Raw genomic sequence first — 144,179 nt, forward strand, 5'->3', positions numbered from 1 at the left:
TCTTATTCATTTTCATTTAACATATCTCTAAGATATAAGATTGAAGTATTCATCAATCTATATGGATATCCAATGATTAATGATTAGATAGATATCGTGTGCACAGTCGATACAGTATAAATATAATACCTACTTAACAATTTACTATCTATTGTGTGGATAATTTTTCAAACAATCAGACAGGAGGAACTGTGTGCATAAATTGATACAATTTAAGTATAATACTTACCTGGTAACTTTATTAGTTCTTTCATAATACAATGGTATTGTGGTAAACAAAATCGAATTCCACACAATAATTTTTCTATGAATATAAGGCAAAGAGCAACAATACCATCTTAAACTCCCATGTAGACATATATTTTACTAGAGGATTTAGACTAACAGCTCGCGAATATGTGATTGCGCATCCCTACTTGTATAAGTGCATATCTGCCTCTTCATAGACTATCAGTTAGCGCAGACGGGACTGCGGATCATCCACGGTGCACGCGCACAAGTCCCGTTCATCACGGGACTTGGATAGACTAAGTGTCTGGGCATCCACTTGGCAAATGAGGTTCAATGTGGATAAATGTATAGTTATGCATCTGGGTACTAATAACCTGCAGCGTCGTATGTCTTAGGGGGATTAAACTGGCAGAGTCACTGGTAGAGAAGGATCTGGGTGTACTTGTAGATCACAGACTACAGAATAGCACAATGTCAGGCTGCTGCTTCCAAGGCCGGCAGGATATTGTCATGTATAAAAAGAGGCCTGGACTCAAGGGACAGGGACATAATACTCCCCCTTTATAAAGCATTGGTACGGTCTATAGTGTATAATACTCCCCCATTATAAAGCATTGGTACAGTCTATAGTGTATAATACTCCCCCTTTATAAAGCATTGGTACAGTCTATAGTGTATAATACTCCCCCTTTATAAAGCATTGGTACAGTCTATAGTGTATAATACTCCCCCTTTATAAAGCATTGGTACAGTCTATAGTGTATAATACTCCCCCTTTATAAAGCATTGGTACAGTCTGAAGTGTATAATACTCCCCCTTTATAAAGCATTGGTACAGTCTATAGTGTATAATACTCCCCCTTTATAAAGCATTGGTACAGTCTATAGTGTATAATACTCCCCCTTTATAAAGCATTGGTACAGTCTATAGTGTATAATACTCCCCCTTTATAAAGCATTGGTACAGTCTATAGTGTATAATACTCCCCCATTATAAAGCATTGGTACAGTCTATAGTGTATAATACTCCCCCTTTATAAAGCATTGGTACAGTCTATAGTGTATAATACTCCCCCATTATAAAGCATTGGTACAGTCTATAGTGTATAATACTCCCCCTTTATAAAGCATTGGTACAGTCTATAGTGTATAATACTCCCCCTTTATAAAGCATTGGTACAGTCTATAGTGTATAATACTCCCCCTTTATAAAGCATTGGTACGGCCTCACCTGGAATATGCTGTTCAGTTTTGGGCACCAGTCCATAAAAGGGACACTGTGGAGATGGAGAGGGTGCAGAGACGCGCGACTAAACTAATATGGGGCATGGAACATCTTAGCTATGAGGAGCGATTAAAGGAGTTACAATTGTTTAGTCTTGAGAAGAGACGTCTGAGGGGGGATATGATAAACGTATATAAGTATATTAATGGCCCATACAAAAAATATGGAGAAAAACTGTTCCAGGTTAAAAAAAAACAAAGGACGAGGAGGCAATCCCTCCGTCTGGAGAAGAAAAAGTTTAGTCTCAAGGGGCGACACGCCTTCTTTACCATGAGAACTGTGAACTTATGGAACAGTTTACCTCAGGAACTGGTCACAGCAGGAAAAATTAACAGCTGTAAAACAGGATTAGATACATTCCTGGAACAAAATAACATTAATGCTTATGAAGAAATATAAAATCCCATCCCTTCCCCAATATCGCGCCGCACCCCAACCCTTCAATTCCCTGGTTGAACTTGATGGACGTATGTCTTTTTTCAACCGTACTAACTATGTAACTATTAGTTTGCGCAGCTCATGTCGCGCAGACAGTCTGAAGGGATGTAGTCCAATCACAGGAGCCGTGAGTGACGTGGTGAAAGGCTATTTGCTTAGACAGGTGACAATCATGATGTCAAAAGACACAGGGCATTCTGGATCCAAATGATTGGTGGTAGAGTAAGACCTGATAGGATAGAATGGATGTCTATTAAACACAGTCCAATGATGACCGATTTGGAAAAGGGAAGTGATGTATTTTGATGACATCATTGAATAGGAGGTTATTTAAACCCCTGTAAGGCTCTTCTGCACACCATTTGCCTCTAAGCCCTTGAGAAAGCCACAGTTTTTGTGGTGAAATGTCGTGTGGACGGGCAATGTGTGATTTTATTTTAAAGTTTTATAAGGGGGAGTCTAATTTCTAGATATCTGTATACCCTATCGAGATGCCTCTTCTGAAAGAGTCAGCATTAGTGAAGTAGCATTCATAGGGCGATTTCATGGGAGCAGGTGACCAATGCAGGGACCGAAGAAAATGTCTCAGTCGGAGGTACATATAAAAGTCCCTGTTGGAAATACCGAACTTAGTAACCAGGGTAGAGAAGAGCAACAAATCTTCACACTCCATAATATCGGCCACAGATTGGATCCCTTTGTCCACCCAGTGACGGAGGTCCATATCCAGCAGGTAAGAACCTACCGCAGTCATAGGGATATTTTGGATCCTAGCTGGGAGTAGTCTAAGGCCAATTTCGGACCTGCACCAAATCCTAATTGCCGCTGCTATAGTGGAGTAGATAGAAGAGGGAGCAAAAGTGGGGTGAAAGCGTAAAGACCAGAGAAAGGAGCAGAGAGAAGATGAGTCAAGGAGGGACGCCTCAATGTCAACCCAATGGGGGGAATTGTTCTGCCACCACCACTTCTTAAGTTGGTCCAATAACACTGCCTGATAGTAGGCTGTAAGGTTAGGGACTCCCATTCCCCCTCTCTCCACAGGTTGGTACATCAGGGAGGACCCCACTCTAGAACGTTTCCCTGCCCAAATGAAACGCAGGAGCATCTTCTGCAGCCGAGAAAGGTAATGCGCTGGAACTATCACTGGTAAATTCCTAAGGAAATAGAGTATTTTGGTCAGTAGCATCATCTTTGCCGCAGCAATGCGGCCCGCCCAGGAGATGGGGAGTGAAGAATAAGCATTTATTTCCTTATCTATATGGACCGTCAGGGTAGAGAAGTTAACTGGAATCAATCTATCAGGACTTGAGGTCAACGCTATACCCAGATAGGGAATCTGCTCTGACACCCAGGGAAAGGGAAATCTGGATTTTAAGTCGGACTCTAAGTCTGGGGGGATATTTAACGCTATTATGCTCGATTTAGAGGCGTTCATCTTGTAATAGCTGACCTTGCCAAAGGCATCCACAATATTAAGCACCGCGGGCCAGGAGGTTCAGGGATTAGATAGACACATTATGACATCGTCAGCAAACAATCCTATTTTGTGGTCCGTGAGACCTAGGGATATACCCGTCACCTCTGACGACGCCCTAATGTGTTGGGCAAAGGGTTCCATAACGAGGGTAACAGGGGGCATCCCTGTCTGGTCCCATTGCTCAGGCGGAAGCTGTCGGAGAGTGCCCCAGATGAAAATACCCTTGCTGAAGGTGCCGAGTATAAGGCCATCACTGCCCTGCTGAATTCTAGGGGAACGCAGAATTTCTCCAGAACTGCCCGCAAATAACCCCAATGCACCCGATCGAACGCCTTCTCCGCATCCAAGGATAGGAAAAGAGAAGGCGTTCGATCGGAGTGGGCTCTAGTAATCAGGCTCAGGAGGCGCTGCGTGCCGTCCAAGGTCTGACGATGTCTCACAAAGCCCACTTGGTCCCTATTTACAAGGGAGGGAAGAAATCTATTTATACGAGCCGCCAGTACCATAGTGTACAACTTGATGTCACCATTCAAAAGGGAGATAGGCCTATAGCTTCCCACGTCTTCCGGTGGTTTGCCTGCTTTAGGAATGGTGACAACAAGTGCCTCTAACATCTCCTTTGGGGGTTGTCCTAAATTAGCTATAAAGTTAAAGGTCCGTGTCAAAAATGGGGACAACAGGACATCAAACTTTTTATAGAAGTCATTCAGGAGGCCATCAGGCCCCGGGGATTTACCCTTCTTAAGCAAGCGTATACACGAAAGCACCTCCTCCACAGTGAAGGGTGCCTGCAGGTCCTCCACCTGATCAGGAGATAGAGAAGGAAGAGATACAGAATTGAGAAAGGCAGAAATGGCAGAGGGTTGGTGAGTTGCAGGATCGGAATTAAGATTATACAATTTCTCATAAAACCTAGCAAAACAATTCGCAATGGCTTGAGGGTCAAAAAATTTAGCACTATTAGGGCCACTCAGATACGCTATTCGCGACTTATTGGATTTCTTTTTAAGCTGTTTAGCTAGAAGCAAACTGGATTTGTTCCCTTGCCAGTACCAAGTCATTTTAAGTCGTCTAAGGGCTAGCTCATAAGTGTGTAAAGACAAGGAATGTAGTTCTGCGTGCAACCGGGAAATCTCAGCCTCTACTCCACTATCAAACGCTCTCTTATTCCGTCTGTGTAACTCAGCAAGCCGAAGCTGCAACTCCAGAGTGCGTGCCGATCTCCTCTTTCTCTCATGAGAGGTCTGGCTGATGAAATGGCCTCTAATGGTGGCCTTAAAGGCACACCAGAGCATAGGATCAGTGACGTCACCAGTGTCATTAACTTTGAAAAAGGCTGGGATTACTCAGCATAATCAGAAGCCTCAGCATACTCAGAGTTATGTAATATCAAGGGATTGAGCCTCCACACAGAAACCGGGTGCTGGACATATGTTTCTCTAATGGTAATGCAGGTGGGAGCATGGTCAGACCACTCTATAGGAAGAATGGATGCTTGCGCAACTAGGGGTAGTAAGGACCTAGAAGTGAGTATGTAATCAATACGCAAGTAAGTCTTATGCGCATTAGAATAAAATGTAAAGTCTCACTCAGTAGCGTGTTTAACCCTCCATATATCATACAGCCCGAAGTCTGAGGTGAGAGTGAAGAACCCAGTCGGGCCCACTCTGGAGTGTGCAGCAGTCGTATCTATCTGTGGCCACATAGACATATTAAAGTCGCCCAACAACACCACATGTCCGGCGGCAACTTTCCCCAGCGTGTGAAGCAAGGATTTCAGAAACACACATTGTTTGCGATTAGGTGCGTAGAGGGCCACTATTGTGTAGGGGACACTATTAAGGTGACATAGCAGGATAATGTAACGTCCCCCATTATCTATATGAATCTGCTGTGAGGAGAAGGCTACAGAATCACGAATCGCCACTGAAACCCCTCCTTTCTTGTGGTAATCATGGGCATGAAACATATGAGGGTACTTTTTATGTTTAAGGCGACTCACATCATTCACGTTAAGATGGGTTTCCTGAATGCACATAACATCCGCCTGCAACCGGATAGCGTCTCTCCTTAGCATTAAGGGAAACCATCTTAAGTACCATCGCTCCCCAGGGCGCATCGCTGTAACAGTAATACACATTTGGACATAGTCCGCAATCATAGAACCACCACACCTCACAGACTTCAGAGAGTTGCAGCACACTACCTAGCTGTATGTACACAAGACAAGACCGGATAAACCAACAAACAAGGGAAAACCATGGAAACAAGGGGAACACAAACAAAAACAATACAGACATAGAGAGAGCAATAAAGGCCATGTGGTAAGCCTTCACAGGGGACATAGTGTGGAAAACGTCCGCAGCTGGGCCAGTGACAATCTAATCAAATTCCTACTCAATACTTTAGTAGGCGTCTCAGAACTAAACCATAAAGATAAAATACTGCATCCTGAATCGTCCACAAGCGTCCCAGCAACTCTGGTATCCTTGAGGACCAATCACAGTGTCTCAGCTACTTTGTTACAGTAACAGAAGAAGGAAGAAAGAAGATACAGTATAAAAGGGAGGGGCGGTGAATATTCTACACACGCCCCCCCCCCACATCACAGGTGCATGCCTGTGGGTGGGGCATTGCATATTTAACGTACACCCCTCGTCACTCAGGGCGTCCGTTGTGTTTGGTGGAAGTTTCAGTTTGGGCACCACTGTTAGCTCATATGTCCCCTCCCCGCTGGGCATCAGTTGGTGAGTCTTTCGGTCAAACTCCAGTCATTACTAGGTTTCGCTACAGGTAAGCGCCGGGGTCCTGGCATGGGTTGTTTGTAATCATGTTTCTGGTATGTCGCTGTTTCAATACGTTTATATTCTGTGGGCAGACTCTGAGGGGGCTGCAGCGTTGCCGAGCGCTCCTCTCATGGTCTCCCTGAGGCTGCGGCACGATCTGAGGTTTTGGTATATTCCGTGGCATCAGGTGTCACGGGTCCGAGCGCGACTTACCTCCGAGGTCCCGTGTATGTAGTGAGGCTCGGGGCGGCGTTGTCTCCTGTCGCGGCCGGCTGCCAGGGGTCCCGTGGATCCAGTGAAAGATCAGGGTAGTGTGTCTCCTGGTGCTGTTTGCGGCAGTGCACGGACGCCGCCACAAGGTGGTGCTGCGTGCGCACGTGCACTGTCAGTCGGCACAGTGTCAATAAAGTAAAAAATAAATAAATAAAAATAAAATAAAAAGGGGGGTTCATGATTGCTGTGGATTGTCAAAGCTGTTGCTTAATACAATTTTGGTTATTCTGGGAGGGTAGGTAAACGACAGTGTTTTGAAAAAAAAGAAAGAAAAGATATATATATATATGTGAGAAGCCTATCAGGCTGAATTTGTGGGAGGGGCTTTGACTATTTAAGGACCGCCGACCCCGCCCTTTGTGCGTATGCCGGGTTGGCGAAAGTGCGGGGTTCTTTCGTTGCGTACGCTAGGTCTGTCGATGTGGTCATGCAGGTAAGTGCCGGGTAACCAGCATGGTTGTTACTCACTGGGTGCCCTGGTCTGTAGCGTTTTTTGCTCCCCTCGTATCGCGGGCAGGCTCCGGTACCCAGGGTTACAGTCAGGCGGCAGCTATCGGCGGGGCAGCGTTGTCCGGGCTGTCTGCGCGTGTCCAGGGTCAGGTCCGGTACCTGGTCTCATGTCCGGCGCAGGGAGACGGGTCCCATGTGGGCCTCCCTGCTCCGGCATCTCACGTGACACACGGGACTCTGGGCGGGCGGAGTCTCGGTGTGTCAGTGTGAGCAGCTGACTTGCGGTGCTGTTCCGCCTCTGGCCAGCAGGTGGCGCTGCAAAAAAAAAAAGGGGACAGAGAAAGGGGAATGCAGGTGTGTTGCTGGAGGCTCAAATCGTTGGGGCTCCAGCAGTATTGTGTACTGTTGTAAGGGGGGTAGCTCACCTGGCTGTACCATCACAGCCAGGTGGATTAAAAAAACAAAACAAAACATATATATATATATAAGTAAAATTAACATAGATAAGGTGTGTGTATTAAAATGCTTGTTTTTCTGCAATACGGTAAAATGGTGGTAGTGATTAGAGATGAGCGAATTTACAGTAAATTCGATTCGTCACGAACTTCTTGGCTCGGCAGTTGATGACTTATCCTGCATAAATTATTTCAGCCTTCAGGTGCTCCGGTGGGCTGGAAAAGGTGGATACATTCCTAGGAAAGAGTCTCCTAGGACTGTATCCACCTTTTACAGCCCACAAGAGCACCTGAAGGCTGAACTAATTTATGCAGGAAAAGTCATCAACTGCCGAGCCGAGAAGTACGTGACGAATCGAATTTACTGTAAATTCGCTCATCTCTAGTAGTGATGTTAGGTGGTAAGCTATTTCTTAGGAGCTTGGTGGTTGGTGCACGTCGCACCATTCACATGTATCTTTCTAGTATGGAGGGGGAGGGAGTTAAGGCTGGGGTTGCAGATGCAGTGTGGGATAAGGGTTAGTCTTAGTGGGATTGGAACAAGTTACATACATTGGGGGGGGGGTTAGGTTAAGGTTAGGCCAGTCATCTATCGACTAGCGTCAGGCGGGGTGGTTACGCATGTGGTTAGGTAATTTAGAAATGCTTATGTTTTCTCTTTCCCAGATTGGGTGGTCTGTATCCGGTTAGGTGATCGTTGCGTGTCTGTTTTTCATTTCCAAAGCTACGCCAGTAGCTACGGTCAGTACCAATCGTTCGTCGGTTACTCATGTTTCCTCTTCTTGCACGATTATTTCCGCTAATAGGAATTGGTTCACGTTGTTACCGCTTCTACACATAATACTCCCACCACATTAGTTAATGGTAAGCACTGCAGCTAGTACACATAGGCGCTGAATCACTTCTAATCTGACACGGTCCGTCAGATAGGGTTCAGGGCGTCATTGCTGCTGTCACGTACTGAGAGCATTCTCGTTACACGGGTACTGGTCACTGCGATCTTGACTCTTCTTCAAGGGTGACCACTTGCCTGCAGTGGTTGCTGACACGTCTTCAGAGCCATTGTTAGTTTAGTTAGGTACGGTGCATACTGTAATCCTGACTCGTCGTCAGGAGGTGTTCACTGTTCTTCAATTAATTCATGGCTATACGCATCATGCATAAATTCTCGGTCAGGCCATGTTTCACACGATCAAGGTGGTACTCTGAGTTTGCACTGGCACTACGGTCAGCACTCTTTGGTCGGCTACGATTGCATGTTTCAGTCACGCTCAGCAGTACGCTCAACATGAAGCATGTATTCGTTTGTCCGCAGGTATCACAGTCGCTGTTGCTGTTCGGTTCAGTCGTCTTGCTGTTGTGTTACAGTGGTGGTAAGGTCAGTCAGGGTTCAGCGAGGGGGGCACAAGTTTCTCAATCAGGTTGCTCATGTTTACCGTTTTTTCCCCGGCACCCATTACGGCCCGGACAGGTCATGTCTCACGTGTCAGACATAGAGGACCCAATGTCTATCCTTTAGACGTCATCTAGGAGCGACGAGGGACGTCCTCCTCTGCAGCTTACAGGGCTTGGACGATCCCCAAGTTGATGGAAGAGTTGAACAAGAGGGCAATTCTGTTTCCAGCAACCGTCCGTAAAGCAGATTTTTACAAATTCCTTATGGTGGATCAGGGTGCTAGTGACAGTCAGGAGGGGACCTCGAGCCAGTCCACCCTGTCCAAACTGCACTCTATGATGACTTCTATAATGGGCAGGCTGGAGTCTCTTGAGAGGAGGGGCGTTCAGGAGACCTCAGCTCCAGCAGTACCGCTGGCGCCGGCTCCAACACCAGTGGCTGCCCCTGTACCGGAAGGCAATCCAGGTAGGCGCTCTGGGCCACCAAGGGTGTCACCGGTCCACTTTGTCCCAGCGGCCCTGAGAAATGACATACTGAAGGGGAAGGACATTCATTTCCCGTCTATGTTGATATCTGCCTTTGATGTAGAGGACACTAGAACGGTAGTGTGTGCTTATTTATCTGTTGTCCTAAAGAGTAAGGACACTAGGCTGAAGCGAAAGCTTAATATCCATGAATTCGTGAGTGCCTTCAGCAAGTAAAGGGAGGTCATATGCTCAGTCAGGCCGGAGCGCAGAGAGGAGCTAAACCTGTATTTGCTGAGGTTTACCGAATATGCATACAAGTATGAGGGAACCCATTGCTATGACTATCATAGAAGTTTCTCGGCCATGGCAGCGGCGGCTTTCAGCCAAGATGGGTACCTTACTGATTGGAGCATTGAAGATGTTCTGAAGCCACTTCGCGAATCTCAAGTCCCCGGCATGTGCCTCCTGCCAATCAATCACGCATACCACGGCGTGGTGTGTAGGGCTTGCTTGGCAGGGCAAGCAGAGTGCTGCCAGACCTTCCACCTCCATTGATAGTTTCAGTAGGTCTGCGCCTTCCGTAGACAATTGGGCCGTCCAGTACACTATCTCGGCGGCTCGCAGATTTGTAATAATTTTAACATGTCATCGTGCAATTTCAGCAATTGCAGGTTATTACATGTCTGCTTCTACTGCTTCAGAGCACATCCGGGCTCTGCATGCAGGCAGAAAGGGCCAGCATGACTAGGCGGGGTTTGCCCCCCGGTCCTGGCTGCTTTGCTCATGGATCACCCAGACCCGGACTGGGTTCAATGGTTGGTCAATAGTTTTGTCAGAGGCTTCCATGCCGGCATGATCACGCTGCCGCAATCCACACATGAATGTGACAATCTGCTGTCTGCCATGCACGATCCTGCTGTTGTCACCGAATTAATAAATGCTGAGCTAGTGAAAGGCTACATGATTGGCCCCTTTTTAGTTTCTCCATTCAGTTCTTGGAGGGTCAGCCCGGTAGGGGTGGTAACAGGCAAGTTTAATGGAAAGAAGAGGCTGATATTTGACTTGTCGGCTCCGCATGGGTCAGTTATCCCCAGTATCAACTCTCTCATTCCATTCGAGGAGTTCAGCATGCACTACTCATCCATAGACCAGGCCATTCAGGTCATCATAGCACTCGGTCCGGGGACCTGGATGGCGAAGGCAGATATCACAGATGCCTTCAAGTTGCTTCCTCTGCACAGGGAACAGTGGCGATGGTTCGGGTTCAAATGGCAGAGTGCATATTATTTTGCCTCCAAGTTGACGTTCGGATGCAAGAGCAACCCAACTGGCACAGGCATTGCACTGGCTGCTGGTTAATGTCTCTGGATGCAGCCAGGTCATCCATTATTTGGATGACTTTCTTCTGCTCAGTCGCCCGAGGGAAGAGCCGGACCAGTTGGTCAGATTGCTGAAACTGTTTAATGATATTGGGGTGTCGGTGTCTCCTAAGAAAACGGTCGGTCCAGCCAAGTGCCTTACCTTTCTGGGAATAGTCCTAGATTCAGTTACCATGCAAGTTAGTTTGCCCACCGACAAGCTCAACCGGATCAGAGACACCATCCACAAGGATACGGTCTCTCTGGGGTCACGACCAAGGTAGAATTACAGAGCTTGTTGGGCTTGCTGGCATTTGCTGTGCGAGCAATTCCGCAGGGCAGAGCTTTCGTGTCTAGAATATTGTCTTTGCTGCATGGTGTCCCACAACACAGTAGGGTTTCGTTGGACCGCCAGGCCCTGGCTGACCTAAACATGTGGGATAGATACATGGCGCAATGGAACGGGATGGCTATGTTTGTCCCGCCGGCCTCCGAGTTGTCCCCCAAGATTTGCACCGATGCGTCATCTTCCACCGGTTATGGTGCAGTGGGGGGCAGCAGGTGGCTGGCGGGCCAATGGTCCAATCAAGTATTGACTCTGGCAGGATTCGGCAGCACTTCGGCACTTTTCGAGGTGTTCCCAATTGTAGCGACGGCAGTGGTATGGGGCGACAAGTGGTCAGGGCAGACGGTGGAGTTTCTGTGTGACAACCAGGCGACAGTGGCTATAGTCAACAAGGGCAGTTCCAAGCATGCCACTGTCATGTCTTTCATGCGTAGGTTAGTTTGGGTGTCCTTGCAGCATAACTTTAATTTTGTGGCCAAACACATACCAGGGGTAGAGAACACAGCTGCGGATGCTCTGTCCAGGGCTAATTTCCATCTTTTTTCACAGGTTGCTCCGCAAGCAGAAGCGGTAGGAACACAACCCCCAGGTTTGGCACAATTAATCCTGGACTGAATTACTATACACAGGTGGCCCGGGAGTTAATGTCCGACGCCTTAGCCCCCAATACCAGAAAGGCCTATCATGCAGCACACGACACCTTCAGGTCCTATCTGTCTCAACACAGCATTCCTTTCTCTTATGACACCACCATCATTCTATCTTTCATCGGTTTCTGCCACTCTTCTCGGCACCTGTCTCATAGCACCATTAAATCTTACCTTTCCGGCATACAGCATTAAATTTCTTTATCTCACCCTGACAGGACGTCTATCCTATCATCTCAGGCTGTCAAGGCTGCGCTCAGAGGGGTGGCGGTTTGCAGCTCCACAGCACCACCTCTCAAGAAACCTATCAGCGGTGAACTGTTCAGAGCCATGTCCGACGCATTAGCCAATAACCCGTTTGGCTTTGAGCGCAGCCTGATACTGAAGTCTGCCATTTATCTTGCGTTCTATGGCTTCCTCCGGCCGGGTGAATTTTCATGTGCTTGGCGGGGAGCTGCACATTTACAGAAGGCTCATTTAAGGTGGCAGGGTTCTTGGTTCGAGGTTTCACTGTCTGTCACCAAAACTTGCAGGTGGGGTGCTGTGGTCAAGTATTTTCCTTCAGGCAACAAGTGGTGCCCGGTGTTGTCACAACTGGTTAATTTCCTCCACGATAAGCCTCCGGAGTCGCCACTGTTGCCTTTTGGTGGGGGTGCTCTTACTACTTCTCTGTTCACATCTCATGTCCGCACTCTGCTTCGCACATTAAGACACAACCCCAGGGAGTTCTCAGGGCACTCGTTTCGAATAGGAGCAGCGTCAGCGGCCTCCAGGCACAAGGTGCCGGTACATGTGATCCAGAAGTTGGGGAGGTGGCGCTCTGACGCATACACTACTTATGTCCCAGATCCCTCAAGGGAGATGGCAGATGCATTTCAATATTTGGCATTATAAATTGATATTACTAAATTCCTAATTGTGGTGTATTTTTGCCCTCTATAGGCGGACCCTCAACGCGGTTTTCAGGCACACCTCAACTGCTGTTCTAAACCATAGAGTTTAAGTGATTCTTAATCTAGTTTCTTTCACGTATCCTGGACAAGAGTTAACAGGTAAGCGCAGGCACGGTAGTAAGTCCTGACCACAAATATATATATATATATATATATATATATATATATATATATATATATATAGAAACCAGAGACAGGCGCAGCACTCCAAAAAACAGTGTGATTTAATATCTCATGTCAGCATTACAACGTTTCAACTCCTCCTGGAGCCATTTTCAAGCATGAGTTGAAACGTTGTAATGCTGACATGAGATATTAAATCACACAGTTTTTGGAGTGCTGCGTCTGTCTCTGGTTTCTATCTATAGATGGACTTTGATCAAGTCTTTTTGGACGCTGGCACCATCATTGTTTCTGGACTAGATAAGTAGTGCTGCATTGCTTTGGGACTGTGTATATATATATATATATATATATATATATATACATACATATATATATATATATATATATATATATATGTGTGAAGGCTAATTATTATTAGCCTGTATTTGTGGGAGGGGCGGGGATTTCGCTATAAGAACCCGCGGCAGCTCCTGTGCGTGACGCCGTGGGTTCTTCACGTTACTCTAGATCAGCTGACTCTCCGGGTCAGCTGACCGAAAGCAGCTTCAAGCGGCGACACGTGGGTAAGTGGCCGGAGCTGGCTGGGGTAGCAGCGTTCAGCGCAGCCCTTACTCCGGAGGTACCCTGGCCAGCCCGGCCCCGGTTTCATATAATATAGGGACATGCATCCCACATTGTGTTCTCCAGGCGCCCCCCGTTCTCCAGGCGCCCCCGTGCTCGGTGTGCGCTCCTGGGCTCAGCAAGCCTTCCCCGGCAGGGCACAGTGAGTAAGCGCCAGCAGCCTGACTTCTGACAGGGACACGCCGGCAGTCCCATGGGGAGACTTCGCTCCCCCACGAGCCGGTGGTGTCGGGGGTTGGGGGGGGGGGTGTTTTCACGTCAGCGCTCACTTGCTGGGCAAGCACTGACCCGGGCCATATGATGTATATACTGCGTGTGGCCAGTATTAAACTATTAACTGTATGTGGCCACGTCTTGGTACATGTGAGGCTGTAGTTTCTGTTCGATATGCTCCTCCCTTCGGGCTTGCCGAGCCTCATGCTAATGAAAAAGACAAAATTGTTTAATCCAAAACAGGTGAATTCTGATGATTTCGCTGTGGAGATAGGTTAATGTTATTGTTGCCAGTTATTTCCACGCCGTAGCATCAATACTGTACACACGCTCGCAGCATGTACACACGCTCGTGGGTTTTTACGGTACACATGCTTGCAGCGTGTATGCACGCCTGTAGTGTCTATACTGTGTGCTCACTGGTGGCGTTTGTGCTGTGTGCACACTTACAGCATGTACACATGTTCATAGTATCTTTATTGTGCGCACGCTGGTAGCGTTTATGTTGTGCACATGCTTGCGGTGTGTACGCACGCTTGTAGCATCTGCGCTGTACACGCTCGTAGTATCTATACTGTACTTACGCTTGTAGCATTTATATTGTACACACGCTTGCAGCATGTACACACGCTCGTAGTATCTATACTGTACTTACGCTGGTAGCATTTATACTGTACACACGCTCGCAGCTTGTACACATGCTTGTAGTATCTATACTATACACACGCTGGTAGCATTTATACTGTACACACGCTCGTAGTATCTATACTGTTCACACGCTGATAGCATTTATACTGTACACTCGCTCACAGCTTGTACACACACTTGTAGTATCTATACTGGTCACACGCTGGTAGCATTCATACTGTACACTCGCTCACAGCTTGTACACACACTTCTAGTATCTATACTGGTCACAAGCTGGTAGCATTTATACTGTACACATGCTTGCAGCATGTACACACGCTCGTAGTATCTATACAATACACACGCTGGTAGCATTTATACTGTACACTCGCTCACAGCATGTACACACACTTGTAGTATCTATACAATACACACGCTGGTAGCATTTATACTGTACACTCGCTCGCAGCATGTACACACGCTTGTAGTATCTATACAATACACACGCTGGTAGCATTTATACTGTACACTCGCTCGCAGCTTGTACACACGCTTGTAGTATCTATACTGTTCACACACTGGTAGCATTTATACTGTACACACACTTGCAGCAGATACACACGCTCGTAGTATCTATACTGTTCACATGCTGGTAGCATTCATACTGTACACTCGCTCACAGCATGTACACACGCTCGTAGTATCTATACAATACACACGCTGGTAGCATTTATACTGTACACTCGCTCGCAGCTTGTACACACGCTTGTAGTATCTATACAATACACACGCTGGTAGCATTTATACTGTACACTCGCTCGCAGCTTGTACACACGCTTGTAGTATCTATACTGTTCACATGCTGGTAGCATTCATACTGTACACTCGCTCACAGCATGTACACACGCTCGTAGTATCTATACAATACACACGCTGGTAGCATTTATACTGTACACTCGCTCGCAGCTTGTACACACGCTTGTAGTATCTATACAATACACACGCTGGTAGCATTTATACTGTACACTCGCTCGCAGCTTGTACACACGCTTGTAGTATCTATACTGTTCACACGCTGGTAGCATTTATACTGTACACACACTCGCAGCTTGTACACACGCTTGTAGTATCTATACTGTTCACACGCTGGTAGCATTTATACTGTACACACACTTGCAGCAGATACACACGCTCGTAGTATCTATACTGTTCACATGCTGGTAGCATTCATACTGTACACACGCTCGCAGCTTGTACACACGCTTGTAGTATCTATACTGGTCACACGCTGGTAGCATTTATACTGTACACACGCTCGCAGCTTGTACACACGCTTGTAGTATCTATACTATACACACGCTGGTAGCATTTATACTGTACACACACCCGCAGCTTGTACACACGCTTGTAGTATCTATACTGTTCACACGCTGGTAGCATTTATACTGTACACATGCTCGCAGCATGTACACACGCTCGTAGTTTCTATACTATACACACACTGGTAGCATTTATACTGTACACACGCTCGCAGCTTGTACACACACTTGTAGTATTTATACTGTACACACGCTCGCAGCTTGTACACATGCTCGTAGTATCTATACTGTTCACATGCTGGTAGCATTTATACTGTACACACGCTCGCAGCTTGTACACACGCTCGTATCTATACTATACACACACTGGTAGCATTTATACTGTACACACGCTCGCAGCTTGTACACACACTTGTAGTATTTATACTGTTTACGCTGGTAGCATTTATACTGTACACACGCTCGCAGCTTGTACACATGCTCGTAGTATCTATACTGTTCACACGCTGGTAGCATTTATACTGTACACATGCTCGCAGCTTGTACACACGCTCGTATCTATACTATACACACACTGGTAGCATTTATACTGTTCACACGCTCGCAGCTTGTACACACACTTGTAGTATTTATACTGTTTACGCTGGTAGCATTTATACTGTACACACGCTCGCAGCTTGTACACATGCTCGTAGTATCTATACTGTTCACACGCTGGTAGCATTTATACTGTACACACGCTCGCAGCATGTACACACGCTCGTATCTATACTATACACACACTGGTAGCATTTATACTGTACACACGCTCGCAGCATGTACACACGCTCGTATCTATACTATACACACACTGGTAACATTTATACTGTACACACGCTCGCAGCTTGTACACACGCTTGAAGCATCTACACTGTACACGCTCACAGCATGTACACACGCTCGTAGTATCTATACTGTACACACACTGGTAGCATTTATACTGTACACACGCTCGCAGCTTGTACACACACTTGTAGTATTTATACTGTACACACGCTCGCAGCTTGTACACATGCTCGTAGTATCTATACTATTCACACGCTGGTAGCATTTATACTGTACACATGCTCGCAGCTTGTACACACGCTCGTATCTATACTATACACACACTGGTAGCATTTATACTGTACACACGCTCGCAGCTTGTACACACACTTGTAGTATTTATACTGTTTACGCTGGTAGCATTTATACTGTACACACGCTCGCAGCTTGTACACATGCTCGTAGTATCTATACTGTTCACACGCTGGTAGCATTTATACTGTACACACGCTCGCAGCATGTACACACGCTCGTATCTATACTATACACACACTGGTAGCATTTATACTGTACACACGCTCGCAGCATGTACACACGCTCGTATCTATACTATACACACACTGGTAGCATTTATACTGTACACACGCTCGCAGCATGTACACACGCTCGTATCTATACTATACACACACTGGTAGCATTTATACTGTACACACGCTCGCAGCATGTACACACGCTCGTATCTATACTATACACACACTGGTAGCATTTATACTGTACACACGCTCGCAGCATGTACACACGCTCGTATCTATACTATACACACACTGGTAACATTTATACTGTACACACGCTCGCAGCTTGTACACACGCTTGAAGCATCTACACTGTACACGCTCACAGCATGTACACACGCTCGTAGTATCTATACTGTACACACGCTGGTTGCATTTATACTGTACACACGCTTGCAGCGTGTACACACACTCGTAGAATCTGTGCTGTGCACACGCTGGTAGCGTTCATGCTGTACACGCGCTCGCAGCATGTGCACACGCTCGTAGTATCTATATTGTGTACGCGCTGGTAGCGTTTTGTGCACACGCTCGCAGCGTGTACACACGCTTGTAGTATCTGTGCTGTGTACACGCTGGTAGCTTTTATGTTGTACACATGCTTGCAGCATCTACACTGTACACGTTCGCAGCAGGTACACACGCTTAGTATCTATACTGTACACACGCTTGTAGTATCTATACCGTACACAAGCTTGTAGCATTTTTACTGTACACACGCTCGCAGCATGTACACACGTTTGTAGCCTTTACATCGTACTCGCCCGCAGTATGTACAGACGCTCACTGTACACACGCTGGTAGCATTATTATTGTACACACGCTTGTAGTATTTACACTATACACACTCGCAGCATGTACACACGCTCGTAGTATCTATACTGTACACGCTTGTAGCATTCACACTGTACACACTCACAGCACCTACACACGCTCATAGTATCTATACTATACACACGCTTGTAGCTCTCATACTGTACACACGCTCGCAGCTTGTACACATGCTTGGAGCATTTACACTGCACACGCTCTCGGCATGTACTCACGTTCATAGTATCTACACTGTACACACGCTTGTAGCTTTTATACTGTAACACACGCTCACAGCATTTATACTGTACACACACGCTCGCAGCATTTTTACTGTACACACGCTCGCAGAATGTACACACATTTGTAGCATTTATACTGTACACAAGCTCGTAGCATCTATACTGTACATTCGTTCGTAGCTTTCATATGGTACAACAAGCTTGTAGCATTTATTCTGTAAACATGCTCGTAGCTTGGAGTATTTATACTGTTCACACGCTTGTAGCATTATACTGTACACACGCTCGTAGCATTCATACTGTGCACACGCTCGTAGTATTCATACGGTACACACGCTCGTAGCAGTTATACTGTACACACTCATAGCATTTACACTGTACACACTCCTAGCATTCAGACTGTATACACACTCGTAGCACGTACACACGCTCGTAGCATTTCCACTATACTCATGCTCGTAGCATTTATATGGTACACACGCTCGTAGCTATATATTGTACACACGCTTGTAGCATATACATTGTACACACGTTCGTAGCATTTATACTGTTCACACGCTCGTAGCATTTATTCTGTACACACCCTCGCAGCATTTATACTGTTCACACGCTCATAGCATTTATTCTGTACACACCCTCGCAGCATTTATACTGTACACACGCTCATAGCATTTATTCTGTACACACCCTCGCAGCATTTATACTGTTCACACGCTCATAGCATTTATTCTGTACACACCCTCGCAGCATTTATACTGTTCACACGCTCATAGCATTTATTCTGTAAACATGCTCGTAGCTTGGAGTATTTATACTGTTCACACGCTTGTAGCATTATACTGTACACACGCTCGTAGCATTCATACTGTGCACACGCTCGTAGTATTCATACGGTACACACGCTCGTAGCAGTTATACTGTACACACTCATAGCATTTACACTGTACACACTCCTAGCATTCAGACTGTATACACACTCGTAGCACGTACACACGCTCGTAGCATTTCCACTATACTCATGCTCGTAGCATTTATATGGTACACACGCTCGTAGCTATATATTGTACACACGCTTGTAGCATATACATTGTACACACGTTCGTAGCATTTATACTGTTCACACGCTCGTAGCATTTATTCTGTACACACCCTCGCAGCATTTATACTGTTCACACGCTCATAGCATTTATTCTGTACACACCCTCGCAGCATTTATACTGTACACACGCTCATAGCATTTATTCTGTACACACCCTCGCAGCATTTATACTGTTCACACGCTCATAGCATTTATTCTGTACACACCCTCGCAGCATTTATACTGTACACACGCTCGTAGCATTTATTCTGTACACACCCTCGCAGCATTTATACTGTTCACACGCTCATAGCATTTATTCTGTACACACCCTCGCAGCATTTATACTGTTCACACGCTCGTAGCATTTATTCTGTACACACCCTCGCAGCATTTATACTGTTCACACGCTCATAGCATTTATTCTGTACACACCCTCGCAGCATTTATACTGTACACACGCTCGTAGCATTTATACTGTACTCACACTTGTAGCTTTTATACTATACTAACGCTTGTAGCATTTATACTGTACTCATGCTTGTAGCATTTATACTGAACACACGCTCGTAGTATTTATACTGTTCACACGCTCGTAGCATTTATTCTGTACACACCCTCGCAGCATTTATACTGTTCACACGCTCATAGCATTTATTCTGTACACACCCTCGCAGCATTTATACTGTACACACGCTCGTAGTATTTATTCTGTACACACCCTCGCAGCATTTATACTGTACACACGCTCGTAGCATTTATACTGTACTCACACTTGTAGCTTTTATACTATACTCACGCTTGTAGCATTTATACTGTACTCACGCTTGTAGCATTTATACTGCACACACGCTCGTGGCATTCTACGCATACAATCATATAGTTGTTCTATGCTCACGCTCCTAAAAAATGTATTCTTCAATCCCACATACGCTCGTAGTGTTATACTGTTCAAAAATGGCATTACAAAGGCGGTCATATACCAGTTATGACTTCCACCCCTGCAGGGGGATGCACTGCGCAACTTTTGTTTCTGACACGTCTTCAGAGCAACAACATCATGTCACATAGGCCGTTGCATACTCTTATACCTGCCACGTCTGCAGGAGGATGCACTGTGCAATTGTTATTTGCAACACATCTTCAGAGCAACAACATCATCACATATAGGCGGTTGTATAACCTTATACCGGCTACATCTGCAGGGGGATGCACTGTGCAATTATTGTTACTAACACATCTTCAGAAATACAAAAGTTAATAAATAAATGTTCATTTTAGCCTCACATTCATAGTTTGTGCGGTACAGGCTCTCATATTAATTTTTGTCGATATATAAGGTCATGGTGTCTGGTTTGGACTAGGCCTTGGTTTGCTGTTATCCTCACACGTTTTCAGGAGTGACCTTGGCCTGCGGCTGTTACTGACACGTCTTCAGAACAGTTTTGCATCTCATACGTCATTTACATTGTCATGGCATTTGACTGCGTTGCATACATCCGACCCACTCAGCTTGGATCAGCACCTCACTTGGGTAAAGCACGCATGCTAGGTTAGAATCCGATCACTTCTGGGGTTGCTTAGGTCACTCAGCGTTGTACTCACAGTCCAGCTGCTTACTTATGCTAGTTGTACATCACGTCCTTTCCAATTCGCTATGCACATCTTGTTTCCTACGGCATGGTTCCCAATGGCTAGTTCAGTTCAGGCTTAGCCTGTGAATTTGGTAGTTCTATGTGGTCTTGGTGTTCTTGATGTACAGATGGTCTGGCTAGCTATGCCGGGCCCAAGTTCATATTGTCATGTTCAGCATATGTGTCTACGAGTTATGCTTATAGCGTCCATACTCGGTACATGTTAATTTGTTCATTCGGTACATACTTTACTTTGGTTGAGGTTCTGCTTCGGATTGACCAGTCAAGTCTACAGGTCAGTCTGGATACAACCTGACACGATTTCAGGTTGGTGACAATGTCATTTTATACATTGTGGCTATTCAGCAGTTGGGTGATGCTACAGGAATTCAGCTATATTTTCCGTTGTGAATTACCACGTTTATAGGCAATCGTGTCTTCAACCTGTATTGGTTTCAGGTTGACGGTCATACTATTAGTTATATACTTAGCTGAGTCTTTCGTTTTTCGGCCTGTCACGTCTACAGGTCGGTTCAGCTACAACCTGAGACGACTTCAATGTCATGTTATATGTTGTGTTATTCAGTAGTTGGGTGATGCTACAAGGGATATAGTTTTATTTTCCATTGTGAGTTGCCACGTCTATAGTTAATCATAGTTACAACCTGTCTTGGCTTCAGGTTAACGGTAGTATTATTAGTTACATATTTGGTTGAGTCTTTCATTTTCGGCTTGTCGGTTCAGTTTCTACCTGATACAACTTTAGGTGGGCGACAACATCATTACATGTTTTCATTTGTTTAATTAGCATTCGGGTCATGCATACAGGGACATAGCTTGGTTCAGTAGAGGTTTTGTTTGTCTCGGCTTAGGTTGACGATGATAGTAATTACACGTTGGATCAGTCTCGTCGTCATGTTTTCTGCGTAAATGGTCTCATTGCCGGTCACGTCCACAGGTTGGTTGCAGTGACAACCTGTCACAGGTCTAGGTTAGCGACTAGGTAGTTATTAAAAAAAAAAAAAGTTGGCACTTGGCGTGGTGCATAGGGTTTGTTCTCTGAGGCTTGTCGCGTCTAAAGCTCACAGAGAGCCTCCTTCACGCAGTCTGGAATACTTACACAAAACTTTGCAATAGATACCCAGAGGATGTCTCACATGCCATTTAATTCCTATTTTGTATTCATCGGGTTTTGCCACTCTTCAAGGTATTCAGCATAATACCACTTTGTCTTGCCCTGACAGGACGTCATTGTTTGTGTCCCATGCATCAATCTGCCTTCATGAATACGCAGAGAGGGAGGTTCGCAAGCCTCTAGCCATCAGCCCTCGTTGACTGGTTGGTTAGCTGCTGCTTTTGGTAATTCCCCATTTGGATATCGGACGGCTAAAGTTAAGGCCACCTGTTCTTGAGTTGTCGTGGTTTCCTAAGGCCTGAGGAATTTATACAGGTGCATGGCAGAAGTTACATGCACTTTGTTGGGATGCAGATTATTACGCATTGAAATTGTATAGCAGCGAAACGTCATTGCTCGGTCAGGTTATCATCATACGGTATTTTTCATTATTACACAAGTGCCGCTCAGCTAGAGTGTTGCCAGCTTTGCTTTTGCCATGTCAAGGATCCAACGGGGAGCCGCCGCCGCCATTGTTGTTTTAGGGGGGCGGCAATCACCACTACGTTGTTTGTCAAACATGTACGTATTCTTATTAAGCCCTCTGGTAGTGATCCGTCCGTTGTATTCAGCCACTCACTAGGCATTGGGGCAGCTGTATCAATGCCACGTCATGGTGTGCCAGCACACGTGATTAAGAAATAGGGGGCATTAAAAATTCATTATTACGTGCACTGCACCCCCAGTCCATAGTCAGAAATGGATGATGCATTTCAGTCATCGGTGTGGTGATTACTATGTGAGTTAATAGCGTTTTGTTCTAATTATGAGTTTTGCCCTCTATTTTTTCAGGTGTACTCGTACACGGCAGTATATGGCACACATCTAACTGCCTAGATAGGTTACAAGATTAGTAGGAATAGGAGTTTAGTATGAGGTTTAGTTAGGTAGGCTCGCTATCCTAATGAGCACCGACCACAAATATATATATATATATATATATATATAATAATAATAATAAAAGTAGACGGCTGTATATATATATATGTATGTATATAGGTATGTGTGTGTGTATATATATAGATATATGTATATGCATGTATATACGTATGTGTGTAGGGTAGGACATGCGGATATGCAGGTGTGTAGATATACTCACGTGCATATGTGTATAGATACAAGTAGTTGTGTGTGTACGTGTATACATGCATGGATGGTTATAATTAAAGGGTAGAACATTGGGTTTATGCACGGGTTGGCGTACGTATGCATATAACTAATTTTATTTTCGCTGGTACGTTGGTGCTGTTAATCAAACGCATACACGCCACGTGGGACGCGGGTTAGGAAACATCAGTTTTATGGTTACATGGTCTCAGGTGATGTAAGCAAATACACAATAAATTAAATAAAGGAGCTAGGTATATATGTGTAAGGGCATGAGCATTGCACATATTTGCATTTGTATTATGAATCATATGCATGTAGCTTAGCAGTCATACAATAGTAATACAGGACATGTATGGTCGTAGCATTGGGGCTCACCCATTCTTACCAGTGAGTATGTCTGTTGCGGCCATTGCGTACGCAGTCGTGCACAGCATTGATAGAGTCAATCCTGTTGGCTTTTCTGTGGGTACAGGTACGGAGTCTACTACAGAGCTTTCGATTATAGGTGATTTATTAGGTCATACTCTTATGACTTCTATATTTTATACGCTACGGGATTCAATGTGCATACTTATCACATTCATACTGTCTACACGCTCATTCTGTTATAATGTGCATACACTTTTCGGCATGTTGTACTGTTCACACGCTCAAGTCAGTCATTACTGTCCATACACTCTTACCTTCATACAGTGCATACGTTACGTCATGTATACTTTTCATACGCTAAATGGCATTATACTATTCATTCGATCAGGGCTGCTATCTGGTCATACACTTGTGGTGGTTATATGGCTCTAGGCTCATTACATTCATATTTTTCATACGCTCATGGCATCACAAGTTTATGGTATTGATACTGTTCATTAGCCCACTTGATTCATATTGTGCACCAGCTCATGGCAATGGTTATTACATGTTTGTGGCATTGATACTGTTTCATACGCTCTTGGAATTTATATGGGGCACGTAATTTGGTTTTACACGATTCTCATGCTCAGGATATGTGTTTTATACTGGTAGTGTGTTATACTGTTTATACATGCGTGGCGTTTTTCCACTATCTGCAAACTTGTAAAGCCCTCATGCGCTTGGTAATTAAACTGATCTTACGCTCACGGCACTCATTCAGTTTCACAGTATTGTTCGCAATGTCGTAGTATCATACTGTTTATACTGTTCAGTTACTGGTCAGATGCTCGTGCCATTGGTATGGTCACATTCGTAGCAGTCAGACGGTCTACAAGCAAGGTATTCACACTTTCTTACGTTGTCATTGTTTCATACACTCATAACAGTCATAGGTTATGTACACTCGTGGCTTTATGCTGCACATACGCTTGTGAGTTGGTCTCACGCACACAGGGCATTCATTGCGCATGACATCATACAGTTTATACGCCCACGGTATTGCGCTTGGTTTCCCATCCTTCTGCCTACTTCGGCAAGGGGGTCAAATCACATTTCTCGTTTCTGACATATATTCATTGCAACAGCATCACGACGCTTAGGGGGCACATATCTCTCATACCTGCTTGACTACAGAGGGATCCAGTGCATAGTTGTTGTTACTGACACATTTCAGATTGCCTACATCACGACGTTTAGGCGGTGGTATACCCATCATACCTGCCACGTTTACAGGGAGATCCATTGCACAGTTATTGTTACTGACAAGTTATCAGAGCAACAGCATCACGACACATAGGCGGTGGTATACCCATCATACCTGCCACATCTGCAGGGGGATCCATTGCATAGTTGTTGTTACTGACACGTTTTCAGAGCAACAATATCACGACACAGGCGGTGGTATACCCATCATACCTGCCACGTTTGCAGGGGGATCCATTGCATAGTTGTTGTTACTGACACGTTTTCAGAGCAACAGCATCACGACACATAGGCGGTGGTATACCCATCATACCTGTCACTTCTTCAGGGGGATCCATTGCATAGTTGTTGTTACTGACACGTTTTTCAGAGCAACAACATCACAACACACAGGCAGTGGTATACCCACTATATCTGCCATGTTTGGAGGGGGATCCATTGCATAGTTGTCGTTACTGACACATCTTTAGAGCAACAACATCACAGCATATACACAGTGATACACCCATTATACCTGCCACGTTTGCAGGGGGATCCAGCTCATACTTGTCGTTATTGACACGTCTTCAGAGCGACAACATCACCTCACGTAGGCAGTTGTGTACCGATCATACGCGATACGACGGCAGGGTGTTCAGAGACATAGTGTTGTGGTCACGTCTCCGGCTCAGTACACATCACGACACCTAGGCTGTGGTTTACCCATTATTCCTACCATGTCTGCAGGGGGATCCACTGGATAGTTGTTGTTACTGACATGTTTTTAGAATAACATCATCCTGGCAAAAAGGCGCTGGTACATCTATTAAACGTGACTCGGATGCAGCGTGGTTCGTCTTAGTACAATAACATTACAACACAGAGGGGTTGGGATTCTCATTTCCCCTGTCACGTTGGCAGGGCACACACCGCATAGGTTGTTGATTATCAATACGTTTTCAGAGCACCATCATCTCAAATCATAGACTGTAGACATTGATGGCATACACATCATACCTGCCATGGGGGCAGAGGTTTCACACTGAGCAGGGGTTGTCACTGCCACGCTTCAGCACAACGATATCACGACATACAGGTGGCGGGATATTCGTTGTGTATATATAACATAGCTGGAGGAGGATACCTACGGAGCAGGTGATGACACGCTTCAGACCAACAATGGCTAGCCCATAAGGGTGGCAGTCCCGGTGTTCCTACCATACCTGAAGTATGATATATGGGGTAGTTGTTAACATTAATCCACTTTCGAGTTAGTGTCTTAAAAAAAAAAAAGGAAAGGATGGGCATGCCAGACAAGAACAGGTGTTGGGCGAGTGGCTTGAATAGGAAACTGACACGTCGGCAGATGCGGTGTTCGCAAAGGGACCTGTCACGTCTACAGGCACGGAGATTTAGTAGACACCTGGTAGAGGTTCAGACATGGTGGTTCGAGAATAGAAATACAGGTTCAAGGGCTGTGCAAGACAGACATGATCCATATGAAGCTACATTTCAATCATGGCAGGACCTCACCGCGGAGTCCAGTTTAGAGGTAGAAGTGTAGCAGTTCAAGTTGGGCCAAGGTCGTCGGGTGTGGGCGATGGCAGGTCAGCCCTCGCAGGTGTATAAGCATTTTGTGCACGCATGATCTTGACACCAGCAGGTAATGCGAGGTATGTCTGCCCGCAGCTGGCCAATCCTTCGCAGTGCATCAGAAGGTTAGTGCGTGGCATGAAGGTACAGTTCGGCTAGTCTTTAGGTAGGTTTCTGAGTTTAGTTCTGGGTACATGTGAATGTGCATATCATGGTCAAGGTCTGTCAAACGAGGTTCAGGAATCTTATTAATTCAACCTGCTGGGTCAAGTGTTTTGCCCTTTAAAAGCCTACTTATAAAGTACTCAGCAATAGAGCCCCCAGAGTGTCCCCCTGTACTAAAAATAACGGGAAAAATAGTATGGGCTCTAGTTCACCCCCTCCTGGATCAAGGGGATAATATATACCTTGACAATTTTTATACTAGTGTCCCACTACTTGTTGTTTGCCAAGGGTACTATGGCCTGTGGTACCATTAGGCGAAACCAAAGAGATCTTCCTAAAAATGTCTGGCAAAAATTGAAGAAGGGGGGAAAGCAAGGCTGTGTACAAGGATAACATGATGCAAGTAACGGGACAAGCGTGATGTCCTTGTACTAACCACCATACACCCAGACAGATCCCCGCCTGTCCAAGTCAGTGGTACCACAGATAGAGCCCCTAAACCTGTGTGTATTCAGGACTATAATAAGTTCATGGGAGGGGGGATCTGTCTGATCAGGTCTTGCAGCCGAACACTGTCCATTGCAAAACACGGGCCTGGGATAAAAAATTGGCGCAGCATCTCCTCCAAATTGTTCTGTACAATGCATTTCTGCTGTACGAATGTGCAGGAAATACTGGAACATTTCTGCAATTTCAGGAAAATGTTATAAAGGCCTTTCTGTTTTGGGGATCAGGAAGGGGAAGGAAAAAGCGCCACAAGATCGGAGAGCAGAATAGTACCAGAGCAACATTTTCCTGGGGTAGTTCCCAGTAGAGAATCGGGGAGTAGGTTACAGAAGAGGTGTCGGGTATGCTACAAACATGGCATTAGAAAAGAGACCAGACACTACTGCGAGACCAGACACTACTGCGAGACCAGACACTACTGCGAGACCAGACACTACTGCGAGACCAGACACCACTGCGAGACCAGACGCCACTGCGAGACCAGACGCCACTGCGAGACCAGACAATACTGCGAGACCAGACACCACTGCGAGACCAGACACCACTGCGAGACCAGACACCACTGCGAGACCAGACACCACTGCGAGACCAGACACCACTGCGAGACCAGACACCACTGTGAGACCAGACACCACTGCGAGACCAGACACCACTGCGAGACCATACACTACTGCGAGACCAGACACTACTGCGAGACCAGACACTACTGCGAGACCATGCACTACTGCGAGACCAGACACTACTGCGAGACCAGACACTACTGCAAGACCAGACACTACTGCGAGACCAGACACCACTGCGAGACCAGACACCACTGCGAGACCGGACACCACTGCGAGACCGGACACCACTGCGAGACCGGACACCACTGCGAGACCATACACCACTGCGAGACCGGACACCACTGCGAGACCAGACACCACTGCGAGACCAGACACCACTGCGAGACCAGACACCACTGCGAGACCAGACACCACTGCGAGACCAGACACTACTGCGAGACCAGACACTACTGCGAGCCGTCCCCACAGGCCCGGTCTGTGCATTCAAGACTGTTTTACAATTTATCACATGTCTTTTGATATCTGAATTTGTCCCCTTTAATTATTTTTACAATTACTTTGGATAACCCTAAACGCACCCTCGGAATTATATTATTACTTTTATTACTGAGCAATTCAGCAATTTCCCCTTTTTTTCCATTACATTTTATTTCCAAAAATCTAATTGGCAAATTCCTAACAAAACTATATATTATACCCCTAGATAAATACTTTGGCCGATGTAGTTTTTTATTTTCACCATCTTGCTAAACCCCTAAACAAAACTAAAAATAGTTCTCATTATACCCCTAGATGAATACCTTGGCAGGGGTAGATTTAGATTTTTATGAAAGTGAAAAAAATTGGTGCTAAAAGTGCAAAATATGCATCCAAACATCCAAATTTGAAATTTCATTTTCACTGCTTAGTTCTACAAACTTTCCTGAAGGGTCAAACACCTGAAGGGTCAAAAAAAAACTTGCTACACCCCTAAATAGAGTCTATATGGGGTGTAGTTTCCAAAATGGAGTGCTATGTTGGGGGTTCACACTGTTCTGGCACCATGGGGATTCCTACATGCGACATGCCCCCCAAAAACCATTTCAGCAACATTCTCTCTCCAAAATTTGCTCCCTCCCTTCTGAGACCTGTAGTTCGCTTGCAGAGCATTTTACATCCTCATATGGAGTGTTTCCTTACTCAAGATACATTTTGGACTGATTTTTCTCCTATTACCCCTTGTAAAAAATGCTAAATTTGGGGTAACACCAGCAAATTAGTGTAAAAAACAAACAAACACATTTTTCATTTAAACCTCAAACTTTAACAAAATGTTGTGAAACACCTGTGGGGAGTTAAGGTCCACTGTACCCCTTGAGGGGTGTAGTTTCCAAAATATAGTGCCATGTTGGGGGTTCCCACTGTTCTGGCACCATGGGGGCTTCCTAAATGCGACATGCCCCCAAAAGTCATTTCAGCAAAATTCTGTCTCTAAAAGCCACATTTTGCTGCTTCCCTTCTGAGACATGTAGTTCGCCAGCAGAGCATTTTACATCCTCATATGAGGTATTTCCATATGAAATTCCCCTTGTAAAAATGGGGCTACAATAACATGTTAGTTGGATTGGTCCTTAAGGGGTTATACCCATTTTTTGGGCCCCCTAGGGGCCTATCATAAGCCTTCATCAGATGGCTTACATAGATCAAGATAATGCTATTGCATTACATTGATCTATGAAATCTGTGCTCGATTGCTAAGGGCTACCTAAGTGAGCCCTAAGCAATAACAGAGCCAGGGAAGATACTGAGGAGCAGGTAAGACCTTGGGCTTCCCTAGCAATCCATAGCCCCCCTGTGATTACATCGCAGGGGGGGCTATGGGACTGATAAGGATGACCCTTATTATTTAGATTATTTTGAATATATATATATATATATATATATATATATATATATATTGATCAATAGAGATATATGCTAACATGCTGAAGAAAAAAGGAGATATTTTATGCTTACTGTAAAATCTCTTTCTCGAAGGATCCATTGGGGGACACAGACCATGTGTGTATGCTGCTGTCACTAGGAGGCTCGACACTATGGCAACAAGAGAAGTCGGCTCCTCCCAGCAGGGTATACCCGCCCACAGGCACCTGAGGTAATCAGTTTTAGTCCCAGAGCAATAGGAGAAGACCAACAGGTCAAGAGAAAACCACAAACTGTCTGAGCAATCAGAAGAAAAGGCAACTGAACACACCTTCAGACAGATAACTGAAATAGGAACGCCAGAAAAAAGGATGGGAGCTGTGTCCCCCAATGGATCCTTCAAGAAAGAGATTTTACAGTAAGCATAAAAAATCTCCTTTTCTCTATCGGCGTCATTGGGGGACACAGACCATGGGACGTACCAAAGCCGTCCCTTGGGTGGGTAAGGAATCAGACAGGTGAACGGTTGGACCACCGCCGTCTGCAACATCTTACAGCCCAGAGTAGTATCAACTGATGCAAAGGCATGAATCTGGTAGCACCTTGAGAAAGTGTACAAAGACGACCATGCGGACGCCTTACAGAACTGCAAGGCCGAAGCCACGTAGCGGAGGGCCCAGGATGCCCCGAAAAACGGGTGGAATGAGCCAAACCCCTGAAGGGTGGGATTTTCCCCTTGCAGCGGTAAGCTCCCAAAAAGAGCAGACCGGATCCACCGAAAACTATTGGTCGTAGAAGCAGGTTGTCCTATACAACGACCTTCCAGAAAAACAAAAAAGGGGGTCACACTGCCGAAAGGAAAGAGTGACTGAGAGATAAGTCCGGACAGCCCTCACCACAACCAGGTTGTGGAACAAACGTGTCCAGAGATGAGAAGGGGCCGGACAAGAGGACGGTAGGACGATGTTCTCATTGAGATGAAAAAGTCAAAAACCATCTCAGGTAAGAAAACAACTTGTCCTGGTATACCACCAGGAAGGGAGAATGGCAGGAGAGAGCTACCAGCTCTGACTCCCTCCTAACAGAGGTAAGAGCAATAAGTTACGCCACCTTCCGGGGAAGGAGGCGAAGAGAAATTTCCCTGAGAGGGTCAAAAGGGGCGTCTTGCAGAGCACCTAAGACCAAGTGTAAGTCCCAAGGGAAAAAAGGGGACTGATAAGGAGGGGCAGCTTGTGCCACTCCCTGAACTAGGTTCGGACATGATAATTGAATGCCAAAGAACGTTGAAAAAGAATGGAAATGGCTGAACCTTTGACCCCTAAGGGAGCTGAAAGCTAACCACGACCGGAGAAAAAGGCTGAGTTTCACACCAACAGAAATAAGACCGCCAGGTATGGTGGTAAATCTTTGCAGAGGAAGGCTTGTGAGCCCTCAGCATGGTGTGAACCACTTGGGAAGATAAACCGTGGGTCCTCAGAACCGCTGTCTAAACCATCACGCCGTCAAAAAAAGAGATGGTAAATAGGTGTGGCACAGGAGACCTGATATAGGAGGTCTGGACGATAGGGAAGGTGCAGAGGTAAGTAGTACAGGAGCCTGACCACGATGACGTACCACGCCCGCCGGGGCCAGTCTAGGCCACGAGAATGGCGGTAACGCCCTTTGCTGTGAGTTTCCTCAGGACCCTGAAAAGAGAGGAAGGGGAGGAAACAGATAAGGTAGGGCAAAGCCTGACCAAGAAAGAGGAACGCTTGGTTGTGGTGGGACGTGCAGAGGTCCACGCCTGGAGCGCCTCAGAGGTTGAAGATCACTGCAAACACCTCTGGATGTAGGGACCACTCGCCTTGGATGGCTGAGGACCAGCTGAGAAAGACCACATCCCAGAAACGCCTGGAATGAAAAGCGCTGAGATGGCCGGAAACCTGAGTTCCGCCCAGAAGGGAATTTCCCAAGAAGCAAGCAAAGAAAGGATTGCCCTAGGCCCCAACATGTTGAAGGGGAAAAGGTCTTCTCGAGGGACCAAGTTCCCAGACCGGCCGGTCCTTGAAAATACCTCCCCCGCCCGACAGACTGGCAGTGAGGGGCAGGAAGGAGCGCCCCCAAAAAAGCAGGGGGGAAACGAAGCCACCATAGAAGGGACCAACAAGACTGTCGAGTGACAATGGAGACCTGTCCCACCGGAAGAGAATCACCAATTGAAGAGGACGGTGATGAAACTGGGCAAATGGCACGGCCCCCACGGCCGCCTCTAACCGACCCAGGACATCCATGCAAAAGCGAATGGAAACTGGAGCAGGGTGCCGAAGTCATCAGACTCTTGATAAGAGAGTCAGCCGATTGGTCGGCGGAGTTGAAAGCGGGCAGAGGCCGCGTCGAACTGGGGCCCCAGGAAAGCGGTTGGACTTGTCCCGAATGACCATCCAACCGAAGAGAGACAAGGTCTGGAGGTTGAGCCTAAGACTCTCCAGGATCATCTGCAATTGAGAAAGGGTACGCAGTGACCCGAAACGCGTCTTGCCTCTGATGTGCCTGTAAAACTGTCTTTGACTAATAAATATGGTTTTACTTGAATAAGAACTGAACATTGCCTTCATTGGAACAGCACCAATCTTGGAGTTCTTTTTGTTTTTTGAATTTGTCTTGTTCTGGATCCGTTTTCTGGCATCCAGCATTCACTCCTTCGGCCTGCAGTTCCTTGGTACCCCGTGAATTGGGGTGATATGCATAAAACCAAGAGGTGCCACAGGTGAGAGTCCATTTTTTAGACTGTCACCCTCCCTCTATATCTGCAGGATTACACGAGGCGCTGTCCTCTCTTTTTTCTTCTCCAGGATCTGGGCCCTGGCTGGAGCTCTGATCAGAAGGTTGTCCAAGTAAGGAATCACGGAAACAACTGTTGTCCATAAAAGGGGCTATCACAGGCGCCAGGACTTTGTTAAAGGTCAGCGGAGAAGTGGCCAGACCGAAATGGAGAGCCACAATAGAAAATGATCGTCCAGAACTGCAAAGCGGAGGTACCGCTGATGACCGGAACAATGAGATGTGGAGGCAGGCATCTTTGATGTCCACCGAGGAACGAAAGTTCCCCATGAACCACGGACGCCAGCACCGAACGGAGAGACTCCATTTGGGATGGGAAGCAGAAGATGCTGGTTGAGATACTCAAGAACCAAGATTGGGCGAACAGAAATGCCTTTCTTGGGGACTACAATTAGGTTGGAATAAACCTCGAAAACGCTCCCCTGAAGGAACCGGGACAATGAATGTGCGTGGTCCAGGCATCCCGGAAGAGTAAGAGGTGACCAACCACCCGAGAAAGGTCGGCGGGTGGGGGCGACCCATCAGATCGAGGAGGGCCTACGGGTGCCTGATGGGGCCGTAAAACGGCCTGAATGGATAGCCGACCTCCGGGAGGGACAGGTCCGGAAGGAGGGAGCCCTCTTCCCGTGAAGGCGCCCAGCTGGACCCTTTGTTGGTACCCTGTGGTGGCACCAAAGGTCCGCAGAACCCAAAGGAGGACTTACGACAGAAAGCGGTTCTGTGAGCCATATCCAGAGGTAATAAAGAACTCTTTTCCGCCCAACGCCTCACTTCCTGAAGGCGGCATCCACATTCCAGGCTTTAAGCCACATGGAGGGACGGTGGCTACCAGGTAGCTTGTGGCAAAGGCAGCACAGCGAAAGTAAGCCGGTGCTTCATGCGCCCGCATAGTAAAAACGCTGCGGCTTTCAGACGCTTAAAGAAACACACACACACCACACACATATCGTTCAGGAAAGTGAAAAGTAAGAATAAAGCTGTGCCCCAGTTCAAAAATGCTCCTGCTCACCCCAGCAATAAATATAAAAAAAAACCCTGTTCAGGCCAGCCCCTGAGAAAAAGTGAGCAAAAAGTGAGGGTCTCCAGAGGTTGCAAGGCTGTACCTAAGGAGAAAGGGAACTTACCCAATGAAGTCTTCTATGAGGTCTTCAGTCAGCTTTCTGTCACCTGCATCATGCCGAGCTACCATGTGCGAGTGAGGCAAGTAGGGAAATAGGGGGACCCGGACCCATGAGGTACAACTCCATGCACTGACCATTGTCGAGAGGGGGCTGACAGCCCATATACGCAATGTCTGTGCCCCCTCAATCACAATGGGGAAACAGTGAGCCGCAGTTCCTGAATCCCCACCTGAAAACATGAAAGAAAAAGGAATAAAAAGCTAACCCGTCCCTAACTAGGAAAATAATAAAACATAAGACCTGGTCTGGAGAATTCCAGACCATGTACACCTCCTTTAGACACTAAGCTAAAACTGATTACCTCAGGGTGCCTGTGGGCGTGTATACCCTGCTGGGAGGAGCCGACTTCTCTTGTTGCCATAGTGTTGAGCCTCCTAGTGACAGCAGCATACACCCATGGTCTGTGTCCCCCAATGGAGCCAATAGAGAAACATTATTTTCCTTATGAGACATTTCTGCTTGCTAACTTGCTGACCAAGAAGAGGAAGACCTTGGAACGAGGCCAAGAAAAAGAAGATAAAGAAGGCTGAAACTTGGAAGACAAAATATTTGAAGGAATATAGACTGTGTAGAAGGGCAGAGATATCTGTGATTTTCTGGTAGAATAGGGTGGATGGGGAACTATGGCCAAGAAAGAAATGAATGTTAAATATGCTAATATATACGCAGACACAAAACTCAAATAACCAATCAAAATATCACATGATGATTTTGACGTGATAACTAACCTCCCCTTTTTGTCAAATGTAAAAACCAATGTACTTCAATGTACAATGTACAGAAACAGAATTCTCTTGGGAACAGTTCCTGGGTTTTTTGCTGAGAGAGTTTTATATCAACTTTTTTGTCTGGTGTATATTTCTTGTGTCGACACTCAGCAGTATACAGCAGCAGTCACGCACATTTTAAGGCCTAAACAGCAGTCATCCTTGATAGGACCACTAGACACCAGGGAATAGCGTAATTTAGTGTTTAAATGCTGGGATCTGTATAGATCATGGTATTTAACCAGTTAAATGACGGACCTCGGTGCGATCACAGAAGTCCGTCATTACGGCGCTGCTGATAGCAGCGGACATCTCCTAGTCATGACGCGGACCCCTGTCATGTCCGCGCTCCCGACCCATGACGTACATGTATGTCATGGGTCGGGAAGGGATTAGTCAGCCACCAATTGTACAAGTTCTCCCCTTATAAAGATGAGGCTGTAATTATCATCATATGTTATAACCTCAACTATGAGACAGAATGAGAAAAATCCATAAATCACATTGTCTGATTTTTAAAGAATTTATTTGCAAATTATAGTGGAAAATAAGTATTTGGTCAATAAGAAAAGTTCCTCTCAACACTTTGTTATATCCCCTTTGTTGGTAATGACACATCTGGCTACAGGTCATTCACTAGGTCCCCCCCCGTGTGGTTCTGGGATTTTTGCTCACCGTTCTTGTGATCATTTTGACACCATGGGGTGAGATCTTGTGTGGAGCCCCAGATGGAGGGAAATTATCAGTGGTCTTGTATGTCTTCCATTTTCTAATAATTGCTCCCACAGTTGATTCCTTCACACCAAGCTGCTTGCCTATTACAGATTCAGTCTTCCCAGCCTGGTGCAGGTCTACAATTTTGTTTCTGGTGTCCTTTGACAGCTCTTTGGTCTTGGCCATAGTGGAGTTTGGAGTGGGACTGTTGTGGACAGGTGTCTTTTATACTAATAACAAGTTCAAACAGGAGCCATTAATACAGGTAATGAGGGGAAAATGGAGGAGACTCTTAAAGAAGAAGTGACAGGTCTGTGAGAGGCAGAAATCTTACTTGTTTGTAGGTGACCAAATACTTATTTTCCACCATAATTTGCAAATAAATTCTTTAAAAATCAGACAATGTGATTTTATGGATTTTTTTTCTCATTCTGTCTCATAGTTGAGGTTATAACCTATGATGGAAATTACAGCCGCTCATCTCTATAATGGGGAGAACTTGTACAATTGGTGGCTGACTAAATACTTTTTTGCCCCACTGTACATTTTCTATCTGTTCCTGCCGTGTTTCCCCGAAAATACACCCTACCCCGAAAATAAGTCCTAGCTGGATTATCGGGGTGGGCTGCAATATAAGCTGTGACGGACTGACTCCGCAAAAGTGGCTTCTCCTTCCGGATGACGAGCCCCAGCATATCACAGGCAATATCCCCAGGGAGAACTAGAGATTATTGCATCCTTGTACCCAAAGAACCAGGCAACACCAGTCTTCAGGTATAAAATCAGAACTCTTTATTGTGGAACAAGTGTCTTCTTTAATAGGAAGGACATCACAGGGGGAAGGGTCAGTAAAGACAATACAGGTGACAGCGAGTCTGGGAGATATTCCAATAAAAATAGCTCTCCCTATACAGTGCCTTGAGTGCAAAAGGTGGAGGTGTGAAGAAGTCGGACTGTGTGCAAAAGGGAGAAGCATGTGTAGAATTAGTGCATTGTACAAAAGGTGAACCGTGTGCAACAAGTGGACCGTGTGCAAAATGTGGACCATGTGCAAAAGGTCGACAGTGTGCAAAAGGTAGACCATGTGCAAAAAGGTGTATTGTGCACAGAAAGTGGACCGTGTGCAGAAAGTGTATGAAAACAGTAAATAAAAGTATTTTAACTCTGAGCTTTATGTCATTGGACAACATCAACTGAGGGGTACAAATAGTGATGTCCTAAAGTCCATCCAAGTAGGTAGGGTGACTCTAGGATCCGTCACATAAGCCCTACCCCGAAAATAAGACCTAGGCAATGCCTGGGCTGCACATATTAAAAAACAAACTTTAACTTACCTTCGTCCTCCGTTCCCCCATTGCTAAGGAACCGGCCTCACTGTCCTCCGCTGTTCTTGCTGCTTCCTGGTGTTGGAACGTCTCAGAGCCTTCAGCCTATCACCGGCCGCAGCAATGTCCCTCCTCTGCCAATGATAGGCTGAGCCCACTGTCATGTAAGGAGCCGGCCGGCTTCTTACATGACAGTGGGCTCAGCCTATCATCAGCAGAAGCGGGACATCGCTATGGCGGGTGATAGGCTGAAGGCTCTGAGACGTCCCAACACCAGGAAGCAGCAAGAACAGCGGAGGACAGTGAGGCCGGTTCCTTAGCAACGGGGGAACGGAGGACGAAGGTAAGTTAACCCCTTCAGGACCAAGCCCATTTTGTCCTTAAGGACCGGAGCGTTTTTTGCACATATGACCACTGTCACTTTAAACATTAATAACTCTGGAATGCTTTTAGTTATCATTCTGATTCCGAGTTAGTTTTTTCGTGACATATTCTACTTTAACATAGTGGTAAATTTTGTGGTCACATGCATCCTTTCTTGGTGAAAAATCCGTAAATTTGATGAAAAATTGGAAAATTTAGCATTTTTCTAACTTTGAAGCTTTCTGCTTGTAAGGAAAATGGATATTACGAATACATTTTTTTTATTTACATATACAATATGTCTACTTGTTTGCATCATAACATTGACAAGTTTTTACTTTTGGAAGACACCAGAGGGCTTCAAATTTCATCAGCAATTTTCCACAAAATTTTCAAACAATATTTTTCAGGGACCAGTTCAGTTTTGAAGTGGATTTGAAGGGTCTTCATATTAGAAATACCCCATAAATGACCCCATTATAAAAATTACACCCCCAAAGTATTCAAAATGACATTCAGTCAGTGTTTTAACCCTTTAGGTGTTTCACAGGAATAGCAGCAAAGTGAAGGAGAAAATTCAAAATCTTCATTTTTTACACTCGCATGTTCTTGTAGACCCAATTTTTGAATTTTTGCAAGGGGTAAAAGGAGAAATTTTTTACTTGTATTTTTAGCCCAATTTCTCTCGAGTAAGCACATACCTCATATGTCTATGTAAAGTGTTCGGCGGGCGCAGTAGAGGGCTCAGAAGGGAAGGAGCGACAAGGGGATTTTGGAGAGTACGTTTTTCTGAAATGGTTTTTGAGGGGCATGTTGCATTTAGGAAGCCCCTATGGTGCCAGAACAGCAAAAAAAAAAAAAAAACACATGGCATACCATTTTGGAAACTAGGCCCCTCGGGGAATGTAACATGGGATAAAGTGAGCCTTAATACCCCACAGGTGTTTCATGACTTTTGCAAATGTAAAAAAAAAAAAATTTTTACCTAAAATGCTTGTTTTCCCAAAAAGTTTACATTTTTAAAAAGGGTAATAGCAGAAAATACCCCCCAAAATTTGAAGCCCAATTTCTCCCGATTCAGAAAACACCCCATGTGGGGGTGAAAAGTGCTCTGCTGGCGCACTACAGGTCTCAGAAGAGGAGTAGTCACATTTGGCTTTTTGGAAGCAAATTTTTCTCTGGGGGCATGCCGTATTTAGGAAGCCTCTATGGTGCCAGAACAGCAAAAAAAAAAAAAAAACCCACATAGCATACCATTTTGGAAACTATACCCCTCGGGGAACGTAACAAGTGGTTAAGTGAACCTTTATACCCCACAAGTGTTTCATGACTTTTGCATATGTAAAAAATAAAAATAAAATTTTTAACCTAAAATGCTTGTTTTCCCAAAAATTTAACATTTTTAAAAAGGGTAAAAGCAGAAAATACCCCCCAAAATTTGTAACACAATTTCTCCCGAGTACGGCGATACCCCATATGTGACCCTAAACTGTTGCCTTGAAATACGACAGGGCTTCAAAGTGAGAGCGCCATGCACATTTGAGGCCTAAATTAGGGACTTGCATAGGGGTGGACATAGGGGTATTCTACGCCAGTGATTCCCAAAAAGGGTGCCTCCAGCTGTTGCAAAACTCCCAGCATGCCTGGACAGTCAACGGCTGTCCGACAATACTGGGAGTTGTTGTTTTGCAACAGCTGGAGGCTCCGTTTTGGAAACAGTGGCGTTTTTCATTTTTATTGGGGAGGGGGGCTGTGTAGGGGTATGTGTATACGTAGTGTTTTTTACTTTTTATTTTATTGTGTGTTAGTGTAGTGTAGTGTAGTGTTTTTAGGGTACAGTCACACGGGCGGGGGTTCACAGTGGTTTCTCGCTGGCAGTTTGAGCTGCGGCAGAAAATTTGCCGCAGCTCAAACTTGCAGCCAGATACTTACTGTAAACCTCCGCCCATGTGAGTGTACCCTGTACGTTCACATTGGGGGGGAGGGGGGGGAACATCCAGCTGTTGCAAAACTACAACTCCCAGCATGCTCTGACAGACTGTACATGCTGAGAGTTTTAGTTTTGCAACAGCTGTAGGCACACTGGTTATGTATCACTGAGTTTGTGACCTAACTCAGTGTTTCACAACCAGTGTGCCTCCAGCTGTTGCAAAACTACAACTCCCAGCATGTACGGTGCATGGTGTACGGTGACTGCTGAGAGGTGTAGTTTGCAACAGCTGGAGGCACACCGGTCTTGAAACACTGAGTTAGGTAATAAAAAACTGAGTTTCACAACCATTGTGCCTTCAGCTGTTGCAAAACTACAACTCTCAGCAGTCACCGACAGCCAACCGGCATGCTGGGAGTTGTAGTCATGCAACCAGCAGATGCACCACTACAACTCCCAGCATGCACTTTAGCTGTTTGTGTAAGCTGAGAGTTGTAGTTATACAACAGCTGAAGGTACACTTTTCCATAGAAAAAATGTGCCTCCAGCTGTTGCAAAACCATAAGTCCCAGCATGCCCATAAGGGAATGCTGGGAGTTGTGGTTGTCTGCCTCCTGCTGTTGCATAACTACAGCTCCCAGCATGCCCTTTTTGCATGCTGGGAGCTGTTGCTAAGCAACAGCAGGAGGCTGTCACTCACCTCCTGCTGCTGCTCCGGGACACAGGTCAGTCCCACGTTGCCGCCGCCGCTCCTGGGGCCCCGATCCCAACATTGACGCCGGGGATCGGGGTCCCCAGCTCCCGGGGTCCACGTCCCGCACCCGCTCACGTGCTCCGGAAGAGGGGCGGAGCGGGTTGCAGGAGTGACACCCGCAGCAGGCGCCCCGATTGGTCAGCCGGTAATCCGGCCGACGAATCAGGGCGATCGTGAGGTGGCACCAGTGCCACCTCACCCCTGCAGGCTATGGCTGTTCGGGGCCGTCAGAGACGGCCCCGATCAGCCAGTAATTCCGGGTCACTGGAGACCCGATTGACCCGGAATCGCCGCAGATCGCTGGACTGAATTGTCCAGTGATCTGCGGCCATCGCCGACATGGGGGGTCATCATGACCCCCCTGGGCGATATGCCGCAAAATCGTTCAGCAGGCATTCGGCTCCGGTCCCCAACCGGCTAGCGGTGGGGACAGGAATTCCCACGGGCGTATGGATACGCCCTCGGTCCTTAAGGACTCGGAATGCAGGGCGTATCCATACGCCCTATGTCCTGAAGAAGTTAAAGGGGTACTCCGGTGAAATTTTTTTTTTTTTTAATCAACTGGTGCCAGAAAGTTAAACAGATTTGTAAATTACTTCTATTAAAAAATCTTAATCCTTCCTGTACTTATTGGCTGCTGAATACTACAGTGGAAATTATTTTCTTTTTGGAGCACAGAGCTCTCTGCTGACATCATGAGCACAGTGCTTTCTGCTGACATCTCTGTCCATTTTAGGAACTGTCCAGAGTAAAAGGAAATCCCCATAGCAAACATATGCTGTTATGGACAGTTCCTAAAATGGACAGAGATGTCAGCAGAGAGCACTGTGTTTCAAAAAGAAAATAATTTCTGCTGTAGTATTCAGCAGCTAATAAGTACAGGAAGGATTAAGATTTTTTAATAGAAGTAATTTACAAATCTATAGGAAATATGGAGAGGCTCCTGTCTGTCTGACCGTCACTAAAGACCCGAGCAACCCAACAAACACCTATACCTAAGGTGTAAAAATGGGGAAAATATGTTAGAAGAAAAAATGGGGCTCAAGGTCAGAGATATTTGGTTTAAAATAATAATTAATATTTAATAATATACAATAAATTAAATAGGGAATGTACAGGGCCCTTGTACCCCCCTAAATAATATTAAGAATACAAAATCAATATAAAAAAGAACAATAAATATGACAACTGTAAAATGATCTGCAACTTGAGCCTATAAAGACAATACAGCAGTCTATTGATCAATTATTGTAGAGCAACAGTCTCAATGGAAATGTTCATTCAATTTTCCCTGCTCTCAAAGATAGATATAATGTAGCAGCAGCGGCTACACAATTAATTCCTTCATCAATTGATGTAGTTGTACAATGTATCCTTGCTAAACAGTGATAAATCAATCCAACAAATGCAGGGTAGCCAGTTCAATAGATCGTAACCAGTTCAAAATCAAGGTCACTGCCTGTGAGTCTCCATGACACATTAAAAAATCATATTTAAATTAGCCAATTTGCTCCATGTAATGCTCACCGCTCCCAGGGTACCACGGATCGTCCCTCTATGCAGTCCTGTATGCTTGCCTGAAGTCCTCAGCCAGGGATCGCGCTGCTGGAGTCTCGGCCAACTCCTAGGATCGCAGCGCTTAGTGGTGGGCACCGTATATGGGGACTGCAGCACTGTCAAGCGGCGTCCCTTAACTTGACCAAGTGGGAACGGTGGCGGTCAGTAAACTCAGGGTCCTTATATTAGATGATCCGGTCCGCCTTTCATTTGAAGATTAATACAGCGGCTGTATGCAATAAGCAAAGTCCGGATGTGTGGATAACCCGGCGGTGAGCCTCGTGCACAGGTCGCGCGCTCAGGAGATACCGCACCTTGATAGACAGTTATCTTGGCTCTGTCGGATGAACTGTTGGTATGCAGCAAACATTATATATTGCTAGGCTCAATGTTGTAGGATTAAAATCGCTGGACACGTTTCAAAACCATCCTCGGTTTTTTCTTCAGCAGCGGGATATATGGGCTAGGGGATCTATAGAGGTGATTTATATACCTTAACCCCTTAAGGACATAGGGCGTATCCATATGCCCCCGTTTCCAAGTCCTTAAGGACCGGGGGGGTATGGATACGCCCTGAGCATTTCCGGCCCCCGCCGCTAGCCGGAGGGGCGCCGGAGCCGGATGCCTGCTGAAATCGTTCAGCAGGCATCCCGGCATATCGCCCAGGGGGGTCATTATGTCCCCCCATGTCGGCGATCGCAGCGCATCGCTCGTCAATTCAGACGAGCGATGTGCTGCGATTCCGTTCCCCGCCGCTCGCCGGGGGGGGGGGGGGGATCGGAGCTGGATGTCTGCTGATGATGATCAGCAGACATCCCGGCAGTGTGCCGGAGGAGGTCCGGAGATCGCTGCAGGACGCCGGTAACTACTTACCGGCGTTCTGCAGCGGTTCCGGGTCATCAGGGTCACGTGTGACCCTGTGACCCGGATATAGATGGTGACTGGTGGTGTAGTATACACCACCAATCACCATCCATGCTGTACTGGGGGCTGGCATTGTGGCCACCCCCCTCAGTATAGTTGTGATTGGGTGGCTAAAGTGGCCACACCAATCACAATGTAATGGGAGGGGATGGTGAGGGCTAGGAGCACGTTGCTCCGTTCTGCCCGCCATTCCACTCAGATCTGGTGTGCAGGACGGAGCCCCGTGCTGCCCACCATCCCCTCAGTTGAAAAAAGTGCCCCTTGCCCCCTTTCTGTGGCCCCTTGGCACAGAAATCACATAGATTAGGTAGGGACAGGTTAGGGTAAAAAAAAAAAAAAACTTTTTTTTCTTTCGGCGTACCTCAGTGGGTGTCCGTGGGTCCGTAGCACCTTTAGCTGCGTGACCCCGGCCCTGCTGGGTCGATGTGGTCTGCCGCTAGCCTTTTTTTTTGGCGCAGATCTTTTTTTTTTCCCTAAGCGTGTGTGCGGACCCTCTTAGTTATAAAAGAGTGGTCCGCCACCGTTTGTTAAAGCCCACCCACCGCTGATCAGTCCCGTAGTACTGATCAGCATTTTTTTTGTGGTGTCCCGGGCTTTTTTTGGGTTTTCTAGCGTGTTTTTGCACCCATAGGCGGTCCGTGCCACCAGTAGCAGGCGTGTACTGTGTGGACGGACCATACCTGTGTGTGCAGCCTGTCCCACCCCTGTCAGTGATTTATCACTGATCAGCGTTTTTGGGGGTTCAGGTGGGTGCATTTTTTTTCGGGGTAAAGCGTTTTTTTATTTTATTTTAAACGCTTTTTTTTGGCGCAGGGCTTTTTTGCGCTAGAAGTCCCCCTTTTTTTTTTTTTTTTTTTAAAGTCCCCTTTTTATTTTATATTTTTTTCTGTTAGGGCGGGTTAGTTTAGTTAGGTTAGGGAGGGTTAGGTTAGGTTGGTAATATCGCACCACACCACACGCAGCACACACAACAATAAAGTCCCCCCCCCCCCCCCCACACACACACCCACACACCCGTATCCCCATTAGAGTAGGGAAATGGCCCGCAGAGCATTTTCGGCGGAGGAGGCATATGACATAATTGCCTCCGACACCGAGAGCGGCTCAGAGGACGATGAAGACCCCACCTTCCTTATTTCATCGTCCTCCTCATCATCTAGTTCTGATGATGAGCCACCAAGGCGGTGGAGATGCCGCCGTGCGGCGCCGCAAACCTCCTCTGCCCTTGACCTTGTGCCCCATGCTAGTATGAGTCCCCCTGGCGCTCATACTAGTGAAGCCCCCCTGCCAAGATCACTGGTACCTCGTACCGGAGAACTTGACTGGGCTGAGCCAGCGGACCACCAGCCCGTGATTCCTGAGTTTGTTGGGGACTCAGGAATCAAAATTAACATTGCTGGGTTCACTGAAAAGGACTTTTTCGGTCATTTTTTCAGTGACGACTTTGTTAATTTGATGGTTACACAGACGAATCTGTACGCCCAACAGTTCGTCGCCGCTAACCCGGGCTCACTTTTAGCTAGACCCGGCGGCTGGACTCCAGTCGATGCAGCCGAAATGAGGACCTTTTGGGGCCTAGCGCTGCATATGGGTATAGTTAAAAAACCCAGTGTCAGGCAATATTGGACTGGGGACGTCTTTTACCAGACACCCCTCTACGGTATGGCCATGGCACGCTCCCGGTTCGAGGCCATTCGGAGATGTTTGCATTATGCTGATAATGCGGCATGTCCCCCCCGAACTGATCCTGCGTATGACCGCCTGTATAAAATCAGGCCGGTCATCAATCACTTCGGGGCCAGATTTTGGGAGGCCTATGTCCCGGGGCGGGAGGTCTTTATTGATGAGTCTCTCATCAGCTTCAAGGGGAGACTCAGCTTCCGGCAATACATCCCGACCAAGCGAGCGCGGTATGGCGTGAAAATGTATAAACTTTGCGAGAGTACCTCCGGGTTCACTTGCAAGTTTATAGTGTATAAGGGACGAGATTCTCGTTTTGAACCCCCAGAATGTCCCCCCCACTCTGGGTGTTAGCGGGAAAATCGTTTGGGGCCTTTTGCACCCATTGCTAGATAAAGGTTACCACCTTTACGTGGATAACTTTTATACTAGTATACCTCTCTTCACATCCCTCGCCGCCAGATCCACGGTTGCTTGTGGGACAGTCCGGAAGAATCAGAGGCCTTCCGCCCCATCCCCTACATGCTCCTATCCCCCGGGGTGAGTCCCGTGCCTTTTCCCATGAGAACCTGTTGTTGGTCTGGTATAAGGACAAGAGGGATGTCCTTATGCTCACCACAATTCATGGGAACGGCAGCACCCCTGTCCCTGTGCGAGGTACCGCGGGACCGGTCCTCAAGCCCGATTATATTCTGGACTACAATCGGTATATGGGGGGAGTTGATCTTTCTGATCAAGTCCTCAAGCCATATGATGCCATGCGGAAAACATGTGTATGGTATAAAAAGGTTGCGGTCTACATGGTACAGGTTGCCATGTACAACTCTTTTATACTGTACCAGAACGCTGGCAACACAGGGACATACCTGGAGTTTCAAGAGGTAGTTCTAAGGGCCCACATCTTTGGTGACCGCCAAAGAGTGGGTCAGAGCACCTCTGGAACTTCAGTGCCCCGGATCGTCCCCGGCCAACACTTTCCAGGTGAGGTCCCCCACACTGGAAAGAAGGGACGATCTCAGAAAAAATGCAGAGTGTGTCACAAGAGGGGGATTCGGAAGGATACCACCACTCAGTGTGACACTTGCCCCGATCATCCGGGCCTCTGCGTTAAAAACTGCTTCAGGGAGTATCACACTTCCATGGAGTACTAAATTTTTAATCCTTTTCCTTGATTTTAATTCCCCAGAATTCGGCTCCAATGTACCAGTCCAGGGTACATTGACTTCCAAATTTTATACCAAAATACCCTACCCCCCAAAAAATCAAACCCAAAACCTCTTTCCCAATGCCCCTCATAATATCTTTGTCCCCAAAAAAATGGGTCATGGGACACAGAGTCAACAGCATTGGAGGTTTGCAGTTGCTTCAAATGCGCAACGCTCTCTCTCCCCACCTGAGCGGGTTGCGCATTTGAGGTAACAGAATAGGGACGGCCCCACACATCCCCTTCCCAGAATGATGATTCAGAGTATAGGGTTTGGGGCGGGCATCATTTTTACTTTTGGCTGTACTCTCGGTCATCATTCTGGGAAAATAATTGGCATATCAGTTCTAAAATTGCAATTTTCTTCCCCCCATAGTACTCTTCATCCATTCCTGGAAAATAAATGAAGGGAACACCCGTCTGTTCCAAATCTCCACTTCACCCTATACACCTTCCCTAGGGGGTCTACTGTTTGTAGTATTCTCACATGTGGGTGTTCCTTTCTTGTATTTTCCTCTGAATGTATGTAACTGTTAGGTCCGTAACAAACATCCGCCTCAAATGAGCTCTGTCGTATTTCCAGGCAACAATTCGGAGTCACATGTTAGTTGTTCCCAGAAAAACGAAGCAGATCATAGGTTGAAAATTGCAATTTTCAAAAGCTACCCTTCATCCATTCCTGGAAAATAAATTTAGGAAACACCTGTGCATTAAAAATGTCCTCTTTACCCCTATACCCATTCCTCAGGGTGGGTACTTTCTGTAATGCTGTCACATGTGGGTGTTTCATTTTTGTATTTTCCTCGGAATGTATGTAACCATCAGCTACTGATATGCCAAAGGCCACAAATACAAAGTGACCTCTATGACTTCTGAGCCTTGTTGTGCGCCTGCCCAGCACGTTACCCCAAATGTGGATGTATTTTTATAGTCAGGGGGAAAAGCCCTCAAAAATTTGTAACCCAATATCTCATATTACCCCTTGTGAAAATGTAAAAAATTGGGTAACCCCAGCATTTTAGTGTAAAAAAATCAAATTTTCCAATTTATGGCCCACTTTTCAAAAAACCTGTGAGGTGTTATTTCCCACTGTACCCCTTGTTACGTTCATTGAGGGGTGTAGTTTCTAAAATGGTGTCACATGTGGGTTTATTTTTTGCTTTTGGGGGCTTTATAAATGCACATGACCCCCGACTTCAATTTCAACAACATTTTCACTCCTTCTATTCTGAGCATTGTAGTGCGTCCACAGAGCAATTTACATCCACATATGGGGTATTTTTTTTTCTCAGACAAAATTGTTCTACAAATTTTGGGGGCCTTTTGCCCTATTACCCAATGTGAAAATGAAACATTTGGGGTAACACTATCAATATAGTGCAAAAAAAAAATCCCACTATTCAAAAAACCTGTGAGGTGTAAGTACTCACTGTAACACTGTTACGTTCCCGGAGGCGTCTAGATTCCAGAATGTGATGATATGTGTTTTGTTTTTTTTGCTGTCCTGGCACCATAGGGGCTTCCTAAATGCGGCATGCCCCCAGAGCTAAATTTCCTTCCAAACAGCCAAAATGTGACTCCTTCTCTTCTGAGACCTGTAGTGCACCAGCAGAGCATTTTTCACCCCCATATGGGGTGTTTTCTAAATCGGGAGAAATTGGGCTTCAAATTTTGGGGGGTATTTTCTGCTTTAACCCTTTGTAAAAATGTAAATTTTTGGGGAAACCAAGCATTTTAGGTAAATTATTATTATTATTATTATTTTTTACTTATGCAAAAGTCGTGGAGTATTAAGGTTCACTTTACCCCTTGTTACGTTCCCCAAGGGGTCTAGTTTCCAAAATGGTATGCCATGTGTTTTTTTTTTTGCTGTCCTGGCACAATAGGGGCTTCCTAAATGCGGCATGCCCCCAGAGCAAAATTTCCTTCAAAAAAGCCAAATGTGACTCCTTCTCTCCTGAGACCTGTAGTGCGCCATCAGAGCACTTTTCACCCCCATATGGGGTGTTTTCTGAATCGGGAGAAATTGGGCTTCAAATTTTGGGGGGTATTTTCTGCTTTAACCCTTTGTAAAAATGTTAATTTTTTGGGAAACCAAGCATTTTAGGTAAAATTTTTTTTTTTAACTTATGCAAAAGTCATGAAACCCCTGTGGGGTATTAAGGTTCACTTTACCCCTTGTTACGTTCCCCAAGGGGTGTAGTTTCCAAAATGGTATGCCATGTGTTTTTTTTTGCTGTCCTGGCACCATAGGGGCTTCCTAAATGCGCCATGCCCCCAGAGCAAAATTTCCTTCAAAAAAGCCAAATGTGACTCCTTCTCTTCTGAGACCTGTAGTGCGCCATCAGAGCACTTTTCACCCCCATATGGGGTGTTTTCTGAATCGGGAGAAATTGGGCTTCAAATTTTGGGGGGTATTTTCTGCTTTAACCCTTTGTAAAAATGTAAATTTTTTGGGAAACCAAGCATTTTAGGTAAAATTTTTTTTTTACTTATGCAAAAGTCATGAAACCCCTGTGGGGTATTAAGGTTCACTTTACCCCTTGTTACGTTCCCCAAGGGGTCTAGTTTCCAAAATGGTATGCCATGTGTTTTTTTTTTTTTGCTGTCCTGGCACCATAGGGGCTTCCTAAATGCGCCATGCCCCCAGAGCAAAATTTCCTTCAAAAAAGCCAAATGTGACTCCTTCTCTTCTGGGACCTGTAGTGCGCCAGCAGAGCACTTTTCACCCCCCATATGGGGTGTTTTCTGAATCGGGAGAAATTGGGCTTCAAATTTTGGGGGGTATTTTCTGCTTTAACCCTTTGTAAAAATGTAAATTTTTTGGGAAACCAAGCATTTTAGATAAAAAAAAATTTCAAAATGGTATGCCATGTTTTTTTTTTTTTTTGCTGTTTTGGCACCCTAGGGGCTTCCTAAAGGTGACATGCCCCCCAAAAACCATTTCAGAAAAATGTTCTCTCCAAAATCCCCTTGTCGCTCCTTCCCTTCTGAGCCCTCTACTGCACCCGCCGAACACTTTACATAGACATATGAGGTATGTCCTTACTCGAGAGAAATTGGGTTAAAAATACATGTAAAATTTTTCTCCTTTTACCCCTTGCAAAAATTCTAAAATTGGGTCTACATGAACATGCGAGTGTAAAAAATGAAGATTTTGAATTTTCTCCTTCACTTTGCTGCTATGCCTGTGAAACACCTAAAGGGTTAAAACACTGACTGAATGTCATTTTGAATACTTTGGGGGGTGTAGTTTTTATAATGGGGTCATTTATGGGGTATTTCTAATATGAAGACCCTTCAAATCCACTTCAAAACTGAACTGGTCCCTGAAAAATATCGAATTTCAAAATGTTGTGAAAAATTGGAAATTTGCTGCAGAACTTTGAAGCCCTCTGGTGTCTTCCAAAAGTAAAAACTCATCAATTTTATGATGCAAATATAAAGTAGACATAGTGCATATGTGACCTAAAAAGAAATTTAATTTGAATATCCATTTTCCTTACAAGCAGAGAGCTTCAAAATTAGAAAAATGCTAAATTTTTAATTTTTTCATCAAATTTTGGGATTTTTCACCAAGAAAGGATGGAAGTTACCACAAAATGTTATCACTATGTTAAAGTAGAATATGTCACGAAAAAACTATCTCGGAATCAGAATGATAAGTAAAAGCATTCCAGAGTTATTAATGTTTAAAGTGACAGTGGTCAGATGTTCAAAAAAATGCTCTGGTCCTTAAGGTGAAAAAGGGCTCGGTCCTTAAGGGGTTAAATCACGCCCCCTCCATAATTACCTAAATTATGACCTCACATTCTGAACGAAAACTTCAATAATTAACACTTTTATACAACTTAAATACACATAGAGAACATAAAACACCTGTCTCACATGCTTGTTACTAATTCTAAATGGACTTATCAAAAAATAATAAAAATTATGCTAAAATTACAAGTTTATAAAAAAGGTATGTAGAGAATAATAATAGCTGGGGACATAGGAGAGAGAATTTTGATCGCATATTGGGAATATTTACAATGTTAAAATATTAAATGTAGATGTTTATATATAAAATAAAATAAAACATTTTTGTGGATATCAATATATTAAAAATATCACATAATGCAACTGTAGTAAAAATGCAGCAATACAATAATATAATATAATGTGATATATCACAATATTTACACTCAAATATTTTATTGTTAAAAAATAATATAATTTTTAGTCCAGGTTTATCTATATATTTTTTAATATTTATTTGGTGGTATTCACAAGTCATATATATTATATATTCTCTATGTATTCCACTTTTTGCGGAATATGTCCTTTAGTAGTAAGATATGCACAGTTGGTCCGATTTTTACATTATATTACATTACATTATTTTACATTATATTAATCCTATTTTTATTTTTTAACAATAAAATATTTTTTTTTATAATATTTTTTAACAATAAAATACTTGAGTGTAAATATTGTGATATATCACATTATATTATTGTATTGCTGCATTTTTACTACAGTTGCATTATGTGATATTTTTAATATACTGATATCCACAAAAAAATTCTTTTATTTTATATATCAACATCTACATTTAATATTTTAACAATGTAAATATTCCCAATATGCGATCAAAATTCTCTCTCCTATATCCCCAGCTATTATGATTCTCTACATACCTTTCAGCGATTTTAATCCTACAACATTGAGCCTAGCAATATATAATGTTTGCTGCATACCAACAGTTCATCCGACAGAGCCAAGATAACTGTCTATCAAGGTGCGGTATCTCCTGAGCGCGCGACCTGTGCACGAGGCTCACCGCCGGGTTATCCACACATCGGGACTTTGCTTATTGCATACAGCCGCTGTATTAATCTTCAAATGAAAGGCGGACCGGATCATCTAATATAAGGACCCTGAGTTTACTGACCGCCACCGTTCCCACTTGGTCAAGTTAAGGGACGCCGCTTGACAGTGCTGCAGTCCCCATATACGGTGCCCACCACTAAGCGCTGCGATCCTAGGAGTTGGCCGAGACTCCAGCAGCGCGATCCCTGGCTGAGGACTTCAGGCAAGCATACAGGACTGCATAGAGGGACGATCCGTGGTACCCTGGGAGCGGTGAGCATTACATGGAGCAAATTGGCTAATTTAAATATGATTTTTTTATGTGTCATGGAGACTCACAGGCAGTGACCTTGATTTTGAACTGGTTACGATCTATTGAACTGGCTACCCTGCATTTGTTGGATTGATTTATCACTGTTTAGCAAGGATACATTGTACAACTACATCAATTGATGAAGGAATTAATTGTGTAGCCGCTGCTGCTACATTATACAGTAACCCCCCGACCTACGATGGCCCCGACATATGATGAAATCGACATATGATGGCCTCTCTGAGGCCATCACATGTAGATGTCAGCATCGACGTACGATGCTTTTATATGTCGGGGCCATCGCATTAACTGCTATCCAACACCACAAAATGCTTAAGCTGCTGTCTGATAGCAGTTTAAGCATCCCGAACAAGTTCGCTTACCTATCCCTGCTGCTCCGGGTCCACTTCGCGATCCTCCGGTGTCTTGCGCATCTCCTCCAGGGTCCGGGCCTCACTTTCCGGCATCGTTATTACGTCACTACGCACGCCGTGCCGGAGCAGCAGCGTAATAACGTCACCAGAAAGCGAGGCCCGGACCCTGCAGAAGATGCGTAAGAAGCCGGAGGATCCCGAAGAAGACGCCGGAGCAGCGGGACAGCAACGGGAGCCCCTGGGACAGCATCGGGAGCAGTGAGGATGCGGTCCGGAGCGGCGGGGACAGGTGAGTATAACTTCCTATACTTTACATTGCACTGATCCCTCAACATACGATGGATTCGACAAATGATGAGTCGTTTGGAACGAATTACCATCGTATATTGAGGGACCACTGTATCTATCTTTGAGAGCAGGAAAAATTGAATGAACATTTCCATTGAGACTGTTGCTCTACAATAATTGATCAATAGACTGCTGTATTGTCTTTATAGGCTCAAGTTGCAGATCATTTTACAGTTGTCATATTTATTGTTGTTTTTTATATTGATTTTGTATTCCTAATATTATTTAAGGGGGTACAAGGGCCCTGTACATTCCCTATTTAATTTATTGTATATTATTAAATATTATTATTTTAAGCCAAATATCTCTGACCTTGAGCCCCATTTTTTCTTCTAACATAATTTACAAATCTGTTTAATTTTCTGGCACCAGTTGATTTAAAAAAAAAAAAGTTTTTACCTGAGTACCCCTTTAACCCCTTAAGGACGCAGGGTTTTTCAGTTATTGCATTTTCGTTTTTCCTCCTTACCTTTTAAAAATCATAACCCTTTCAATTTTTCACCTAAAAATCCATATTATGGCTTATTTTTTGCGCCACCAATTCTTCTTTGCAGTGACATCAGTCATTTTACCCAAAAATTCACGGCGAAACGGGAAAAAAAATCATTGTGTGACAAAATCAAAGAAAAAACGCCATTTTGTAACTTTTGGGAGCTTCTGTTTCTACTCAGTGCATATTTCTGTAAAAATGACACCTTATCATTATTCTGTAGGTCCATACGGTTAAAATGCCGTTGCGCCGTGATCGGAAGTTTTTAACGGTACCATTTTTGTTTTGATCTGACTTTTTGATCACTTTTTATTCATTTTTTAATGGTATAAAAAGTGACCAAAAATATGCTTTTTTGGATTTTGACCGTGCAGTTTAATTAACAATATATTTTTATAGTTCGGACATTTCCACACGCGGCGATACCACATATGTTTATTTTAATTTACACAGTTTAATTTTTTATGGGAAAAGTGGGGTGATTCAAACTTTTATTAGGGAAGGGGTTAAATGACCTTTATAATCACTTTTTTTTTCAGTGTTATAGGTCCCATAGGGACCTATAACACTGCACACACTGATCTCTTATACTGATCATTGTTATCCCATAGGAGACTATAACACTGCACACACTGATCTCTTATACTGATCATTATTATCCCATAGGGACCTATAACACTGCACACACTGATCTCTTATACTGATCATTATTATCCCATAGGAGACTATAACACTGCACACACTGATCTCTTATACTGATCATTATTATCCCATAGAGACCTATAACACTGCACACACTGATCTCTTATACTGATCATTATTATCACATAGGAACCTATAACACTGCACACACTGATCTCTTATACTGATAATTATTATCCCATAGGGACCTATAACACTGCACACACTGATCTCTTATACTGATCATTGTTATCCCATAGGAGACTATAACACTGCACACACTGATCTCTTATACTGATCATTATTATCCCATAGGGACCTATAACACTGCACACACTGATCATTGTTATCCCATAGGGACCTATTACACTGCACACACTGATCTCTTATAGTCTCCTATGGGATAATAATGATAAGTATAAGAGATCAGTGTGTGCAGTGTAATAGGTCCCTATGGGATAACAATGATCAGTATAAGAGATCAGTGTGTGCAGTGTTATAGGTCCCTATGGGATAACAATGATCAGTATAAGAGATCAGTGTGTGCAGTGTTATAGTCTCCTATGGGATAATAATGATCAGTATAACACTGCACACACTGATCTCTTATACTGATCATTGTTATCCCATAGGGACCTATAACACTGCACACACTGATCTCTCATGCTGATCACTGGCGTGTATTAACACGCCTGTGATCAGTGTTATCGGCACTTGACTGCTCCTGCCTGGATCTCGGGCACGGAGCAGTCATTCACGGATCGGACACAGAGGAGGCAGGTAAGGTCCCTCCCGGTGTCCTGTAAGCTGTACGGGACACTGCGATTTCACCGCGGCGGTCCCAAACAGCCCGACTGAGCAGCCGGGTTACTTTCACTTTCATTTCAGACGCGGCGGTCAGCTTTGATCGCTGCGTCTGAAGGGTTAATACAGGGCATCACCGTGATCGGTGATGTCCTGTATTAGCGTCGGGACCGGCCCGATATGACACCGCGTGACCCATCGGCATATTGCGGGAGCCGGCGGAGGACGTACATATACGTCCGTCGTTAAGGGGTTAAAGTTTGTTTTTTAATATTTGCAGCCCGGGCACAGGAATACAAAGTACAGCGCAGAGGCTGATGATTATTTGGCAGGGGGGGGGGGGGGGAGAAGCAGCTCGCGGGTGACATACGGTACGATTAGTCCCCCGATGTGGGGTGCAGCGCTGGGCTGATAAACCGGAAGGGGGGGGGGGTCGTTGGGGGCCAATGTATGTTGTTCAATGTATATACCGTAAATAAATAAGCCCTTACCGCAAAAATAAGCCATAGTGTTTTTTGTGACTAAAATTAATATAAGACCCGGTCCTATTTTTGGAGAAACACGGTAGTAAAGCTGGATGCTAATCACCACGGCGCTCACTGAGGGTCATTTTGCTTTCACAGACTCCTGAATGTCTGATCAGCTTCTTTCTAATTCAGGAGTTAGAGAAAGCTTTGGCTGTTCAAGCATGCTGGGAGTTGTAGTTTTGCAAGAGCTGGAGCTGCAGTGTTTGTAAAGCACTGTGTTAGGGAAGTGTTGCCTTTAGCTGTTGCAAAACTACAACTCCCAGCATGTCCACACATCCTTTCGTCTGTAGTTTTGCAAGAGCTGGAGGCACACAGCTGGAGAATACACAGCTCTAAAACAGAGTTTTACAAAGATTGTACCCCCAGCTGTTGCAAAACTACAATTCCCATCATGTGAGTTGTAGTTTAGGAACATCTGAAAACTGTAGTGGAGCAATGGTGATCTAGTAATTGAAAAAGGTCATCTTATCTTTCATAATGACAGCGCCTCATTAATGTCTGAGAATTAATCGGCTGAGGTGTGAATTATATTGAATATATTTGTCTTCAATTCATCAGGTCAGAATTTCATTTTATTTTTTGTTAATTTTGGGTAGTGCACTGTACCATATCGGGTCAATGCAAAGGGGGCGACAGAAGCATTGAAATCTTCCCCGATCTCAAGAAGCCAATATAGATCCCAAGATAGGGGACGGATCAGATATTAAGCTGATCGGATCACACTTGATTTTAGCCAAAAGGCAGAGAAGCAAAACTTTGATCATTTTTAATGTTTAATCCTTTTTTATGAGCGTATTTTATAAATCTTAAGTTATAATAAGCCTTTAAAATTAGTGACAGGAAACACAAATTTGCAACGTAAATCCTTTTGAGCCATTGTTCACAATTTTACAAAAATAAAATAAAATTAGAAAAAACATTCATACATCTTTATTGCCAACAAATTTAAAATACATGCCCAGTGGTTGCTCTGTAGTCAAAGTTTATCTGTAACATTAAGTAGGTCACATGACTGGCAACATAGGACAATTTCATGTACATCAACAGGTTTAGCCAATATCTGAGGGTTTAAGGGTTATCATTAAATCTGACTCAAACACCGACAGATCATTGCCTCGTCCCTTGTGTGAAAATAAAAAGTGTCGCTTGTGGCTTTCCGGCATGCTCATGATAATAAGGGTCACTATTTAATTTACTGCACCATTATTTCAGCACATATGATGCCAAAATGCAGGTATAGTCCTTGTGGGCCAGTGTTTCTTTATGTGAATTCTCTAAAGAGTTACCTGACTTTCTTGCAAAACAATCTCAGTATATTGAACATCAAAGTGGCTTTTCCCCTGTATGACTTCTCTCGTGATTCCTTAGTTTGACCTTAGTAATGAAACATTTCCCACATTCTGAACATGAATATGGCTTCTCTCCTGTGTGAATCCTATTATGTGTAAGAAGCTGCGATTTATTTGTAAAGCATTTGTCACATTCTGAACACGAATATGGCTTCACTCCTGTGTGGATTCTCTCATGTCTAACAAGACTTTGTTTATCTATAAAACATTTCCCACATTCTGAACATGTATATGGTTTCTCTCCAGTGTGAATTCTCTCATGTTTAACAAGTTGTGATTTATTTACAAAACATTTTCCACATTCTGGACATGAATAGGGTTTTTCTCCTGTGTGACTTCTCTCATGTCTAACAAGACTTGGTTTATCTGTAAAACATTTCCCACATTCTAAACATGAATATGGCTTCTCTCCTGCATGAATTCTTAAATGTATAACAAGATGTGATTTATTTATAAAGCATTTGCCACATTCTGGACATAGGTATGGCTTCTCTCCTGTGTGAATTCTTTCATGTAACACAAGATTAGATTTTTGTGTAAAGCATTTGCCACATTCGGAACATGAATATGGCTTCTCTCCTTTATGAATTCTTTCATGTCTAACAAGACTTGGTTTATCTGAGAAACATTTCCCACAGTCTAAACATGAATATGGCTTCTCTCCTGTATGACTTCTCTCATGTGTAACAAGACATGATTTATACTTAAAACATTTCCCACATTCTGAACATGAATAAAGCTTCACTCCCGTGTGACTACTTTCATGTATAACAAGCTGTGATTTATTAATGAAGCATTTTCCACATTCTGAACACGAATATGGTTTCTCTCCTGTGTGAATTCTTTCATGTTTAACAAGATTAGATTTATGTGGAAAGCATTTCCCACATTCTGAACATGAATACGGCTTTTCTCCTGTGTGGCTTCTCTCATGTCTAACAAGATATGATTTATATATAAAGCATTTCCCACATTCTGAACATGAATACGGCTTCTCTCCTATGTCATTTCCTGTGTGTGTAAGATGTAATATTTTTGACAATTTTTTTCCATGTTCATCATGTTGAATAATTTTTACCCATTTCTGCCCTCTACTTGTGGTTGCAATGTGTGAGTGGTGAGGAGAAGGTTCCCCATGATCAGGGGGATTATTATAGGATAGATCTGGATGGACATTAGGGGTAAGGAGGTCTTCTATTGAGGAGCGCTCCATGATCTCTCCATCTTCTCCAGAGAAGCGCTCCATGATCTCTCCATCTTCTCCAGAGTAGCGCTCCATGATCTCTCCATCTTCTCCAGAGTAGCGCTCCATGATCTCTCCATCTTCTCCCGAGTAGCGCTCCATGATCTCTCCATCTTCTTCTTTATCACTCACAAATAACATGACGTTTACCTCAGAATTCTTACTGGGATTTCCTGTTGGGATAAAAACATTTGAAGTCTTTTGTTTTAAAATAAAGTTTATTTGGAAGAAAAAACACATTCAATTAATTATACAGTTTTTGGACACAGAAAATTAAAATTTAATAACATAGCTTGTAAGCTTGTAAGGCTGATGCCAATTGCCCCATGAGAAGAAAAATTCCTTCCGGACTCAAACGGCACCAGAATAAATCCCTGGACTAACGTTCTATCCACATAAATCTAGTATCCATAACCTGTAATGTTATATTTATCCAGAAAAACATCCAGCCCCCCCCCCCCCTTAAACTTGTTTATTGAGTCAGACACAACATCATGTGGAGAGAGCTAGATAGTCTCACTCCTTTTACTGTAAAGAATCCTCCATCACTACATCATGTGGAGAGAGTTCCATAGTGTCACTGCTCTAACAGTAAAGAATCTGTCTGTGATGATGGTTACCGGCCTAAGTATAAAAAAAAAAAAAAAATGTCCCAAGAAAGATCTCTGTACTGTCCACTTCTTATATACAGGTGCTCTTTGCTGTACACAATACTCCGGGTCATGTCCTTATATACAGGCATTCTGTGCTGTACACAATACTCCAGGTCATGTCCTTCTTCTATAAAGGCGCTCTGTGCTGTACACAATACTCCGGGTCATGTCCTTATATACAGGTGCTCTGTGCTGTACACAATACTCCGGGTCATGTCCTTATATACAGGTGCTCTGTGCTGTACACAATACTCCAGGTCATGTCCTTATATACAGGTGCTCGAAAACCGGGCATTACCGTATCCCAGCCGGCCCCGACCCGTATCTAATGCATTTTAATGAGCCAACCGGCAAATTTTTGCCCCCTATCCAGTTTTCTGGCATACCACAGTTTTAGGTCCAGTCAGTAAACCAGATAGGGGGCAAAAATATGCCAGACGGCTCATTAAAATGCATACGGTACGGGCCGGGCCGGGCCCGGCTGAGATACAGGAGCAGACTGTTTTCGCGTTATGATTTTTAGAAGGTGATGAAGGAAAAAATGAAAGCGCCTGTGCCTAAGCCATGTCTGTGCCTAAGCCTCCAGCTTCACCAGATCCCTCTGTAATATTACATCATCCCCCTCTGTGATCACCTAACACAGTTTAGTGTTAAAATAAAGAAATTCTCTTCTGTAATCCCTCTAAAAGGTCAGTAATAATCATATTGAAGAGAAGCGGCCCCAGTACTGACCCTTGTGGTCCCCACTTGTAAGGGTGCATTCACATCACGATTTTACCATCTTACCTTTTTTCACGATTTTTTACCTTTAAATCGTATAACTCTGCATGCCAAGTTGTATCCATTGACTTCCGTTCAGTAATCACATCCAATACCTGCATCAGTTTTGATCCGCATCCGAATTTGCACGATTTTAAATCAGGGGTAAAATCGTGGGTGACCATTATTCCTGTCACTGAACAGTTATAACCCATTTACAAATATCCTCCCCCCAAACCCAGCTCCTCATTTTACGTACTAACCTTTTGTGTCTGACCGATCAATCATACACACCTCACCCCGGCTCTCCCAAAGCGCTATATGGAGAGGGTGTAGGAGGGTGTAGTGGCCTTCGCTTCGGGGAGGGGTCATAACTGTAGCGCACCAGGGCTCCAAACAGGGGGACCCCAGCACTCTGCATGACCCCCCCCCCCCTGCGATCGAAAACTTATTAGGGGATAAGCTTTTGATCATGAGATTTGTCCTTTAATCCCTGCAAAACACTGGGATAGATTCCATCTGGGCCCCATGATTTGTGTGTTTTTATGTTACTAAGGCAGCACAGTACTTCTTGTTGGGTTAAACAGGCGAGATTTGCAGGAGAATGTACATTATCCCTTCCCTGTTATCTGTCATTGGATCTTCCTGTGTAAACACAGAAGAGAAGAAGGCATTTAGTAGATTGGCCTTTTCCTCATCCTCCTCCACCATTAACCCCATATTATTTCTTAAAGAGAACTGGTCACCAAATAAAACTTTTAATATAGTGTTCCTTGTGTAATTAACAGACACTTTTCCATTCACTTGCTTTTAAAATTATCAACATAAATATGTTTAAAATGTAAGAAAAAAACTGCCACTGCTGCACAGAGCCTCACTGAAAGCTGCACAGAGCCTCACTGAAAGCTGCACAGAGTCTCAGGTCTTCTATTCATCACAGCACTGCAACCATGTGAGGGCGGAAATGCTCCCCCAGCAGGCTTCAGTGATGTCATGCCTGGGGGAAATGCCCACAATCTCCTGCTGGGATATTGCACTATGTGAGCAAGAATAAAAAGGTATGATACACAGCTTTTTAATGCTCTGAATTTTTTTTTTTTTTAAGGGTGGGAGGAGTGTTGGGAGTAGTTAGGAAACATAGCCTGAGTTAGTTTAGTAAAGTTTATTTGGTGACAGGTACTTTTTAAAGGCCAACATTTTCAGTTTTAAATTATTTATTATCTATGTAGGTGAAGAATATGGGGTTCTTTTTACGGCAATCATTCTCTCTGTTGCAATTTTTGCTAGTTTTATTTCTTTTTTTACAAACTTTATTCCTCTCTACCTTCTTGTTTTAGTAATCTGAATGCTCTTCTCTGATTGTTTATTGCTTCCTTAACTCTTTTAGTTAGCCAAATTGGTTTTCTCAGATGGTTTTCTGAGATGGCCGGAACCCTGAGTTCCGCCCAGAGGAGAGTTTTGGTTACCTCGGCCAACGCCGTTGAGCTGAGAGTGCTGCCCTGGCAATTGATGTACGCCACAGCAGTTGAGTTTTCCGACTGGATACGAACCAGGCGGTCCTGAAGAAGGAGCTCCCAATGAAGCAGGCAAAGATAGATTGCCCTCAGTTCCAATATGCTGATGGCGAGAAGGGCTTCTCAGGGGGGACCAAAAACCCTGAACCGTCCGGTCCCTGAAAACACATCCCCAGCCCAACAGACTGACATCCGTCGTGACAACTTGCCAGTGGAGGGGCATGAAGGAGCACCCCTGAAGAAGCAGGGGGGAGCTAAGCCACCATAGAAGGGACTGATGAGACTGTTGAGAGAGAACGATTTTGCGGTCGAGAGACAGTGGAGACCTGTCCCACCGGGAGAGAATCGCCAGTTGAAGAGGACGGTAATTAAACTGGGCAAAGGGCACGGCTTCCATGGCCGCCACCATCTGACCCAGGACTTCCATGCAAAAGCGAAAGGAAACTGGGGCAGGGTTCTGAAGCAATCGGACTCCTGACAAGAGTGAGTTAGCCGCTTGTCCGGCGGGAGTTGAATGCGGGCCGCGGCCGTGTTTAACTGGAGCCCTAGGAACACCAGTGACTGGGAAGGAGAGAGGTTGGACTTGTCTTGATTGACCATGCAACCGAAATGAGACAAGGCCTGGAGGGTGAGGCCAAGACTCTCCAGATTCTGGGCCCTGGTTGGAGCCTTGATCAGGAGGTCGTCCAAGTAAGGGATCACTTAGACACCCTTTGCCCCTAAAAGGGCTATCACAGGCGCCAGGACCTTGGTAAAGACCCACGGAGCAGTGGCCAGACAGAAGGGGAGAGCTACAAACTGAAAATGGCCTTCCGGGACAGCAAAGCGGAGGTACCACTGATGACCTGGGAATATTGGAATGTGGAGGTAGGCATCCTTGATGTCCACCGAGGAAAGAAACTCCCCTTGATCCATGGATGTCACTACCGAACGGAGAGACTCCATTTGGAAATGGCGGAGTAGAAGATGCTGATTGAGACGCTTGAGATCCAAGATTGGGCGTACAGAACCGCCTTTCTTGGGGACCATGAAGAGGCTGGCGTAAAAACCTCGAAAACATTCCCTGGGAGGAACGGGAATAATACTCCCTGGATGAGAAGGGACTGGAGTGCGCCCTGAAATTCTTTTGCTAGCAAGGGGGACTAGGGGGCCCGGGAAAGAAAAAAGCGATCCCTAGGAAGGGAGAAGGCAAATTCAATCTTGTACCTGTTGGCTACCACGTCCCTGAGCCAGGAGTCCTGAACGTGCGTGGTCCAGACATCTCAGAAGAGTAAGAGACGACCTCCCACCCGAGAAACATCCGCGGGTGGGGGCGTCCCTTCGGGCAGAGGTAGGTTTGCGGGTGCCTGATGTGGCTGCAAAACGGCAGGAAAGGTTACCCGATGTCCAGTAAGGATGGGTCTGGAAGGAGGGAGCCTTCTTGTCCCGCGAAGGTGCCTGCCTGGACACTTTATTGGGATCAAAAGTCCGAAAGGACCGGAAAGAGGAGGACTTCCGACGGGAAGTAAAGCAAGCCTTATTCTGAGGCAATAAGGAACTCTTTCTGCCCGTCGCCTCTGAGTTAATCTCATCTAGGCGCTTGCCAAAAAGCAGAGAACCAGCAAAGGGAAGGTCAGTTCGAGACTTCTTGGAGGCAGCGTCCGCATCCCAGGTTTTAAGCCACATGGAGCAACGGAGGGTCACCAGGTTGCCTGTGGCAAAGGCAGCACACCGGGCCGACTGCATGGAAGCAGAACACAGAAAATCTCCAGCCTTGGAGCATTGGAGAGCTAGGTCAGATAATTCCTCCTGAAAGAATACCCTGGCAGAGTTGGGAAGACCAGACTGAGAGGGCTTTTGACACCCAGGCAGAAGCGAAGGCAGGAAGTAGTGAGGAACCTGCTGCTTCGATGGCAAATTTTGACAAGGTCTCCATCTTCTTGTCCGCTGGATCCTTGAAGGCAGCCGCATCAGGCAGGGTAGTCGCCTTAGAGAGAGGCGGGAGACCGGTGGATCCACATTTGGGGAGGAAGTCCACCGAGCAATAAGGTCCTTGGTGAAGGGATATTGCGCTTGAACCTTCTTTGTTTCCTGAAACTTCTTGTCAGGATGCCTCCAGGCGGACTCCAGCAAGGCGTCAAATTCAGCATAAGAGCTGAAAACCTTGGTTGCCGGTAGGGCACGATGAAAGGAAACTTCTGGAGCTACGTCCGAAGTTCCTGGGTCCTCTACGTGGAAGGTGTCCTTTATGGCCGAAACCAATGAGTCCACCATGTCAGACAGATCTGAGTCAGAGGCCGAATCAGAAGCCTCATCTACAAGTTCTACAGGTGAGTGGGAACAGGTAAAGGCAGCCCTGGAAGAGGGAGATACCGACCTGGTATGTGGTTCTGGGGAGCCAGAGTGGCGACCAGGGGAGCGTTCTCTAGGGGAGTGACGCTTGTGGCAGACTGGAGCAGAGGGGCGATGCCTGTGAGGGGAGTGCCTGTGTCTTCTAGAAGACTCAGGAGAAGAGTCAGATGATATACCCCTATTACGCTTGCGAGAGCGGTTAGTATAGGGAGGTGGAGAGCGGGTCTCTCTGGAGGGTCGGCTTAGGGAAGACCTCTCTAAGGCAATCACCACAGAATGGGAGACCTGAGCCAAGTCGGAAACAGACTGGGAGAGGGAGGATACCCAGACTGGAGGGATCGCCGAGCCCACAGGGTCTGGAGGAGCATCCTGAGTAGAAACACCAGGGGTGTCAGGGGGAGCAGTGGCTGCTAAGGGAGGGGAGCTGGGGAGAAAACGCCAGCGCCTGAATACAGTCCACACCTCTGCCATATGTGCCACACCACTGCCATATATCCCCTAAACACCTGAAGTTAAGGGAGGGCTCCCTAGTCCCTCCTGAACATGCCCTCTGTGAAAAGAGTTGCCCAGGTGAAAATAAAGAGTGGGCCAAAAACTGGGGGTCTCCAGAGGCTGAAAGTCCCCTAACCTGATAGAAAAGGGAGGGAAAAATACTCCCCTCAGTCAGAAGAACTTACCTCATGAAGTCTTCAGCTCTTGTCACCTGCATCATGCCAGGCTGTAACAGCAAGGCGAGCAGGGAGGTAGGGGGACCCGGACCCATGAGGTACAACCCCAGACGCTGACCGATGGCGAGAGGGGGTTGACAGTACATGCACGATGCCTGTGCCCCCTCAATCGCAAATGGGGAAACAGTGAACGCTATGTTCCAGAGTTCCCATCTGAAAACAAAGGGAGATAAAATTCTAAACGTCCCTAAACTTGAAAAAATAAATGTTTGACCTGATCTGAGGAGAACCCAAACCAGCGTCTGCCTCATGCAGACACTAAGATAAAACGGATCACCTCAGGTGCCTGTGGGTGGGTATATCCTGCTGGGAGGAGCCAACTTTTCTGTTGCCATAGTGTCAAGTCTCCTAGAGACAACAGCATGTACCCATGGTCTGTGTCCCCCAATGGAGCCGATAGAGAAATATAAAGCTAAAGGAACGGGAGGATAAAGGAAACACATTAGAATCAGTCAGGTAGGAAGTAGGAAGTTCACTGAACACCGTCAGAGAAGGTGCCCATAGGGACGGATACAACAAGGCTTCAGAGCAGAGTCCAGTTGGGTGATTCTGCTGCCTCTGTTGGCGCTGTGCTGTGGTGATGGGCGGGAAAATGCTGAGATCCTCTGAATGTTGTCCAGGAGCATATTAAAGGCTGCCCATTAGTGATGGAAGAACAAGGAAGGAAGCAAAGTCCTCTGGTGTATGCAGGAGTAGATGTAGAGCCAAGGGAAGCCCCTTCTATATTGTAAGCAGCGTTCCTGCTCAGGATTGTACTCAATGGTGCAAGGTGCGGCGCAACAAGTCCGAAAAGACTTCAAGCTTTCACAATCAAAATCAATGTCCGGATGTCACTACTCACCACTTAATAATAATAATAATGTTTACTGATGTACATATTAATGCTATATATATATATATATATTGGTTGCATTATTGCACTTCATATGTATCTTCACCTTCATTAGGTACTTACCAGCATATTCTTTACACATGCATCATTTTTTAATATAGATTATTCTTGCACAATACCCTGTCCTTTCTTTCAGCCCCATTACTTTGTGCCATTCTTTTGTTTCAGTCCCATTACTTTGTGCCATTCTTTTGTTTTAGTCCCATTACTTTGTGCCCTTCTTTTGTTTTAGTCCCATTACTTTGTGCCCTTCTTTTGTTTTAGTCCCATTACTTTGTGCCCTTCTTTTGTTTTAGTCCCATTACTTTGTGCCATTCTTTTGTTTCAGTCCCATTACTTTGTGCCATTCTTTTGTTTCAGTCCCATTACTTTGTGCCATTCTTTTCTTTCAGTCCCATTACTTTGTGCCATTCTTTTCTTTCAGTCCCATTACTTTGTGCCATTCTTTTCTTTCAGTCCCATTACTTTGTGCCATTCTTTTCTTTCAGTCCCATTACTTTGTGTCATTCTTTTGTTTCAGTCCCATTACTTTGTGTCATTCTTTTGTTTCAGTCCCATTACTTTGTGTCATTCTTTTGTTTCAGTCCCATTACTTTGTGCCCTTCTTTTGTTTCAGTCCCATTACTTTGTGCCCTTCTTTTGTTTCAGTCCCATTACTTTGTGCCATTCTTTTATTTCAGTCCCATTACTTTGTGCCATTCTTTTGTTTCAGTCCCATTACTTTGTGCCATTCTTTTGTTTCAGTCCCATTACTTTGTGCCATTCTTTTGTTTCAGTCCCATTACTTTGTGCCATTCTTTTGTTTCAGTCCCATTACTTTGTGCCATTCTTTTGTTTCAGTCCCATTACTTTGTGCCAATCTGCTGTTCTATGGATTTTTCATACCTTTCCAGCCTTTAAGCATCATGATTCTCTACGGTTCACTATGATTTTAAAACAAGACAAAAGACTCCTATTATGCAAATCATTTTCTCTTACTACTTCAGCAGCAACCAATCAGATTACAAAAAAAGAGAAAAAAGTATATATGCAAATAAGGTATAGAAAGTCCTCCAATCAGTATGAAGCATAGTCCATAGAAGAACTGCAGTTAACTGTAACTTCCTCTTTCTTGCTGCTGCCAGTGGCAACAAGATAAGTACAACTTTTCTCTCCATTACTATCTCTCTCTATATATATATATATATATATATATGGTTTAATTACACATATTTATTCTATTCATATTTATTATTTATTCATATACTCTTATATTTTCTTCATATATTATCTTATATTATTATTTTCTTTGAATCTATTATGTATTTTATTCCTTCCTAATCTCCGGATATATTTCTGGATATTCATATAACTTTTTATATATATTTTTTCCCCCATTATCTGTTTTTTACACTGTTTTCTTTCATCTTTTACATTTATTAACTCCATCCTTTCTATTATCGGTGATACAGCATATATATCTTGTGATACATTGTTTCTTTAGTATCACCGTCTTTTCCCCTCACCCCTCCCTCCCCTTCTCCTGTTATTTTACCTGTCTTGTGCGTCCACGCGGCTCCTCTGTGTCGCATTTTTTATTCATTCTGTTCTCCTGTCCCGTGCCCCGATCTTGTGCGCTTCTCAGATCGAGGCAGTGTCGCTTTTGTTTTTCAGCTGGTTGTCAGATGATTCCTGCCGTCCTCTTCTTCCTGTCGGCTCGTGCTCTCCTGATCTGTTGCGCAGCTGACAGTGCAAGAAGACGCGTTCGGCGACTCTCCACGTCCTCGATATATACTTCGTGTATATATATATATATATATATATATATATATACACACACACTGTATCCTATTCTCAGATTTACTAATTCATATACTGTATAATACTATTTATCAATATATTTTCAGTGGTTGATTTTTCGTATTCCGTTTTTCAGATATATTTTCTCCCTACAGCTATTGTCATACCTATATTTCATACCCTAAATATTATTAACATTATTTTATTTTATATATATATATATATCTAGATATTTTTCCTGTTCCATAATATACTTATTTTTTACTTTAAAACGTGTCTGTAGACCGTGAGAATGTTAATAAATCACCTGTTAATGGTGATAAAAATCTTCCTTCTCATAGTCATTTACAAAACATGGTAGATATGTCAGTTCGTTCCGCCATTCAATCCGCTATGTCTACCTTACAAGCCCTGGTCCAACCTACCTCTATAACACCAGTTACCATTACCCTCTACTCCTTCAGACGTTTTTTGGTCTGCTGAAAATTCAACAGAGAGACTTGCTAGAGGTTTCAAAAAGGCTGGCAAAGCAAAGCAAAAAATACATTTTATTCAATCTCATTCATCTCCCCCCCCCCCCCCCCCCCAAAAAAAAAACTTTCTAAAAAGCATACTAAAAAAAATCTCATCATATGTCTACTGATGCTAAAAGAGTGCATCCCAAACCCTCAGCCGATGAGGAAGTACATTTAAATAGGGCAAGAAAATCTTCCTCTAGGAAGAAACCAGACTCCTTTAATACTTCCAGTTCCTCATCAGAGGATTCCTCTAACCACACACCACAATTTTATTTTTGTGGACAATTCTGAGGAGGATTTGGAAGTCCACTGAGAATCCTTCCTCTATACATTTAGACAGCTCTGGAGAGTCTTTTTTCCCATCCGGAAAACATACAACACCCTCGTTCGGGTGAATGGTTTCCTTGTTCACAAGTTGCTAAATTTCTGGAATATTGGATTGCTAAACCTTTAGACAAATCCTTCAGAAATAAATTACGGGCAGAACACTCAAGACCATTCCTAGGTCACAAATTTTTTTCTACTCCGGATATTGACTTATGTTTGATAACATTTTTATCCAAATCTGGTCCCAATCCTAAGAAAGGAATTGACCGATCTTTTCGATCAATCCAAGGCAAACTTTTAGATGTTTTGGGTCCAATTACTAAAATTTTGGACATGACAGAAGAGTCCATTTCTGTTGGAACCCCTTTAAACGTTCAGGTTCTGAAAGGTTGTCCTCAAAGGGCTACCCTTTTATTAGGTAATGCCAATGCATCTATAAACACAGAACGTAGAAAGTCTATCCATCTGAGGCTTGACCCTCAACTGGTGAATTTGGCCCAAAATGAACCCCCTTCTTTTACAGAAGGCTTTATATTTGGCAATTCTTTTATTAAAGAATTAAACAAATATGTGCATCTTTTTTCTTCATTGGAAAAAGCACAATCTTCAATGAAGAAAGTGTTTAATTCCAAGGTTTTCCTCAAGGCCGGGAGAGGCAGGAGTCGCTTTCCCGGCTGACAAATCATGGATCGTAGATCCTATAGAGGCTCCTTTACCTATTACCGTGCATCTCAACACCCTACATTCGAACAACCCACCCCATTTTTCCCACCCAGAGGTCATCTGTGGAGATCCAGAGGTCAACGAGAATACCCTAGATCTCGGCCTTCAGGTAAGTCTATTTCTTCCTCTAGAAACTAATTTTCCTCTGGGAGGCAGACTAACACTTTTTTTTCCAGAATTGGTCTATTCTCACATCAGACGCTTGGATATTGAACACATAATGGGATATCAGAGTTTTATACTCTTCCAATTCAATGGGAGAATCCTCATCCCATGCATTTTTCCCCATCAAGACAAAAACCTAATTACATTAGAGATCAAGGAACTATGTTCCAAAAATGCCATATCTCAGATACCTTTCACACCCCAGGTTTTATCAGCAACCTGTTTTTGGTGAAAAAGAAAGATGGGGGGTCACCTCCTTCTAATCAATTTAAGACATCTAAACGGATACGTTAAATACCAACATTTCAAAATGGAGGACATCCATTTATTGAGAGACCTTCTTTGGCAAGGAGATTGGTTGATAAAAATCGACTTAAAAAGATGCCTATCTCACGGTGCCTATACATCCCAATTCTCAACATTATCTCCAATTCATATGGGACGACAAAAAATGGCAATTCTTAAGCCTTCCCTTTGGTCTCTCTTCAGCACCATGGTGCTTCACAAAGCTACTCAAACCAGTGGTGTCCTATCTTCGAAGCAGAGGTGTCCGTCTAATAATTTATCTAGACGACATCCTCATCATGGCGGACTCTTGGTCTCTCATTCACCGCCACATGCATTGGACCATTTCTCTTCTCACCAATCTGGGATTCATAATCAATTACAAAAAATCCATTCTGATCCCTTCTCGGGAGGTAGAATTTCTAGGTTTCATGGTCAACACTCAGTTGGACATTTTAAGTCTTCCTTCAAGGAAACTAAAAACTATACGCAGAGAAATTCGCTCTGTATTAAACAAATCCCTTTTTCCTTACGGGCCATTGCACGAATAGTTGGCCATTTTCCCAGCTCCGCTGCACTACAGAGCTCTTCAACGTCTGAAAGCCTTACACCTGAGGAATGGTCTAGGCTATTCAGACGAAATTGCATTCAATTCGGAAGCCAAACAAGAACTCATCTGGTGGCTGGATCATGTTCAAGCTTGGCATGGAAAGACAATCTTTCACTCCATGCCGGATCTTGTCATAGAATCGGATGCGAGCCTTCTAGGTTGGGGAACGAGATGCGGCTCCTTGTCCACACGAGGCAAATGGTCTGCAGAAGAATCAATCCTCCACATCAAATGCCTAGAGTTAGTAGCAGCTTCCTTCGCCCTGAAAAGTTTTGCGAAGGACAAATCTCATTGTTGCATCCTTCTGAAAATGGACAATATTTCAGCAGTCCAATATGTGAACCGCCTAGGAGGTACAAAATCCAAGATTTTGGAAGACATTGCAAAACATTTTTGGCATTTCTGTCTAGAGAGAGATATCATTTTCAAAGCAGAATATCTACCAGGAATTTCCAATGCAGTAGCAGATTGGAATTCCCGTTATCTTGCCGATTCGAGCGATTGGATGTTAGATCGTTCAATCTTTCAACTTTTAGATTCCCTTTGGGGACCATTGTACCTAGATCTTTTCGAATCATGATTGAATCATCAGATTCATCGCTTTTTCAGTTGGCGCCCGGATCCAGAAGCTCTGGGCACGGATGCCTTTCTTCAAACTTGGCCATCAGAAACCCTATATGCCTTCCCTCCATTCAACCTCATTCCGAGAGTTTTACTTCAAACCAAAACTCATCAGTCAACCCTAGTTCTAATAACTCCATGGTGGCCATCTCAGACGTGGTTTCCTCACATACTGAGTATGACGATAGATTTCCCCAGGATTCTTACGACATCTCTTTCTATTCTCCTCGACCCATCAGGCCTTCCTCATCCTCTCATTCAATCGGGTCTACTCTCCCTAGAAGCTTGGTTCATATTGGGTCAGAAAGACCCGATTTAGAACTTTCACAATCAGATTAGAGATGAGCGAATCCGAATACGAATATCGCCGCGATTCTATCGCGCAAATTGCTTAATTAAACTCCATTTTACAGCATTCCAGGCTATTGGAGACCTAAGATGGCGGATCCACTTGTGAGTACATGGGGCAGGGGATTATGGGAGGGCGGGAAACAGCGGTGGGAATGAAGGTAGGTGGGCTGACCCTGAATCACATGTGAGATGCAGCCTATCAGTGTTCACTGACCCCTGTGATGTCACAGCCCCTATATAATCGGCGGCCATCTTGCCTCTCTTCATTTCATCTATGCACTCAGATAGAGAGGACGAGACTGCGTGTGTGTGAATAGCTCATGCCACAGCGTTACACTGCAACTGCTAGTCACATCAGCATTAGGGAAAGACAGGAGTGCAGAGTGCTGTGCTGTTACTCTGAGAATGATCATTGATTGCTAAACCTCCTATTCACGCTATTGAGCATTGCAGCAGAGAGGGGCAGATAGCTGTCAGCTGCCTCATACAGATCTCCAAGCTGCCTCAACTTTATCAACCATCTTATCTCCAAATTTTTCAGCCCAATTGAGTTAATTTTTTTTGCTCCACAAATCTTCTGCTGCTCAGAATTGTGTGACAGAGTGCAATTTAGGGTTTAATCCCTGGATTTTTTTTTTTGTGGTGCTGCACTGTTGGCTCCTGCTGCTGTTCAGAAATACGTGATTGTTCAGTGGACTGTAGTGCATTTGTACCATTTTGTACATGATAATTTGTCAAGGGGCTACATACTGTGCAAGTCCAAACAATACTATTCACCGGCTGTTTTAAAAAAAAAAAAAAGTTTTTTCTGCGTATAGTTAGGCATATTACTGCCCTCATCAGTGCATATCGCATAGGTACATCCAAGTATTGTACCATTTAGTACCTGTTAAGCTGTCAAGGTGCTTCTTACCAAAGTCCAAACAATAGTATCCACCGGCTGGTGTTTTACAAAAATACAGATTTTTTTCTGCGTATAGTTAGGCATATTACTGCCCTCATCAGTGCATACCGCATACGTACATCCAAGTATTGTACCATTTAGTACCTGTTAAGCTGTCAAGGGCCTACATACTGTGAAAGGATAGCCGTAAGTAATTACCTGCTGCTGTTCTAGACAAATACTGTTTAAAGAGTAGTGTAGTGTATTGTAATACCCTCATAAACACAATAAGTATGTCAGGCAGAGAAGTGTCAGGACGTGCACAGAGGAGTGGCAGAGGCCTAAATACTACAGGCAGAGTTGGCAGCAGACTTGGGGCGAGTGGCAGCAGGAGTCGCAGCGAGAGGCCTGAGCTCCCTTTATCAGTCAGCGGTCGTGTCTGTCCCAGCAACCCATCTGCCATCGTCGCTTGGTTAACACGCTCATCCACATCATCACAAGTGACATCTGACACCCCCAGTCAACAGTCGGCGAGTTCCTCAGACACAACCCTCAGTTGGCATGGCCCGGGAGCAGTCCCTGTCCTCCCATTGCATTTGTCCTATGCTGTTCCCTCTCCTAAAGAAGTATCTCATGGGGCGCATGCGCGCGGCTCACGCAGGAGGACGGCGTTGATGTGAGCTCCGTGCTGACTGTGGCCTAATAGCCTTTCTAAGCGCCGGAAAATGGCTCCTCAGACCCGGAGACCCCACTAAAGCCTTGGGGAATATGCCCCGGTCGCAGCAGAAGAAAAAGCATCACCTGACTCAGCGTTTATCGCAGTCTATCCCCGACTTATTCCGGACCAGCTCGCGTTCCAAGATGGCGGCGTCCCGCTCAAGCTCGCCTGTGGAGCACTCAGAGGAGGAGACTCCGGACCCTGGGGACCTGACGCCTGCCTCCATGTTTAAGAATATACAGCGCATGTTCCGCACCGAACTTACCAAGGCCGTGACTGATCTCTCCTCTCAACTACAGGAATTGGGGCAGAGAGTTGCGGATACAGAGGCACGGGTGGATGACTTGGCGGAGGCAGTGGAAGCCGACAAGAAGGAGCTGGAGGATCACTCATCGCAGCTTCAGGCCCTCGAGCTGAAACTCGAGGACTTAGAAAACAGGTCCCGCCGTGCTAATCTACGCATAAGAGGGTTGCCGGAGGAGGTGACGGACCTTACTAAGACCATCACTTCTCTGTTCTTCGAGCTGGTCCCGCACCTGGAACCGGAGATGTTGCGATTCGATAGGATCCACAGAGCGCTCTCACGACCCAAAAATCAGGATCTCCCTCGAGACGTCATCTTGAAACTACATTACCCGGAGGTGAGAGATATGATTTTACAGGCTGCCAGGAATGTCGCTGCCCTGCCAGGAGTTCCTGCTACGGTACATATCTATTCTGATTTGGCCCCCTCCACCTTAGCAAGACGTCGGGACTTTAGACCTGTTACCCTGGCACTCCAGAAGGAGGGGATCCGTTATAGATGGGGATTCCCCTTTTCACTATCTTTCCAGATAAAGGGGCACTCTCACACTGTCCGCACATACTCAGAGGCACGAGAGGTACTCACCCGGGCACGTATACCCCTGGTTGATCAACCCCCTCTCCCGCAGCGCCCGAGCAGGGCTTCCCGTGCCTGGACACCAGTTGGCAAGGATGGGCGTGCATCTAAACAACAGAAAGGCACTCGGCCGCCTATATGACTTGAGTGATTAGATGACCATCTGCGTGCCTGTTTCGTATCCTGGAATGGTACCTCCTTGCTTGGGGACTGCATTTAATGAATATTTGTTCAGGACTGCCGTGAATGGACACTGCCTCCTACTTGCCTAGGCCTATGTTTTACTCGGGACAGTCTCCGATTTCATTTGGTTATGGCTAGGCCGCATGTCGGGCCAGTGTGCCTCATCCCTCCATGGGGGGTTTAGGAGCCTTACTAGACAGTCACTGGTGGCTGCCTGGTGGTCCTAGGATCTGGACTTCTGTTTGTTTTGTTTTATATATGTATATCTGTTTGTCTGTTTTTTGTTTTCCTCTTAGGTAAGCACCTGCGTGACTTACTGGACGTGGGGTGTAAACGGGGTAATATACGGCCAGACTCCTTTGTAGATGTTGGTTACAATGCTTTACCACTGTTATGTCTAACAAGCGTGAATATCTTCTGCCTTGTCAATGGCTAAGGTTATATCTCATAATGTCCGGGGATTTAACTCCCCACTTAAACGTAAGAAAGCCTTTTTAGATTATACTAAATTGCAACCTGACCTGATTTATATACAGGAAACGCATTTCACTCAGTCGTCAAGTCCTTCATTTTTTCATAAGTCATACCGTAGATTCTACATCTCCTCGTACACGTCTAAGTGTAGGGGAGTCATGATTTTGATGCGTGACTCCTTTCCATTTATAGTGGATCAGGTACGGACGGATTCCGAGGGGAGATTTTTGCTGATATTGGGAACGCTATATGACAAAAAATTGTGCTTATTCAATGTGTATGCACCCACCGATACCCCTATGCAGTTTTTCTTAGATGCTTGTAGAATGCTTGAAAAGGTAGAATACGATCAATTGGTATGGGCTGGTGATTTTAACATGGTATATGATGGGAGGTTAGACAGATCCAATGTGGCCCCTCTCCGCAGGCCAGCCAGCCAGCAACGTTTATTACGCCAATCCTTTGTTAATCTTAGTCTAACTGATGCTTGGCGTGAACATAATGGGACTACTAGGGGATATTCGTATTATTCTCCGGCTCAAAGTCATTATACCAGAATAGACTGGATACTGTTGAGTGCGATGCTACTGCCGAGCTTATTATTTGCTAAACATGTACCGTCTGTCTGGTCTGATCACGACATGGTGTATGCTATGACTGACTTTCTATCACCATTTCGCTGTCCATTCAGATGGCGTCTGAACGAAGCTTTACTCACCATGCCCCGAGTGAGAGATCAGCTAGAGTCTGACCTCACCCTTTACTTTAGCCAGAATTCTACCCCAGATGCATTACCGGCTTGGGTATGGATGGCTCATAAGCCTTACATCCGAGGTCGTATTATTTCTATTGCCACTGGTCTTAAAAGGGATCGTACGCATCGGAGGGCAGCATTGGAGGCTAAACTAAATAGGCTGACCTATGCTCATCAACAGGACCCCTCTCAGTCTTTATACACTTCACTAAAAGAGACCAGGACGAGACTGGACGCACTAAAGTCAGTTTCTGTTGAGAAAGCAATTAGGTGGACTAAGGCCACTTACTACAAATATGCTAACAAGCCTGATCGCCTGTTAGCCATGATGTTGAAGAAAACTGTATCGTTTAATCGAGTTCACTGCCTACAGTTACGTCCTGGTCTCAAAACCTCTCATCCTGACAAGATCTACGCTGCATTTAATCAGTTCTACTCTAGCTTGTATGCTGCTCCCTCGGGCTCCTCTCCACTGAACTCCTTCCTATCTTCTGTGAACTTACCTTCTTTGACACCTGAAGCCAGAGAGATTCTAAATTCACCATTCACACTTGAGGAGGTGCAGGATGCCATAGCACGATTAAAATTAGGGAAGTCCCCGGAACCGGACGGCCTTACTGCTGCATATTACAAGAAATTTGTAGCAATCCTTGCCCCGCACTTACTAACCTTCTTTAATGCTCTGCGCTCTGAGACCTCTCTACCTCCCGAATTCTTAGACGCTATGATTACAGTTATACCTAAACCCAACCGTGACCACCTTAATGTTTCCAATTATCGTCCAATATCGTTGTTGAACGTAGACACAAAATTATTCACTTCTATACTGGTCCAGCATCTTAATCCCTATTTGTCTGGGACCAGGTTGGATTTATACCGGGTCGCCAGGCCCCAGATAATATTAGGAAAGTTGTAGACCAAATTCACTGGGCAAGGGAGAATTCGACTCCTATGGCGCTGTTAGCCCTTGACATAGAGAAAGCTTTCGACAGTGTGACGTGGCCTTACTTGTTCGCCGTGCTGTCGAAATTCGGTTTCTCTGGCCCATTTATATTGATACTCAAATATCTCTATTCCCACCCGACAGCTTACCTGAAATTGCCCTCGACTGCACCTCATTCAATCACAGTTGGGAGAGGCACTCGGCAGGGTTGTCCACTGTCACCTGCTCTTTTTGCCCTAGCGATGGAACCTTTGGCGCAGGCGATACGGGACAATCCTGATATTGGAGGGGTGACGATTGGGTCCTCGGTGTATAAGTTGAATTTGTTTGCTGATGACCTGTTGTTGACATTGACGAATCCCTTAATATCTTTGCCTAATCTCTTTAAGGTCCTGGAGGGATTTGCCATATCCTCTGGCCTTAAAGTGAATGTGACCAAATCGGAAATTCTATACTGTGGTATTCCATTAGAGGTCCAACATTCGATTCATCAATCCTTTCACTTCACAGTGGCCACCTCGGGTCTTTCCTATTTGGGAGTGAAATTGTCCACATCTATAAACACCCTCTATAAATTGAATTATATCCCGATTTATAAATTAATTAGATCCGATTTAGCAAGATGGAATTTTCCATATATCTCATGGATTGGTAGAATTAACGTAATTAAAATGATGGCCCTGCCCAAATTATTGTACTTGTTTCGCTCCCTGCCCATTCCGGTGAATAGAAAAGATCTAGATACCATGCAGCGAGACATGTTTGATTACATCTGGAACAATAAGAGGCATAGAATATCCCGGAAGGTGATGCACTATAATAAAAAGAGGGGAGGCTTGTCAGTTCCCAATCTATTGAAATACTATTATGCGGCATGTATAGCACAATTGACACAGGTGGCTGCGGGGGGAGGGGCTCCTAGGTGGACGAGGTTGGAGGATCGGCTTCTATCACCCTATTCCTATATGGCTTTGATGTGGACGACTGACCCTATAGGGACTAAGGTTCCGAGTTCTGCATTAGTTGCGCTGTACTCATTCTCTCTCTGGCGTCGGGTTCGCTTTAAATTTTCCTTACAATCTCCTTCTTCCCCTCTGCTTCCTTTCCTCTCTAACCCCTCTTTTCTTCCTGGCCTACATCGCTCCTCTTTTCAGTGGTGGATTGCTAACAAACTGGTGAGATTACATGACCTTCGTGATGGCCGTAGTTTACACGCCATCCCCTCCCTTCAGTCCTCTAAAGGTTTACCTGATCGGGAGACATTCAGAGCTCTTCAAATACTCTCCTTTCTTCATACATTGACAGACAGGGTCCCTTATACTTCTCCCACCTTTCTAGAGGCATTCCTTCTATGTAGACCTACATCATCTGGACTCCTCTCATTACTATATGCCCACCTCAACAGCCCACCTCACGAGGGGAAATTAAAATTTATGGAGGAGTGGGAGGGGGATCTACATATAACTTTGACATCAAACCAATGGTCGGACTGTTGCACCACACTTAGTAAAGGCAGTTGGCAGGTTTCCATTGCAGAGACGGCTTTGAAGGTCTTACACCGTACTTACATGGTTCCCACGAGACTCCACGCTGTTTTTCCGGAGTGCTCACCACTGTGTTTTAGAGGCTGTAACCAGAGGGGTACGATGTTTCATGTGTGGTGGGGATGCCCCACGGTGGTGGGCCTCTGGACGAGAGTGTTGGATCTTATTGTATCTCTGATCCCGGGTACTGTACCTCGAACTCCAGAGTTCTGCCTGTTGGGACATAAGCCTTCTAGAATGCAATTTCGTACTTTCCGCTTTACCCAATTTATTATGATGGCGACTAGGATTTATATAGCCTCCCAATGGAAGCAATCTAGTCTGGATTTTTCTAGAGTGGTTGACCGAATTAATATGTTAATGCTTAATGAGAAATTGATGGCTATCAGGGAGGACGGGGTGGAGGCATTCGAATTGTTGTGGAAACCCTGGCTTGATTCTAACCACTGTCCAGTCCGTCACTGTCTCACCACTTACTGACCTGAGGGGGGGGGGGTGAGATGACCTTATGCTATAGGAGTCTGGCTATGTATGTTCATTTAAATATGCAGAAATGTTTTACTTGAGCTCTACCTTATATTGCTCATGCATAGCAGTTCAATATTACCCTATGTCATTATTATCTACCTTATGCTGTAGAAGTACCTATGGATTTATTTTTGTCATTCCCTTCCCTTTTTCCTGTTTTCTTTTTTCCCTTTTTCGTTGTTTTCCTTTATTATTATTGATTTGAATTAAGGCTGTTGTGGCCTTTGTTACTGGTTATACTAAACTGATATATTTGTACTTTGACCTCGTGCAACAATAAAGCTTCATGGTTTGATTATTAAAGAAGTATCTCATGCTGTGGGTTCAGCTCCACTATTTACTGAGGACGATCTAATAAAGGACAGTCAGCAGCTACTGGACAGCCAAGAAGGGGAGGAGACATGCGCCGCTTGCTCCGCTAGGCGGCCAAGTACTGATGCGGAGAGTGACGTGGGTGGCAGTGTTGCAAGGGTTCAGGGTCCTGAAGCAGACACTGTTGGGGAACCTGAGGAGGACATCAGTGACGTGCACACACCTGTGGATAATGATGAAGCCGATCGCAATTGGGAGCCGGGTGCAGAAGGGGCTTCATCATTATCAGGAGAAGAGAGTTGCAGGTTGCCCTTGAGGCAGCAAGGCGGTAGCACGGTTGGCAGTCAGCGTGGTGGCAGTAGTGGAAATTCAGGAGCCAAACGTGCCTGGGGGAGACCACCTGCTTCGCGGCAGCCTACCTTTCCGGGAGGTAGTGGAACAGGGGCTCCTGGAGACGGCGCCAGTAGCAGTCAATTAGTGCGGACTGCGGGTGGGAAAATCAGCTACTCGGCAGTGTGGAAGTTTTTCATAAGGCATCTGGAGGAGGGTCACGTAGCCACATGCAAGATCTGTCGGCAGAAGGTGAAGCGTGGCCAGGGTCCCAATGTCAGCACCACGGCCCTGCGTCAACACATGCTTCGCCACCATAAAGCGACCTGGGAGAACCGTGGCTCCGATGCAGTGGTCCAGCCTGCTACATCACCCAGTGGCCATCCGTTTCCTCCTTCATCCAGCCAAGGCTCCACCACCTCAGCCGAAGGGAGATGTGTGTCAAACCCTCCTTCTGTCGCTCCTGCTTCTCCCGCTTTTAGTCAGTCATTCCACCAGCAATCCATCAGCGAAGCCATGTCCAAGAGACAACAGTATGCGCCCACTCATCCAAAGGCGCAGAAGTTGAATGTGCTCCTGTCTAAGTTGCTGGTGTTGCAGTCCCTCCCTTTTCAAGTGGTGGACTCTGCACCTTTCAGAGAATTGATGGCTTGTGCCGAGCCGAGGTGGAGAGTCCCAAGCCGTCATTTGTTTGCGAAGAAGGCAGTACCAGCCCTGCATAAGTTTGTACAAGAGAAGGTGGGCCAGTCCTTGAGCCTGTTGGTGTGTTCAAAAGTGCACAGCAGCACCGACGTGTGGAGCTGTAACTATGGGCAGGGACAATACTTGTCTTTTACGGCCCACTGGGTAAATGTGGTTCCTGCACAGCCACAACAGCAACTTGGACAGGTCACACCGCTTCCTCCTCCACACTCTCGCTCCCAGGCAGTTGGTCCTGTTACAGTGTGCGACACCGCCTCCTCATCCTCCACCGTGTCCTCTGCCTCCACTGCACATTCAAATCTCGGTGGCCCTTCATCGTACCATGTGTGTAGGGCACGGCGGTGTCAAGCTGTTCTTCACAGGGTTTGCCTTGGCGAACAGAGTCACACAGGGGAGGAACTGCTACAGTTTATTTGTAAAGAAATCTGAGTATGGCTTACTCCACAAAATCTGGAAATGGGAACCATGGTGACCGACAACGGGAAGAACATCGTGTCCGCGCGGCGACAAGGAAGTGTGAAACATGCGCCCTGCATGGCACACGTGTTGAATCTGGTTCTCAAGTCTTCACCCCATTTGCAAAACATACTGAAAATGGCAAGGAATCTGTGCATGCACTTCAGCCACTCGTACACCGCCAAGCACACCTTCCTTGAGCTGCAGAGTCAGAACGGTATCCCACAACATAGTCTTATTTGTGACATTGCCACACGTTGGAATTCCACCCTCCATTTGTTCGACAGAATATACGAACAAAGAAAAGCCATCACCGATTTCTTGATGATCCAAGCAGATAGGAGTACTCCCCTGTGTAACTTCAATGTGAACCAGTGGCAGCTCATATGCGACACCTGCCATTTGCTGAGGCCCTTTGAGGAAGCCACATTATTTGTGAGTCGCTGGATTACGCCATGAACAACGCAATTCCACTCCTACATTTCCTACAACAAGTTATTGAAACCATGGCTGGTCACGGCAATGGAGACGTTGCGCCTACATCTCAAGGCTACATGAGCCCTGTGTGGGCTGAACTGGAGGAGGATGATGAGGGGCAGAGCGAAGCACAGTTTAGGTAGGATGAGTTGGCCGGTGTTTCTAGACATCGGACAGGAGAGGAGGAGCAGGAGCAGCCAGAGGAGCTGGAGGGTTATGAGGAAGTTGAGACAGAGGACCCAGACACACCGTGGCAGTATGCAGTGGAGATGGAGGCAGGTAGTCCCTCCGAGTCACTAGCGCAAATGGCACGATGCATGCTCAGTTGCTTGCGTAGGGACCCCCGAATTGTCAAAATTTGTCAGCGGGATGACTTCTGGATCTCCACCTTATTAGACCCTTGCTACCGTCGCAAAATGGGGGCCTTTTTTACACCCACTGAGAGGGAGGACAAACTGACCTACTACAGAGAGATTCTATGTAGTCAGTTGGCTGATCGGCCACATGGTCCACCCACTCGCAGGTCTGACTCGGGGGGCCCTCTGCGCTCACCTTCCACTGCCATGGCTGCTGGGGAGGGGGTGGCATGAGCAGTACCAGCTCAATCAGCAGCAGCCTGAGTCTACAGTCGCTGATGAGTAGCATACCTTGACATCATGCCAACAACCATTGAAGATCCGCTGGACTTCTGGGCAGCCAAACTTGATTTATGGCCACAACTAGCAGAGTTTGCCCTGGAAAAGCTGTCCTGCCCAGCCAGTAGTGTGCCATCAGAGTGGGTGTTTAGTGCGGCCGGGGCCATAGTCACCCCAAGGCGAACTCGTCTGTCCCCTAAAAATGTGGAGACTGACGTTTGTCAAGATGAATCAGGGATAGATCAGCCAGGATTTCCAGCCACCAATGCCAGATGCCTAAGAGTAGATTGACCATGCTCCTACAACAACATTTCCCAATTATGGTTCGTTATGAAACCCTCTTGGGTTATTAATTAGGGTTATGAAACGCTCTTTGGTACTGCAATTGCCTGCTCCTGGCTCATCCTGTGTCTTTCAGGAACTACTTGCCTCACTGATGCTTCTGGCCTTGGGCCTTTAATTTTTGGATGTTTAGCAGTAGCTAAATATATGCTTAATGCAAATTTCAACATTGATCTTTAAATGTAAGGGGTTGGTTATGAAACCCTCTTGGTACTGCGAATGACTGCTCCTGACTCATTCTGTTTCTTTCAGTAACTACTTGCTTCCCTGATGCCTCAGGCATTGGGCTTCAATTTTTGGATGTTTAGCAGTAGCTAAATACATGCTTAATGCAAATTTCAACATTGATCTTTAAATGTAAGGGGTTGGTTATAAAAAAAAAACCTCTTGGGTACTGCGAATGACTGCTCCTGACTCATTCAGTGTCTTTCAGGAAATAATTGCCTCCCTGATGACTCAGGCCTTGGGCCTTCAATTTTTGGAAGTTTAGCAGTAGCTAATACATGCTTAATGCAAATTTCAACAATGATCTTTAAATTCTCGGTGCTCTGCCAGGGCCTTCTCCTACCCAGCCAGGGCCGATCCGATGACCTCACTAAACCATACAATCGGTAGTAGAGACATGCGGTGTGTACAAAGGGCAGGGACTTAATGAACCCGAGCTTATGACCCGCGCTTAGTTGTGATTCTTCTTTCCTGGCAAATAATTGCAATCCCTGATCCCTATCGCGAACGGGGTTCAGCAGGTTACCCACACCTGTTGGTGAAAGATAGACACACGCTGGTCCGTTCAGTGTAGCGCGCGTGTAGCCCCGGACATCTGAGGGCATAACACACCTGTTATTGCTCGATCTCATGAGTGATCGTGCAATGTAAGGGGTTATTAAAGCCTCTTGGGTACTGCTGATGCCTACTCCTGACTGCTCCTGTGTCTTTCAGGAACTACTTGACTTCATGATGCTTCTGGGCTTGGGCCTTTAATTTTAGGATTTTTGAAATACATACATACATACTTAATTTAAATTTCAACATTTATGGTGCAATGTATGGGGTTATTAAACACTCTTGGGTAGTGTTTTTTGTTTTTTTTTCTGATAATTATCACAGTAATAAACTTTAATTTTCCACAATAATAACCATTACACCATTGTACGATTGTTGCGTGTGATTTTTTAAGTAAAATTTTCAAATAAAATACGCAGAGGGATGAACTCTGCTTCTTTATTTCATAAAAAATTATTTTATAGAAGAATGTCTTTTGGTGGTCCACTGTCCTGCATTATAGAGTCTTCTGGACTCTTGGATATGCGCTTGTTCTTAAACAAAGGTACAAAAAACTAAAATGGCCGGTCAGGGCTATGGAGACGTTGCGCCTACATCTTACGGCCACATGTGCCCTGTGGGTGCTTGTGAGATTATGTCCTTTGTACCCACACGGCGGGATCCGGGACACAAATTTTGATTTAAATTTCAAATAAAAAAATAACACATTTCAATGGTCTCCTTCTGCTGCAGCCAACTCCAGTCTGCGTCTTTCTGGTAATATATATAGAGAACACTCGCTGTCCTAAGTTTTCGTTAAAATTTTTCGTCAAAATTTTTTTTATTTTTTTTATTAGGGATTGTGAAGCTTTGGTGCGTACTCATGCATCAGCCAACTCCAGCCTGTGTCATTCAGGCAATATATGGTTTACTGATGGCGCTGCTGAGCCTGGGTATTTCTACATTTTCTCATAGGTAGCACCCGCTATCCAAAAGTCTTCTTCATAAATTTCTACAATTGTTGTGTTTTTTTGGAGGGATTGTGAAGCCCTAGTATGCATCAGCCAACTCCAGGCTGTGTCATTCAGGCAATATATAGGTAGCACCCGCTGTCCTAAATATTCTTAAATTTTTTTTTTTAAATGGTTGTTTTTTCTTTGGGATTCTGAAGCCCTGGTGTGTACTCAATGCTGCTTCCTGCTAGACTCTGTCAGCCCGTTGGTCCAGTGACAGTGTGCTACTCCGCCTCCATATCCTCCACTGTGTCTTAAGCCTCCACTACCCGGACAAGTCTCAGTGGCCCTTCAGCATACCATGTGTGCAGGTCACGGCGGTGTCACGCTGTTCTATTTGGTCCTTCGTACCCACATTCTGGGGTCCGGGACACACAAAGGTTGTTTTAAATTTCAAATCAAAAAATTATGGCGCTGCTGGGCCTGGGTCTGGGAATTTCATATTTTCTCATAGGTAGCACCCGCTATCCAGAATATTTTTCAAAAATTTCTAAAATTGTGGTGTTTTTTTTTTGGGGGGGGGGGGGGGGGGATTGTGAAGCCCTGCTGTGTACTCGTGCATCAGCCAACTCCAGGCCTGTGTCATTCAGCCACTATATGGTGTCCTCATGCTTCAGCCTCATCCATGCTGTGTCATTCAGCCACTATATGGTGTCCTCATGCTGCCAACACCTCCACGCTGTGTCATTCAGCCATTATGGTCTCCTCATGCTGCCAACACCTCCACGCTATGTCATTCAGTCACTATATGGTCTCCTGACACTGATGCCACCACCAGGCTCTGCAATTGTGCTGCTGTGCGGCAGTGATTCTAAAAGCGATGCCGGTAATCTGCATCTTATTCTGAATAACAGTATTATTTCACTACCCCAGCACACTCCATATGCGTTTTAGAACACAGCAAAGTGTTCTATACCCCTATAGAGGCTGTATGTAGGCTAGAAATAGCCTTTTTTAATATAGATTCACCGCAAAAAAATTCGGATCGAAACAAACTTTTTCGGAAAATTCGGCAAATCGGCCAAATTGAATTTTTGAAAAGTTCGCTCATCTCTAAATCAGCTCAAGCCTTGTTATCAGAAGCCTGGGCCCCAGATACTAGAAAAGCCTACATTTCCGCATGGAGATTCTGGTCTAATTGGTGCATGGAACGGGATCTGGATCCTGTACATGCTTCTTTAAATCATACTAGATGAGTACCCGGCGTTGCCCGGTTTTTCCTTCCAAATCCTTTTTGGGGAGGAAAATAAACAAAGGAGGAAGCTTTTGACTTCATATGCAGTTCTCATATTGTTGTCATACCCCAACCCCACATCCCAACCTCCTATCCCGACCTCCTATCCCGACCTCCTATCCCATCCTCCTATCTCAACCTCCTATCCCGTCCTCATATCTCAACCTCCTATCTTGACCTCCTATCCCGTCCTCCTATCTCTACCTCCTATCCCGTCCTCCTATCCCATCCTAATATCCTGACCTCCTATCCATACATTTCCCATTGATTTGCATGGGACTTTAAACAAAAACCCTGACCCTCACAAATGGGGGTAGTTAAGGGTTAAATTAACTATTCTATATTTTAAGTGGACATATAAGTAACATGTGACCAAGTATTATCGAAATATCTCCAGCCGTTTGGAAGTTATGCAGTAACATATATTTCCCACTGACTTGTATGAGACTTTAAACATAAACCCCGCCCCTGGCAAATGGGGGTGAGTAAGGGTTAAATCACCGATCCTATGTTTGTTGTTGACCCGTCCTCCTTTCCCGTCCATCTATCCCATCTTCCTATCCCGGTCCTCCTATCCCGGTCCTCCTATCCCGGTCCTCCTATCCCGGTCCTCCTATCCCGTCCTCCTATCCCGGTCCTCCTATCCCGGTCCTCCTATCGCGACCTCCTATCCCGGTCCTCCTATCCCGGTCCTCCTATCCCGGTCCTCCTATCCCGGTCCTCCTATCGCGACCTCCTATCCCGGTCCTCCTATCTTTTTCCTCCTATCCTGACCTCCTATCCCGACCCGTAATATGTGACCAGTTATTGAAATATCTCCAGCCGTACTGAAGTTATGTGAGAACATATATTTCCCATTGACTTGTATGGGACTTTAAACATAAACCCCGCCCCTGGCAAATGGGGGTGAGTAAGGGTTAAATCACCTATCCTATGTTTGTTGTTGACATATAAGTAACATGTGTGCCAAGTTTCATGTTAATATCTTTAGCCGTTTGGACGTGATGCTGGAACATACACACATATATACACACACACACATACACACATATACACACACACACATACACGTTGATATATATATATATTAATGTCTTATCTGAATCTTTTGATTCTGGAAAGGCCTATCGTACTATCAACGTATACCGTTTGGCCATATCTTTTTTTCACGAACCTTTTAATGTTCTACCTATAGGTAAACATCCTCTCATTTGTAAATTACTCCGAGGTATACGCTTTAAACGTCCACCTACTCCCAAATATCCTTTTACTTGGGATGTTCACATTCTTCTGAACCTTCTATCTTCATGGCCATACAATGATCTCCTACCTTTAAAACTTTTATCCATTAAACTCACAGTTCTCTTATGTTTAATCTCTTTCAAAAGAGTCTCAGATGTTAAAGCCTTGGATATTTCTCATCGTATCTTTTCTCCTCATGGTGTACAATTTACAATTTTTAGACGCACAAAAACTGCTCTACGTAACGTCTTTTATCCTTCCTTTCCTCATAATGAACGTCTTTATGTCGTACGCTGTTTAACCCCTTCAGGACCAAGCCCATTTTGGCCTTAAGGACCAGAGCGTTTTTTGCACATCTGACCACTGTCACTTTAAACATTAATAACTCTGGAATGCTTTTAGTTATCATTCTTATTCCGAGATTGTTTTTTCGTGACATATTCTACTTTAACGTAGTGGTAACATTTTTTGGTAACTTGCATCCTTTCCTTGTGAAAAATCCTAAAATTTGATGAAAAATTTGAAAATTTTGCATTTTTCTAACTTTGAAGCTCTCTGCTTGTAAGGAAAATGTATATTACAAATAAAAAAAAAATTTATTCACATATACAATATGTCTACTTTATGTTTGCATCATAAAAGTGACGAGTTTTTACTTTTGGAAGACACCAGAGGGCTTCAAAGTTCAGCAGCAATTTTCCAATTTTTCACAAAATTTTCAAACTCACTATTTTTCAGGGACCAGTTCAGGTTTGAAGTGGATTTGAAGGGTCTTCTTATTAGAAATACCCCACAAAAGACCCCATTATAAAAACTGCACCCCCCAAAGTATTCAAAATGACATTCAGTCATCATTTTAACCCTTTAGGTGTTTCACAGGAATAGAAGCAAAGTGAAGGAGAAAATTCACAATCTTCATTTTTTACACTCGCATGTTCTTGTAGACCCAATTTTTAAATTTTTACAAGGGGTAAAAGGAGAAAATGTATACTTATATTTGTAGCCTGATTTCTCTCGAGTAAGCACATACCTCATATGTCTATGTTAAGTGTTCGGCGGGCGCAGTAGAGGGCTCAGAAGGGAAAGAGCGATAAGGGGATTTTGGAGAGTACGTTTTTCTGAAATGGTTTTTGGGGGGCATGTTGCATTTAGGAAGCCCCTATGGTGCCAGAACAGCAAAAAACCCTCACATGGCATACCATTTTGGAAACTAGACCCCTTGAGGAACATAACAAGGAATAAAGTGAGCCTTAATACCCCACAGGTGTTTCACGACTTTTGCATATGTAAAAAAAAAATATTTTTTTTCACTAAAATGTGTGTTTCCCCCCAAATTTCACATTTTTCCAAGGGTTAATAGCAGGAAATACCCCCCAATATTTGTAACCCCTTCTCTTCTGAGTATGGAGGTACCCCATAAGTTGACCTGAAGTGCACTATGGGCGAACTACAATGCTCAGAAGAGAAGGAGTCATATTTGGCTTTTTGAGAGCAAATTTTGCTCGGGGGGCATGTCGCATTTAGGAAGCCCCTATGGTGCCAGAACAGCAAAAAATACCCACATGGCATACCATTTTGGAAACTAGACCCCTTGAGGAACGTAACAAGGGGTACAGTGAGCATTTGCCCCCCACTGGTGTCTGACAGATCTTTGGAACAGTGGGCTGTACAAGTTTTCATTTTCATGGACCACTGTTCCAAAGATCCGTCAGACACCTGTGGGGGGTAAATTCTCACTGCACCCCTCATTACATTCCGTGAGGGGTGTCGTTTCCGAAATGGGGTCACATGTGGGGTTTTTTTTTTTTTGCGTTTGTCAAAACCGCTGTAACAATCAGCCACCCCTGTGCAAATCACCTCAAATGTACATGGTGCGCTCTCCCTTCTGGGCCTTGTTGTGCGCCCCCAGAGCACTTTGCGCTCACATATGGGGTATCTCTGTAGTCGGGAGAAATTGCGTTACAAATTTTGGGGGGCTTTTTTCCCTTTTACCTCTTGTGAAAATGTAAAGTATAGGGCAACATCAGCATGTTAGTGTAAAAAATAAAAAAATTTTACACTAACATTCTGGTGTAGACCCCAACATTTCCTTTTCATGAAGGGTTAAAGAAGAAAATACCCCCCAAACCTTGTAACACAATTTCTCCCGAGTACGGCGATACCCCATATGTGACCCTAAACTGTTGCCCTGAAATACGACAGGGCTCCAAAGTGAGAGCGCCATGTGCATTTGAGGCCTAAATTAGGGATTTGCATAGGGGTGGACATAGGGGTATTCTACGCCAATGATTCCCAAACAGGGTGCCTCCAGCTGTTGCAAAACTCCCAGCATGCCTGGACAGTCAACGGCTGTCCGACAATACTGGGAGTTGTTGTTTTTCAACAGCTGGAGGCTCTGCTTTGGAAACAGTGGTGTACCGGATGTTCTTATTGGGGGAGGGGGGCTGTTTAGGGGTATGTGTATATGTAGTGTTTTTAACTTTTTATTTTATTTTGTGTTAGTGTAGTGTAGTGTTTTTAGGGTACAGTCACATGGGCGGGGGGTTACAGCGAGTTTCCCAGCGCAAAATTTGCTGCATCTCAAGATGCGAGAAACCCACTGTAAAAGCCTCGCCCATGTGAATGTACCCTGTACATTCACGGGGGTGGCGGGGCGGGGGGGCTTGCATCAGCTGTTGCAAAACCACAACTCCCAGCATGCATGGTCTGTTAGTGCATGCTGGGAGTCATAGTTTTGCAACAGCTGGAGGCACACAGGTTAGGAAACACTGAGTTAGAAACAGACAATGTTTCCCAACCAGTGTGTCTTCAGTTGTTGCAAAACTACAACTCCCAGCATGCCCAGACAGCTGAAGGGCATGCTGGGAGTTGTAGTTCGGCAACATCTGAAGGGCCAGATGTTGCTTAACTAAAACTCCCAGCATGCCTGGACAGTCAGTGCATGCTGGGAGTTGTAGTTTTGCAACAGCTGGAAGAGCACAGATTGGAGACCATTATACAATGGTCTCCAAACTGGGGCCCTCCAGATGTTGCAAAACTACAACTCCCAGCATGCCCGGACAGCCAAAGGCTGTCTAGGCATGCTGGGAGTTGTAGTTTTCAGACTCCTAGAAGCAGCAGTGAAGATCTTCACTGCTGCCTCTGAGGACCACATACTTACCCGTCGCTGCTCGTCCACGTGGCCGGTCCCGCGCTGCTCCTCGGTCCCGCCGCTGGATCAGGTAAGTCCGCCGGTCCCCTCGTGTCCCCCCCCCTATCCTGCAGGTCCCCGCGAGCCCCTGCAGCGCTTCGTCCCCCGTTCTGCCCGACTTCCAGGGGCGGGCAGTGCGGGGGATCTGAACTTTCACCCCAGATCACTGTGATTGGTCCACAGGGACCAATCACAGTGATCGCTGACCAGGACCATCAATTGATGGTCCTGGGGGTGAAGCAGAAGTTGTCCCCTGCTGGAAACAGCGGGACTTCTGCCAGTTAACCCGTGCGATGCTGCGCATCGCCGGGTTAACTGCATGTCATTTATAAACGCCGGGATGCGCGAACGCACTGCACAACCCGGCGTTTATATATGACATTCTGCGGGAAGGGGTTAAAAGTATACGAATCTAGAACTACTTCTTTACGCCTTGCTGCTTCTTCTCAACTTCTCTTATCATATGTTAAGCCTCACCTTCCAGTTTCATCTCCTACTTTGACCAGATGGGTCAAACATGATATGTCCTTAGCTGCCATTGATCCCTCTATCTTTGGAGCTCATTCCACTAGAGGCTCTATGTCTACCTCTGTTTTTCAATCAGGTGGAGCTCTAGCGGATATCCTCAAAGCTGCAGATTGCTCTTCTGGATCTACCTTTCGTGATTTTTATTTTAGACCTGAACCTCATGTCTCCATGTTTCTTTTCTAATTGATTTATATATGTTATCTCTTTATGCATCATATTTTTAATTGTTAATGTTTTTTTATTAGCTTTAAAATTGCATAATAGGAGTCTTCTGTCTTGTTATAAAAGTGGGGATTTTCCTAGCCTTGGTGCTGGAAAATATAGATTTTATTACAAGACTGGAGGCTCCATTTTGCAATCTCTTCTTTTACTACTCATATATAGCAGCAATGAATAAACATGAGGAATACAGAAAAAAACTTTCATATGCAAATAGGGTGTATCAGGTAGCCAATCAGAGGCCAGTACAGGTGATATAGGGTATGACCAGGCACATTACTTCCTCTTCTTTGCTGCTCCATGCTGCAGATAAGTTCATCATGTGTTTTTCCTCCTCACATACAATTGTATAATATTCCTTCATAATATTATTATTATATTCAGATTTTTTCCCTCATTACAAAGTTCTCCCTTTTATTAGGTATATTTTCCCCCTTTTTTCATTTTGCTCCAGTCATATCTTATATATCTCATTGGTTCACATTCCTGGGTATTTCATATTGCTGTTCATTTCCACCACATTTCATTACTCATACTTATCTCCTCATAGCTTCCGTCAGTCCCATTCAGCCTTACCTTATCTCCTGTTATCTTCATTGTTTTCTTTCCTTTCTCCTGTCATCGCTATCTCTGGCATACATCGGAGTTCTCGCGATAACTGCTCGAGCTGGTTTTCAGCTTCGCGCTCTTTGTGTGTCCCGCTTGCAGTGTGAGGAATTCAGCTCCTGTCAGCAGCCGTGATAAGACATTCCTCAGCACTTCAGCCGGCAATAGATAGTTTGTTGTTATAGTTAATTTGTTTCATTTAGCTTTCTGAAACAGACTTCAGCCTCCATTATTTACACTGAAGCACCATATACTGGTGTTTGCAGATATATATATATATATATATATATATATATATAATTTCCTTTAACTCCATTATTTACCCATTGAGGCACATATATATACCTCATTATATAATCCTCCTCATATAGGTTAATTATATTGGCCCGCTTATTCATATATATTTCTCAGTATTTTTACATATATATATATAATTATTATTATTATATTTTCTGTATTCCAATATATTTTTTGGATACTCAGTGTGTTGCTATAATGGCTAATGGAGGATACCTCTAAGGTCCCTGTGACCACAAATTTTAACATGACTGATAGTAATGCCATTCAATCCATGGTAGACTTATCTGTCCGTAATGCCATGGCTAGTATTCCTGATATTGTGGCTCAGTCTATGGCTTTGTTCATGTCTCATCAAATACCTCATAAGTCTCCCAAAGCCGGACCCTCTACCCCATCGGATCAATTTTGGATCAACGGCCTATACTACCTACCGGTCCGCAAAAATCATATAAAAAGCCCAAAACTGCCAAGGACCAGGTCCCTTATACCGCTTTTACAAAAAGCAAGCATACTGATGCCAAAAAGGTGCATCCCATACCCTCTGCCCGAGAGGAGACAGATAATATTCGGGCTACTAGAGTCTCTCGCAGGAACAAGCCAGACTCTTATGATACTTCCCCTGAGCAATCCTCCTCTGAGGATGGGGAGATTTCTGATGCAGAATCTGATTCTGAATATGAAGACATTTCGGACAATGAGGAACCTTCTGTTCCCTCTGAAGATCCTAAAACTGTCATCACTGACAGCTCAGGAGTGCCTTACTTTGATCCGAGTCTTCTTAACCCCTTCAGGACGGAGCCCATTTTGGCCTTAAGGACCGGAGCGTTTTTTGCACATCTGCCCACTGTCACTTTAAACATTAATAACTCTGGAATGCTTTTAGTTATCATTCTGATTAAGAGATTGTTTTTTCGTGACATATTCTACTTTAACATAGTGGTAAATTTTTGTCGATACTTGCATCCTTTCTTGGTGAAAAATCCGTAAATTTGATGAAAAATTTGAAAATTTTGCATTTTTCTAACTTTGAAGCTCTCTGCTTGTAAGGAAAATGGATATTACGAATACATTTTTTTTTGGTTCACATATACAATATGTCTACTTTATGTTTGCATCATAAAATTGACGTGTTTTTACTTTTGGAAGACACCAGAGGGCTTCAAAGTTCAGCAGCAATTTTCCGATTTTTCACAAAATTTTCAAACTCAGTATTTTTCAGGGACCAGTTCAGGTTTGAAGTGGATTTGAAGGGTCTTCATATTAGAAATACCCCATAAATGACCCCATTATAAAAACTACACCCCCCAAAGTATTCAAAATGACATTCAGTCAGCGTTTTAACCCTTTAGGTGTTTCACACGAATAGCAGAAAAGTGAAGGAGAAAATTCACAATCTTCATTTTTTACACTCACATGTTCTTGTAGACCCAATTTTTGAATTTTTACAAGGGGTAAAAGGACAAAATTTTTACTTGTATTTGTAGCCCAATTTCTCTCGAGTAAGGACATACCTCATATGTCTATGTAAAGTGTTCGGCGGGCGCAGTAGAGGGCTCAGAAGGGAAGGAGCGACAAGGGGATTTTGGAGAGTACGTTTTTCTGAAATGGTTTTTGGGGGGCATGTTACCTTTAGGAAGCCCCTATGGTGCCAGAACAGCAAAAAAAAAAACGCATGGCATACCATTTTGGAAACTAGACCCCTCGGGGAATGTAACATGGGATAAAGTGAACCTCAATACCCCACAGGTGTTTCACGACTTTTGCAAATGTAAAAAAAAAAATAAATTTTTTACCTAAAATGCTTGTTTTCCCAAAAAAATTTTATTTTTAAAAAGGGTAATAGCAGAAAATACCCCTAAAAATTTGAAGCCCAATTTCTCCCGATTCAGAAAACACCCCATATGGGGGTGAGAAGTGCTCTGCTGGCGCACTACAGGTCTCGGAAGAGAAGGAGTCACATTTGGCTTTTTGAACGCAAATTTTTCTCTGGGGGCATGCTGCATTTAGGAAGCCCCTATGGTGCCAGGACAGCAAAAAAAAACCCACATGGCATACCATTTTGGAAACTAGACCCCTCGGGGAACGTAACAAGGGGTTAAGTGAACCTTTATACCCCACAGGTGTTTCACGACTTTTGCATATGTAAAAAAAAAAATTTTTTTTTACCTAAAATGCTTGTTTTCCCAAAAATTTTACATTTTTAAAAAGGGTAAAAGCAGAAAATACCCCCCAAAATTTGTAACACAATTTCTCCCGAGTACGGCGATACCCCATATGTGACCTAAACTGTTGCCTTGAAATACGACAGGGCTCCAAAGTGAGAGCGCCATGCACATTTGAGGCCTAAATTAGGGATTGCATAGGGGTGGACATAGGGGTATTCTACGCCAGTGATTCCCAAACAGGGTGCCTCCAGCTGTTGCAAAACTCCCAGCATGCCTGGACAGTCAACGGCTGTCCGACAATACTGGGAGTTGTTTTGCAACAGCTGGAGGCTCCGTTCTGGAAACAGTGGCGTACCAGACGTTTTTCATTTTTATTGGGGAGGGGAGGGGGGCTGTGTAGGGGTATGTGTATATGTAGTGTTTTTTTTACTTTTTATTTAATTTTGTGTTAGTGTAGTATAGTGTTTTTAGGGTACAGTCGCACGGGCAGGGGTTCACAGTGGTTTCTCGCTGGCAATTTGAGCTGCAGCAGAAAGTTTGCGGCAGCTCAAATTTGCAGCCAGATACTTACTGTAATCCTCCGCCCATGTGAGTGTACCCTGTACGTTCACATTGGGGGGGACATCCAGCTGTTGCATAACTACAACTCCCAGCATGCCCGTTGGCTGTCGGTGACTGCTGAGAGTTGCAGTTTTGCAACAACTGTAGGCACACTGGTTATGTATCACGGAGTTTGTGACCTAACTCAGTGTTTCACAACCAGTGTGCCTCCAGCTGTTGCAAAACTACAACTCCCAGCATGTACGGTGCATGGTGTACGGTGACTGCTGAGAGTTGTAGTTTGCAACAGCTGGAGGCACACCGGTCGTGAAACACTGAGTTAGGTAAAAAAAAACTGAGTTTCACAACCATTGTGCCTTCAGCTGTTGCAAAACTACAACTCTCAGCAGTCACCGACAGCCAATGGGCATGCTGGGAGTTGTAGTTATGCAACCAGCAGATGCACCACTACAACTCCCAGCATGCACTTTAGCTGTTTGTGCAAGCTGGGAGTTGTAGTTATACAACAGCTGAAGGTACACTTTTCCATAGAAAGAATGTGCCTCCAGCTGTTGCAAAACCATAAGTCCCAGCATGCCCATAAGGGAATGCTGGGAGTTATGGTGGTCTGCCTCCTGCTGTTGCATAACTACAGCTCCCAGCATGCCCTTTTTGCATGCTGGGAGCTGTTGCTAAGCAACAGCAGGAGGCTGTCACTCACCTCCAACGATCCTCGCCGCACAGGTCAGTCCCTCGTCGTCTCCGCAGCTGCTCCTGGGGCCCCGATCCAAACAGGGGCGCCGGGGATCGGGGTCCCCAGCACCCGGGGTGCACGTCCCGCACCCGCTCACGTCCTCCAGAAGAGGGGCGGAGCGGGTGCGGGAGTGACACCCGCAGCAGGCGCCCTGATTGGTCGGCCGGTAATCCGGCCGACGAATCAGGGCGATCGTGAGGTGGCACCAGTGCCACCTCACCCCTGCAGGCTCTGGCTGTTCGGGGCCGTCAGAGACGGCCCCGAACAGCCAGTAATTCCGGGTCACCGGGTCACTGGAGACCCGATTGACCCGGAATCGCCGCAGATCGCTGGACTGAATTGTCCAGCGATCTGCGGTGATCGCCGACATGGGGGGGCATAATGACCCCCCTGGGCGATATGCCGGGATGCCTGCTGAAAGATTTCAGCAGGCATCCGGCTCTGGTCCCCAACCGGCTAGCGGTGGGGGCCGGAATTCCCACGGGCGTATGGATACGCCCTCGGTCCTTAAGGACTCGGGATGCAGGGCGTATCCATACGCCCTATGTCCTGAAGAGGTTAAACATCCACGATCTGAGGAATGGGTCCCTCACTCTAATGTGTCTCAGTTTTTAACACTTTGGTTGAGAAAGCCTTTAGACAAGGCCACTCGTAATAGATTGCGGGCTGAATGTTCGAGACGCACCATTCCACACAAACTATATGTCACACCAGACATTGATCCTTCCCTAGTTAAATATCTTATTAAATCTGGGAAAAATCCCAAGAAAGGGGTGGATCCATCATTCCGTACTATCCAAGATCGTTTCCTAAACCTATTAGGTCCCTTAACTAAGATCTTAGACTTAACTGAAGAAGCAAGTTCATCAGGTAACCCTGTGAACTTAGATACTTTAAAGGGTTGGGCTCAAAGAGCCCTCTGCATATTCGGTGGAATAAATTCAACTATTTGCACTGAACGTAAAAAGTCCATCCTTTTAAAATTAGACCCACAATTGATTAACTTAGCTTATTCTGAGCCTGATTCCCCTACAGAGGGCTTACTTTTTGGGGATACTTTCATTGAGGAAATTAATAAATACGTATCCTTATTCTCATCTCTGGACAAAGCCCAGATGTCTCTAAAAAAGGTTTTTCAGCCCCGTGTTTTTCCCAAGGCTGGGAAAAGAAGGGGCAATTTTCCCAGCCAACATGTCCCAGAGAGACGACATACCCGTGCCCCTCCAAAACCAGATAGATTTCAGAACCCCACTTATTCATACCAGCCCAGTCCCTTCTTTCCTACAAGAGGAAGACCTTGGAAGCCAGAGGACACCGTGGCTACCCTAAATCCAGACCCAATACAGGTAAGTCTTCGGTTGATACCTTCTTTCCCACTTCCATTAGGAGGAAGGATTGCATATTTTTCCCATGTCTGGGCTATGATAACCACAGATTCTTGGATCCTAAACACCATTCTAGGTTATCAAATAGAATTTGTTTGTCCTCCTCCTCAACCCTTGGTTCCTCAACCAATTCATTTTTCAAAGGACAACGAATCCCTCATAGAGAAGGAAATAAAGGAACTAAGTTCCAAAAATGCAATCATCCCAGTACCCTCTCATACTCCGGGGTTTCTGAGCAACCTCTTTCTTGTAAAAAAGAAAGACCGCGGTGACAGACCTGTAATAAATTTGAAGTCCCTAAACAATTATGTATGTTACCATCACTTCAAGATGGAGGGTTTCCACCTTTTGAGAGATTTATTACCAAACGATTGGTTAGCAAAAATAGATCTCAAAGATGCCTACCTGACGGTACCAATTCATCATCTCTCTCAACCCTACCTCCAATTTTTATGGAAGGATCAGAAAGGGCAGTTCACCTGTCTACCTTTCGGTCTCTCTTCCGCCCCTTGGTGTTTCACCAAACTTCTCAGACCAGTCGTAGCAATTTTGAGAGCCCGAGGTGTTCGTCTCATTATTTACCTGGACGACATCCTTCTCATGGCTCAATCATTACCCCTGATTCGCCTACACATTCAGTGGACTATTTCTCTGTTTTCCAATCTAGGTTTTATTATCAACTCGCAGAAGTCAATCCTTTTTCCCTCAAAGGAGATAGAATTCCTGCGATTCTTAATAAATACTCAGTCTGCTCTCCTCAGTCTTCCCTCAAGAAGATTGAAGACCATTCGGAGAGAAATATATTCCATATTGAACACGGAGACAGTCTCTCTTCGTTCAATTGCTCAAGTAGTGGGCCTCCTTTCTGCCTCTATTCAGGCAATTTTCCCAATTTTCCCAATCTTTACGCTTTCCCTCTCTTTATTCTGATCCAGAGAGCAGTTCTTCTCATCAAATCTCTGAAATCAACTGTAGTTCTGATAACCCCTTCGTGGCCAACCCAATCTTGGTTCCCCCAAATATTGGAGATGATTATAGACTTCCCACACCTTCTTCCTTCGCATCCATTTCTACTTCAGGATCCCTTAGGGAATCCTCACCCTCTTATAACTTCCAGCAGTCTACAGCTGATAGCTTGGTTTGTTTCAGGTCAGCAGACTTGAATTTCGGACTTTGTAATACATCTAGAGAGTTACTCTCAGACGCTTGGGCCCCAGGTACCAGATCTGCTTACAGATCGGCTTGGAAAATTTGGTCTGATTGGTGCATGCAGCGGGATTTGGATCCCGTACATGCATCTTTAGGTCACATCTTAAATTTCTTGTCATCATCTTTCGACTTCGGTAAAGCGTATCGTACCATAAATGTTTACAGATCAGCCATCTCATTCTATCACTCTATCAATTCTATTTCAGCAGGTAAACATCCTTTAGTTAGTAAATTAATGAAGGGCATTAAATTCAGATGTCCTCCCTTACCTAGGCATCATTCAACCTGGGATCTTAATTTACTTCTACAATATATTATTCCATTAGGTGATAACGAGTTTCTCTCCCTTAAGTTACTATCTTTAAAACTCACCACCTTATTATGTCTCATCTCTCTGAAGCGGATTTCTGATGTTAGAGTCCTTGACATTTCTCACAAACAATATCTTCCTAACGGGGTCCGTTTTTCTATATACAGATGAACTAAGACTACTCTACATACGGTTTTCTATCCTTCTTTCCCTCAACAAAATCACCTTTGTGTAGTTTCCGGTCTTCAGTCCTATGAGTGTCGGACTGCTTCTCTTCGCAGTCCTTCAGATTCTCAATTACTGATTTCCTTCTGTAAACCTTACCGACCCGTCTCTTCTCCCTCTTTAGCCAGATGGATGAAACTGATTATGCAATTAGCTGGTATTGACATCTCTATTTTTAGAGCTCATTCTGCTCGAGGTGCCATGTCTACAAAATTACGACAATCTGGAGTATCTTTATCACATATACCGTATTTATCGGGGTATACGATGCACCGGCCTATAACACGCACCCTCATTTTACCAAGGATATTTGGGTAAAAAAAGTTTTTTACCCAAATATCCATGATAAAATGAGGGTGCGTGTGTGCGCGTGTATACCCCGATATACCCCCAGGAAAGGCAGGGGGAGAGAGGCCGTCGCTGCCCGCTTCTCTCCCCCTGCCTTTCCTGGGGTCTAGAGCCCTGCTGTCGGCCCTTTTCACCCCCTGGCTATCGGCGCCGCTGCCCGTTCTGTCCCCCTGACTATCGGTGCCCGCGCCGATAGCCAGGGAGAGAGAAGGGGCAGCGGCACCCACTGCTGGCGCCGCTGCCCCGTTGCCTCCCCCCATCTCCGGTGGCATAATTACCTGAGTCGGGTCCGCGCTGCTCCAGGCCTCCGTCGTGCGTCCCCAGCGTCGTTGCTATGCACGGCGCGGCGCTCTGAGGTCATGTGCCGCGCCGTTCAGCGCATAGCAATGACGCCGGGGACGCACGACGGAGGCCTGGAGCAGCGCGGACCCGACTCAGGTAATTATGCCACCGGGGATGGGGGGGGAGGCAACGGGGCAGCGGCGCCGGCAATGGGTGCCGCTGCCCCTTCTCTCCCCCTGGCTGTCGGCGCCGCTTCTCTCTCCCTGGCTATCGGCGCCGGCACCGATAGTCAGGGGGACAGAACGGGCAGCGGCGCCGATAACCAGGGGGTGAAAAGGGCCGACAGCAGCGCTCTAGACCCCAGGAAAGGCAGGGGGAGAGAAGCGGGCCGCGACGGCCTCTCTCCCCCTGTCTTTCCTGGGGGTGTATCGGCGTATAACACGCACACAGACTTTAGGCTAAAAATTTTAGCCTAAAAAGTGCGTGTTATACGCCAATAAATACGGTACTTAAAGCTGCTAACTGGACTTCTGAATCAACTTTTAAAACATTTTATTTTAGACCAGATCCCCATGTTTCTACAGCTCTTATCTGATTTTCCGAATTCAGGATTGACATCATTCATCTACCCAGCTTCATTGAAGATCTCAAGATAATTGTCTCTTACCTGTCCAGCTTCGGTTGTTTTGTTTCAAGACGTTGTTTACTTTATTCTGTTCTACTTTTAATTTATTTGCATGAAAGAGGAGGAAGTAATGTGCCTGGTCATACCCTATATCACCTGTACTGGCCTCTGATTGGCTAACTGATACACCCTATTTGCATATGAAACGTTTTTTTCTGTATTCCTCATGTTTATTCATTGCTGCTATATATGAGTAGTAAAAGAAGAGATTGCAAAATGTTCGCCTCCTGTCTTTAATAAAATCCATATTTTCCGTCATTAGGACTAGGAAAATCTCAAATTTTATTAAAGACAAAAGACGAGTATTATCCCTCTCTTTTTTATCCCATCCCTAATTTATATATTTTATATCTTTCAGTTTAAGTTCTGGATTTATTGTTCCTTGATCCTTCCCAAGGACTACAGACTTATCCGTTAAGAAGTTTTTGTTCCAGTTTCTTTCTTCTAAGTTCCAGTTGCCTCAAGAAAGAGGAAGTTACAGTTAACTGCATTGCTTTTATGGACTATCCTACGAAGAAGAAAGACAGGTAGGCGGCACTCACCAAGCAGGGTAAATTTATTGCAGTCTCTCAGGCAGGATACAGGTCTCAGGCGGGGGAGTAGCGGTGGATGACGGCGCTTGACCGGAACAAGTTGTTTTGTGCGACTCGCGCACTTCCTCTAGCCGGAACAGCGTCTGCGTACTGCTACTCCACCGCCTGAGACCTGTATCCTGTCTGAGAGACTGCAATAAATTTACCCTGCTTGGTGAGTGCCGCCCACCAGTCTTTCTTCTTCGTTGGATTCATGTGCTTTGTGCCGGCTGAGCACCTCCGCTGCAGGTCCCTGTGAGTCATTGTTTGTGTTGCCTTGTGCTGTGCTTCACGCTTAGTCTCGTATGTGTCGGCTTCCTCTCCTTACGCTTTGTTGCTTTTATGGACTTTCTATAGCTTATTTGCATATATATGTTTTTTTTTTCTCTTTTTCTGTAATCTGATTGGTTGCTGCTGCAGTAGTAAAAGAAAGTGATTTGCATAATACTTGTCTTTTGTCTTTAATAAAATCTATATTTTCCAGCACCAAGGCTAGGAAAATCCCCAATTCTCTACGGTTCACTAGGATTCTCTACGGTTCACTAGGATTCTCTACGGTTCACTAGGATTCTCTACGGTTCACTAGGATTCTCTACGGTTCACTAGGATTCTCTACGGTTCACTAGGATTCTCTACGGTTCACTAGGATTCTCTACGGTTCACTAGGATTCTCTACGGTTCACTAGGATTCTCTACGGTTCACTAGGATTCTCTACGGTTCACTAGGATTCTCTACGGTTCACTAGGATTCTCTACGGTTCACTAGGATTCTCTACGGTTCACTAGGATTCTCTACGGTTCACTAGGATTCTCTACGGTTCACTAGGATTCTCTACGGTTCACTAGGATTCTCTACGGTTCACTAGGATTCTCTACGGTTCACTAGGATTCTCTACGGTTCACTAGGATTCTCTACGGTTCACTAGGATTCTCTACGGTTCACTAGGATTCTCTACGGTTCACTAGGATTCTCTACGGTTCACTAGGATTCTCTACGGTTCACTAGGATTCTCTACGGTTCACATTGCAAATGTAATAGTTTTTTGGATTTATGTTACAATAAAGTTATTGAATGATTTATGTTACAATAAAGTTATTGAATGACCTTAAACAATAGATCATTTTTTGATAACACATAGGATTGGATAAACAGCACCACACCAGTCATCAGTTCCATTAAAGTGAATAGAGCCACGTTGTAATGCCACACACAACCTGAAGACGGGGTGGTGCTGTTTTTTGGAAGAACTTGGCTCTGTTTATCTATTAACTTTGTAAATCCATTTATTACATATCCTGGGGTAACACCTTCTGTAATTATTATATACCTGGAAAAACACCTCCTGGAATAATTACATACTTGAGGTAACACCTCCTGGCATTATTACATACCTGGGGTAACACCTCCTGGCATTATTACATACCTGGGTAACACCTCCTGGCATTATTACATACCCGGGGTAACACCTCCAGGCATTATTACATACCCGGGGTAACACCTCCTGGCATTATTACATACCCGGGTTAACACCTCCTGGCATGATTACATACCTGGGTTAACACCTCCTGGCATTATTACATACCTGGAGTAATACCTCCTGGCATTATTACATACCTGGGGTAACACCTCCTGGCATTATAACATACCCGGGATAACACCTCCTGGCATAATTACATACCTGGGGTAACACCTCCCGGCATTATTACATACCTGGCGTAACACCTCCTGGCATTATTACATACCTGGGGTAACACCTCCTGGCATTATTACATACCCGGGATAACCCCTCCTGGCATTATTACATACCTGGGGTAACACCTCCTGGCATTATTACATACCTGGGGTAACACCTCCTGGCATTTCCACCTTCACTTCCCTCACAGGGTGATGGCTCCTCATCCTCTCTTCTTCATCCTCCACTTTAATAATAGTCAGATCTCCCCCCTGATGTGACACATAGAACAATTCACTACAATACAGCAGACAGGAGGAGCTACAGAGACCCCCAAAATCTATCCCCACATCTATGACTGCAGGACCCCCCTATATAGATATAGGATCAGCCTCATCTACCTGATTCTTCTCTGTGACATTTCCCTCTGGACAGTCCTGGGAATACAGAGGGCGGGGACACCTCTCGGGTGAATTTCTATCAATGACTCCATCTGTAAGGAACACACAGGGAATGAGTACATCACCTCCTCTATATATATCTGTAGGGAACACACAGGGAATGAGTACATCACCTCCTCTATATATATCTGTAGGGAACACACAGGGAATGAGTACATCACCTCCTCTATATATATCTGTAGGGAACACACAGGGAATGCATACATCACCTGCAGGATATATTTCTATGTTGCAAAAAATGCAAAACATTTTCAGCTCACCTCCCTTTTGGTTTTGCACGGATCCAAGCTTGGCCACGCTTCATACGAATAAGTAAGGAAAATTGATAGACGATCCAGCAATTCCATATAAAACTTGAGACTTTATTCCAAACGATAAAACTTGCAGAGCATGTAAAACACTTCACCGTCAGCAACACACCCACAATGGAAGCGTTCCGAATGCAGGCACGTTCTTGATCATCATTGTGGGTGTGTTGCTGACTAGGTGAAGTGTTTTACATGCTCTGCAAGTTTTATCGTTTGGAATAAAGTCTCAAGTTTTATATGGAATTGCTGGATCGTCTATCAATTTTCTTTATAGATTTCTATGTTACTAGGTAGTGAGAGTGATATCTATATATATGTCTCCTCTTACCTTGTGATGTGAGGGGCCGGTGATCCTCCATCATGACTATGTCCTGGTACAGATCCTTGTGTCCTTCTACATACTCCCACTCCTCCATGGAGAAATAGACCGCCACATCCTGACACCTTATAGGAACCTGACACACAATGATACCGTCATCACCAGACCCCTCCATTAATGTCCCAGCAGTGCCACCTTTCTAATCATCCCCAGACCCCTCCATTACTGTATAATGTCCCAGAAGTGTCACCTCTCCAGTCATCACCAGACCCCTCCATTACTGTATAATGTCCCAGCAGTGTCACCTCTCCAGTCATCACCAGACCCCTCCATTACTGTATAATGTCCCAGCAGTGTCACCTCTCCAGTCATCACCAGACCCCTCCATTACTGTATAATGTCCCAGCAGTGTCACCTCTCTAATCATCCCCAGACCCTCTCCATTACTGAATAATGTCCCAGCAGGGTCACCTCTCTAATCATCACCAAACCCCTCCATTACTGTATAATGTCCCAGCAGTGTCACCTCTCCAGTCATCACCAGACCCCTCCATTACTGTATAATGTCCCAGCAGGGTCACCTCTCTAATCATCACCAAACCCCTCCATTACTGTATAATGTCCCAGCAGTGTCACCTCTCCAGTCATCACCAGACCCTTCCATTATTGTATAATGTCCCAGCAGTGTCACCTCTCCAGTCATCACCAGACCCCTCCATTACTGTATAATGTCCCAGCAGTGTCACCTCTCCAGTCATCACCAGACCCCTCCATTACTGTATAATGTCCCAGCAGTGTCACCTCTCATCACCAGACCCCTCCATTACTGTATAATGTCCCAGCAATGTCACCTCTCCAGTCATCACCAGACCCCTCCATTACTGTATAATGTCCCAGCAGTGTCACCTCTCCAGTCATCACCAGACCCCTCCATTACTGTATAATGTCCCAGCAGTGTCACCTCTCCAGTCATCACCAGACCCCTCCATTACTGTATAATGTCCCAGCAGTGTCACCTCTCCAGTCATCACCAGACCCATCCATTACTGTATAATGTCCCAGCAGTGTCACCTCTCCAGTCATCACCAGACCCCTTCATTACCGTATAATGTCCCAGCAGTGTCACCTATCTAATCATCACCAGACCCCTCCATTACTGTATAATGTCCCAGCAGTGTCCCCTCTCCAGTCATCACCAGACCCTTCCATTACTGTATAATGTCCCAGCAGTGTCACCTCTCCAGTCATCACCAGACCCCTCCATTACTGTATAATGTCCCAGCAGTGTCACCTCTCTAATCACCACCAGACCCCTCCATTACTGTATAATGTTCCAGCAGTGTCACCTCTCCAGTCATCACCAGACCCTTCCATTACTGTATAATGTCCCAGCAGTGTCACCTCTCTAGTCATCACCAGACCCCTCCATTACTGTATAATGTCCCAGCAGTGTCACCTCTCCAGTCATCACCAGACCCCTCCATTACTGTATAATGTCCAGCAGTGTCACCTCTCTAATCATCACCAGACCCCTCCATTACTGTATAATGTCCCAGCAGTGTCACCTCTCCAGTCATCACCAGACCCCTCCATTACTGTATAATGTCCAGCAGTGTCACCTCTCTAATCATCACCAGACCCCTCCATTACTGTATAATGTCCCAGCAGTGTCACCTCTCCAGTCATCACCAGACCCCTCCTTTACTGCATAATGTCCCAGCAGTGTCACCTCTCCCGTCATCACCAGACCCCTTCATTACTGTATAATGTCCCAGCAGGGTCACCTCTCCAGTCATCACCAGACCCCTCCATTACTGTATAATGTCCCAGTGGGGTCACCTCTCCAGTCACCACCAGACCCCTCCATTACTGTATAATGTCCAGCAGTGTCACCTCTCCAGTCATCACCAGACCCCTCCATTACTGTATAATGTCCCAGCAGTGTCACCTCTCCACTCATCACCAGACCCCTCCATTACTGTATAATGTCCCAGCAGTGTCACCTCTCTAATCATCACCAGACCCCTCCATTACTGTATAATGTCCAAGCAGTGTCACCTCTCTAATCACCAGACCCCTCCATTACTGTATGATGTCCCAGGAGTGTCACCTCTCTAATCATCACCAGACCCCTCCATTACTGTATAATGTCCCAGCAGTGTCACCTCTCTAATCATCACCAGACCCCTCCATTACTGTATAATGTCCCAGCAGTGTCACCTCTCCAGTCATCACCAGACCCCTCCATTACTGTATGATGTCCCAGCAGTGTCACCTCTCATCATCAGACCCCTCCATTACTGTATAATGTCCCAGCAGTGTCACCTCTCATCATCCACAGACCCTCTCCATTACTGAATAATGTCCCAGCAGTGTCACCTCTCCAGTCATCACCAGACCCCTCCATTACTGTATAATGTCCCAGCAGTGTCACCTCTCCAGTCATCACCAGACCCCTCCATTACTGTATAATGTCCCAGCAGTGTCACCTCTCTAATCATCCCCAGACCCTCTCCATTACTGAATAATGTCCCAGCAGGGTCACCTCTCTAATCATCACCAAACCCCTCCATTACTGTATAATGTCCCAGCAGTGTCACCTCTCCAGTCATCACCAGACCCCTCCATTACTGTATAATGTCCCAGCAGGGTCACCTCTCTAATCATCACCAAACCCCTCCATTACTGTATAATGTCCCAGCAGTGTCACCTCTCCAGTCATCACCAGACCCCTCCATTACTGTATAATGTCCCAGCAGGGTCACCTCTCTAATCATCACCAAACCCCTCCATTACTGTATAATGTCCCAGCAGTGTCACCTCTCCAGTCATCACCAGACCCCTCCATTACTGTATAATGTCCCAGCAGTGTCACCTCTCATCACCAGACCCCTCCATTACTGTATAATGTCCCAGCAGTGTCACCTCTCATCACCAGACCCCTCCATTACTGTATAATGTCCCAGCAATGTCACCTCTCCAGTCATCACCAGACCCCTCCATTACTGTATAATGTCCCAGCAGTGTCACCTCTCCAGTCATCACCAGACCCCTCCATTACTGTATAATGTCCCAGCAGTGTCACCTCTCCAGTCATCACCAGACCCCTTCATTACTGTATAATGTCCCAGCAGGGTCACCTCTCCAGTCATCACCAGACCCCTCCATTACTGTATAATGTCCCAGCAGTGTCACCTCTCATCACCTGACCCCTCCATTACTGTATAATGTCCCAGCAGTGTCACCTCTCATCACCTGACCCCTCCATTACTGTATAATGTCCCAGCAGTGTCACCTCTCCAGTCATCACGAGACCCCTCCATTACTGTATAATGTCCCAGCAGTGTCACCTCTCATCACCAGACCCATCCATTACTGTATAATGTCCCAGCAGTGTCACCTCTCCAGTCATCACCAGACCCCTTCATTACCGTATAATGTCCCAGCAGTGTCACCTATCTAATCATCACCAGACCCCTCCATTACTGTATAATGTCCCAGCAGTGTCCCCTCTCCAGTCATCACCAGACCCTTCCATTACTGTATAATGTCCCAGCAGTGTCACCTCTCCAGTCATCACCAGACCCCTCCATTACTGTATAATGTCCCAGCAGTGTCACCTCTCTAATCACCACCAGACCCCTCCATTACTGTATAATGTTTCAGCAGTGTCACCTCTCCAGTCATCACCAGACCCTTCCATTACTGTATAATGTCCCAGCAGTGTCACCTCTCTAGTCATCACCAGACCCCTCCATTACTGTATAATGTCCCAGCAGTGTCACCTCTCCAGTCATCACCAGACCCCTCCATTACTGTATAATGTCCCAGCAGTGACATCTCTCCAGTCATCACCAGACCCCTCCATTACTGTATAATGTCCAGCAGTGTCACCTCTCTAATCATCACCAGACCCCTCCATTACTGTATAATGTCCCAGCAGTGTCACCTCTCCAGTCATCACCAGACCCCTCCATTACTGTATAATGTCCAGCAGTGTCACCTCTCTAATCATCACCAGACCCCTCCATTACTGTATAATGTCCCAGCAGTGTCACCTCTCCAGTCATCACCAGACCCCTCCTTTACTGCATAATGTCCCAGCAGGGTCACCTCTCCAGTCATCACCAGACCCCTCCATTACTGTATAATGTCCCAGTGGGGTCACCTCTCCAGTCACCACCAGACCCCTCCATTACTGTATAATGTCCAGCAGTGTCACCTCTCCAGTCATCACCAGACCCCTCCATTACTGTATAATGTCCCAGCAGTGTCACCTCTCCAGTCATCACCAGACCCCTCCATTACTGTATAATGTCCCAGCAGTGTCACCTCTCCAGTCATCACCAGACCCCTCCATTACTGTATAATGTCCCAGCAGTGTCACCTCTCCAGTCATCACCAGACCCCTCCATTACTGTATAATGTCCCAGCAGTGTCACCTCTCCCGTCATCACCAGACCCCTCCATTACTGTATAATGTCCCAGCAGGGTCACCTCTCCAGTCATCACCAGACCCCTCCATTACTGTATAATGTCCCAGTGGGGTCACCTCTCCAGTCACCACCAGACCCCTCCATTACTGTATAATGTCCAGCAGTGTCACCTCTCCAGTCATCACCAGACCCCTCCATTACTGTATAATGTCCCAGCAGTGTCACCTCTCCACTCATCACCAGACCCCTCCATTACTGTATAATGTCCCAGCAGTGTCACCTCTCTAATCATCACCAGACCCCTCCATTACTGTATAATGTCCCAGCAGTGTCACCTCTCCAGTCATCACCAGACCCCTCCATTACTGTATAATGTCCCAGCAGTGTCACCTCTCCAGTCATCACCAGACCCCTCCTTTACTGCATAATGTCCCAGCAGTGTCCCCTCTCTAATCATCACCAGACCCCTCCATTACTGCATAATGTCCCAGCAGTGTCACCTCTCTAATCACCACCAGACCCCTCCATTACTGCATAATGTCCCAGCAGTGTCACCTCTCTAATCATCACCAGACCCCTCCATTACTGTATAATTTCCCAGCAGTGTCACCTCTCTAATCATCACCTGACCCCTCCATTACTGTATAATTTCCCAGCAGGGTCACCTCTCCAGTCATTACCAGACCCCTCCATTACTGTATGATGTCCCAGCAGTGTCACCTCTCCAGTCATCACCAGACCCCTCCATTACTGTATAATGTCCCAGCAGGGTCACCTCTCCAGTCATCACCAGACCCCTCCATTACTGTATTATGTCCCAGCAGTGTCCCCTCTCTAATCATCACCAGACCCCTCCATTACTGCATAATGTCCCAGCAGTGTCACCTCTCTAATCACCACCAGACCCCTCCATTACTGCATAATGTCCCAGCAGTGTCACCTCTCTAATCATCACCAGACCCCTCCATTACTGTATAATTTCCCAGCAGTGTCACCTCTCTAATCATCACCTGACCCCTCCATTACTGTATAATTTCCCAGCAGGGTCACCTCTCCAGTCATTACCAGACCCCTCCATTACTGTATGATGTCCCAGCAGTGTCACCTCTCCAGTCATCACCAGACCCCTCCATTACTGTATAATGTCCCAGCAGGGTCACCTCTCCAGTCATCACCAGACCCCTCCATTACTGTATTATGTCCCAGCAGTGTCACCTCTCCAGTCATCACCAGACCCATCCATTACTGTATTATGTCCCAGCAGTGTCACCTCTCCAGTCATCACCAGACCCTCCATTACTGTATAATGTCCCAGCAGGGTCACCTCTCCAGTCATCACCAGACCCCTCCATTACTGTATAATGTCCAATCAGGGTCACCTCTCCAGTCAGCAGCTCAGTGATCCTGTGGGTGAGTTCTAAGATCTTCTCCTCATCTATCAGTGAGTGAGGTGAAGGCTCCGTGATGGGGCCCCGGGCCCTGCTCCATCCTTCTGACTCATGGAGATGGCTGCTGGGGGCCACACACTCCCCCCATGTCTTCTTCACTATGGTGTAATCCTGTGTATGGAGAGAGACAATGAGGAGACTGACCCCAGTATTCCTCCCTCACTACAAAGAGGCAATTGTGCCCCCTGTATAGAGCTCTAGTGACCACATCTGGAATACTGGGGTCAGTTCTGGAGACCTCACCTACAAAGAGACATCCAGAACATAGAGCGGCTCCAAAGATGGGGGACGACAATGGTGGAAATGTAGATGAGGCCAACAATGTTAGAAATGTAGATGGGGACAACAATGGTGGAAATGTAGATGGGGGACAACAATGGTGGAAATGTAGATGGGGGACAACAATGGTGGAAATGTAGATGGGGCCAACAATGGTGGAAATGTAGATGGGGGACCAACAATGGTGGAAATGTAGATGGGGGACCAACAATGGTGGAAATGTAGATGGGGGACCAACAATGGTGGAAATGTAGATGGGGGACAACAATGGTGGAAATGTAGATGGGGGGACCAACAATGGTGGAAATGTAGATGGGGGACCAACAATGGTGGAAATGTAGATGGGGGACAACAATGGTGGAAATGTAGATGGGGGACAATAATGGTGGAAATGTAGATGGGGGACAACAATGGTGGAAATGTAGATGGGGGACAACAATGGTGGAAATGTAGATGGGGGGACAACAATGGTGGAAATGTAGATGGGGGACAACAATGGTGGAAATGTAGATGGGGGACAACAATGGTGGAAATGTAGATGGGTCACCTCACCTCTCCGGTCAGCAGGTGGAGGATCTCCAAGGTAAGGTGTAATATACTCTTACTCATCTCATTCCTGTCCTTGTCCATACTTGGGGATCATTCAGGAGAAGAGCAGACAACTGGAACAGCTGGAGGGGAAGAGCAGACAACTGGATCAGCTGGAGGGGAAGAGCAGACAACTGGATCAGCTGGAGGGGAAGAGGAGACAACTGGATCAGCGCGAGGGGGAGAGCAGACAACTGGATCAGTTGGAGGGGAAGAGCAGACAACTGGATCAGCTGGAGGGGAAGAGCAGACAACTGGATCAGCTGGAGGGGAAGAGGAGACAACTGGATCAGCGCGAGGGGGGAGAGCAGACAACTGGATCAGCTGGAGGGGAAGAGCAGACAACTGGATCAGCTGGAGGGGAAGAGCAGACAACTGGATCAGCTGGAGGGGAAGAGCAGACAACTGGATCAGCTGGAGGGGAAGAGCAGACAACTGGATCAGCTGGAGGGGAAGAGCAGACAACTGGATCAGCTGGAGGGGAAGAGCAGACAACTGGATCAGCTGGAGGGGAAGAGCAGACAACTGGATCAGCTGGAGGGGAAGAGCAGACAACTGGATCAGCTGGAGGGGAAGAGCAGACAACTGGGTCAGCTGGAGGGGAAGAGCAGACAACTGGGTCAGCTGGAGGGGAAGAGCAGACAACTGGGTCAGCTGGAGGGGAAGAGCAGACAACTGGGTCAGCTGGAGGGGGAAGAGGAGACAACTGGATCAGCTGGAGGGGAAGAGCAGACAACTGGATCAGCTGGAGGGGGAAGAGGAGACAACTGCATCAGCTGGAGGGGGAAGAGGAGACAACTGGATCAGCTGGAGGGGGAAGAGGAGACAACTGGATCAGCTGGAGGGGGAAGAGGAGACAACTGGATCAGCTGGAGGGGGAAGAGGAGACAACTGGATCAGCTGGAGGGGGAAGAGGAGACAACTGGATCAGCTGGAGGGGGAAGAGGAGACAACTGGATCAGCTGGAGGGGGAAGAGGAGACAACTGGATCAGCTGGAGGGGGAAGAGGAGACAACTGGATCAGCTGGAGGGGGAAGAGGAGACAACTGGATCAGTTGGAGGGGAAGAGCAGACAAATGGATCAGCTGGAGGGGAATAGTCCTACTGGGGGCTTTATGGGAGAAAAGGGGGGCCAGAAATAATACAGGGATCACATACACATCCTCACTTATTATATATATATCATACAGGGATCACATCATATATCACATACACATCCTCACTTATTATATATATATCATACAGGGATCACATCATATATCACATACACATCCTCACTTATTATATATATATCATACAGGGATCACATCATATATCACATACACATCCTCACTTATTATATATATATCATACAGGGATCACATCATATATCACATACACATCCTCACTTATTATATATATATCATACAGGGATCATATATCACATACACATCCTCACTTATTATATATATATCATACAGGGATCAAATCATATATCACATACACATCCTCACTTATTATATATATTATACAGGGATCACATCATATATCACATACACATCCTCACTTATTATATATATATATCATACAGGGATCACATCATATATCACATACACATCCTCACTTATTATATATATCATACAGGGATCACATCATATATCACATACACATCCTCACATATATATATCATACAGGGATCACATCATATATCACATACACATCCTCACTTATTATATATATCATACAGGGATCACATCATATATCACATACACATCCTCACTTATTATATATATATATCATACAGGGATCACATCATATATCACATACACATCCTCACTTATTATATATATATATCATACAGGGATCAAATCATATATCACATACACATCCTCACTTATTATATATATCATACAGGGATCACATCATATATCACATACACATCCTCACTTATTATATATATCATACAGGGATCACATCATATATCACATACACATCCTCACTTATTATATATATATCATACAGGGATCACATCATATATCACATACACATCCTCACTTATGATATATATCATACAGGGATCACATCATATATCACATACACATCCTCACTTATTATATATATATATCATACAGGGATCACATCATATATCACATACACATCCTCACTTATTATATATATATATCATACAGGGATCATATATCACATACACATCCTCACTTATGATATATATCATACAGGGATCACATCATATATCACATACACATCCTCACTTATTATATATATCATACAGGGATCACATCATATATCACATACACATCCTCACTTATTATATATATATCATACAGGGATCACATCATATATCACATACACATCCTCACTTATTATATATATATCATACAGGGGTCACATCATATATCACATACACATCCTCACTTATATATATCATACAGGGATCACATCATATATCACATACACATCCTCACTTATTATATATATATCATACAGGGGTCACATCATATATCACATACACATCCTCACTTATATATATCATACAGGGATCACATCATATGTCACATACACATCCTCACTTATTATATATATATATCATACAGGGGTCACATCATATATCACATCCTCACTTATTATATATATCATACAGGGATCACATCATATATCACATACACATCCTCAATTATTATATATATATATCATACAGGGATCACATCATATATCACATACACATCCTCACTTATTATATATATATATATATCATACAGGGATCACATCATATATGACATACTCATCCTCATTTATTATATATATCATACAGGGGTCACATCATATCACATACACATCCTCACTTATTATATATATATATATATATATCATACAGGGATCACATCATATATCACATACACATCCTCACTTATTATGTATATATATATCATACAGGGATCACATCATATATCACATACACATCCTCACTTATTATATATATATATATATATCATACAGGGATCACATCATATATATCACATACACATCCTCACTTATATATATCATACAGGGATCACATCATATATCACATACACATCCTCACTTATTATATATATCATACAGGGATCACATTATATATCACATACACATCCTCACTTATTATATATATCATACAGGGATCAAATCATATATCACATACACATCTTCACTTATTATATATATCATACAGGGATCACATCATATATCACATACACATCCTCACTTATTATATATATCATACAGGGATCAAATCATATATCACATACACATCTTCACTTATTATATATATCATACAGGGATCACATCATATATCACATACACATCCTCACTTATTATATATATATATATATCATACAGGGGTCACATCATATATAACATACACATCCTCACTTATTATATATATATCATACAGGGATCACATCATATGTCACATACACATCCTCAATTATTATATATATCATACAGGGATCACATCATATATCACATACACATCTTCACTTATTATATATATCATACAGGGATCACATCATATATCACATACACATCCTCAATTATTATATATATCATACAGGGATCACATCATATATCACATACACATCTTCACTTATTATATATATCATACAGGGATCACATCATATATCACATACACATCCTCACTTATTATATATATCATACAGGGATCAAATCATATATCACATACACATCTTCACTTATTATATATATCATACAGGGATCACATCATATATCACATACACATCCTCACTTATTATATATATCATACAGGGATCACATCATATATCACATACACATCCTCACTTATATATATCATACAGGGATCACATCATATATCACATACACATCCTCACTTATATATATCATACAGGGATCACATCATATATCACATACACATCCTCACTTATGATATATATATCATACAGGGATCACATCATATATCACATACACATCCTCACATATATTTATCATACAGGGATCACATCATATATCACATACACATCCTCACTTATTATATATATATCATACAGGGATCACATCATATATCACATACACATCCTCACTTATTATATATATCATACAGGGATCACATCATATATCACATACACAGCCTCACTTATTATATATATCATACAGGGGTCACACCATATATCACATACGCATCCTCACTTATATATATATCATACAGGGATCACATCATATATCACCTACACATCCTCACTTATTATATATATCATACAGGGATCACATCATATATCACATACACATCCTCACTTATTATATATATCATACAGGGATCACATCATATATCACATACACATCCTCACTTATTATATATATATATCATACAGGGATCACATCATATATCACATACACATCCTCACTTATTATATATATCACATAACCAGGGGGTGAAAAGGGCCGACAGCAGCGCTCTAGACCCCAGGAAAGGCAGGGGGAGAGAAGCGGGCAGCGACGGCCTCTCTCCGCCTGCCTTTCCTGGGGGTGTATCGGCGTATAACTCGCACACAGACTTTAGGCTAAAAATTTTAGCCTAAAAAGTGCGTGTTATACGCCGATAAATACGGTATATATCATACAGGGATCACATCATATATCACATACACATCCTCACTTATATCATACAGGGATCACATCATATATCACATACACATCCTCACATATATATATCATACAGGGATCACATCATATATCACCTACACATCCTCACTTATTATATATATATCATACAGGGATCACATCATATATCACATACACATCCTCACTTATTATATATATATATCATACAGGGATCACATCATATATCACATACACATCCTCACTTATTATATATATATATATCATACAGGGATCACATCATATATCACCTACACATCCTCACTTATTATATATATATCATACAGGGATCACATCATATATCACATACACATCCTCACTTATTATATATATATATCATACAGGGATCACATCATATATCACCTACACATCCTCACTTATTATATATATATCATACAGGGATCACATCATATATCACATACACATCCTCACTTATTATATATATATATCATACAGGGATCACATCATATATCACATACACATCCTCACTTATTATATATATATCATACAGGGATCACATCATATATCACATACACATCCTCACTTATTATATATATCATACAGGGATCACATCATATATCACATACACATCCTCACTTATTATATATATATATCATACCGGGGTCACATCATATATCACATACACATCCTCACTTATTATATATATATCATACAGGGATCACATCATATATCACATACACATCCTCACTTATTATATATATCATACAGGGATCACATCATATATCACATACACATCCTCACTTATTATATATATATATCATACCGGGGTCACATCATATATCACATACACATCCTCACTTATTATATTTGTGTTCAGGGCTTCACACTCGTGCTCGTGGTTATAGTAATACATACGTACCTTTATGGAAACATTACACTAAACCTAACGGTCAGATTTGTGCCCAATGACCGCGACGGAGGGCACGCCTTTAGTGGGCAAAAATGAACCTGGTAGGAATAAAAGGGGGCAAAAATAAACTGTTAGAAAATGACACAGCATGCTACCTGACTGACCTGGGGATGATAACCTTGTGGAGCCATATCTCTTGTAGTCAACTACCCTCGAATAGGCAACTTGCCTGACTAAACCACACCTTCAACTGATAAGCTGCCTACTCAGTGATCTTGGGAGTGACGCCCCGCTGCGATTTACCGACCCTTACATGGCCAACATGCCCGTAGACATGACCAGTCCCCGTGCAACCTACATGCCCATGGACGCTAGGGTTCTATACGTGAACCATCATGCCTGCGGACTTAACAGATCCCGCGTACCATCGTGACTATGGATGTGTCAGATCCTGCGCAACCATTGGGACTATGGACCTGAGGCTTTTTAATTTCATCTGATTTATTATATTTCCGTTCTTTGCAACCACCTGTGTGTCATGAAATTATTTCTGTGAAAACAACGTGTCCGTGACAATACCTTCACAGTGTATGCTCCTGCAGGCGTGGCAGGTATGAAGCGTACACAAGCACCTACGTGTCGTGATGTAGTTGCTTGGAAGACATGTTCGTAATAACAATTGCGCAGTGCCCTCCCCTGCAGACGTGGCAGGTAGAACGGGTATACAACAGCCTGTGAAGCGTGATGATGTTGCTCTGAAGACGTGTCTGTAGCAACGATTACATGGTGCATCCCTCTGCAGACGTGGCAGGTATATCGGGTATACAACAGCCTATGACTCGAGATGTTATTGCTCTGAAGATGAGTCAGTAACAATAACCTGCATGGTGCCTCCCCCTGCAGACGTGGCAGGCATAACGGGTAAACAACCACCTATGTGTCGAAACATTATTGCTCTGAAGATGTGTCAGTAACAATAACTTGTGTAGTGCCTCCCCCTGCAGACGTGGCAGGCATAGCGGGTAAACCACCAGCTATGTGTCGTATAGTTATTGCTCTGAAGATGTGTCAGTAGCAATAACCTGCGTGGTGCCTCCCCCTGCAGACGTGGCAGGCATAAAGGGTAAGCAACCACCTTTGTGTCGTAATGTTATTGCTCTGAAGAGGAGTCAGTAACAATAACCTGAATGGTGCCTCCCCCTGCAGATGTGGCAGGCATAACGGGTAAACAACCACCTACGTGTCGAAATAGTATTGCTCTGAGATGTGTCAGTAACAATAACTTGTGTAGTGCCTCCCCCTGCAGACGTGGAAGGCATAGCGGGTAAACCACCACCTATGTGTCGTATAGTTATTGCTCTGAATATGTGTGAGTAGCAATTATTTATGTCATAACGACCCCTGCAGACGTAGCAGGCATAACAGGTAAACCAACCACCTGTGTCGTATAGTTCTTGCTCTGAAGACGTGTCAGTAGCAACTAACTGTGTGATACCGAACCCTGCGGACGTGGCAGGCATAATTGGTAACAATCACCTGTCTGTCGAGATGATGTTGCTCAGAAGGTGTTTCGTATGTTGAGAAACCGCTTATGTGTCATGATGTTATTGCTTGAGACGTGTCTGCGACAACTTATTGAAGAGGCTGACTATCAGATGCCAGCGTGTAGTGCTAACATGTAATCGTGATACTTACTTGGTGACTACCAGGGAGCAACTACTCCAGTAACCTGTATGACCTATCAGCTACGGAAAACCAGTATAACCGCGTGGTGGCGTATACCCGTGATACTAACTGTGTGGTGGCAATGAGTGAGACTGTCTTGGTGGCGTACATCACACCATTAGAAAGTGGTTGTATTCGGAACTTGCGGTGAACTAACAGATGTGTGGAAGACACGTGCGTGCTTACAACGTCTAACACCCGCGCAGGGTGACGGCTATAGTAGTGAGAGTGTATTGTTAAATGTAACGATGTGACGGAACAGTCAGGAGTATGCCTGTAAATTCTAGCATCGTCATCTGTGTGTAACCGAACCGAACTGATGCAAGCTAATGACCTGTGTATCATGCTGCAATCGAACTTACATTATTGTATTATATCTAAGTATGTATGCCCTGAGAGAATGCTGTGTGGTTACATAACGTGAATACTACAAATGTATAACACAGCATGCTATGAGGGTATGTACCATGTAACGCTATGGACATGTGTACCGAGATGCGTGAAGTACCGTATAAGCTATGACCGTGTGTACCGTGTAAGTGCTGTGGCGTGTGCAAGGTATGACTATGAGTGTATGAGCCGTATTCAACGAGCACATTTACCTAATGATTATGTGAAAGTATACAGAGCATAGATGCCGATCACTGTGCATAGTACTACTATGAGCGTGTGAGCACCCGAACAGCACCGACGCCACGAGCACACATGCAGCACCACTGCCATGGGCATGAAACACAAAGCCAGGAGCGCGTGCGTAGCACCAACGCCAAGGATGCATGTGCCATATAATACAATGAACGTGTGAACAAAAGAGCGTGTGAGCCGTGTGATGCCAAGAACGTGTGAACAGTGTACATGCTATGAGCGCGGGAATGGTATAAAGTCAACAAATTCCCAGTACAAATGCCACGAGCGAATGGCAGTGTGAAAGCTATGAACGTACCACAGTATAATACCATGGGCAATGGACAGTATGAATGCCATGAGCGTGAAGACCGTAACGCCACAACATATGAACCAGTATAAACTGTGTGTGAACCGTCTGAAGCCCCGAGCGTGTGAAACCCGAACAGTATGAACACTATAAGCATGCAATCGGTATGAATGCCAGGGACGTATGAGGAGAATGAATGCCATAGGCCTATGCAGAGTATAACTGGCACGAGCGTAACGACAGTATAACTACTATGTCTCACGACCAGTATGAATGCCACCATCATATCGACAGTATGTTCCTTGAGTGAATGAATACCATGAGCACCTAACAACGTATAGCCATGACATACAGACTGTAAAAAATCTTGAGCATACGCACAGCATGAATGCCATAACGGAGCGAGCAATAGCAGTGGCATAAGCGTAGAACAGCAGGAATACTATGTGCGCGCGCCCGCCCAGTGGGTGTTCCACAGCATGTACATGGAATGTCATGAATGTAAGAACGGTGTGAATGCCATGTATGAACAGCATGAAACAGTGTAGAAGCCCTGAACATAACAGTATGGATGTCCGGTAGAACAGTATGGATGCATGCGGTATAAGAGACTTGATAGTTTGAATGTCAAGAGCACGAAATGTTATGATTGTGTGTACAGTAAGCCAAGAGCGTATACACAGTATAAATGCCATAAACGTGAGGACGGTATAAGCAATTGAGCGTGTGAATCGTGTGAAATGCTGCGAGCGTATGAACAGTATAACGCCACGAGCCTATGGACACTATACAAGCCATGAGTGAAAAGAAAGCCATGAGCGTGTGAACCGTATGACTGCTGTGAGCGTATGGACAGTGTAAATGCCGTGAGTGCCTGTACAGTATGGAAAGCCCTGAGCGTGTGAACAGCATGAATGCCATGAGCGTGTGAACAGCATGAATGCCATGAGCGTGTGAACAGCATGAATGCCATGAGCGTGTGAACAGCATGAATGCCATGAGCGTGTGAACAGCATGAATGCCATGAGCGTGTGAACAGCATGAATGCCATGAGCGTGTGAACAGCATGAATGCCATGAGCGTGTGAACAGCATGAATGCCATGAGCGTGTGAACAGCATGAATGCCATGAGCGTGTGAACAGCATGAATGCCATGAGCGTGTGAACAGCATGAATGCCATGAGCGTGTGAACAGCATGAATGCCATGAGCGTGTGAACAGCATGAATGCCACGAGCGTGTGAACAGCATGAATGCCACGAGCGTGTGAACAGCATGAATGCCACGAGCGTGTGAACAGCATGAATGCCACGAGCGTGTGAACAGCATGAATGCCACGAGCGTGTGAACAGCATGAATGCCACGAGCGTGTGAACAGCATGAATGCCACGAGCGTGTGAACAGCATGAATGCCACGAGCGTGTGAACAGCATGAATGCCACGAGCGTGTGAACAGCATGAATGCCACGAGCGTGTGAACAGCATGAATGCCACGAGCGTGTGAACAGCATGAATGCCATGAGCGTGTGAACAGCATGAATGCCACGAGCGTGTGAACAGCATGAATGCCACGAGCGTGTGAACAGCATGAATGCCACGAGCGTGTGAACAGCATGAATGCCACGAGCGTGTGAACAGCATGAATGCCACGAGCGTGTGAACAGCATGAATGCCACGAGCGTGTGAACAGTATGAATGCCATGAGCGTGTGAACAGTATGAATGCCATGAACGTGTTAAACAATATGACACCATGCCACATGCTTGTCACGGTAATGCATTGAATTTGATTAGTTGCATCCTCTGTTTGTGGTATAACTATATCGTGGTGTATGTGTGTGGTATAACTATATCATGGTGCATGCGTGTGGTATAACTATATCATGGTGTATGTATGTGGTATAACTATATCATGGTGTATGTGTGTGGTATAACTATATCATGGTGCATGCGTGTGGTATAACTATATCGTGGTGTATGTATGTGGTATAACTATATCATGGTGCATGCGTGTGGTATAACTATATCGTGGTGTATGTATGTGGTATAACTATATCGTGGTGTATGTGTGTGGTATAACTATATCATGGTGTATGTATGTGGTATAACTATATCGTGGTGTATGTGTGTGGTATAACTATATCATGGTGTATGTATGTATGTGGTATAACTATATCGTGGTGTATGTGTGTGGTATAACTATATCATGGTGTATGTGTGTGGTATAACTATATCATGGTGTATGTGTGTGGTATAACTATATCGTGGTGCCTGTATGTGGTATAACTATATCGTGGTGTATGTGTGTGGTATAACTATATCATGGTGCCTGTATGTGGTATAACTATATCGTGGTGTATGTGTGTGGTATAACTATATCATGGTGCATGCGTGTGGTATAACTATATCATGGTGTATGTGTGTGGTATAACTATATCGTGGTGTATGTGTGTGGTATAACTATATCGTGGTGCCTGTATGTGGTATAACTATATCGTGGTGTATGTATGTGGTATAACTGTATCGTGGTGTATGTGTGTGGTATAACTATATCATGTTGTATGTGTGTGGTATAACTATATCGTGGTGTATGTATGTGGTATAACTATATCGTGGTGCCTGTATGTGGTATAACTATATCGTGGTGTATGTGTGTGGTATAACTATATCGTGGTGTATGTGTGTGGTATAACTATATCGTGGTGTATGTATGTGGTATAACTATATCGTGGTGTATGTGTGTGGTATAACTATATCGTGGTGTATGTGTGTGGTATAACTATATCATGGTGTATGTATGTGGTATAACTATATCATGGTGTATGTATGTGGTATAACTATATCGTGGTGTATGTGTGTGGTATAACTAAATCGTGGTGTATGTATGTGGTATAACTATATCATAGTGCCTGTATGTGGTATAACTATATCATAGTGTATGTATGTGGTATAACTATATCGTGGTGTATGTATGTGGTATAACTATATCATGGTGTATGTATGTGGTATAACTATATTGTCGTGTATGTATGTGGTATAACTATATCATAGTGCCTGTATGTGGTATAACTATATCATGGTGTATGTGTGTGGTATAACTATATCATGGTGTATGTGTGTGGTATAACTATATCATGGTGTATGTGTGTGGTATAACTATATCGTGGTGTGTGTATGTGGTATAACTATATCATAGTGTATGTGTGTGGTATAACTATATCGTGGTGTATGTATGTGGTATAACTATATCATGGTGTATGTATGTGGTATAACTATATCGTGGTGTATGTATGTGGTATAACTATATCGTGGTGCATGTGTGTGGTATAACTATATCATGGTGTATGTATGTGGTATAACTATATCATGGTGTATGTGTGTGGTATAACTATATCGTGGTGTATGTATGTGGTATAACTATATCATGGTGTATGTGTGTGGTATAACTATATCATGGTGTATGTATGTGGTATAACTATATCATGGTGTATGTGTGTGGTATAACTATATCGTGGTGTATGTGTGTGGTATAACTATATCGTGGTGTATGTATGTGGTATAACTATATCGTGGTGTATGTATGTGGTATAACTATATCATGGTGTATGTGTGTGGTATAACTATATCGTGGTGTATGTGTGTGGTATAACTATATCATGGTGTATGTGTGTGGTATAACTATATCGTGGTGTATGTATGTGGTATAACTATATCATGGTGTATGTGTGTGGTATAACTATATCATGGTGTATGTATGTGGTATAACTATATCATGGTGTATGTATGTGGTATAACTATATCATGGTGTATGTGTGTGGTATAACTATATTGTGGTGTATGTATGTGGTATAACTATATCGTGGTGTATGTATGTGGTATAACTATATCGTGGTGTATGTATGTGGTATAACTATATCGTGGTGCATGTGTGTGGTATAACTATATCATGGTGTATGTGTGTGGTATAACTATATCGTGGTGTATGTGTGTGGTATAACTATATCATAGTGTATGTATGTGGTATAACTATATCATGGTGTATGTATGTGGTATAACTATATCATGGTGTATGTATGTGGTATAACTATATCATAGTGTATGTATGTGGTATAACTATATCATGGTGTATGTATGTGGTATAACTATATCATGGTGTATGTATGTGGTATAACTATATCATAGTGTATGTATGTGGTATAACTATATCATGGTGCCTGTATGTGGTATAACTATATCGTGGTGTATGTGTGTGGTATAACTATATCGTGGTGTATGTATGTGGTATAACTATATCATGGTGTATGTGTGTGGTATAACTATATCGTGGTGTATGTATGTGGTATAACTATATCATAGTGCCTGTATGTGGTATAACTATATCATGGTGTATGTATGTGGTATAACTATATCATGGTGTATGTGTGTGGTATAACTATATCATGGTGTATGTGTGTGGTATAACTATATCATGGTGTATGTATGTGGTATAACTATATCGTGGTGTATGTGTGTGGTATAACTATATCATGGTGTATGTATGTGGTATAACTATATCGTGGTGTATGTGTGTGGTATAACTATATCATAGTGTATGTATGTGGTATAACTATATCATGGTGTATGTGTGTGGTATAACTATATCATGGTGTATGTGTGTGGTATAACTATATCATGGTGTATGTATGAGGTATAACTATATCGTGGTGTATGTATGTGGTATAACTATATCATGGTGTATGTATGTGGTATAACTATATCGTGGTGTATGTATGTGGTATAACTATATCATGGTGTATGTATGTGGTATAACTATATCATGGTGTATGTGTGTGGTATAACTATATCGTGGTGCCTGTATGTGGTATAACTATATCATGGTGTATGTGTGTGGTATAACTATATCGTGGTGTATGTGTGTGGTATAACTATATCATGGTGTATGTATGTGGTATAACTATATCGTGGTGTATGTGTGTGGTATAACTATATCGTGGTGTATGTGTGTGGTATAACTATATCGTGGTGTATGTGTGTGGTATAACTATATCGTGGTGTATGTATGTGGTATAACTATATCATGGTGTATGTGTGTGGTATAACTATATCATGGTGTATGTATGTGGTATAACTATATCGTGGTGTATGTATGTGGTATAACTATATCGTGGTGCCTGTATGTGGTATAACTATATCGTGGTGTATGTGTGTGGTATAACTATATCGTGGTGTATGTATGTGGTATAACTATATCGTGGTGCCTGTATGTGGTATAACTATATCATGGTGTATGTATGTGGTATAACTATATCGTGGTGTATGTATGTGGTATAACTATATCGTGGTGCCTGTATGTGGTATAACTATATCATGGTGTATGTGTGTGGTATAACTATATCGTGGTGTATGTGTGTGGTATAACTATATCGTGGTGTATGTATGTGGTATAACTATATCATGGTGTATGTGTGTGGTATAACTATATCATGGTGTATGTATGTGGTATAACTATATCGTGGTGTATGTATGTGGTATAACTATATCGTGGTGCCTGTATGTGGTATAACTATATCGTGGTGTATGTGTGTGGTATAACTATATCGTGGTCAACAGAAGAAAGAGGAGTCCAGCGTCCAGAAACTCGGAGGATAATATTTATTCACCAGATGGTCATAACAGGAACACAGGGTACAGTGACGCGTTTCGGCTTTACAACAAAGCCTTAGTCATACATAACTTGTACTACACAAAGACCGGGTTTTATACATGTGGGTGGGCGGACATGACGCAACGGCACACCTGTAATGACAGGTGGACGTGACGTCAAAGGCCACACCTACACAAAATGGTATAACCACCCACATGTAGAAACCAATAGCAACCGCCACTGCAAGACATGCAAAACATAAATTAGAAATCCCAAAAAATTGTATAAGATTTATCAAACATGGACGCTTTTACATGAAAACAGTATTAAAATATAATATAATATATTAACATACATAGATATAACAATTTCTTTATTACAAAAATATATTAAATATAAAAGAGGAGAAAGATATCAACATCATTTGTAAGTTACAGAAATCTATCTCTCATAGTAATAAAAGAAAAGAAAACCGCATATCTTAGAAGCATTCACACTCATGGTTTATATATATGAGTGTATCGCGGAATTATGCTATCGCACTACAAAATGGAACAGTTAGAACCATCATAATCGTTGAAGAATAAACAGATAAGAAAAGGAGGGAAGGGAGTGGGAAAAAAAAGGGGGGGGGGGAAGAAAGGAAAAAGAGAGAAGGGGGGGGGGAAGGGGAAAGGAAACAGGGGGGGAGGGGAAGAGAAAAGGAGGGGAAGGTTTATGTGGGAAGGGGCAGTGACCCAGAGAAGAGGAAAGAAGAAGAGGGAAAAAGAAAAAAACTCAAAAAATACTCAAAAAATTAACTAAAAAAATATATATAAAAAATTCAAAAAATTATATCAGTAATGTAGGATCGTATCCATTCTTTTGTTCAAACCTTGAGGATATCTAGTCCCCAGCTTCAGGATCCAAAAGATCTCACGGTCTAGGATCTTGTGTCTAAGATTACCTCCTCTAGTTGGAACCGTGACCCTTTCAATCCCCTGAAGCCGGAGGCCAGAGGTATCCCCAGCATGCGCCTCCGCGCAATGCTTGGATACCATTGAGACGTTCCTAGATAGGAAATGTGGTACATCGGAAATATGTTTCCGAATCCTCATTTTCAGAGAACTTGTGGTGCAGCCCACGTATTGTACCTGACAGCTAATGCATGTAAACAGGTATACGACACCAGTGGTGTTACAGTTTACATACTGTTTAATTGGAAAACTCGTATGGTTGACTGTAGACATAAATGTAGTAGAATTAGAAATATAGCTGCAACAAATGCACCTTTTAGCCCCACACTTGAATGATCCAATGTACGTCAGCCAAGTGGGTTTAGTAGAGGCCTTATCCTGGAACAGGCTAGGAGAGAGACGTTGGCCAATAGTGGGTGCTTTCTTAGACACACATCTATGGCCCCCTATCAAAGCCTGTTTGAAATCTGGATCACTACTTAAGATCGGCATATACTTATTGATGACCTTCTTAATTTTATGAAACTCTATGCTATACTGGGTAGAGAACACTACTGGTGAATTATTTCTGTTATCAAACTTAATGTTTCTATTATGACTATAGCTATGAATAACATTTCTATCATCACCATTTTGTGTTTCACCGTGCATGTCAGAAGTAATGCCCATCAGAGACTTGCGATCTTTACCATGGGCAACCGCAAGGGCTTTATCAATGGTCCACTGTGGATAATTCCTTGCTCTAAGGCGGTTGCCTATGGAAAATGCCTCCCCACTAAAATCAACCTCTCGGGTACAATTACGCCGAGCTCTAATGAGCTCATCAGTTGGGAGGTTCTCTATAACGTGTCTGGGGTGACAGGAATCGGCATGCAGGATGGAATTCACTGCAGTATGTTTCCTATAGGTAGATGTTATAACCTGGCCGACTTCTCTGTCACCCCACAGACGCAAATCCAAAAAATTGATCATCTCTGTCTCCACAGTTACAGTGAATTTTAAATTCAACTCATTCTGATGGAGGTATTCCGAAAATTCCTGTATGGCCGCTACATCAGACCTCCAAATAAAGAGGAGATAGTCAATGTAGCGGCCATACCACACCAAAGCGTGACTGTGGGGATTATTGGGGGCGAAGAGAATCCCCCTCTCCCACCAACACATGTAGATGTTGGCGAGAGAGGGGGAGAACTTCGCCCCCATCGAAGCACCGGTGGTCTGCAGGAAAAACACGCCATTGAACATGAAAAAATTATGTTTTAACAAATAATCTACTACCAATAGCATGTATTCCCGGAGACCACCGGGGTATCGAGAATAGGTTTCCATAGGGGGCCATAGATGTGTGTCTAAGAAAGCACCCACTATTGGCCAACGTCTCTCTCCTAGCCTGTTCCAGGATAAGGCCTCTACTAAACCCACTTGGCTGACGTACATTGGATCATTCAAGTGTGGGGCTAAAAGGTGCATTTGTTGCAGCTATATTTCTAATTCTACTACATTTATGTCTACAGTCAACCATACGAGTTTTCCAATTAAACAGTATGTAAACTGTAACACCACTGGTGTCGTATACCTGTTTACATGCATTAGCTGTCAGGTACAATACGTGGGCTGCACCACAAGTTCTCTGAAAATGAGGATTCGGAAACATATTTCCGATGTACCACATTTTCTATCTAGGAACGTCTCAATGGTATCTAAGCACTGCGCGGAGGCGCATGCTGGGGATACCTCTGGCCTCCGGCTTCAGGGGATTGAAAGGGTCACGGTTCCAACTAGAGGAGGTAATCTTAGACACAAGATCCTAGACCGTGAGATCTTTTGGATCCTGAAGCTGGGGACTAGATATCCTCAAGGTTTGAACAAAAGAATGGATACGATCCTACATTACTGATATAATTTTTTGAATTTTTTATATATATTTTTTTAGTTTATTTTTTGAGTATTTTTTGAGTTTTTTTCTTTTTCCCTCTTCTTCTTTCCTCTTCTCTGGGTCACTGCCCCTTCCCACATAAACCTTCCCCTCCTTTTCTCTTCCCCTCCCCCCCCCCTGTTTCCTTTCCCCTTCCCCCCCCCTTCTCTCTTTTTCCTTTCTTCCCCCCCCCCCCCTTTTTTTTCCCACTCCCTTCCCTCCTTTTCTTATCTGTTTATTCTTCAACGATTATGATGGTTCTAACTGTTCCATTTTGTAGTGCGATAGCATAATTCCGCGATACACTCATATATATAAACCATGAGTGTGAATGCTTCTAAGATATGCGGTTTTCTTTTCTTTTATTACTATGAGAGATAGATTTCTGTAACTTACAAATGATGTTGATATCTTTCTCCTCTTTTATATTTAATATATTTTTGTAATAAAGAAATTGTTATATCTATGTATGTTAATATATTATATTATATTTTAATACTGTTTTCATGTAAAAGCGTCCATGTTTGATAAATCTTATACAATTTTTTGGGATTTCTAATTTATGTTTTGCATGTCTTGCAGTGGCGGTTGCTATTGGTTTCTACATGTGGGTGGTTATACCATTTTGTGTAGGTGTGGCCTTTGACGTCACGTCCACCTGTCATTACAGGTGTGCCGTTGCGTCATGTCCGCCCACCCACATGTATAAAACCCGGTCTTTGTGTAGTACAAGTTATATATGACTAAGGCTTTGTTGTAAAGCCGAAACGCGTCACTGTACCCTGTGTTCCTGTTATGACCATCTGGTGAATAAATATTATCCTCCGAGTTTCTGGACGCTGGACTCCTCTTTCTTCTGTTGTTCAATTGGGCGAGGTCCGCGCTCTGTCCGTGCGCACCTGGGGTGAGCTGAAGCATTGCTGTTTCTCTAACTATATCGTGGTGTATGTGCGTGGTATAACTATATCATGGTGTATGTATGTGGTATAACTATATTGTGGTGTATGTGTGTGGTATAACTATATTGTGGTGTATGTGTGTGGTATAACTATATCATGGTGTATGTATGTGGTATAACTATATCATGGTGTATGTGTGTGGTATAACTATATCATAGTGCCTGTATGTGGTATAACTATATCGTGGTGTATGTATGTGGTATAACTATATCATGGTGTATGTATGTGGTATAACTATATCATAGTGCCTGTATGTGGTATAACTATATCGTGGTGTATGTATGTGGTATAACTATATCATGGTGTATGTATGTGGTATAACTATATCATAGTGCCTGTATGTGGTATAACTATATCGTGGTGTATGTGTGTGGTATAACTATATCGTGGTGTATGTATGTGGTATAACTATATCGTGGTGTATGTATGTGGTATAACTATATCGTGGTGTATGTATGTGGTATAACTATATCGTGGTGCCTGTATGTGGTATAACTATATTGTGGTGTATGTGTGTGGTATAACTATATCATGGTGTATGTATGTGGTATAACTATATCGTGGTGTATGTGTGTGGTATAACTATATCGTGGTGTATGTATGTGGTATAACTATATCGTGGTGCCTGTATGTGGTATAACTATATTGTGGTGTATGTGTGTGGTATAACTATATCATGGTGTATGTGTGTGGTATAACTATATCGTGGTGTATGTGTGTGGTATAACTATATCGTGGTGTATGTGTGTGGTATAACTATATCGTGGTGTATGTGTGTGGTATAACTATATCGTGGTGTATGTGTGTGGTATAACTATATTGTGGTGTATGTGTGTGGTATAACTATATCGTGGTGTATGTATGTGGTATAACTATATCATGGTGTATGTATGTGGTATAACTATATCATGGTGTCTGATGACACAGTATACAAGTACAACCTCTGATGACACAGTATACAAGCACAACCTCTGATGACACAGTATACAAGTACAACCTCTGATGACACAGTATACAAGCACAACCTCTGATGACACAGTATACAAGTACAACCTCTGATGACACAGTATACAAGCACAACCTCTGATGACACAGTATACAAGCACAACCTCTGATGACACAGTATACAAGCACAACCTCTGATGACACAGTATACAAGCACAACCTCTGATGACACAGTATACAAGTACAACCTCTGATGACACAGTATACAAGCACAACCTCTGATGTCACAGTATACAAGCACAACCTCTGATGACACAGTATACAAGCACAACCTCTGATGACACAGTATACAAGCACAACCTCTGATGACACAGTATACAAGCACAACCTCTGATGACACAGTATACAAGCACAACCTCTGATGACACAGTATACAAGCACAACCTCTGATGACACAGTATACAAGTACAACCTCTGATGACACAGTATACAAGCACAACCTCTGATGATAAAGTATACAAGCACAACCTCTGATGTCACAGTATACAAGTACAACCTCTGATGACACAGTATACAAGCACAACCTCTGATGACACAGTATACAAGTACAACCTCTGATGACACAGTATACAAGCACAACCTCTGATGACACAGTATACAAGCACAACCTCTGATGACACAGTATACAAGTACAACCTCTGATGTCACAGTATACAAGTACAACCTCTGATGACACAGTATACAAGCACAACCTCTGATGACACAGTATACAAGCACAACCTCTGATGATAAAGTATACAAGCACAACCTCTGATGACACAGTATACAAGTACAACCTCTGATGACACAGTATACAAGCACAACCTCTGATGACACAGTATACAAGTACAACCTCTGATGACACAGTATACAAGCACAACCTCTGATGACACAGTATACAAGCACAACCTCTGATGACACAGTATACAAGTACAACCTCTGATGACACAGTATACAAGCACAACCTCTGATGACACAGTATACAAGTACAACCTCTGATGACACAGTATACAAGCACAACCTCTGATGACACAGTATACAAGTACAACCTCTGATGTCACAGTATACAAGTACAACCTCTGATGACACAGTATACAAGCACAACCTCTGATGACACAGTATACAAGCACAACCTCTGATGACACAGTATACAAGCACAACCTCTGATGATAAAGTATACAAGCACAACCTCTGATGACACAGTATACAAGCACAACCTCTGATGACACAGTATACAAGCACAACCTCTGATGACACAGTATACAAGCACAACCTCTGATGACACAGTATACAAGCACAACCTCTGATGACACAGTATACAAGCACAACCTCTGATGACACAGTATACAAGTACAACCTCTGATGACACAGTATACAAGTACAACCTCTGATGACACAGTATACAAGTACAACCTCTGATGACACAGTATACAAGTACAACCTCTGATGACACAGTATACAAGCACAACCTCTGATGATAAAGTATACAAGCACAACCTCTGATGTCACAGTATACAAGTACAACCTCTGATGACACAGTATACAAGCACAACCTCTGATGATAAAGTATACAAGCACAACCTCTGATGTCACAGTATACAAGTACAACCTCTGATGACACAGTATACAAGCACAACCTCTGATGACACAGTATACAAGCACAACCTCTGATGACACAGTATACAAGCACAACCTCTGATGACACAGTATACAAGCACAACCTCTGATGACACAGTATACAAGTACAACCTCTGATGACACAGTATACAAGTACAACCTCTGATGACACAGTATACAAGCACAACCTCTGATGTCACAGTATACAAGCACAACCTCTGATGATAAAGTATACAAGCACAACCTCTGATGTCACAGTATACAAGTACAACCTCTGATGACACAGTATACAAGTACAACCTCTGATGACACAGTATACAAGTACAACTTCTGATGACACAGTATACAAGTACAACCTCTGATGTCACAGTATACAAGTACAACCTCTGATGACACAGTATACAAGCACAACCTCTGATGACACAGTATACAAGTACAACCTCTGATGACACAGTATACAAGCACAACCTCTGATGATAAAGTATACAAGCACAACCTCTGATGACACAGTATACAAGCACAACCTCTGATGACACAGTATACAAGCACAACCTCTGATGATACAGTATACAAGTACAACCTCTGATGACACAGTATACAAGTACAACCTCTGATGACACAGTATACAAGTACAACCTCTGATGACACAGTATACAAGCACAACCTCTGATGACACAGTATACAAGCACAACCTCTGATGACACAGTATACAAGCACAACCTCTGATGATAAAGTATACAAGCACAACCTCTGATGACACAGTATACAAGTACAACCTCTGATGACACAGTATACAAGTACAACCTCTGATGACACAGTATACAAGCACAACCTCTGATGATACAGTATACAAGCACAACCTCTGATGACACAGTATACAAGCACAACCTCTGATGATACAGTATACAAGCACAACCTCTGATGACACAGTATACAAGCACAACCTCTGATGACACAGTATACAAGTACAACCTCTGATGACACAGTATACAAGTACAACCTCTGATGACACAGTATACAAGCACAACCTCTGATGACACAGTATACAAGTACAACCTCTGATGACACAGTATACAAGCACAACCTCTGATGATACAGTATACAAGCACAACCTCTGATGACACAGTATACAAGTACAACCTCTGATGACACAGTATACAAGTACAACCTCTGATGACACAGTATACAAGCACAACCTCTGATGACACAGTATACAAGCACAACCTCTGATGACACAGTATACAAGCACAACCTCTGATGACACAGTATACAAGTACAACCTCTGATGACACAGTATACAAGCACAACCTCTGATGACACAGTATACAAGTACAACCTCTGATGACACAGTATACAAGTACAACCTCTGATGACACAGTATACAAGTACAACCTCTGATGATAAAGTATACAAGTACAACCTCTGATGACACAGTATACAAGTACAACCTCTGATGACACAGTATACAAGTACAACCTCTGATGATAAAGTATACAAGCACAACCTCTGATGACACAGTATACAAGCACAACCTCTGATGATAAAGTATACAAGTACAACCTCTGATGACACAGTATACAAGTACAACCTCTGATGACACAGTATACAAGCACAACCTCTGATGACACAGTATACAAGTACAACCTCTGATGTCACAGTATACAAGCACAACCTCTGATGTCACAGTATACAAGTACAACCTCTGATGACACAGTATACAAGTACAACCTCTGATGACACAGTATACAAGCACAACCTCTGATGACACAGTATACAAGTACAACCTCTGATGACACAGTATACAAGTACAACCTCTGATGACACAGTATACAAGTACAACCTCTGATGACACAGTATACAAGTACAACGTCTGATGACACAGTATACAAGTACAACCTCTGATGACACAGTATACAAGTACAACCTCTGATGACACAGTATACAAGTACAACCTCTGATGACACAGTATACAAGTACAACCTCTGATGACACAGTATACAAGTACAACCTCTGATGACACAGTATACAAGTACAACGTCTGATGACACAGTATACAAGTACAACCTCTGATGACACAGTATACAAGTACAACCTCTGATGACACAGTATACAAGCACAACCTTTGATGTCACAGTATACAAGCACAACCTTTGATGTCACAGTATACAAGCACAACCTCTGATGATAAAGTATACAAGTGGGGGACAGACAGGGCGATCTGTCACAAAGACCGGGATCGCCGAACAGTGTGCTGTCTGCCTGGCGCACGAGTTCGGCACATCGCGGATCGGGTTGACAGGTTGTTGGGCGGGGCTGGAGAGGACCCAGCAGTCATGGTACATATTGGCACCAATGACAAAGTAAGAGGTAGGTGGAGTGTCCTTAAAAATGATTTCAGGGACTTAGGCCGCAAGCTTAAGGCAAGGACCTCCAAGGTAGTATTTTCTGAAATACTACCAGTACCACGAGCCGCACCAGAGAGGCAGCGGGAGATCAGGGAGGTAAACAAGTGGCTCAGAAGCTGGTGTAGGAAGGAAGGGTTTGGGTTCATGGAGAACTGGGCTGACTTCGCTGTCGGTTACCGGCTCTACCGTAGGGACGGGCTGCACCTCAATGGGAAGGGTGCAGCTTTGCTTGGGGAGAAGATGGCTAGAAGGGTGGAGGAGTGTTTAAACTAGGGACTTGGGGGGAGGGAACCTACAGCAAAGAGGGGGAAGATAGTGTAGATAGAGAGGTGGGAATTATAAATGTACCTGGGGGTGGAGCGGAGGGAGGGGTTAGAATAGTTAATAGGAATAGGCTTCATAGGAAAATAAAACTTACATCCTTGAATCCCATTAACCCCAATAACATAAAGGATGGAAATGTAAAGTGTATGTTCACAAATGCCAGAAGCCTAGCAAATAAAATGGGGGAGCTTGAGGCCTTGATACTGGAGGAACATATTGATATAGTTGGGGTCACTGAGACATGGCTGGTGATATAGTTGGGGTCACTGAGACATGGCTGGTGATATAGTTGGGGTCACTGAGACATGGCTGGTGATATAGTTGGGGTCACTGAGACATGGCTGGTGGTATAGTTGGGGTCACTGAGACATGGCTGGTGATATAGTTGGGGTCACTGAGACATGGCTGGTGATATAGTTGGGGTCACTGAGACATGGCTGGTGGTATAGTTGGGGTCACTGAGACATGGCTGGTGATATAGTTGGGGTCACTGAGACATGGCTGGTGATATAGTTGGGGTCACTGAGACATGGCTGGTTATATAGTTGGGGTCACTGAGACATGGCTGGTGATATAGTTGGGGTCACTGAGACATGGCTGGACTCCTCGCATGACTGGGCTGTCAATCTGCAGGGGTTTACATTGTTTCGCAAGGATAGAATGAACAGAAAAGGTGGTGGAGTCTGTCTGTATGTAAGAAGTGGTATGAAAGTCAGTGTGAACGATGCCATAGTGTGTGATGATTCTGAGGAGGTGGAATCACTGTGAGTAGAATTACAAAAGGAGGGAAATACTGAAAAAATAATATTTGGTGTAATCTACAGACCCCCTAATATCACTGAAGAGATAGAAGGTCGGCTTCATAAACAAATAGAGAGGCCGCCCGGGCAGGTACAGTGGTAATAATGGGAGATTATAACTATCCAGATATAGATTGGGGTCCGGGGTTGGCTAAAACTACAAAGGGGCGACAATTCCTAAATTTATTGCAGGATCATTTTATGGGCCAGTTTGTGGAGGACCCAACAAGAAGTGATGCCTTGTGGGATCTGATCATTTCCAACAACGCAGAGCTGGTTGGTAATGTAACTGTGCGGGAAAACCTTGGGAATAGCGACCACAATATAGTTACTTTTCACTTAAAATGTAGAAAACAAAGACAGACGGGGAAGGCAAAAACATATAACTTTAAAAAGGCAAATTTCCCTGGGCTGAGATCTGAACTACAGGACATAGACTGGGGGAGGGGTTCTCAAATACTGATACAGAAGGGAAATGGGACATCTTTATATCAACTCTAAATAACTATACAGCTAAATATATACCAAAGGGGAACAAATATAAACCATTAAAACTAAATCCTACATGGCTGACACATGAGGTTAAAAGAGCAATAAACAACAAAAAAATAGCCTTCAAAAAATACAAATCTGATGGGTCAGCGATAACATTTATACAGTACAAGGATCTTAATAAAATCTGTAAAAATGTAATAAAAACAGCAAAAATTCAAAATGAGAGACAGGTGGCCAAAGAAAGCAAAACTAATCCTAAATATTTTTTTAGATATATAAATACAATAAAACCAAGGACAGAGCATGTAGGACCCCTTAATAATGATAATGGGGAGGTTGTCACGGGCGATCAAGAGAAGGCGGAGCTACTGAATGGGTTCTTTAGTTCTGTATATACTATGGAAGGAGGAGCTGACATTGGAAAGGTCAGTGCTGGTAACACATCATGTACAGGTCAGTGCTGGTAACACATCATGTACAGGTCAGGGCTGGTAACACATCATGTACAGGTCAGTGCTGGTAACACATCATGTACAGGTCAGTGCTGGTAACACATCATGTACAGGTCAGTGCTGGTAACACATCATGTACAGGTCAGTGCTGGTAACACATCATGTACAGGTCAGTGCTGATAACACATCATGTACAGGTCAGGGCTGGTAACACATCATGTACAGGTCAGTGCTGGTAACACATCATGTACAGGTCAGTGCTGGTAACACATCATGTACAGGTCAGTGCTGGTAACACATCATGTACAGGTCAGTGCTGGTAACACATCATGTACAGGTCAGTGCTGGTAACACATCATGTACAGGTCAGTGCTGGTAACACATCATGTACAGGTCAGTGCTGGTAACACATCATGTAATGTACTGAACTGCCTTAATGTAGAGATGGTACAAGGTAAGTTAAGTGATATAAATGTAAGCAAATCTCCAGGACCGGATGGACTACACCCAAGAGTTCTTAGAGAGGTAAGTTCAGTAATATCTGTACCCCTGTTCATGATATTTAGAGATTCTCTGGTGTCTGGTATTGTGCCAAGGGACTGGCGCAAGGCGAATGTGGTGCCAATCTTCAAGAAGGGCTCTAGGTCTTCGCCAGGCAATTATAGACCGGTAAGTTTAACGTGCATTGTGGGTAAATTGTTTGAAGGACTTATAAGGGATTACATACAGGAATACATAGGGGATAATAGTATTATAAGTGATAGCCAGCATGGGTTTACTAAGGATAGAAGATGTCACCAATCTAATCTGCTTTTATGAAGAGGTGAGTAGAAGCCTTGACAGAGGAATGGGTGTGTATATAGAGGGGGGCTGTGTATATAGAGGGGGGCTGTGTATATAGAGGGGGGGCTGTGTATATAGAGGGGGGGCTGTGTATATAGAGGGGGGCTGTGTATATAGAGGGGGGCTGTGTATATACAGGGGGGCTGTGTATATACAAGGGGGCTGTGTATATAGAGGGGGGCTGTGTATATAGAGGGGGGGCTGTGTATATAGAGGGGGGGCTGTGTATATAGAGGGGGGCTGTGTATATAGAGGGGGGGCTGTGTATATAGAGGGGGGGCTGTGTATATAGAGGGGGGGGCTGTGTATATATGAGGGGGGTGCGTATATAGAGGGGGGCTGTGTACATATAGAGGGGGCTGTGTATATAGAGGGGGGGCTGTGTATATATAGGGGGGGCTGTGTATATAGAGGGGGGCTGTGTATATAGAGGGGGGCTGTGTATATAGAGGGGGGCTGTGTATATAGAGGGGGGGCTGTGTATATAGAGGGGGGCTGTGTATATAGAGGGGGGCTGTGTATATAGAGGGGGGCTGTGTATATAGAGGGGGGCTGTGTATATAGAGGGAGGGCTGTGTATATAGAGGAGGGCTGTGTATATAGAGGGGGGCTGTGTATATAGAGGGGGGCTGTGTATATAGAGGGGGGGCTGTGTATATAGAGGGGGGCTGTGTATATAGAGGCGGAGCTCTGTATACAGAGGAATGGCTGTGTATATAGAGGGGGGCTGTGTATATAGTGTCTCTGGATTTCCCTAAAGCATTTGATACTGTCCCTCATAGACGTCTGACAGGTAAGTTAAGGTCTTTGGGTTTGGAATCTTTAGTTGTAACTGGATTGAACACTGATCATGGATCGTACCCAGAGAGTGGGGGTCAATGATTCGTACTCTGATTGGTCCCCGGTAATTAGTGGTGACCCCAAGGTTCTGTACTGGGCCCGCTGTTGTTTAATTTATTTATCAATGATATAGAGGATGGTAATAACAGGTCTGTATATAGAGGGGGGGGGGGCTGTGTATATAGAGGGGGCTGTGTATATAGAGGGGGCTGTGTATATAGAGGGGGGGCTGTGTATATAGAGGGGGGCTGTGTATATAGAGGGGGGCTGTGTATATAGAGGGGGGGGCTGTGTATAGAGAGGGGGGCTGTGTATATAGAGGGGGGCTGTGTATATAGAGGGGGGGGGCTGTGTATATAGAGGGGGGGGGGCTGTGTATATAGAGGGGGCTGTGTATATAGAGGGGGGCTGTGTATATAGAGGGGGGCTGTATATATAGAGGGGGGCTGTGTATATAGAGGGGGGCTGTATATATAGAGGGGGGCTGTGTATATATAGGGGGAGCTGTGTATATAGAGGGGGGGCTGTGTATATAGAGGGGGGGCTGTGTATATAGAGGGGGGGCTGTGTATATAGAGGGGGGGCTGTGTATATAGAGGGGGGGGGGCTGTGTATATAGAGGGGGGGGGGGCTGTGTATATAGAGGGGGCTGTGTATATAGAGGGGGGCTGTGTATATAGAGGGGGGCTGTATATATAGAGGGGGGCTGTGTATATAGAGGGGGGCTGTATATATAGAGGGGGGCTGTGTATATAGAGGGGGGGCTGTGTATATAGAGGGGGGGCTGTGTATATAGAGGGGGGGCTGTGTATATAGAGGGGGGCTGTGTATATAGAGGGGGGGCTGTGTATATAGAGGGGGGGCTCTGTATATAGAGGGGGGGCTGTGTATATAGAGGGGGGCTGTGTATATATAGAGGGGGCTGTGTATATAGAGGGGGGCTGTGTATATAGAGGGGGGCTGTGTATATAGAGGGGGGGCTGTGTATATAGAGGGGGGCTGTGTATATATAGAGGGGGCTGTGTATATAGAGGGGGGGCTGTGTATACAGAGGGGGGGCTCTGTATATAGAGGGGGGGCTGTGTATATAGAGGGGGGCTGTGTATATAGAGGGGGGCTGTGTATATAGAGGGGGGCTGTGTATATAGAGGGGGGGCTGTGTATATAGAGGGGGGGCTGTGTATATAGAGGGGGGGCTGTGTATATAGAGGGGGGCTGTGTATATAGAGGGGGGGCTGTGTATATAGAGGGGGGCTGTGTATATAGAGGGGGCTGTGTATATAGAGGGGGCTGTGTATATAGAGGGGGGCTGTGTATATAGAGGGGGGCTGTGTATATAGAGGGGGGGCTGTGTATATAGAGGGGGGCTGTGTATATAGAGGGGGGCTGTGTATATAGAGGGGGGCTGTGTATATAGAGGGGGGGCTGTGTATATAGAGGGGGGGCTGTGTATATAGAGGCGGGGCTGTGTATACAGAGGGGGGGCTGTGTATACAGAGGGGGGGCTGTGTATACAGAGGGGGGGCTGTGTATATAGAGGGGGGGGGCTGTGTATATAGAGGGGGGCTGTGTATATAGAGGAATGGCTGTGGATATAGTGTTTCTGGATTTTGCTAAAGCATTTGATACTGTCCCTCATAGACGTCTGACAGGTAAGAGGGGGGTGCGTATATAGAGGGGGGGGCTGTGTATATAGAGGGGGGGCTGTGTATATAGAGGGGGGGCTGTGTATATAGAGGGGGGGCTGTGTATATAGAGGGGGGCTGTGTATATATAGAGGGGGCTGTGTATATAGAGGGGGGCTGTGTATATAGAGGGGGGCTGTGTATATAGAGGGGGGGCTGTGTATATAGAGGGGGGCTGTGTATATATAGAGGGGGCTGTGTATATAGAGGGGGGGCTGTGTATACAGAGGGGGGGCTCTGTATATAGAGGGGGGGCTGTGTATATAGAGGGGGGCTGTGTATATAGAGGGGGGCTGTGTATATAGAGGGGGGCTGTGTATATAGAGGGGGGGCTGTGTATATAGAGGGGGGGCTGTGTATATAGAGGGGGGGCTGTGTATATAGAGGGGGGCTGTGTATATAGAGGGGGGGCTGTGTATATAGAGGGGGGCTGTGTATATAGAGGGGGCTGTGTATATAGAGGGGGCTGTGTATATAGAGGGGGGCTGTGTATATAGAGGGGGGCTGTGTATATAGAGGGGGGGCTGTGTATATAGAGGGGGGCTGTGTATATAGAGGGGGGCTGTGTATATAGAGGGGGGCTGTGTATATAGAGGGGGGGCTGTGTATATAGAGGGGGGGCTGTGTATATAGAGGCGGGGCTGTGTATACAGAGGGGGGGCTGTGTATACAGAGGGGGGGCTGTGTATATAGAGGGGGGGGGCTGTGTATATAGAGGGGGGCTGTGTATATAGAGGAATGGCTGTGGATATAGTGTTTCTGGATTTTGCTAAAGCATTTGATACTGTCCCTCATAGACGTCTGACAGGTAAGAGGGGGGTGCGTATATAGAGGGGGGGGCTGTGTATATAGAGGGGGGGCTGTGTATATAGAGGGGGGGCTGTGTATATAGAGGGGGGGGCTGTGTATATAGAGGGGGGGGCTGTGTATATAGAGGGGGGGCTGTGTATATAGAGGGGGGGGCTGTGTATATAGAGGGGGGGGCTGTGTATATAGAGGGGGGGGCTGTGTATATAGAGGGGGGGCTGTGTATATAGGGGGGGGGCTGTGTATATAGAGGGGGGCTGTGTATATAGAGGGGGGCTGTGTATATAGAGGGGGGCTGTGTATATAGAGGGGGGGGCGTATATAGAGGGGGGGGCGTATATAGAGGGGGGGGCGTATATAGAGGGGGGCTCTGTATATAGAGGGGGGCTCTGTATATAGAGGGGGGCTCTGTATATAGAGGGGGGCTCTGTATATAGAGGGGGGCTCTGTATATAGAGGGGGGCTCTGTATATAGAGGGGGGCTCTGTATATAGAGGGGGGCTCTGTATATAGAGGGGGGCTCTGTATATAGAGGGGGGGCTGTGTATATAGAGGGGGGGCTGTGTATATAGAGGGGGGCTGTGTATATAGAGGGGGGGCTGTGTATATAGAGGGGGGGCTGTGTATATAGAGGGGGGGCTGTGTATATAGAGGGGGGGCTGTGTATATAGAGGGGGCTGTGTATATAGAGGGGGCTGTGTATATAGAGGGGGGCTGTGTATATAGAGGGGGGCTGTGTATATAGAGGGGGGGCTGTGTATATAGAGGGGGGCTGTGTATATAGAGGGGGGCTGTGTATATAGAGGGGGGCTGTGTATATAGAGGGGGGCTGTGTATATAGAGGGGGGCTGTGTATATAAGGGGGGGCTGTGTATATAAGGGGGGGCTGTGTATATAGAGGGGGGGCTGTGTATATAGAAGGGGGGCTGTGTATATAGAGGGGGGCTGTGTATATAGAGGGGGGGCTGTGTATATAGAGGGGGGCTGTGTATATAGAGGGGGGCTGTGTATATAGAGGGGGGCTGTGTATATAGAGGGGGGCTGTGTATATAGAGGGGGGCTGTGTATATAGAGGGGGGCTGTGTATATAGAGGGGGGCTGTGTATATAGAGGGGGGGCTGTGTATATAGGGGGGGGGCTGTGTATATAGAGGGGGCTGTGTATATAGAGGGGGGCTGTGTATATAGAGGGGGGCTGTGTATATAGAGGGGGGCTGTGTATATAGAGGGGGGCTGTGTATATAGAGGGGGGCTGTGTATATAGAGGGGGGCTGTGTATATAGAGGGGGGGCTGTGTATATAGGGGGGGGGGCTGTGTATATAGAGGGGGCTGTGTATATAGAGGGGGGCTGTGTATATAGAGGGGGGCTGTGTATATAGAGGGGGGGCTGTGTATATAGGGGGGGGCTGTGTATATAGAGGGGGGGCTGTGTATATAGGGGGGGCTGTGTATATAGAGGGGGCTGTGTATATAGAGGGGGGGATGTGTATATAGAGGGGGGCTGGTACATATAGAGGGGGCTGTGTATATAGAGGGGGGCTGTGTATATAGAGGGGGGCTGTGTATATAGGGGGGGGCTGTGTATATAGAGGGGGCTGTGTATATGAGGGGGGGATGTGTATATAGAGGGGGGCTGGTACATATAGAGGGGGCTGTGTATATAGAGGGGGGCTGTGTATATAGAGGGGGGCTGTGTATACTAATAACCTGCAGCGTCGTATGTCTTAGGGGGGATTAAACTGTCAGAGTCACTGGTAGAGAAGGATCTGGGGGACTTGTAGATCACAGACTACAGAATAGCACAATGTCAGGCTGCTGCTTCCAAGGCCGGCAGGATATTGTCATGTATCAAAAGAGGCCTGGACTCCAGGGACAGGGACATAATACTCCCCCTTTATAAAGCATTGGTACAGTCTATAGTGTATAATACTCCCCCTTTATAAAGCATTGGTACGGTCTATAGTGTATAATACTCCCCCTTTATAAAGCATTGGCACAGTCTATAGTGTATAATACTCCCCCTTTATAAAGCATTGGTACAGTCTATAGTGTATAATACTCCCCCTTTATAAAGCATTGGTACAGTCTATAGTGTATAATACTCCCCCTTTATAAAGCATTGGTACAGTCTATAGTGTATAATACTCCCCCTTTATAAAGCATTGGTACAGTCTATAGTGTATAATACTCCCCCTTTATAAAGCATTGGTACAGTCTATAGTGTATAATACTCCCCCTTTATAAAGCATTGGTACAGTCTATAGTGTATAATACTCCCCCTTTATAAAGCATTGGTACAGTCTATAGTGTATAATACTCCCCCTTTATAAAGCATTGGTACAGTCTATAGTGTATAATACTCCCCCTTTATAAAGCATTGGTACAGTCTATAGTGTATAATACTCCCCCTTTATAACGCATTGGTACAGTCTGAAGTGTATAATACTCCCCCTTTATAACGCATTGGTACAGTCTATAGTGTATAATACTCCCCCTTTATAAAGCATTGGTACAGTCTATAGTGTATAATACTCCCCCCTTATAAAGCATTGGTACAGTCTATAGTGTATAATACTCCCCCCTTATAAAGCATTGGTACAGTCTATAGTGTATAATACTCCCCCTTTATAAAGCATTGGTACAGTCTATAGTGTATAATACTCCCCCTTTATAAAGCATTGGTACAGTCTATAGTGTATAATACTCCCCCTTTATAAAGCATTGGTACAGTCTATAGTGTATAATACTCCCCCTTTATAAAGCATTGGTACAGTCTATAGTGTATAATACTCCCCCTTTATAAAGCATTGGTACAGTCTATAGTGTATAATACTCCCCCTTTATAAAGCATTGGTACAGTCTATAGTGTATAATACTCCCCCTTTATAAAGCATTGGTACAGTCTATAGTGTATAATACTCCCCCTTTATAACGCATTGGTACAGTCTATAGTGTATAATACTCCCCCTTTATAACGCATTGGTACAGTCTGAAGTGTATAATACTCCCCCTTTATAAAGCATTGGTACAGTCTATAGTGTATAATACTCCCCCTTTATAACGCATTGGTACAGTCTGAAGTGTATAATACTCCCCCTTTATAAAGCATTGGTAGTCTATAGTGTATAATACTCCCCCTTTATAAAGCATTGGTACAGTCTGAAGTGTATAATACTCCCCCTTTATAAAGCATTGGTACAGTCTATAGTGTATAATACTCCCCCTTTATAAAGCATTGGTACAGTCTATAGTGTATAATACTCCCCCTTTATAAAGCATTGGTACAGTCTATAGTGTATAATACTCCCCCTTTATAAAGCATTGGTACAGTCTATAGTGTATAATACTCCCCCTTTATAAAGCATTGGTACAGTCTATAGTGTATAATACTCCCCCTTTATAAAGCATTGGTACAGTCTATAGTGTATAATACTCCCCCTTTATAAAGCATTGGTACAGTCTATAGTGTATAATACTCCCCCTTTATAAAGCATTGGTACAGTCTATAGTGTATAATACTCCCCCTTTATAAAGCATTGGTACAGTCTATAGTGTATAATACTCCCCCTTTATAAAGCATTGGTACAGTCTATAGTGTATAATACTCCCCCTTTATAAAGGATTGGTACAGTCTATAGTGTATAATACTCCCCCTTTATAAAGCATTGGTACAGTCTATAGTGTATAATACTCCCCCTTTATAAAGCATTGGTACAGTCTATAGTGTATAATACTCCCCCTTTATAAAGCATTGGTACAGTCTATAGTGTATAATACTCCCCCTTTATAAAGCATTGGTACAGTCTATAGTGTATAATACTCCCCCTTTATAAAGCATTGGTACAGTCTATAGTGTATAATACTCCCCCTTTATAAAGCATTGGTACGGCCTCACCTGGAATATGCTGCTCAGTTTTGGGCACCTGTCCATAAAAGGGACACTGCGGAGTTGGAAAGGTGCAGAGACGCGCGACTAAACTAATATGGGGCCTGGAACATCTTAGCTATGAGGAGCGATTAAAGGAGTTACAATTGTTTAGTCTTGAGAAGAGACGTATAAGGGGGGATATGATAAACGTATATAAGTATATAAATGGCCCATACAAAAAATATGGAGAAAAACTGTTCCAGGTTAAACCCCCCCAAAGGACGAGGGGGCACTCCCTCCGTCTGGAGAAGAAAAGGTTTAGTCTAAAGGGGCGACACGCCTTCTTTACCGTGAGGACTGTGAATTTATGGAACGGTCTACCTCAGGAACTGGTCACAGTAGGAACAAATAACAGCTTTAAAACAGGATTAGATACATTCCTGGAACAAAATAACATTAATGCTTATGAAGAAATATAAAATCTCATCCCTTCCCCAATATCGCGCCGCACCCCTACCCCTTAATTCCCTGGTTGAACTTGATGGACATATGTGTTTTTTCGACCGTACTAACTATGTAACTATGTAACTATGTAAGCACAACCTCTGATGACACAGTATACAAGCACAACCTCTGATGACACAGTATACAAGTACAACCTCTGATGACACAGTATACAAGTACAACCTCTGATGACACAGTATACAAGTACAACCTCTGATGACACAGTATACAAGTACAACCTCTGATGACACAGTATACAACGCACAACCCTCTGATGATACAGTATACAAGCACAACCTCTGATGGACACAGTATACAAGTACAACCTCTGATGACACAGTATACAAGTACAACCTCTGATGACACAGTATACAAGTACAACCTCTGATGACACAGTATACAAGTACAAACCTCTGATGACACAGTATACAAGCACAACCTCTGATGACACAGTATACAAGTACAACCTCTGATGACACAGTATACAAGTACAACCTCTGATGACACAGTATACAAGTACAACCTCTGATGACACAGTATACAAGCACAACCTCTGATGTCACAGTATACAAGCACAACCTCTGATGACACAGTATACAAGTACAACCTCTGATGATACAGTATACAAGCACAACCTCTGATGACACAGTATACAAGTACAACCTCTGATGACACAGTATACAAGCACAACCTCTGATGACACAGTATACAAGCTCAACCTCTGATGACACAGTATACAAGTACAAACTCTGATGACACAGTATACAAGCACAACCTCTGATGACACAGTATACAAGCACAACCTCTGATGATACAGTATACAAGCACAACCTCTGATGATACAGTATACAAGCACAACCTCTGATGACACAGTATACAAGCACAACCTCTGATGATACAGTATACAAGCACAACCTCTGATGACACAGTATACAAGCACAACCTCTGATGATACAGTATACAAGCACAACTCTGATGATACAGTATACGAAGCACAACCTCTGATGACACAGTATACAAGCACAACCTCTGATGACACAGTATACAAGTACAACTCTGATGACACAGTATACAAGTACAACCTCTGATGACACAGTATACAAGTACAAACCTCTGATGACACAGTATACAAGCACAACCTCTGATGACACAGTATACAAGCACAACCTCTGATGACACAGTATACAAGCACAACCTCTGATGACACAGTATACAAGCACAACCTCTGATGACACAGTATACAAGTACAACCTCTGATGACACAGTACACAAGTACAACCTCTGATGACACAGTATACAAGCACAACCTCTGATGACACAGTATACAAGCACAACCTCTGATGACACAGTATACAAGCACAACCTCTGATGTCACAGTATACAAGCACAACCTCTGATGACACAGTATACAAGCACAACCTCTGATGATAAAGTATACAAGCACAACCTCTGATGACACAGTATACAAGCACAACCTCTGATGACACAGTATACAAGCACAACCTCTGATGACACAGTATACAAGTACAACCTCTGATGACACAGTATACAAGCACAACCTCTGATGCCACAGTATACAAGTACACCTCTGATGACACAGTATACAAGCACAACCTCTGATGACACAGTATACAAGTACAACCCTCTGATGACACAGTATACAAGTACAACCTCTGATGACACAGTATACAAGCACAACCTCTGATGACACAGTATACAAGTACAACTCTGATGACACAGTATACAAGCACAACCTCTGATGACACAGTATACAAGCACAACCTCTGATGACACAGTATACAAGCACAACCTCTGATGTCACAGTATACAAGTACAACCTCTGATGACACAGTATACAAGCACAACCTCTGATGACACAGTATACAAGCACAACCTCTGATGACACAGTATACAAGTACAACCTCTGATGACACAGTATACAAGTACAACCTCTGATGACACAGTATACAAGCACAACCTCTGATGACACAGTATACAAGTACAACCTCTGATGACACAGTATACAAGCACAACCTCTGATGACACAGTATACAAGTACAACCTCTGATGACACAGTATACAAGTACAACCTCTGATGACACAGTATACAAGTACAACCTCTGATGACACAGTATACAAGTACAACCTCTGATGACACGAGTACAAGCACAACCTCTGATGACACAGTATACAAGCACAACCTCTGATGACACAGTATACAAGCACAACCTCTGATGACACAGTATACAAGCACAACCTCTGATGATACAGTATACAAGCACAACCTCTGATGACACAGTATACAAGTACAACCTCTGATGACACAGTATACAAGCACAACCTCTGATGACACAGTATACAAGCACAACCTCTGATGACACAGTATACAAGCACAACCTCTGATGACACAGTATACAAGCTACAACCTCTGATGACACAGTATACAAGTACAACCTCTGATGACACAGTATACAAGCACAACCTCTGATGTCACAGTATACAAGTACAACCTCTGATGACACAGTATACAAGCACAACCTCTGATGACACAGTATACAAGCACAACCTCTGATGACACAGTATACAAGCACAACCTCTGATGGACACCAGTATACAAGCACAACCTCTGATGACACAGTATACAAGTACAACCTCTGATGACACAGTATACAAGACAACCTCTGATGACACAGTATACCAAGCACAACCTCTGAAGACACAGTATACAAGCACAACCTCTGATGACACAGTTCTACAAGCACAACCTCTGATGACACAGTATACAAGCACAACCTCTGATGACACAGTATACAAGCACAACCTCTGATGTCACAGTATACAAGCACAACCTCTGATGACACAGTATACAAGCACAACCTCTGATGACACAGTATACCAAGCACAACCTCTGATGTCACAGTATACAAGCACAACCTCTGATGTCACAGTATACAAGCACAACCTCTGATGACACAGTATACAAGCACAACCTCTGACTGTCACAGTATACAAGTACAACCTCTGATGATGACACAGTACTACAAGTACAACCTCTGATGACACAGTATACAAGCACAACCTCTGATGACACAGTATACAAGCACAACCTCTGATGACACAGTATACAAGCACAACCTCTGATGACACAGTATACAAGTACAACCTCTGATGTCACAGTATACAAGCACAACCTCTGATGTCACAGTATACAAGCACAACCTCTGATGACACAGTATACAAGCACAACCTCTGATTGTCACAGTATACAAGTACAACCTCTGATGACACAGTACACAAGTACAACCTCTGATGACACAGTATACAAGCACAACCTCTGATGACACAGTATACAAGCACAACCTCTGATGACACAGTATACAAGCTACAACCTCTGATGACACAGTATACAAGCACAACCTCTGATGATAAAGTATACAAGCACAACCTCTGATGACACAGTATACAAGCACAACCTCTGATGACACAGTATACAAGCACACCTCTGATGACACAGTATACAAGTACAACCTCTGATGACACAGTATACAAGCACAACCTCTGATGACACAGTATACAAGTCACAACCTCTGATGACACAGTATACAAGCACAACCTCTGATGACACAGTATACAAGCACAACCTCTGATGACACACAGTATACAAGTACAACCTCTGATGACACAGTATACAAGCACAACCTCTGATGACACAGTATACAAGTACAACCTCTGATGACACAGTATACAAGTACAACCTCTGATGACACAGTATACAAGCACAACCTCTGATGACACAGTATACAAGCACAACCTCTGATGACACAGTATACAAGTACAACCTCTGATGACACAGTATACAAGCACAACCTCTGATGACACAGTATACAAGCACAACCTCTGATGACACCAGTATACAAGCACAACCTCTGATGACACAGTATACAAGTACAACCTCTGATGACACAGTATACAAGCACAACCTCTGATGACACAGTATACAAGTACAACCTCTGATGACACAGTATACAAGCACAACCTCTGATGACACAGTATACAAGTACAACCTCTGATGACACAGTATACAAGTACAACTCTGATGACACAGTATACAAGCACAACCTCTGATGACACAGTATACCAAGTACAACCTCTGATGACACAGTATACAAGTACAACCTCTGATGACACAGTATACAAGTCACAACCTCTGATGACACAGTATACAAGCACAAAACTCTGATGACACAGTATACAAGTACAACCTCTGATGACACAGTATACAAGCACAACCTCTGATGATACAGTATACAAGCACAACCTCTGATGACACAGTATACAAGTACAACCTCTGATGACACAGTATACAAGTACAACCTCTGATGACACAGTATACAAGCACAACCTCTGATGACACAGTATACAAGCACAACCTCTGATGACACAGTATACAAGCACAACCTCTGATGACACAGTATACAAGTTACAACCTCTGATGACACAGTATACAAGTACAACCTCTGATGACACAGTATACAAGTACAACCTCTGATGACACAGTATACAAGCACAACCTCTGATGATACAGTATACAAGCACAACCTCTGATGATAAAGTATACAAGCACAACCTCTGATGACACAGTATACAAGCACAACCTCTGATGATAAAGTATATACAAGAAAACGCACATATGCACTTTAAACGCACTGATGAACACTGTGGCCCAGAGTAATACATGGACTACAACGTGTGATATCTCTATAGATACAATATGGATGCGGCATTATAATTAGTGTATATTGTCACAGATTGTAATCATTACCACGAGTGTTATGTGAATACAATAAAATAATTAAAAGGTTCCCTTTGTGCTATTAATCGATATATGATGTGATCCCTGTATGATAGATGTATAATATAATATATATATATCCTGTAACAGTCCTCCTCCTCATGTAATCTCCTTACTACTGGGGTGACACACTGTAAACAAACCTCCTCCTCATGTAATCTCCTTACTACTGGGGTGACACACTGTAACAAACCTCCTCCTCATGTAATCTCCTTACTACTGGGGTGACACACTGTAACAAACCTCCTCCTCATGTAATCTCCTTACTACTGGGGGTGACACACTGTACAAACCTCCCTCCTCATGTAATCTCCTTACTACTGGGGGTGACACACTGTAACAAACCTCCTCCCATGTAATCTCCTTACTACTGGGTGACACACTGTAACAAACCTCACTCCTCATGTAATCTCCTTACTACTGGGGTGACACACTGTAACAAACCTACTCCTCATGTAATCTCCTTACTACTGGGGTGACACACTGTAACAAACCTCCTCCCCATGTAATCTCCTTACTACTGGGGTGACACACTGTAAACAAACCTCCTCCTCATGTAATCTCCTTACTACTGGGGTGACACACTGTAACAAACCTCCTCCTCATGTAATCTCCTTACTACTGGGGTGACACACTGTAACAAACCTCCTCCCCATGTAATCTCCTTACTACTGGGGTGACACACTGTAACAAACCTCCTCCCCATGTAATCTCCTTACTACTGGGGTGACACCTGTAACAAACCTCCTCCTCTCATGTAAATCTCCTGTACTACTGGGGTGACACACTGTAACAATCCTCCTCCCTCATGTAATCTCCTTACTACTGGGGTGACAACTGTAACAATCTCCTCCCATGTAATCTCCTTACTACTGGGGTGACACACTGTAACAAACCTCCTCCCATGTAATCTCCTTACTACTGGGGTGACACACTGTAACAAACCTCCTCCTCATGTAATCTCCTTACTACTGGGGTGACACACTGTAACAAACCTCCTCCTCATGTAATCTCCTTAATACTGGGGTGACCAACACTCGTAACCAATCCTCCTCCTCATGTAATTCCTTACTACTGGGGTGACACACTGTAACAATCCTCTCCTCATGTAATCCTTCTCC

At 44.4% G+C, this 144,179-nt stretch overlaps 1 protein-coding gene and 1 pseudogene across 1 annotated transcript; both read right to left on the minus strand.

The window, feature by feature from the left end:
- Positions 1-53,415: 53,415 nt before the first annotated feature.
- On the minus strand, positions 53,416-53,578 carry LOC130324901 (U2 spliceosomal RNA; annotated as a pseudogene).
- A 154-nt stretch (positions 53,579-53,732) lies between these two features.
- LOC130324900 (oocyte zinc finger protein XlCOF22-like) lies at positions 53,733-114,091 on the minus strand. Its single transcript, XM_056553282.1, has 7 exons — positions 110,461-114,091; positions 104,880-104,998; positions 103,980-104,159; positions 98,174-98,300; positions 97,478-97,569; positions 97,243-97,348; positions 53,733-55,590 (listed from the first exon to the last, which is right to left on the minus strand). Exons 2-7 carry the CDS (start codon positions 104,955-104,957, stop codon positions 54,149-54,151), a joined length of 2,025 nt encoding a protein of 674 aa, XP_056409257.1. The 5' UTR covers positions 104,958-104,998; positions 110,461-114,091; the 3' UTR covers positions 53,733-54,148.
- Positions 114,092-144,179: the final 30,088 nt, after the last annotated feature.

This window comes from Hyla sarda, unplaced genomic scaffold (assembly GCF_029499605.1).
Source record: "Hyla sarda isolate aHylSar1 unplaced genomic scaffold, aHylSar1.hap1 scaffold_268, whole genome shotgun sequence".
Taxonomy (NCBI): Eukaryota; Metazoa; Chordata; class Amphibia; order Anura; family Hylidae; genus Hyla; species Hyla sarda.

What these genes read in the sequence shown, in the direction of transcription:
- LOC130324900 (XM_056553282.1), bottom strand. Translation starts at nt 104,957, where the DNA reads ATGGACAAGGACAGGAATGAGATGAGTAAGAGTATATTACACCTTACC. An exon ending in TCCACCTGCTGACCGGAGAG is followed by an intron (nt 104,160 to 104,879) that starts GTGAGGTGACCC and finishes CTCCATACACAG; the next exon opens with GATTACACCATAGTGAAGAA. An exon ending in CCGGCCCCTCACATCACAAG is followed by an intron (nt 97,570 to 98,173) that starts GTAAGAGGAGAC and finishes TGTTCCTTACAG; the next exon opens with ATGGAGTCATTGATAGAAAT.